This window comes from Pelecanus crispus, chromosome 4 (assembly GCF_030463565.1).
Source record: "Pelecanus crispus isolate bPelCri1 chromosome 4, bPelCri1.pri, whole genome shotgun sequence".
Taxonomy (NCBI): Eukaryota; Metazoa; Chordata; class Aves; order Pelecaniformes; family Pelecanidae; genus Pelecanus; species Pelecanus crispus.
The window spans coordinates 29635701-29779879 of record NC_134646.1 but is presented as its reverse complement, the minus strand read 5'-3'; the positions used below and the strand labels follow the sequence as shown (position 1 = coordinate 29779879).

Below are 144179 nucleotides of genomic sequence, written 5' to 3'. Positions count from 1 at the left end.
CAGAAGAGTGAAGAAATGTAAACAGAGTAATTTCTCCTACATCAGCTATAATTTGCTGACTTTGTCCACCGCGATCTAGGCCCCCAAAACCTCCATGCAGAGTGCATCAAGCTTGTTCCAGTGTCATGCTGTTACCCCCGACAGCCAGAAGCACGAGCGCGCAGGGGACACTGTCAGCAAGAAATGGCGAAGGAAGCACGTGGGGGACGTGACTGACTGCTGGCAGGACGAGCCTGCACCTCCCCGTGCCGCTGCCCCAGCTCCAGCCCCCACTGCCGCCGCTCGCCTCCTCTCCTCCACGCCGTCCCGGCCTGCCAGGGTTACATGTCTCATCTCCAGCGTTTAAGGGTGGGAAAAGCTCCTTCCTTCACCGCCTGGCGAGTTCTGGCCTCCTTTGCTTGCATGTCATGCTCCTACCACCTAAGTGCTGGCTGGGTGACTGCCTGGCAGCTTGGGGAAGCACAGGTTTGCTATTAAAGGCATCAGATTGACAGGCTGTTTCTTCTGGTTTCCTTCTCCTTCCTTCCGACCAGGCTATTTTTAAAGTTTGGGAAAGGATTCAAGTCAAATGAGAAAAAACCCAACCACTTCTAGGCATATTTATACTATAAGTAGTCTTTTTTTTTTTTTCCCTACTGGTTTATTTTTGCACATGCTGTGCTTTCATCGTGGGATCTTTTTGCTTGTTTTGAGGGTTTGTTTTGTTGTCTTTTTTTTCTTTCAAAGGAAACCAATGAAAAAAATCATCATCGTAGTGGCCAGTAATTGTCAGGTTAGACACAATATAAAACTAGAAGCAATGATACAACTTTTTGGAACGGGTACAGAAACAGAAATGCTGCTCATTTTAGCTGCTGCACGGTTGCACATTCGTAGCACGCTGTAGTCTCACAGGCTGCGCACAGACCTAACAGCCCATATTTTTGATACATAACCATAGGTCATACCCTAACGCTCTGCCTTCCTGTCCAGAGCTGCTAAACGGAGCCAACAGCATTTCTCTGCCACAGGCTGGATTCATTAGTAAATAGGCAAGATGCACTTGGGGTAAGGCCTGAAATTCCCACTCCAGTTTTTTGTGTCAGTCCCTCCAACAGCATTCAATGCACAAACTTGCTTTCCTGGGAGCGTTGCTGATGAGCAGGTTTTCTGCTCTGGCCATAAAGCCCAGCTGACAGCAAGTGCCTGCAGGCCCCAGGGGAGGCCAGAGGATGGCCTGGCCATCCTTATCCAGATTTATTTTAACAAACTGGTCAGTCATCCCTTTTTCTGAATTCACCCCTGCCTGCAGCAGCTGCCTGGAACACTGTTATACCATCATTCGGAGGGTGCGCCCGGCCACCGCAGCGTGCCTGGCTCCTGCCGCCCCCGCACACCATCAAGGCTCGGGGCTGCCATTAACCATCCTTGATAAACGTTACATGTATTTGCAGGCAATGAATACATGCTGTGACAAAAAATACAAAACAAGGGAAATAAAATTGCATAGGTTGTTGTTTCAGCTTGGGATAATGACTCCACCGGCATCTGCAGGTTGACACGCTGCTTAGATTAATGTCGCTTTCAAGAACGTGGCTTGATTTTTCCTTTAAACATTTGTCTTTACCAACAAGCCCCTCACCTTAGCACCGAATAATTGACTCTGCCTTGAAGATACTAGAGCTTGTCACAACACTATAAATATTGGGCTGGCTGCAGCCCTCGTAGTCGAGGGAAGCAGCCGAGGAGTTGGCAGCACCTCACCTCCCCGTGCCATGGTAGGGTTGGGCATGCTGAACCACCGGATGCCCTGCCGGCATGGCAAGCAGCTCCTCACCACTGCTCCTGGCTGCTCAGGCTTCCCAAAACACATCAAAGCTCAAGGGTTTCCCCCAGATCTGCCTGGGGAGAGGAGAAATGGGAAGCACCATTTGCCATTCACCCCTTGTGCAACGCCAAGCCAGACAGCTCTTCATTGCTTTCTTCCTTTCTAAAACTTTTTATTATTTTAATTAATAATTTAGTTAATAATTTAAATACACTTTAAGGTCACTGGTAAAAGTGGCCAAGTGCAATCACTGTGTAACGGAACCATACATTCACTTTCAACCATGCACCAACCATCTTCCCGCACAGGAGAGAGCCCACACCAACAAAATTATCCTGGCTACAAACTACCGTATCACTTTCTCAAAAGAGATATTTTTCAGTGTTATTTAGAGCACAGAAAGGAAAAAAAAGAGAGGAAACTGTTTAAAGTCAGCTACACAAAGGTAAGATCTGTTCAGATAAACATAAACGTGACGGCACAATTTTCTTTGGTCTTCTTTCTATCAAATCTAAAAAATTATTTTTAATTGATTCTTGAAGCACTTTTTGAAGTTCAATAAATGCTTCAGAAATCAGTTGGGAGTCCACAAATGTTAATAGTATTTAGCTCATTTCAATAAAAATGGCCTCATTAACATGCCAGCTGCTAAAACATGTGATACCAACTGTGTCCTTCTGCCAGCCTGCAGGGAAGCATTCCTACTTACTACTCAGTTTTGCTTTAAAAGAGACCATTTAGAAAACATACCCATTTTACTGTATGCATGCGTTCAGATAATAATTACTTCACTACTGCCCTACCCCCAAAAATGGCTTTAAAAGTCCCCAGCAGCCCTTCCAAGGAGGTGAGCTGAGGCTGGCTTGCTTTGTGGATTTTTTTTTTCCCCAGGCAAGTAAAACCTCATTCGCTTTCCCATCCATCAGCGCAGAAGGAGCCAGGTGAGCACCATGGCTGTCTGAGGCAAGAAGTTTTTCATTATGGCTCTGCTACGTGGAAATAAATAATCTTCGCTCAGCTCTGCCGCTGCCAAGCCACGACTGGCGGCTGCAGCTCTCTTGACTGCGTGTATAAGCACCCAGCCTCCAGCTCCAAAATTTGAGAGTCATATCACAGCTAGTGTGAGAGTGAGTGCCTGCTGCCTTTACCCATCTACATGAACTAAGGATGCCCCACATTTTGGCTTTATAAACAGCTTTTTAACTAGTGTTTGTGCATTGTGGCTAGCTTTCTGAGACCTTTGATGAAAGCCATTAGAAGCTTTCAGGACTGGTGTGATGCCTGTGTTTGGGTACAACATCCAACCCAGGCTCAGGGCAGAAATAACATTTGGAAGCTCATTTTGAAAGTTTTAATTTGCTGCTTTAAGTTCCTTAAGCCAGCTGCTGCTGCTGCTGCCACCCTCCTGGCGGCCCTTGCACAGTGAGGACTCCAGGCAACGCTGCAGTGCTTTAGGGGCACAGTAACAGTAGCAATAATAATGACATGCCAAATTAAACCGTCATTAGGTCCCAAGGTAAGCAGTGCTATATAAGCATTTCTAGAAAAAATGTGAGACTTTGTTCAATAAAGTACTGATCGAGTCCATGAGATTGGCAAAATCCAACTCAAAAAGGTCACCAACAGGTGGTAACACTAAAAATTTTCACAACTAATACGTATATCCAGCATAAGGCTGTGTTAATAATTCAAGACCCCAATGTATATCTCAGCTCAAGAAAAACAACACTCTGGCCTTTAAGAGTCAGGTTTTGATTCTCAGATTATGCGAATGCCTCTTCCTTGTGTTTACGCTTGTGACCGTGCGTCCAGCTGGCACCGTACCTGCCAAGCAAGCTGTTCAAGCAGTTAAACGAAGCTGGATGTGCCAAGTGATAGTCATTTTACCCAAAGCAGCCTGAATAGCAATACACATGCCAGCCTGCCTGCAAAGCCCTGTCCCCTCTTCACCGCAGCCCCAAGTAGCATGGGACTGGCTGTGCCACAGGTGTCCCCCAGTGCATGCAAGCCCAGAGGAGATGCCAGCAGCCACCCCGAGGAACCCATTTCCTCACTGATTTAGAGCATCCCAATGCCTTACAGTGACAAATCTATCCCGTAAGAGCCAGCATAGAGGTTGCAAAGCCCTCATCGTGCTCAGGTACGCCTTTGGTGGGGAATCACAGCGGGAGCTCAGTCCCATGTGGCTGAAGAGCAGCTATGCATGTAACCCTACAAAACAGATCAGAGCCTGTGAAAGGCAAAGCAATGGTAAGCAAAATTAAGCACCAATCACCAGCCGCTACAACAGCGGGGCCTCTACATGGGTGCCAGAAGCTGGTCCCAAAACCTCTTGTCATCCTACAGCTCCCACCCTGGATGCCAGCACAGCAGGATGCAGCTCAGGCACTTCAGTGCAAGAATCCGAGCCTGCATTACTGATGGAGGTGGATTTAAACGAAGCCAAGAGTCACCAAATGGGCTGATTTGGCTCTACCACTCGTGCTGCAATGGGAAAGAGGCAAAACAGAGAGCAGGACTCAGCGAGCATTTGAACTGGCACAACCCATTTGACATTTTCCTGAGCTCCTTGTGGGAGTGGAAATGGTGTCATATACCTGCCTTCATCCCTAGTCCTGCCTTTTTCCACTTTCTCTTTTCTGGGTCCTGGCTAGGACCATTAAAAATATGATACCCTGGCGTGGCTTTTCCACTATGTGCATTAGCACCCTGCTGGGTTAGAGGCACAAGAAACCTCCTGCCCCAGCACCCTCAGACCCACCACAGTTCCAGACACTGGCAAGCACCGGAGACATCCTACCCGTTATCCCAGCCTCTGTGAAACCTTGCTGAGGAAAAGACAAAGTCAGTGCATCACCAAAATTTCAGACAAAGATACAGCACCTTACAGCACAGGGTGGGCTGGAAAGGGAAACCTATGGGTCCTACAACTGTGGCAAGCAGGAGGCCAGCAAATCCCATCTGTGATTCTGCGATTTTGGCCAGAGGTCCCCAACCACTTGGTGCCTTTGAGTGGAGACCCGCTATTGCTGTTCGCTCCCGTGCTGGAGCGAACCTCACGGTCCCATGGCAGGCAGGGGCACGCCAGGTGACTTGTGCCACCCCGCTGGCTGTCACCGCCCTGGGCAGCCTGTGCAGCGAAAGCGGAGGTGCCAGCCCCTCCCATGGCGCTCAGCGCCTCCAAGATGGCTTCACTGCTTGTCGGTAGTCAGAAAGCCTCAGGGTACCTCAAGTTCATACATAAAGCGTAATTAAATAAAAAATGGTCCAGACCACAAGCAAAAAAGGCCGCAGTACAGCCAAACAGGTTAGAAATACCCAGTTCCTCTGAATTCACTGTGAGATGCTGAGCCCAGAGCCTGGCCCAGGACCCTCCAAGGCCACCCAAGGAATCAGAGTAAAACCATGGGGACTAACTGCACAGGGTTATTGCAAAGGTTAAAGTACAAATGGCTTCAGAAAGTGCTTATAGACATGTTCACGAAAGGCCAGCCTGCCTGAGACCATGAGGTCTAATTGCCTCTGTGACATCCTTGAGGACCTCTTTGATGGCCAGACTGCAGCCACAGGTCTGGCAAAGACTGGCACCTCTGCTGTAATGCTTGGCAGCGGCCGTGCGCCAAGCCGGGGGAGAGGACGCCAGAGAGGCCCCTCTGCCCCCAGCCGCCCTGAGGAGAGGGGCGAGGTGATGGCCAGGAGGCCACGGTAGTCCGTGCAGCACATTGGTGCTGCCCGCTACGCAGCCCAACTGGGAATTTCAGCCCCCGAGGACAACTTTCCAGACCTACGAACGTTTTGCTCAAGAGCTAAATATATTCTTGTTAGGTCTTCGCTTACCAGGCTCTGCGCAAAGGTGCTTCAATAGCTGGAGTCTTTTCAAATTTCTCAGCTAAACTTTTTTAAAGTGCACGTATGCTTTTTTTGCCACTAAAGACCTATACGAAAGTGCACACAACAGGTTAGGGTTCTCCAGACCTACACGTTCGCAGCCTTTGCCCTATAAAGCATCACTCCCAGCCCTATCCGTGGGGCAGGCACCCCTCCCTGGGCACCAGGTATGAACTGCTGAGTTTCGGGGGATGAAGGCATCCCAGCCCCCTCCTTCCCCTCTCTCCTCCCAGTTCTATTTCGGGTCACCCGTATTTCGCTGGAGAGGTCAGAGTGTGGCAGCACAGCCGCGGCTGAGGCCCTTCCCGGAGGGAGGAAAATAGCATGCAGAGCTTTTGAAGCAATGATAAGAGAGAACGCCGCAATTAGGGGGTTGCGGTTTCTCCAGCAAATTTGCATTTTAAATTACTTTTCGGTATAATTGTGTTTCATCTTTCTTTTCACTCTGACTTCTGTAACTTTTATTATTATTTCCTAAGGATTGCTCAAAACTGTATAAAGCTGTATAAAACTACAATTAAAGATGAAAAATCAATTTTATATCAGTATGATTTTTTTTCTTAAAATATTCCTTTGAGATTAACCTGGGGGGAGTGGGGGGGAGGAGAAGTCTGCTGAGACAAGGGGGAGCAGAAGAAGGTGATGCCAAAAGGGATTTCACCCTGAGGAGGGAGCTGCGGGTTCAGGCTCATTACCCCAAGCTCTGCAGAAAGCAGAGGGGCTGTAGCAAGGACTTCTCCCTGGCCACCTCCCGGCCAGGCAGACACCCTGACCCCCCACACCCCTCCGGGGGGAAATCCCAATTACGAGCCCCTTCGCCCCAGGGTTCATGCCTTGGCCCCGACTGCTAAATCCAATTATCTCTGGGTCCCATTAAGCAAAGATACCTTGGCAGCTCTGCTGTCAGGACAGATTAAGACACAGACAGATCGTCCCCCAGATCCTCTCCTCCCTCCCCTCCACTGCCGGTTGCATGAAAAGTCAAATAGCACCACTGTGGCAGATCTTTTGCACCCTCATTTCTCATCCCCTCCAAACAGTCTCTCACCACTCACCGAATACTCAACGCTGCCCTTGAAATGGGAGCAGGCGGCTTGGCCATCGATGGGGCCACAGAGATGCTGAGCTGACGTAGCTGGCTGCAGGGGACAGCCCACACCGTGGAAAAGACAAGAGCAATAAGAAAATACTCCCAGCTGTCTCAATACACCAAAAAAAGCATGTCTAGATCTCTCCAGCGTGCTCTGAAGGGGAAAGAAAAGCTAGTCAAAGGAAAATGCACTTCAACCTGTAATAAAACAACACCGCTGCCGTCGTCAGGCATCTGAATGGAGACGTGAAGGTTAGATGAGCCTATGTTATATTTAATGCTGTCAAACACTGTTTGAACACAAAGTGCACCTTGCGTTATTGCTGTGCTCCCCGCCTGCAAGGCTGCCCTGCAGCTTGAAAGGATCCCCGGCACGTAACGGGCTCATTTTTTTTGTAATTGCAGAATTTGAGTCAAGAAACTGGTGGGGGCTTTGTATTTGAATGTCACCTCTGATATGTCATGTTAATTTTCCTCTTTTAATACCCTCATCTGGATGCTAATACCAGATGATTATGCTGGTATATGAAATGAATGTAAGCAGGTCTAAGTAAAAGGGCACCAATTCATACCCCATCAGGACATGGGTCCATAGATTTATTGACATACCAGTCCCAATTTTGATCTGAGTTAAGCTGATATAAATTAAAAGTAGTTCCCTTAAAAAAACAAAACAAACAACTGGTGACTGGGGAAGGGGAGGTCCGTGGCTGGTATTAACCTGCACATCTCCTCTGAAAGCAGTGCTTCCACAGAGACTGAGCCCGGCTGGACATGTCCATCCCAGCCAGGCCCACGAAGGCCACATAGGACATCCCGGAGGCTGCTGTTGAGGCAGCGCTGCATGCTGCTTTCAGCCTAGTTTGCAGGGTGGTTTTATAAACTAGCTTAGCTATTTCATATATGCTCTGTTTCTGGCAGAGGGGGAAGGAAGACAGGTTTTTCTCTCTCTTCCCCCACCCTCCAGCACATGCAGCAGTTTCACTATGTCTAGATTTTGCCACTACAACAAACCTTCTGGGGTTTGGGGTTTTTGGGTTTTTTTGTGTGTGTGTGAGGTTTTTTAAAGTCTTTTAAGGCAGGAAAAAGAACCAACTCAATAAATCAGTGCTTTGTTTTACTGCACTGGCTTAAGACAATATCCTTAGGATATTATTAATTAACAATCCAACCCTTACAGCTTCTCCGCAGCAGGATAGAAGTTGGCAGAACAGAGGAGCTCCAGATGGAGGAAGTCTTCTGCATCAGATAAGGCTTTATGAGTGACAAGCCCCTGCCACTCACATTTAAGGCCACAGACATAAGCCACTTCTTATGTTGCAAATCAGCTAAAAATACCCTAAATGCAAACATCTTGCTTCTTAAAACCACCTGTTGCATCAGAGGCACTCAGTCTAACACATTGATTAGTGTGTAGAAAGCACTTTTTTTTTTTTAAACTGAAAGAAAAAGTTTACACTGATGAAGAATAAGAGAGGAAAGGATGAGCTGCAGCTACAGCCCAGCTTCAAATGCAACCTGTTAAAGGTTCATGGAATAAAAAGTTACACAGCACTAACAGAGCATCTGCAAGCTAATGCTGGGTGAAATTTTAAACTGATTGACTCTTTTTTTTTTTCCTGCAAACACTGTAATTTATTCTCTATTCTACACCTGGTTGAGAAAGCAGCTCATGTGGATTCAATGCCAAGTGCACAGTAATAATACTACTACTAATCCAGAAACCATAGGAAAAACTGCAGAGCTCTTCACAAGGGCCCCAGCTCATGGGCAGGAGACCTCTAAACCAGCACCTGAAAGGCTTCTTGAACCAGGAAAATTAGCTGCAAAAGTTTTGTAAAAAAAACTACTTTCAGCAAATTAAAATGAAGGCAATACAACAGAAATACAGAGCGTGACCAGCAATCCATCACCGCATGAGCCGTACTGGCCAAGCCACCTCGCCACACCGCTTTGGCCCCTGCTTCAGCATCACGGGGACGCGCACGGCTTGGCCTGCTCCTCTTGAGTTACTGATGCACTTTGGGCTGTTCCCGTGCAAGAGGGCCCCCGAGTGAGCCAGGATCTCAACGTACAGGTCAAGGTCTAGATTTTGTGTGCACTGACACCCCCCAACACTGAGCCAAACCCAAAACCCCTGCTCACATCATCTGCTCGCAGTTCTCCCCATCCTGGTTTAGTCAGGTTGCAGTAACCACTTAAACCCTCTCTTCAAAGTTACATAATCTTCTGTGTTATTGGAATGGCCTTTTTTTAACAGATGAAGATTAAGCATTTCATTTTGCCTTTTAAAAATCTGTGCTCCGTATCATCTCGTGGTTTTAAAATGCCTGGTAGGATTAAACTTAAGACTTTTCTCCATTGGGTCCACTAAATCTTCTGCAATTTGAATCTGTGGTTTTTTGATAAGACAAGAGGATCCCACATAAATCACTGGAGTTTGTTATTTTTAAACAGTCCCCCCCCTCATCTTCACAAAGGAAAAGATAATTTGAATTTTAGATTTTAAATGCTGATCTCACTTGAGGCTCCTTCTACTCCAGATACTGGCATTGTGCTTGCTGTCTAATTAAGGAAGAGATGGATTAAGCGATAGATTTATCGCCTACCTTGGAAATTACCATAACCATTATTATAATAGCAATGTCTACATCCTGCAGGATCCAAAAGTGCTTAACCAGCTAAAGAAATCCTGTTTCCCTTGCACATGTGTAACAACAGTGGCATCTGGAACATCTCCAGGCTATAAATCAGGCCAGGATTCAACCTAGTGCGTATTTGTGCTAGATGTAAAGTACAAGTGAGTGGTCCTCACTGTTGTGAGTTTTCACAGTGTAATTCATAGGTTTAAAAATATATCTATACAGAAAGAAACAATAGCAGCCAACCACCTCAAAGGAAAAAAAAAAAAAATCACTCCACTAGAGAGGGATTTAGATAATTTAGGTGCCCAAATCCACAGCCAGATCCTGAAATTCCTCCTTTACATGTTGTGGAAGCTCTATATGCATCTCTGAAAAGTTTATAGCTCCCTGAGAGCCTTCATCGCTGCTTCTGGAGAGACAGGAGTACTTCAGCTGTGGCAGAATAGATCATGTTGGTGTCCTATACATGCACCAAAGCCCAAATGGGGTAACAAAAGTAATAGCAAATAAATGTTCAAGTTCCGTAGGGTGCTGGATGAGGATACCATGCAGGGTAGTTGGGAGCTTGTCTCAAAACAAAGAGAAGTCAGTGGTGGCAGCTAGTGTGCCAAGGAGGGGGCTCAGGAAGGGTTTCCCACTAACCTCATCATTCCTCATCCTTCAGGTCACAAGGCAGCTGCAGAAACACATCACCTTTGCCTGCTGCTTTACAAAGTCTGCATTCCCATCCCCTTTCCAAAGATCTTTTCGAAGACTCCTCAAGGCAGCAACTGGAAAACCCCACACTTCCAGAGCAACAGACCCCATGACCCCAGGCAGTGAGACAGCACAAGTAGAGTGAGGTCTCCAGGGCAAAGCCAGGCTGCCTTCAGGGGGTGCTGAGAAGGCTCTCCAACAGAAGAGCAATGCCTAAAAACCACTGGCTGCACCTGGAAGGTGGGTGCTCAACAGGTGTGTGTTGTAAGGAAGAGAGAGAATCTAAATGTTGCCCTTAATCCTCTTAATTCAGAGGAACGTGGCAAAGAAGGTTTTTAACAGAGCATGTAAATCACGGTGGTTTGCAATTGTAGCTGGCTTTATCAAATCGTGTGGTAAAATCAGTAATTCTTCCAGGCCAGGAGGAAGATTATCATCTGGTGTAAATTCTCGTACTTACAAAATAGCACATTAATTGCTGTGATAATTTACACCAGCTGAGAATCTCCTCCGGGGACTGTGTTTATTACTCAGCTTTGTGTCTCAGACAATGGAGGTCTCTATCAGGGATGGGGGCCTGTGGTACTTTCATCATACCCATAATAATGGCAAGCAATATAAACCTTCTGTCTTTCCATTTTGGATAACCAGTGTATCAACTGAATTGTACTTAATTGCACAACAGTGGAAGTGGAGCCTGGAAACACTGATGGAAATCACCTTTGGGGGTTTTCTTCCCCCCTACCCCCCCCGGTTACCTTTTACTGAATGAACTTCCATCTATTTAGAACACCGTGGAAAACACGGCGTTTTACTCACCTTTCAGTGCACAAATAGCCAAGCTACATTTTGTCCTTTACAAAACCAATTGTAAAAGGCACAGAGAGCAGACGAGGAAGGTGCTTTGGGGGTTAAACTGCTCAGTGCTTGAATTTACCCAACTAAATAGTGAAAACATTTTTGGCTCACTTCCTCGAAATATGACCTGTCAGTTGTGTTCAACTTGATAAGGTCTTCTAAAGCTAAAAGTAGTTGTATGGGTAGGGCTGGTAACACCCTGCAAAGTTGCTTTGGTTTTCTTTTAAAAGCTGAGCCCTGCGAAATGTTCTTTACTAATGCTGTGAACATTAAAAGAAAACAAATTTCAACCCAAATAATCAACCTGCGGCGATACCCCAAGAAAAGCACATCGGTGGTGGGCTCCTGGCATGCCTCCCCATGCATCTTCCCCCCGGCTCCCGCCCTTGGGCTCACTGCAGGAGAGCAGCCAAGGAGAGATGGTCGCAGGGCTGGCAGCTCCCGCAGACCCCTTTCATGTCCCAGGCACCCGAGCAGGGGCTGCCCCGTGCTTTTAGTCACTGATGGTCCAACACACGTGGCTGTGGCCAGTCCCTGCTCCGACCGCCATGAGCAAGGGAATAAGGTGTTATTTCTAGAAGCACTGCCTGTTGCTGGTAAGCTGTGCTGTATTTTGTCCTAGTTGACTGGGTTGTGTATAGGCACGCTATATAGGAACAAGCCAAGGCAGCCAAAACCTAGAACAAGCTGTTTAATAACAGTACGCTCAACTAAGCAACCCATTCGCCTCCCCAAACGCACAACTACACTCTCAGCAATTCAGCCTCCCCTCTCTGCAGCCACCTTTGCCCCCTGCGGAGCCCGGGGAGGGAGCAGGAGCAGCGGCCGCAGCGTGGGGACCAGCCCGGGGAGCAGCGTCCTTACAGCATCCAGCAGAGGGGTGCAGCTGCAAAACGGCGGGCAGGGGGACGGGCTTTTTGGCTTTCACTGGCACTGAGCGCAATGCAGGAGGGTGCGAAGGGTGGGCACAAGGGTGGTTTGGGGCAGGTTGCCCCGCTGCACAGAGAGTCCCTACACATAACGTGTAAGAAGGGCGGGTGGGATGCACTGTTACCTGCTTTGCGGTGGAGTTAGCTGGAGCAGGCTCAGGGCTCTCTGATGAGCTGCCCCTTGTTCCTTGGCTGGAAGAAGAAACAACTTGTCAGCTCGGACTGCTGGAGGTGCCTTAGAAACTGTTGGAGGCGATTTCTGCAACCGGTCCACCTACAGCCGAGCTGGACGGTGCTGGAAGCTTTGTGGGAGCTCTTTTGTTTGCTGCATGGCCCCTTTTCCCCTGTCCTCATGCAAACAGGCTCTTAACAATCTAAACAGCAGCTTGGAAATATTCAGACCCCGTGTATTCCTGGCGGCTGTCAGAGCAGGAGGGGAGTGGGGAGGGGAGCCAGGTGGGGCCTCCGGCAGATGGTCAGCACCTCCAGATTTTAAAGATCTCCAGGTTTTCTGGAGTGACAGAGGTGCCTTTCCTACAACATGTGCAGGCTGGACCTGGGCATCTGCATGCTGGCAGCCAGCCTCCTCCAAAGACGGACGTTTCGCCTGTGTTGTGTGTTCCTGGATATCAGGAACAAACCTGCTGCCTAGCCAAGGGGTATTACTCAGCTTAAGCATGATATTTTGACAGAACCCGTAACCCAGCATTGTTACCAATCTAAACTCTGATGTTCGTATTTGGGAAAAAAAACTTTGTTGCAGGAAATTGGAAAAAAATCAGAGGATGTTTGAGGCATGCTATAAATCGCCTGATATCAATATAATTTCCTTCCAAATTCAGAAAGATAGTAGCAGCCATAATTTGGCTCACCCTCAGTTCCCTTCACTAACACAGTAAAAAGCCTTCCCCACACTCTGAAGCTTTTGGGAGGCTTGCTTTTGCACCATGTGGGGCTGGTGGGGCAGCAAGCTGATGGAGGGGACCCTGTGGGGCAGCATGGGATGCTTGGCCCTGCATGAAACCCCTCACAGACTGCAAAGTGGTACCTCCAAAACAACCTGCACTCTGGCAGAGCTTTCACTCGTGGTGGTATATACGTGGGTGCGTGCGTGTATAGGTATCTGGGCAGGGGGAGGCTATAGGGGCAAGGTGTGCGATCACAGCAGCGACCTCAGCGTTTACCCCAGCCATGCTTCTGAGGACCAAAGTCAAGACCAATGTTGCCAAAATAGCCAAGGGCTACTGCAGCCGATGGGATCCTCCCATGCTTTTTACTCTATGGGCTGCCCAGGCACTGTTCACTATTCCCATCTCCGTCAAAAAAAATGGCTCACCTGGAAAACTCGCTGAAAGGAAACTTTGCTTTTAGAAAATTCAAGGCCAGCGAATTAGCCAGGATCCATAAGCAGGTAATCTTCTCCAGAGACACCAATTACTCCAGAATGGCCGATGTAAAGTTGGCTTTAAAATGGGAATGAATATTCATGGGAAGCACCAAGCCATATTCACCCACTTGCTATAGAGCAAGTCTTTACCTAAATCCTGATCTAGTTCATCTGATGGAGATTTGTCACCTTGCACTGCAGGTGACAAGGACTAAGCTGCCCGATGCCTTTATTTTCAGTGAGAATTGGGTAATGTTTAAAAGTTTCACTCATTGTTTCCAACGCAGCCCAGCCTGACAAGAAAACTGGAAATACTGGTGACATTTCAAAGTTTAAAACTTTTAATTTTCAACAGCGTCTGCATCAGCCGGTATGATCAACAAAGCTGCTTGGCAATCAACCTGGTAAATGGGATGCATTATTCAGAAATAACTCTGCGGAGCGTGGGAGCAGGGAAAACAGTAAGGCATGAGGCAGGCATCGCTCCCAGGAGCCACGCCGTACGGTAACAACAGCACTTCATCAAGCAATACACCTGTTAGAGATCCCCTGCCTCCCATGCACCGGCACAGACGTGTCTAGTTAATCCTGGTGACAAGAACGTGCGGTTTTGTCTCTTTTTCCTCCAGTACACGGCCACCAGCCACTGTGGCGCTTTGCTGTTAGAAACAGCGGATCCCAGATCCCACCGGAGTGGGTACTGCTGGTGTGCACCACTGAAGCGGGGAGGGTTGAGGCTGATGAGCGATGCAAAGGGCATTGAAAGCCTCGCCACCTCCCCTGCCCGCTTCCAGCCGAGCGAGAGGCTGCAGGAGCAGCCATTTCCTCAGGTTTGTACATGCCTAATAACTAGTAAGCTGTTGCATTCAGCGAATTGTTGGTCTCAGGCTTTTTTCTCCCAGTTGTTGAACTGCAAACGTGATTCCCCGTGAAAACACGTGATTTTGCTCTCGACCTGTTGGTTCAGGTTTGCACTCCTGGTACTGCCTTAGCAAAAAGCTAGCAGGGAAGGAGAGAAATAGCTATTAAGCTGCTGAGGCCTTTGATCTGGTCTATTATGTTTTACAAGGCTTTGGAGCTGGATAAAAGTTAGGCGCCTGTGCCTCTCATCCACCACTGCCTTGGGAGGGAGCGAAGCAGCAAACGCAGCCGGACAAGCCCTCCCTGCCTGTCCTAAGGGCATCCTTAGGCCTCCTCGGTTTTTCAGGATGCATTGCGGTCACCCTGGGCACCATGGTGGGAATTTGCTCTGCGAGGGCAGGGCAGACCTCAACGTGCTCCGCCCTGGCCCCGTGGCATTGCTGGCAGGACGCCCTCACCCCCTCCATAAAGAAAGGAGGCTTTCCGGGCTGCAAGGGAAGGAAGAGGAGGACCATGCAGCAGGGCTGACAACAAGCCTCCCTCCGACTGGCCATTTCTTTGCTTCTAAGGGTTTGTGTAGGCAGGCTTTGCCACCACCTGTCTTGTCTTGAAGCTTGGTTAAAAGGCAGCGTGTCTGACCTCACCCAAACACAGTCCGTTGCTTTCATGGTATTGATGACACACTTTGATACAAACTGAATTTGTTAAGTTGGATATTTTTAACACCTGGCAAGGTTTCCCTCTCTGCATATTCCTACGATACAAATCTCTTTAAGAAAACCTATTTGCTATTTAGCAAAAACTTAAAATACTTTCAAGATGCTATGTGCTAGGAAACAAACAATGTCTTCAAAATAGCCCCAGCTACTGGGAGAGCTATTTGTGCACTTTATAAAACGCAACCTCCTTTGGGCTGGGAGAAACAATATGGTGAGCACATTGCAGCAACAGGGTCAGAGAATGTGGGTCTTTTCTTCCCCTTTGTTTAAAACATCTACAGAGCGACTGCTATTTTTTTCACGCATCGGTTTTGGCGTGCTCAGCCGGTGGGCTTGTTTCGAGCTGCAGACGATCCCGCTGGGGCCTGGGGCAGCCACAGCTCTGCACCCCTGCAAGCCAGCACCAGAATGATCGTTCCCAATGCATGTAGCACCGCATCTTAGAGGCTGCTCCTGAAAGCATGGGGCTACAGGGATGAAGTTCTCCACTGCAGAGAACCATAAAGTCAGTTGCAACGAGCTTGGGATGTATTATAGTGGCCACACCCTAAAAAAAAAACCCCTTATACTCTTTTGTACAGCAAAGACAAGGCAAGCCCTCTCTGCTCCAGAGACGTTTGCACAGAGAAAAGTCAATCTCTAGCATAACATATTTGCAGAGTTTCAGAGAGTTTTGTAGCATGCATAAATACCACAACTACTGTTATGTTACAAACACCTGGAAAAGCGGATTAGATCAGTCTGATAAAATGCTTAAACAATACCCCAGGTTAATTTTAGTGCCGTTAACATTTCCTGCAGCAGTCCATTAATGGAGATGTCGGTGACATTTTACTGTACAGCATGTCTTGCAATAACTCCCAGTGACCCTTGCCACCCTATCTCATACCAGTCGTCATAGCGGCAGCAAGTTTGCATCGAAGCATCCATTCCCCTGCATCAAATCCCATAAAATAACAAGGAGAGCATCTGAAAAAGGCCTGAGCTCTCTTTTATTTGACAGTCTCACATTAACATTAGTGAGGATGACTTTCGCTCAGACTGTAAAACAAACCAAGAAGCTGTGAAGTTTAGCTATTGGCGGGGGCAACGCAAGTCCTACAAACAACAAAAATCACGATTGTCTGTCAATTAAACTTAATAATAACAAAATAAAAGCCCTTTCGGCCACTAAGAATATTAGTCCTTCCTCATCAGAAAGTGTTAGTGACCTTTGGAAAGGAAAAACATTCTGTGGCTATACCTGCTCTGGCTGATTTCTCTGGCGGGGAAGTCCTCAGCATGTCCCTAAGCTGCCCATCCCCAAAAGGCAGCGTGGGCGCCTGCCTGCAGTAAGCCGTGCTCTCTGTGCACTGCGGCAGCTTGGTGAGAGTGTCCCCACCCCATCTGCACCTCCGACCCGTGGATGCGCAGGAGGGATTTTTGGAACCACCTGAAGACGTGGGCAGAGGTGAGAAATAAAGCCGCAAAGCAAGAAATGCAGAAGACCAGGTTACATTCGTCCCTTCAGGATGACAGACGGGATTTGGATGCGGGAGAGAGGCAGAGAGGGTGCAGAGTTTGGCCACCCCTTTCTTTCCCATCCCGGAGAAAAGCAGAGCGGCACCCGGTTCCCACTGACACCATCTCGATGTCCCCCCCCATGCCCAGGACCTGGCTCAACCCTCCCGGTGTCCAGGTAGAAAACTCACTTCTACTCCAGCGTTGGCCCCGAGGTAGCCTATTTGTCTTAGCTTATCTAATAATTTAACTGGAGCCTATCCCCAACCCGCTGAGGGCATATGCTCCAGTTGAAGGGTACTGGTGTTGAAAGTCTTGCCATACATTCCAGGAAGGAAAGCTGAACTTTGCCTGTTTTCTGTCTGAATTGCATCCATCAGAGCCAACTCTGCTGCGCCGGAGACGGGGATGAGAGGTACAGCTTCTTTGCTTCTGCTCGGTGTCAGTGAAAAGTCTCATATAAAAGAAGAACATTTCCCCATGTACAAATAAAGACTTGGCTGAAGTCTCTGGGTAAGATACATCTGTGGTAAGTCTCTCCAGTGGATATAGAAATTTGTTAAACATTTCCATCTGCTGAGGACTCTGGCCATCGATTTGTCCTTGTAAATTCCTAAGTGGCATTGGTTTTCCAACACTGAAAAAAGGGAAGCAGTATTTGTGGGAATATCCAGACCCATAAATATTGCACAGACACGCACACATACACACACAGAAAAAAATTGTGGCATGTAATGCAAAGGCTTGCTCTTGCCAATTAGTACAAGGATTTTAGGAGTGCTTGCAAACTCTTCATGAGAATGGCCTTTTAGGCAGGCTGACATCACCCAGATGTTTTTAATTACAATGACTCTGGGACTAATTTCTCTGCTTATCTGTTACTGCCCTCCAGCACTGGTTCCTGTTGATTAAATCTGCCTCAGTAACAGAGTACATCTTTGCTTCTGGATACAAAATGGCTGGAGATCTTCAGTTTCCTGATGATTGGGTGTTAAGGCTTCACTGCATTTTCACATAAGCAAACAAGAATAAGGTAGATCAGATCCATAGCATGCTGCCTCCTTTGCCCTGTCGTGGGTTCAGAGTGCGTTCCTGTCCCTCTCTCTTCTCAAATGTAGCGCTGTGTAAGTAAGTGTCTGCGTGTCCCCACATGTCAGAAGCCAGTGGCCATGGTTTCCAGACATGACCAGGACCTGCAACTTCATGTTGAAGAGTGAGAAGATCATCATCTTTGAACACAAGGTCCTGCGTCCTTAACAGTGGAAATAGCTCATCCCACAAGTGCAATCCCTTTTCCCTTCCATGGGTGGAAACCTGTATTGGGTTTGTATGGCAAAGTTTTGGTAGCAGGGGGGCTACTGGAGCAGCTTTTCTGAGAAGCTGCTAGAAGCTTCACCCATGTCCAGTAGAGCCAAAGCCAGCCGGCTCCAAGACAGACCCACCACTGGCCAAGGCTGAGCCAATCAGCGACAGTGGTAGCATCTTGGTGACAACATATTTAAGAAGGGTGGGGGGGAAACAAACCCTGCATGACTGCAGCTGGAGAGAGGAGTGAGAATATGTGAGAGGAACAACTCTGCAGACACCAAGGTCAGTGAAGAAGGAGGGGGAGGAGGTGCTCCAGGCGCCAGAGCAGAGATTCCCCTGCAGCCTGTGGTGAAGCCCATGGCGAGGCAGCTGTGCCCCTGCAGCCCATGGAGGTCCATGGTGGAGCAGATATCCACCTGCAGCCCGGGGAGGACCCCACTCTGGGAGCAGGTGGATGTGCCCGAAGGAGGCTGTGATCCCGTGGGAAGCCCGCACTGGAGCAGGCTCCTGGCAGGACCTGTGGACCCATGGAGAGAGAGGAGCCCACGCTGGAGCAGGTTTTCTGGCAGGACTTGTGACCCCATGGGGGACCCAGGCTGGAGCAGTCTGCTCCTGAAGGACTGCACCCCGTGGAAGGGACCCACGCTGGAGCAGTTCATGAAGAACTGTAGCCTGTGGGAAGGACCCACGTTGGAGAAGTTCATGGGGGACTGTCTCCTGTGGGAGGGACCCCACGCTGGAGCAGGGGAAGAGTGTGAGGAGTCCTCCCCTGAGGAGGAAGGACCGGCAGAGACAACGTGTGAGGAACTGACCGCAGCCCCCATTGCCCATCCCCCTGTGCTGCTGGGGGTGAGGAGGTAGAGAATTCAGGAGTGAAGTTGAGCCCAGGAAGAAGGGAGGGGTACGGGGAAGATTTGGTTTTTATTTCTCATTACCCTACTCTGATTTGATTGGCAATAAATTGAACTGATTTCCCCAAGTTGAGTCTGTTTTGCCTGTGATGGTAATTGGTGAATGATCTCTCCCTGTCCTTGTCTTGACCCATAAGCCTTTCATTATATTTTCTGTTCCCTGTCCAGCTGAGGAGGGGAGTGATAGGGCAGCTTTGGTGGGCACCTGGCGTCCAGACAGGGTCAACCCACCACAAAACCTTACAGGCATACATGAGATTTCAGTTTGAGACCAAGTGTGTCATTCCACTGAAGTCAACAAAGGCTTTGCCGTTGAACTTAGCAGGGCTTCTTCCCTTCTGTTTTAGGCTGTGGTGAAAAGGGCTGGGGAACATGCCCTGCTATGCATGGTGTTCAATGTACCGAGTGACTGCAACTGTACTTTCAAAGGGAGGTTTGCAGGAACGAACCTGCCAATGTACACACTCATTTTGTTTGGGAGATGACACAACCTGCATGGACATCCTTAGACGCCAACTATGGGGAGGTACCTGAGCTCCCAGGGCTTGTCTTCTAGCTGTAGCCAAGGGCTTCGCACACATCGCAGCCCTCTCCCAGATCATGCCTGCTAGGAGAGGCCCTTCTCGTGATGGGCAGCAAAACATTTCCATGGCACAAAAAATGATCAATTCTCCAGGCGGACGGTTGCTGTGCTCAGAGGGAGGGAGAGAGTATGCTTATGGACTGAGGCCGCGGCTCTCAGCAGGAGCAAAGCAGCCGTACCGACACAGTCTGATAAGAAAGCAAAACCAATGTGAATGAATGGCAGCTCAGGGTCCCAGCAGCAGCCCCCGAGTGGTGGTTTTTCTTCTAAACCATTAGTGATTTCCCAAGTTTCAAGGCACTTCAAAAGGCCCTTATGAGCGTGGAGCAGGATTTAGGCTTATTAAATTAAGTGCCGTTTATTTTTTGTTAATCTCTGGGAGGACATTACATCAAAGCCTGATCTTGAGAGGTATTTACAGTCATTAATTTTCATTGGCTTCAGTGGAGAGGTACATATTGCATACAGCTTGGAAGCAGTTTCTCTGAACCACCTTAAGAAAGCCACAGAGAAGAAATGCTTCTCCTGTCCACAGGTGCACCCCCATTTGATGTCCCCATTCAATCCCTTAACATGGGATCAGTGGTAGTCTGTATCTCTGTTTCATCCCAAGAAATCCCTTTCCACAGTAACATTATTAGCTTTTATGGACTTTCCTTTACATATTTAAAGTGACTGTAGTTCCACTGATGACTATAATTGTTCCAGACACCCATTAATTTTGATTTATTAACTTATTCAATTTTCCATATTGTAGTCTTGCCCACTCTATAAGTAATTTACTGTTTTAATATTGCGGGTCAATACTAATCATATAATCTGTAAGTTGTTTAATTAATAACAATTAGCACCTCCCATCAGGAGATCATTTTCCTGCATGAACACTGTTAATGTGATTTTCAGAATAAATCTACCTGTTCCCTCCCCCAGCTGCCTAGTCAACTTGTTTCACCAGAAAAGATGCTTTAAGCAGCCATAGTAGCTTGCCATCTTCCATGATTTTATCAAGTATCTTGTCGTATTTGCTTTTCTTAAAGCCTTGGCCCTTCAGCTGAGTAATATCATGGGAGCCTGGTTTTCAACATAATAAAAAAGTGTTGATACAGCATATGAGTGTAAGAAAAGCCCTTGCAAGCATAAACAGCATTCTCAAAAAAACAGAAGGTAAGTAAGAATAAAAAAAAAATATATATATTCCTTTCATTCTTTTGATTTTAAGTTGACTTCTGTTTTTTCTGAGCCTACCATTATTTTTTAATATTGGCCATTGGTGTTACTGCAGGATTTAACAAGGAATGCACCAGTATAACAGTATTTAAGCTCCTATCAGAAAGACCTCTACAATCTCTCTACAGCGTGGCCACTTAGTCTTTCATGTCAGCACAGCAATAAATAACAGAAATTAATATTCATGTTAGTTAATATCTACTTGCAAATAAAATACTCATCTTCCAGCAGTTTTTTTTTTCCTGGAAATAACTTAAATCTAGCTTCTGAAATTAAACTGGCTTTGCTAAATCTTACCCAATCCCCCCCCCCCCCCAAAAAAAAAACCACATTAATATGCAGCAATTTGCCCAGTGACATAGGAAAGGCAATGAGCTGGTACACATCAGCAGGTGTGGGTTGTTCACGCTCATTTTAACATAGGAGCTAAGCAGGAATGGAAAGGAACTAGCAGGCAGCGTGTTGAAAATGGGAAAGGTACTCATCTGCATGGTGGCTAGCCAAACCTGGCAGCACATCCCGTGGGTGCTGAAAACTTACAGAGGTTTGAAAAAAGATTGGATGAACTCCTAGAAGAGAAATCCCTCCAGCACCACTACACAGTGGCTTTAGCTGGGGAAGCTCTTGCTGGGAAACCCCACCGTACCTCTGCTTTCCCCGGGGTGCTCACCAGTGCCCCAGCCAGAGCACGGCTGCTGCGACACCTCCACCTACTGCTGGGGGTGATTCCCACCAGCAGGTCTTCTCCTGCGTGTTTTTAAACCCAGAAGTGAAGGCAAGGGATCAAAAGTTCCGTTGGAGGGTACATGCTACCTGAGTGGGTCAAAAAAGCACTGCTAGCACAAAGCCCACCAGCAGCAACGGAAGCAAAATAAAAGACAAAATATACGTACAGAAAATTTATACATCATGATTGTAACCAAGGCAGTTGTTTCTCATCCCACTTCCTTCCAGTATTTCACTATGAGGAGGATATCTGCTGGATGTAACCAGTTTAAGCTACTCACAAACCACACATTGCTATTGTTGCTGCATTAGCATGAACCTGGACTTTCCATATGGTCAACAGAAACACATACAGGGCAGCACGTGCAGCAGCTATTACGCTCTCAGTCCCTCCCGAACCAACCTGGGAAATGTGGTTAACCCCACAAGTGGTATGGCAAAGCTAGCAGTGATAGAGCAAACGAAATTACATGGAAGATGATCAACATTTCTCTTGTTACACAAATAAGAAAGTGATGCAAAAAGAGGTGAAGGAAGAGCTTGAGCATCACAGAGGGAGCCCATGGCAGACGTGAGCCAGCTCCTCTGGCTGTCCTTCCTCCTTGTGCTCCCTGCATGGGATGGTCCCGGCTCTGTGTGGTTTCACCACATCCTCACCTTTCCTGCCCTGAAACAAGTTCTGCCGTGGCAGGTGTCCATTCCCAGTTTGCTCTTTCCCAAAGGAACGGGAGGCAAATGAGCAATTCATATAAATACTCAAAGTTTCAGAAAAATACCAGACACGGGAGTTAACATTAACTGATCCCAGGAAGCTTTAACACTGTCAAAATATGTTTACCCCGACATAGCTGGAAAAGGTGTTACAATGCAATCCTCGGCAGTTGCTTTATCTTAATCTTCCATGTTAAAAATTAAAGACTGTATTAACACAATGTCAGAGTAACTTAATAGTACTCTTTTATCAAGTTGATATGATGGTAGCTAATTATTAAATGAGTTAATGTATGTCTTGTTATTTAATCGACCATGACTGATAATGAACCGTGTCAAATACTTATTAGACACTCATTCCCTCTACACCTAGCTGACACTAACATGGCCCACAATTAAGCACCAGTGCTCCCTCACTGCCAGGCACAATCACGCTGTCAAACATGATCCCATTGGCTATTCCTTGCTCCCAAGTGGGAGACGTGTCATTCTCCATTTGTCTGGTCCCAGAAACTGTCCAAGAAAGAAGAAAACCAATGAAAGTCTGACAGGAAGTGGTCAAACTGGCTTAGGTACGCCCAGAGGTAGCCAAAACCACTGGTGAAACGTTGGTGTCAAAAGTGACAAAGAGTGAAATCACCCTCATTGGGTTGGAGGTTTCTGCTGCATCTTGTTCTCGAGGAGATGCTGAGGCAATGTCTGGGCTAGTAAAGGGAAGGGCTGATGGCGAAGGGCACAGGCTTGCAGGCTCGTGAGCTGAGCTCTCCTTCCCACCAGGCAGCATGGCTGCCTCCTCCCCAGGCACCGACTCAGGGAGCACAGGTGGGCACAGACCAGGCTTGCACCCAGGAGACTCATTGCTGTTCAACACCGTCTGGGAGCAATGCCGCTTGACTACATGGTGCACGTATCCTTGTCACACTGTGGTGACTATCCTTCAGGGACCCCTGCTCTCAGCCGGCATGGGGCGCCTCCATGAGCAACTGTCTCTGCTCCTGTCCCCACACCCAGCACCTGAGAAACCTCCTCTTGGCTAGTCCTTCACTGCCCAACCAGGAAAATGGCAACAAATGCAGCAATTTGGCCCTCTACCAACCTTTCTTCATCCAGTTCAACACCAGCTTTTTCATTAAGGTTGTAGCAGTAACCCAAACACAGCCGAGACACTTAAGAAACTCTAGGACTTGCCAGGCCCTAGAAACTTCATTGAAACATCCTTGAAGCTTCATTGCAAGAAGTAGATCTGCGACCAATTCAGACATGACTTCTGGTCACAGCACTCTTTGAGGTTTGAGGTTTGAGGGTCCTTCAACTACAAGACATCTTCCACTGCTATAGGGTGTCCACCCCTCGTCAAGGGGCAGCTACCACAAGGCCACCAAGGACTGTTAAGAGCAAGCAAATTTCTTGGGCCATGCTCTCATTGCCTCTCCGCACCCACCTACCCTCATCTTCAGCCAGACCAACTGGCCACCCCTTTTGGGGTTGCCATCAGAGCCAAGCTGAGCCTGGAGGTAGGAGCAGTGAATGCTGTTGTTCTGGAGTGAGACTACTGCTCTCGGAGCCAGAAAGAGTGGAGAAGAGGAGGAAGAGCAAGGTGCAAAGCTCAACATACCTAGTTTGCTTTATGCCTTCTCAAATAGCTGCTCTCTCGCCACTGAAAGAACAAGCGGTCAAGCTGACAAGCAGCCTGTTATTCTGGTCACTTTGCACATTAAAAAAAATATGTCCTTCCCTAGCAGAAACCTCTGAAATTTCTCACAATCACCTAGAAACACCAGTGGGGAGATCTTGGTCAGAGGAGCATTTTCTGAACAACTGCGTGGGCCATACTGCTGGCTTACCAACCTGCCCCATGATTTTTACTTTGTTTCAGGGACCTGAAGCTGGGATATCAAATGCTTGACTTCATCACTTAGTTATGGAACTGGCTTTGGCTCACATCCGTTTTCGAACATCCTGGCCAGGGGAATGTTCCTGCGAGCAGCCTTAAAGTCCTGGTTGCGTGTTAGCTTGCTAAGCGTGCGGGGTGCATGGGGTTTAGCAAGGCATCTGTGTCTCTGTTTATACCTCTGGAAAACATCCCAGTGGGCTTTCATAGGAATCTGAAGGCTGGGAAAATGAAGGGTTTGAGTTATTCACACACTGTTCTCACTTCTCTGGAGAAGTTTGTATAGCATCTAGCAGAGTTAGGACAAATCTTGGCCAGGGCTTTTGGCCCCAAAGTTGTAATAAGGCCTTGCAAGATGCTAGGGCATTTTTAAGTTCTTTTTACCAGTGAAAATCAAGAATGAAGCAACAGGGTATTTTATTTTATTTGCTGACTTACTTGGGGGAAAGGGCAAAAGTCAGAAAGTATAATATTAAAAACCAGTCATAACTTCAGCTCTTAGAAAGTCTCAGGAAAATGTTTAGTCCTAAAAATGGAATAAAGTTGTTTGTTTGCTCATCAAGAAGTCAACTGAAAATAGATTAAAATACAGCCTGTATAAGAACAGCTTCCCACCTGCTTGTGAATGCCTAAGGGAAATTACCTGAAAATGCAGAAATTGTTATACAGATCAAACAAAAGCACTTATCTATAATTACTGGACTTATCTGTTTGTCTCGGGACTAGTAGCAACAGCTCCCGTTGTTAGGAATAAATTTGGTGCTGCGATTTGTATTCTCTTCTTCTATGTCTTCTACCAAGATCACTCAGGAAGGATTCAGTTTATAAAATAAAATGGTTTCCTTAACTTTACTAAATAAAGGCAGATTGAAGCGATTTGGCCAAGTAAACGAGGGAGGGAAAGAGAGCAAGAAAAAATAGCCAAAAGCTCTTTAAGCGAAGATTTTCTTTCCTTTTAATAACTTTACAGCTGGACCTGCTAGTATCTCAAAGACTTTGGAAGGTCTCCTGGGAAACTCCTTGCATTTCTGCTATGTCCTGGCTCTCATCCTACCTATTCAATAAATAATTATTAAAGTTGTAAGCATTTGCAGAAGAAACTTCCTGTTGCTAAGACTGCACTGGCTCCTGCCAACTTGACAAGCTGTGCTGGTTTTGGCTGGGGTAGAGTTTAATTTTCTTCCTGTATCTGCAGGTACATCTCGAAGCATCTGTGGCCGTGGCTATGTCTGTGCCACAGCAGGTATACCTCTGAAGGGACTGTGGCCCAAGGATAAGTCCATGCTGGAGAAGGTACATCTTGAAGCATCTGTGGCTGTGCATGAGGTCATGCTGGAGCACCTCAAAGCGTGTGGCCATGGATAAGCCCACGACAGAGCAGGTAATCCCCTGGAGGGACTGCAGCCATGGGTAAGGCCATGCTGGAACAGGTTTACTTCTGAAGGGGCTATGGATGTGGGTAAGACCTCACCTGGAGTACTGCGTCCAGCTCTGGGGCCCTCAGCACAAGAAGGACATGGACCTGCTGGTGCTGGAGTGGGTCCAGAGGAGGGCCACCAAAATGATCCAAGGGCTGGAACACCTCTCCTATGATGCCAGGCTGAGACAGTTGGGGTTGTTCAGCCTGGAGAAGAGAAGGCTGCGAGGAGACCTTATTGTGACCTTCCAGTACTTAAAGGGGGCCTACAGGAAAGGTGGGGAGAATCTTTTTAACAAGGCCTGTTGTGACAGGACAAAGAATAATGGTTTTAAACTAAAGAAGAATAGATTTAGACTGGGTATAAGAAAGAAATTTTTTACAATGAGGGTGGTGAAGCACTGGAACAGGTTGCCCAGAGAGGTGGTAGAGGCCCCAACCCTGGCAACATTCAAGGTCAGGTTGGATGGGGCTCTGAGCAACCTGATCTGGTTAAAGCTGTCCCTGCTCACTGCAGGGGGGTTGGGCTAGATGACCTCTAAAAGTCCCTTCCAACCCAAAGCATTCTATGATTCTATAATAAGGCCACACTGGAACAGGTCTATCTCTGAAGACATTGTGGCCCATTGAGAAGGCCGTGCTGGAACAGGTGCACCTCAAAGCAACTGTGGCTGTGGATAAGTCTATGCCACAGCAGGTATACCCCTGGGGAGACTATGGCTCATAGATAAGGCTCCACTTGGAACAGGTACACCCCTAAGGGACTGCAGTCTGTGGGTAAGTCCAAGCCAGAGCAGAGGTAAGGGGAGGAGTTCATTGCAATGTTAAACCCAATGGTCTGGTCTAAAGGAACCAGGGTGGAGACTGTAATGGAAACACCTTTAGATTGTTGTAACCTGGGATTTGAGTTGCATGTTAGCGGAATTACTATAGCAGGAATCACCTGAACCAGTGGAGGACAAATCTTATAAGAAGCAGTGCAAGTGCAGCAGTGACCCAGCCTGAGCTGGCTTTGGTGCCCAGTAACTCCATGCAACATGCCACCTCTCCTGTCCTGAGTGACCACCATAACAGATGGAGCCCGAAGTCATGGACTAAATGAACTCAATGGACATTTTGTGGACATTTGTGGACATTTTAAGGACATTTTAGAGGAGCGGTCCATAGACTAAGGGAATTATATCTGTGTATTGTATCAAAGGATGGGAAGGGGGGTGGTGGTTAATGAGGTCATATTGGATAGTGTGGGACCTGAGCATGAGGTAAATGGTATGGAATAAGGGGTGGAGAATGTGCTGGTTTTGGCTGGGATAGAGTTGATTTTCTTCATAGTAGCTAGCATGGGGCTGTGTTCTGGATTTGTGCTGGAAACAGTGTTGATAGCACAGGGATGTTTTAGTCACTGCTGAGCAGTGCTTACACACAGTCAAGGCCTTTTCTGCTCCTCACCCCACCCCACCAGCGAGCAGGCTGGGGGTGCACAAGAAGCTGGGAGGGGACACAGCTGGGGCAGCTGACCCCAGCTGACCAAAGGGGTATTCCACACCATATGATGTCATGCTCAGCATATAACTGGGGGAAGAAGAAGGAAGGGGGGGGATGTTCAGAGTGATGGTGTTTGTCTTCCCAAGTAGCCGTTACGTGTGATGCAGCCCAGCTTTCCTGGACATGGCTGAACACCTCCCTGCCGATGGGCAGTAGTGAATGAATTCCTTGTTTTGCTTTGCTTGCACATGCAGCTTTTGCTTTACCTATTAAATTGTCTTTATCTCAATGCATGAGTTTTCTCACTTTTACCCTTCTGATTCTCTCCCCCATCTCACCAGGCGGGAGTAAGCGAGCGGCTATGTGGGGCTTAGTTGCTGGCTGGGGTTAAATCCTGACACAAGCCAATGCTGCACTGATGATACCAGCATCAAAGCCAAAGGATAATTATCCAGTTTTACAAAGCTGAAGGAAGTGGGTGCCCTTGCTAGTTTGTAATCATTTGCTGTTGGCCAGTGGCCATAAGGACTTGTCTCCATTGTATGCCCTCAAGTTTACAGCTTTCTTCTGGGAAAAGCTGTGCCTGTGCAGCTCCCACTCAAGGATGAAAGTGGTTAATCATGCTCTGCTAACTGTATTAGAGTTAAGGAGGCAATTTTACAGTGAGTAGAATAGAAGAAATCTGCCTGCTGTCTCCTAGGTATGCCCAAAATGCATCTTGAAAGAGAGCAGGATGGACAGCGTGCAACATCGACATCCAGACAACCCGTCGGTGTCACACCTGCCCCCATATGCAGAGACCCTTTCTCCATGAGTTCTTGCACTTCCAACTGCAAACCACGCACAACCCTACAACTGCTGAGAGAAGACAAGTCGCTCCTACCTGAGCTACTGCAGAGCATTGCTGGATCCACAGTGTCAGCAAACGTTGAGGTCCCGAGTGAGAAACGAGACACCTGCACCCCAACTCCTGCGCCCAGCAGCCACCCCCACGTCTGCCAGCACCTCCCTCCCTGCCCCACGGGCTTAAGCAGCCAGCAAGAGACCAGGGACAGCCCTTGTGCCGGGGCCAGGGTGTGACCCATTTGCCCTGTCTTTATATCACATTTACAGATGTTGCAACGAGGTTCTCACGTGCAAGCGGGCAGCTCGGAGGATGAAGCGTGGGGCTTGTGCATGGGGGACAGCCGGGTCTGAGATAGATGGACATGTTGGAGGGATGGGCCCAGGGGGGTAAAACTGCATGGGCATAGGGATCAGAGCTGCTCCCAGTAACTTCTAAGCCATGAAACTGTCATTTCAGAGAGGATATAATTGCTAGAGGAATTACTTAGTTAATCATCGGGGCACAGATCTATTATAGGAAAAAAAAAAAAAAAGCTCTATCCGCGGGGCTCCCAAAAAATCAATTACTAGAAATGGTCTGCTGTGGCTCCCTGGAACTGCTGTTGGCTTAACTGATTATTTCTAATTTAATACAAATGACACAATCCCCCTCACACTTTCATCCACCTGCTTCCTGGAGGTCAACCTGATGCCTGTGCCTGGATAAAATATCCAATGAATCCCAAATCAGTGCTGCTGCTGCTTTTATTTTAAGATGAGAATTTAGCTGTTACATATTTCCGAGGACTTCATTATGCCTATAGATGTAGCGCTGAGCTCGTCCTCCAGCCCTCTGTGCAAGAACAGGTCCAGGGAAATGCTCAAACCATTATCCATTTCCAAGGATAGCTCCTCCATCTTTCTTCCTTTTTCCCCAAAGGTGATAGAAAGTCTGTACTGAGGCACATCAACAGCAAACTGTGGTGCTCTTTCTTGGAGAAAGCTCCAAGCTCTGTTCATCTTCCTTCCACTTGCTCCTCAGAGGAAAGATGTAAGCAGATAAACACACATGTCTTGGCACTGCAAGTCTTCAGACAAGGGTTAGGATGAATTTCTGAATCAAACACAGTTTTAGGATAAAATTAGATTTTTTCCACTAAACAATTTTTTTTGCAAACATTTGGCAAGCTTGCTTTTTCATTAAAATGTCTAAAATCAGAATCCTTGGATGAGGAGGAGGGAGAAAGTGAGAAATTTTGGCTATAAAGTTCTGTATTTTAGATCCCTCTCACTGGAATTTATTTTGGCAGTGCCTTTTCCTCCCCCTTCCAGGCTCCCTGGGGACATATTTCTGCATTTTTCCATCAGGGACTGTCCCACACATCCCACCAGTAATCCTGGAGGTGGTGCTTGAAGGAGGTGGTGCTTGAAGGAGGTGGTGCACCTGCTTAGCGATGCAACGCTGCACACCCGATGTGTGACAGCGTGCGGAGGCCAGGGATGTGAACCCCACAGGTCAGTTTGAGGAACCCCAGAGTTTCCCAGGACACAGTCGCCATCTCCCCCTGCCTTGGCTGCTGAGGAGGAGCATTTCATCGCGCACTATGGCCACGAGCTGACAGGGAAAAAGCCATATGGAAAGAAAACCTGGATCCTGATAGCTCCGGAGACTTTCTAAGTATTCTTATATTTGTAAGGAAACCAGCTTCTGCCTGCATGCAGCTGTAATGGTTATTCGGGCCAAGTTGTGGCAGAGGTAAAAATCACGAGTTTGCCTCTGCAGTCTGCCACCCCATGGGTTTTGGTCACTGACCCGCCAGCCTTCTCATCTTGCTTTCTCCAGCATCATTGCAACAGCTTGCAAAACAAATTACTGCACACTGCGAGGACAGTTAGCAAAATTTAGCGCTTTCTGTTTTGTTTTTTTTTTTTTTTTACAGTGAAGGAATGACTAAATTCATGGGCCAGGTGTATTTGTATGGTGAGAGTGCAGCAGGCTGTGCGATGTCAATATTTTCCCTTTTGAAGGCAAGTGATAGTGAAACTAGCCTCTTTTTCTTAACTTCATCTATTTTTTGCTAGTTTTGTGTTTTTTAATATGCAGGAGGGAGTATTTTAGGAAATGTTTTCTCTTCACAGTTTTTTTTTTTCTGTAGTAACCCTTTTTAAAATGCTGAGTATACACTTGCTGAGATAAATGTGTATCTGAACACACAAGCGATTATCCTATTTTCATATAATTAATTTTTTCTTGAGTTTCCATGTGCAATTCCTGCTCATTTGACCATGTAATAATTAATTAGCATTAATTATCTTAGATTGCACCTTCACCATCTACACACACATTCAATTAGAAAGGCAGGCTTTTTACAGCCCTCTTCTTTCCAGAGGGGGCATCCGCAAGCAGTGAAAATGTATCTGCAGCAAGGACACGTTTTGCACCTGCTAGAGTAGTCTGAGAAACTATTACTATTTTTCAAGAAATGCTGAAGTCAAAATCTAAGCCACAAACCCACATAGTCTCTGCTGCATCCATGCTGGGGGCTGGACTTTACCCCCTCTCCCTCTCCCTCCCCGTTCCCCACAACCACAGGGGTATTTCCTTCCTGGAAGGAAGGATATTTCCTTCCTCTGGATATCTCTACCTTCAAAGTCCTCTTGCCCTCTGGACCAGTCTCATGGTTCTTTGATGTCCACCTGCCCATCTCCCACCATCTCCAGCTGGTGCTCCAGCTGGTGTTTGCAAACACCCAGTTTAAAGCCCTCATGCCCTGCACCCTCATAATCTCCAGCAGCAATTTCTTAACACCTCATGGACCAACAAGGACAGCAGAGGACCAGTATCTAATGAGCTTTATTGCTGGCAGCTGAACGGGTTTCACCTCAGCACTCCTAAAAGCTGAGTATGTGCTTTGTCACTCCAGGTGAGCATTTTTGGTTTCCTTCAGGGGGACGTGCCCACTTGCTCCTGGGAGAGGTGTTTGGGGAGACTCTTCTGGTGGTGTGAGACATTTTCAGCCAAGCCATCTCACCACCTTCAGCCAAGTCCTGCAGGAGTGAAACTAGAAGATGCTGTGGTAATCACTGCCCTCCTAAAATATTAGGCATGAGATGGCAAGGAAAATTGTCACTCCAGGATAGATGGATGCTATCTGGATGCCTCATAAACCCAACCATAGGTCAATAAGAAAGCAAAGAACAGAAAGTGTAAAAAGCCCAGACAGTGCTGCTCAGCAGGGAGGGAGGGAAGTGGTAGCACGATTTTCCTAGAAGACAGACCACAGAAGACCGTGCCCCTGGGACTGACGCTTTTGAAGCACCGGCATGAGGAGATGAATCATCCGGGCATTGAAAAAAAAAAAAAAGGAAAGAACAAAAACCCCATCTAACCTGAGACCGTGCAGATGAGCATCGTACTGACACCGGAGATGAATCATCTGCCACCTGCGCTGGCTCAGAGAAGCAACAGCCGCACGCCACGGGAAGCAGCTGGTGCCAACAGCAGTGCTGCTGAGCCCCTGCGCCCGCACACTGGAGGAGACCACCCTAAACCCCCCGGACGGGAGGGAGGGAGCCAGGGATGGCGGGGGGTGTGGCCCGCTTCATTTCTGTGTCACTGAGTCAGACCCCGTTCACCAATAAATGTTTTGGGTGCACATGCTGTATATATGCATATGTGTGTGTGTATATATATATCTGTATATATACATGTATGTATACATTTGTGTGACTGCCTATATAGTCATACATATACCCACAGAAAGCACACCTAATTTGGCAGCTATTGGCACTGGGTGCCGTTTGTGACTTCTGAGAAACTGAGCATCCTTAAGGCACACGTCACAAACCTGTCACCCAGAGGAGGGAGAGGGGTTTCCCCTCGGAGGCAGGTAAACAGCTTTACACTGCTCTCCAAGCTCGGATGAAGATCTGGCAGGTGTCAGCAGAAGTACAGGACTAGACCTTAACTGCCTGTGGTGGCAACGGGATACTCGCCCTGGAAATAATTTTTCCTCCAGGAAAGAATTTTTCTCTAGTAAAATCAACATCCTTACCAAGGCGGTACCACAAAATGAGCCCAACCCATGTGTCATCACCGGTGGGCCCTGAGTGAAGGGCCGCCTGCACCCCATGCCTGTGCCACCCCCTCCCCATCCCGTGCCTTCCCGGGAGCACTTGGTCCATCCTCGGCAGCCTGCTCCAGCCGCCCTCCCCTGCGCTGTCTCTGCGCAGGGGATTAATTTCCCCAGCAGCATTTTGTGGTGCTCCCGAGGTCTTGCTTCCTTGGCAGTGAGGTAAAGCCCCCTTCCCTCTGGGAGGCAGGCCCCTTTCTGCGGCAGGAGCCATTTCCTCCCCGAACAGATGCTGCGAGGAACAAACCTGGCCTCCAGGAACGGCCGCAGGTGTGAAGCCCCCGCACCTGCCCACACAGCTGGAGGCTCAGCTGCAGTGGGGAGGGCACAGCCAGCACCCCCCTCCCCCCAGCAAAAGCACGAGATGATGGGAAAGGCGGGGGGAGAGAGGCACAGGAGCCACCACTTCCATCTGGTCCCTTGAAGGGCAGGGGCAGGAAGCCCAGGGAGTGGGGAAAGGGAAACGCTGAGGCAGGGTTCCAGGTGGCAAACTCCCAGACCAATTGTTCCAGCTAAAATCATACACATACATGCATATTTTTCTATATGTCTATATATATCATTCTTGCTTGAGCAAACTTCAGGTTTCCCATTGCTAAGGCCCTGAGCACTCAACCCTTCCCTGCTGGTGGCTCCATCACCACCTTCTCCTCCCAAAAGAGCTGGTGCAGGGAGGACAAGCTGTCACTGCCTGTGTCCTTGAGCAAAGGGGTGCAAAACCAGGCAGGGAGCAAGGACAGGGAGCTCCTCCCTGGAGCACATCCCTGGGCTCACGCTCTCCCTGCTGGCACTGGGATGCCACGGTCCTGACAGCAAAGGGGGTTTGGCTGCCTCTTTCCTGGGTGCTGGTGTTCTTTGCTGCTTTCCTGGAGGGAAGTCATCTAACTTCCACAGCTTTTCTTTTTCCTTTTCAGTTCCCCACCCCGCTACGCCGCAAATAATAGCCTTCCTAAAAATAGCAAGCATTTCATCCTTGATGTCACCAATGGCTAGGCTTGCTGTACGAAAGCATATGGGGTAGGGGATGCCCGCATATCGCGCCAGCTTCTGCTTTGGGCTAAAGCAACGTAGTCCCATCCACATGAAGATGGGGGATCTCTGCTGCTTCCATGGGGACCAGCCTTCCTGTCCTCTGCCACCCTGACTGATTGATCTCGAGCTGAAAGTTCAAACCTACTTCTCATATTTCTGTGTGATGGGGATGAAGAGACTTACCCCACAGGAGATTTGTGGGTTGTTTGAGGAAGAGCATGTTGAGGCTGTATTTTGAAGTCATCAGCCTGGTGTTCAACTGCTGGTCCTGACTTTGCTCCTGGAGCATCTCAGAGCATCTACTGAAGTGCCGTTCAGTTCTCCTAGGCTTCCTACATCTTCCTGAGGATTTTCAGTGGGTGTCTCCCTGGAAGCACTGCCATTAAGCAAGCCCAGCATTCGTTTGTTCCTTCCGCTTCCCTTGAGACCGTTTTAGGCAGATGAGATTAATCCAAATGGCCCCCAAATCACCCAGCAGTCCTCTGTCCCACCACGCACACAGGGACCAGCCCCCAGGCCAGGTCCATCCCTGGTGCACAGAGCTGAAGGAGCGAGGGAGGACAGTTTTCACGTGTTGGTGGGAAGCTGGCCAAAGGATGTGCTACCACCCAGGAGTGTATCTGACTCTTGTGGCTTCCCAGACCCCCCTAGAAAAAGTCTTCCACGGAGGAAACTGCTCAGCGAAGCGTCCCTCAAGTCCTGGAGCATGAGTTAGGCACATCCGATGGCTCTCCTTGCCTGGGTATGTGTGCAGCCTCTGTCAGGAGGCAGTCAATAGGATTACTGTGGTTCATTACAGACAAAAGTGGGGTTGTCAGGTTTTATTTGCTTATATAGACTTCGTTGCGTAAAGTAACACCAAGGAGGTAAACTTTGCCAGGCAAATTATTTCACTCGTAATAGGCTAACGATTTGTATACAGATAGTTATGCCAGGGTTTCGACACTGACAAGATGCTTTCAGAGGAGGTGGTTACAGTTCACCACATCATGGGGCCATGACCAAAAATCAGGAAATATTCCCTCAGGACCAGGTTTTCTAAAACCCAGGGGGCCAGGACCCGGGCAGATGGCGTTTGCATGAAGGTTGACCACGTCTGCAGATCCCTCCTGCAAAGCAGATCTAGGGATGCAAAAGCTGGCCTCGGGGCCAGCATCCCAGCCAAATCCTACAGGAAACCTCCTGACATCTTCATAGCTGTGCAAATGTGAGAGAGAGACTTGTACACAAGCATTGGGGGTGGGAGGGTGGGGTGTGGAATTTATGTCCCTGCGCATTTTAAAACCTTTTAAACTGTGTTGCCTATAGTTAAACAGCGTAAGTGAATTAATGCTTAATACTACCACAGGCTGCATCAGTAGCTGGCACCCCTAGCAGTGTTTCACACCCACGGGTGCTGAAATGGCAGGCACCAGGCAGCACCGGCGGCCGCCAGTGACTTCACACCTCGGGCAGCTGGGGGAGGTTTGCAAAGGGAAATCTTTCATGAGGCTGAACGGTGGCTCGGGGGGCCGGCGCTTTGAGGCGTCTGCAGCAAACAGCGCCTTGTCTGGGCTGCCCTTGCAAACCGGAGGGGCTGGGGAGGAGGGTGGGAGGCTCAGGAGGTGCCCTGTCCGCTTGGCAAGCGACCGACCGCAGCGCTGGGATGTGCCACCCAGGGCCAGGCTTGCGTGAAGGGCTGCAGGAGGGGCTGGCGGGAAGAGGGGGCTCTCCCCACTCCCCCTTGTTTTGCGTTGAGGGGAGGAGCGGAAGAGTTTGAGGAGGAACTCCGTTCATGCTAAAACAAGACCTACTCTTCAACTCTCTTTCCCCAGAAAGATTAAGTTTATCTTTGTGTCTGACCCAAATCCCAGCTCCATGAGTGTGAGCTCCCCCTGTGCCCCTCATGCCACCCCTCAGGCCAGGAAAACCCCCCAAAAAGGCTTGTGCCTCCCCGGGCTGCAGGAGCACCAGCATTGCCTTATCCCACATCTGCTTGGAAAACAAACCCAATAAGGGACAGGGACAGAGGACGAGGATGAGGAGGCAGGTGGGAGCAGCGGGCTGGTGTGCCCCCCAACACAGCAAGGGCCACCCTCCCTCTCCAGCTGCCCTTGCTGCAGGCTACACCAGCCCAAAAACAGGCTGCTGGTACTCAGCCCTGCAGGAGATCAAGCCCTTCCCCAGGCTGCCCTCTGGGTACCATGGCATTCTCGTTGGAGCTGGAAAAAAGGCCAGAAAAAGAAAAAAAAAAAAAAAAAAAAGCCCCAAACCAAGCACTCGCGGCTTTTTCTAAATAAGAACTTAAGTGGCTGCCAACCTATCTGCCGATAGCAGAAAGCAGATTGCAAGTGTAACAGGATGCAATCGAGTCAGACAATTCCAGGGAGAGACCAGAAGGCTTAATATTAGCACTACTGGCATTTACAGCCTTTGCTAATGACTTAATGATTGTTTGCGCTGATTTGTGTTGGCTTCGATACGCAGAGAGCAACACTTTCTGTTTAAAACTGGGAGAGACCATCGGGGATCTTACTAACTCTCTGACGGCTGCTTTCTTGTAAATATGTATTTCCAACACCTTAATGTTAAATAAATGTGTGGAGGAAATGAACAACCCCCCCCTAAAAAAGTCAAGTCCCCAGATTGTGCACTCACCAGGACCGGCATTTTATAGGCAATTTCCTACCCAGCAGCATTACCTTGGGAGACGAAACACACCTGCAGGACTCAATAGGATTTAGTGCCATCGAAATCCAGCAAAAAGCACCAAAAGGAGAGTAGAGGTTTCTGCTGCGCAGGGCTACGTCTCTCTGTGGGGAAATCCCTCTCTAAATTCCCGCTCCTGCAGTGGTGAGCTGCGCTGCCCTCTTAAATTAGAAGGGTTAAAGCCCAGGCAGGCTGGACAACACTGTTGCTCTCAGAGATTTCTCCTCTGACTTCCAATTAAAATATTAATATTTATTTATTACTATAAAATGAAATATTTAAATTAAATATTTAAATTAAAAGCATTTCTCCTGCTTTGGGGTGTGAGTTTTGCTGCTCGCTGAGCTGTGCCAGTCGGCGCTCATCCTTCCTCAGGATGCCCGCCCCGAAGGATGCTCTGCCCTTACGGTTCATCCTTTAGCAGCACAGAGGCACTTTGGAGAGAGGTCCCCACTCCTCACCTCGGGAGAAGCAGCACTGATCAGAGCAGGCACGTGGGGACGGCCACCCCATGTGCGTACACCCCCAGCCACACGTATGAGAGTAATTAGTGTGCACGAGGTGAGTAATGACAGCTCAGCGCCTATTGTTCGGCGCCTAACAGCAGGAAGAGTGTCAACACTTTTTTTTCGGGGGCTCGGAAATAGAGGTTAATTGTTAATTCCCATTTAGTGCTTCCCTTGGGATGAGGCCTGGCATGCTGTGAGTATATTTTCAAAATCCACTGGCAGAAGGAAAGCCCAAGAGTTAAGTGGGGAAAAGTGGAAAAAAAATAAATTAAAAAAATCCCCAACAACCTAGAAAACAACATGGCAAGCAATAAATCTATTAGGAGGGACAGCCCCGGCCCCTCAGGAGCCTGCAGCATCTTGCTCAGGGCACCTGGTTTGCTTCTCCTTCCCTCACTGGGTGGTAGCGCTGACAGCATCCCACTTGCCCCATGCTCGGGCCAGCCAAAATTTGGGAAGCCTTAAAACACAGCTGGGTTTAGAGCATGGGGAAAAGGAGATGGATGAAGGCCCCCCACTTCCCCAACCACTCTGGGGGAGGCCGTGCCTTAAAAAGCAGCTTTCCATGGCTGCAGTCTGTGGATGCTGCTACGGCCGCGGTGATGGGGCTGCCGACCAGCTCCCCCAAGAACGAAAAGGCTGTTGCTTTTCTGTGGGACCAGAGGTCGGATCCAGAAGGTGACTGGGAAAGGGAGCGGGGGATGGGAGGGAGGGAAGACCAGAGGAAGACGAGGCCAGGACAAGCCCTTCACCAGGCTGATTTCACTGAACATAGAATCATAGAATGCTTTGGGTTGGAAGGGACCTTGAGAGATCATTGAGCCCAACCCCCCTGCAGTAAGCAGGGATTGAACCTGTGAACTTGGTGTTATTAGCATCATGCTCTAACCAACTGAGCTAACCTGGCGGGTCAACATCACCCTTCGTACCCCGGTCAGTGTGCCTGGACCACCCCAGGACCAACCTTGACCCACCCATGACCCACACTCACCCCAAGAACAAAGGCTTTGGAGTCGCCCGGTTTCCCAGCATCATCTCCTTTGAAGGAGGACCCACAGAGCTGCAGCTCAAGATGCCGGTTTTGGAGAAACTTCAAGCAGTCACTACCTGCTCAAACCCCAGATGGTTCAACACAAAGAACGCAAAAGTTATCACAAAAGGAAAAAATAACATACATTTAAACCAATCTCACAGGCCTTTGCTGACCAGACCATGGTTTTTTTTATTTTTTTAATACCCAACAGCACACTTGCACATTCCCCTGCTGCAGTCTGTGCCAGACAGGAGGAAACAACACTCTATTTGACATGCCTCCGCAAAACCCTCCCAGAGCAGATACATCGTGCCCCAGGCAGCCGCTGGGCTCTCTCCCTGGTGGCCTCCGCCACGGGCGGTCCCACCAGCCCGTGGGGCACCAGACCATCCGTGGAGAGGGATGGTGGGAGAGGGAAACCCCCCAGAGCAGGAAAACACTTCTGCCAGGCCCACAGGGATGAGGAGACTGCCAATGCTTCCCTTCAAATTGACTGCAAACACTAAACAGAAGCAAGCCAGGCCTGCGTGGTTTCCCACGGTGGCCCACCCCTGGCTCTGGCAGACGAGTGTTTGCTGTTTGGCTTTCTGTCCGATGCTGCCACGTACCCCAAGCCAGCACCGCACCTAAGGGCTACCAGCTGGGAGCTGGGGCTGGATCCCCGAGCGTGGCGTGGCCCCCGCTGCGCACCCCTCGGTGCTCTGCCAACAGGCAGCTCTCTGCCTTTGCTGCCGCCATACCTGAGCTTTGAAAACAAGCCAGGCAAGCAAGGCAGGAGGTAACGAGGGAATCGGTTAAAAAATGCAAACTCCTTGTGGCTGTTGGATTAAGAGGACATGCACATGAGGTCTCTGCACACACGAGGTCTCTGCGCTCCCATGTCATGCCTCTCCACCCACCGATACCGCTGCAGATGTGCACGAGCCAAAAGGGGTTGGAGACATCATTAAAGCAGGCTGTCCCCTCCGGACACCAGGTGATGCACATCAGGTACAGTGATGGCACGAGGAGGCTTCAGACAGGGATTTTTACCTCCCCATTGCTGCTGATGTGCATGTGGCAAAACCATAGAGTTGGGAGAAAAAATACCAATGAGTTTAAATAGACTGAAATGCAAAAAACATCAATTCTAGATGATGTTCAGCTCCAAGACCAGATCCTGCCCTCCTCACCTTGGCAAAGCTTGTCCTCAGTGAGACTCACAGACTCCAACCTGCACTGAAGCCCCCCTTGACAAGACAGAATTTGTTGTTCAAGAGCTTTGCCGGAGAAGATCTGTATGAAAGAGCCAGCACATTATGGGGGACATGATGAACGTTATCTGCTGGGAAAACATTGCATTTGAAATGCAAGAGGAGCAAAAGAGACATCAAGAGCTTGTTTTTCAACGCAGAAAGTGTGGGTCACCTAAGTTTGGAGTGAAGGGGTATTATGTACGTCAGCTGCAAACTTTTAAGCTAAGATGTCTTTCCTGAAAGCATTTATGCATACATATGTATATGTACATATCCTGTCACCAATCTAATAGGCACATATGTACATATGTCTACCTTCTCTTCAGAGAGGCATCTTTGCCTTCAGTGCAGCTGAGCCAGTGAAATCTCCCAGCAGATGCCCAGAGTTACTACAAGCACTGGCCTCAGCAAACATCAGCTCTGTTGCCCGTTCATTCCCTCTAATGCAATTAGAACAGATTAACATGGGTGACTAGATGTGAAAGACAAATGCACCTTACCATCTCTGTCCCACCCGCATTTATTAATTTGAGTCCTGCCCTTTTCATAAACTTGTTGCTCTCTTGACCTCCTTCAGATGGAGCATCTTTTTTTTTTTGTTGCTTGAAAATTAAGATCTCTGGCAGGAAGGGACAGCCAGCTGAAATGGCCAAAGCCACAAATAGCCCACAAAGTTTCTTTTACCAAGCAAGACACGGGTGGGAGCTTCACAGGCTCACTAGTAAGCTAGCAGCTGCCTCTCTTGCCTCCTTTGGCAAGCCCTGGCTTCAAAAGCCGTGGAAGGACTGTGCAATTAATACTGTTACAATTCTTTTGTGTGGGACATCTTGCACTTTACCTCTTCACTCTCGAACACCAGACATCTGCTCACTGGATAGACCTCCAGCGACAGGGCGGACATCTTCAGGTTAACTGCTCGTGTCGCCCTTTAATCACAGGAACGGTACAAATGACACAGAATTGTGATCCATGGACTAGATTGGACCATGCAATCCTCTTGCCTGACCTCTCATACAGCACAGCCTTTAGCTAAAGCACTGCAACACGTCTTTTAGACAAACCCTTGATGGAAAGGCTCTGCCACTTCCCCTGCTAAATTGTTCCACAATTTAGGAAAAGAATGCCACTTGCTCTTAAAAATGAGAACCTTTCGGACTGAATTCCTCTAGCTTTAGCCCCTGTATACTGTGTTTTGTTTTGCCTTTGTCTGCCTGATTAAAGAACTTGCAGCTACTGAGAATGTTTCCCTTTGTAGACATTTGAGGACTGTGATCTTAAGCTTGCCTTTCTTATAATAAATACGTTGAACTTCTTTACAGCTCTCAGAGGCAGACAAGTTCTTCTGACCTCAGAAAAAAGGTTGGAATGATGACAAGCTGGCAGGTCCTCTCCAAACCCTTTCCAACCCATCAGCACCATTTGGATGTGTATGCCCCACCCCCAAACAGGTATAGCCTTCCAGGTATAGCATTCCTCTGAATGTCCCTCCTTCCCTATGTATTTCCCATCAGAATTTTATTTCCTTAATTTGACTTCACATTTACATGTTTTTATCATATTTAAATAATTTAAAGTAATTCTGAAGCTTGGCTTTGTTGGACTGCCATCTCTATAAATCAGAGAATATTCTCCATATAAGTCACTCCTCAGTTTACAACTAGCCATAGTTCAATGCATGTTTTAATATACCAAGTTCAGTCCACTCCCCAGCATCCTAGAAAAAAGTAACGTAAATTGTGGCCCGTCCTTAACCTGTGATGATGTGGCCTGTAACTCTATGAGTGCAGATAGCCCAGCAAATGGCACATCTCCACTATTTATCTTACTTGCTGCACCCAGATTTTATTTCCTGTATGGACTCCAACTGGGATGCTGTTGTTCTTCCTGAGACTCTTAAAAAAGTCTGTAATTTTCTGGGCATGATGGAAATGTGGGTCTGAGAAGGACTGTGGGTGGTTTCCTGGTCCACCCACCCTTGGCCTGCATGGGTGGACGTATCCTGACAGGCTCTGCCCTGCTGAGCCTCCGGTGCAATATCTTTAGGCAACTTGTTTTGGTGCAGAACTACCTTTACAGTCAGAAATTATTGTCTTGGCAATAGATGTGCCTTGCTGCGAATTAGCCCAGGGTTTTCTTGCTTTATTTCCAGTGGATGTGAAGGGCAGTCGATGCTCAGCATTTTAACAGAATTCAACATGGAGCAGATGACTTACCACGTCCTCACAGCTGCCAAAATCCCGACTCAGCAGTCCCAAACCCTCCTGCTCGGGGGAGAGCCTCGCTGTATAAACTGTCATTCCTGCAGACCATCTCTGAACTCCCTCGTCTAATATATTACTGGAAGCACAGCTCTCCAGCTGGCTGCGTTTCTCCATCTGAAGCTTCACCAAGCTGTGAACAACACAGGAGACCTCCCTATGGCAAATACACTGCAGGGCGCAGTTTGCCCTTGGACGGCTCCGTCCAGCTGCTGGCTCCAGAGCAGTACCCGCCGGTGCCTTCGGAGCCTTTTCTGCTGTACGTCCCCGGTGTCCCCAGGCACGCTGAGCCTGTGCTCCTCTCGGGGACTGTCCCCCCACGGGCAGGGGGTAGGTGAAGTCCTTCATTGCCAATGGGTGACTGCTTAGTGGCTGCTTATGCAGTACCTTCCCAAACATCTCCCTTCCGACCAAGTGGGCTGTAACAACCCTCCCTTTGACACCCTCCTCTTTTCCCTCTTTATCTATCTCCAGTCTCATTCAATAAATCTTCCTCTTGCTTCCTCCCAGATGTCAGATGAAGAACAGCCTTTCTTGGTATTTGCCGCAAAATTTAACCCCTGTTTCCTCTGCTTAGTTTTCCTAAATCAGCTGTGCCCTTCCCTACCCATCTTTCCAAGCTGTGATCTGTCCCCCAGAGTCTCCACAGTGCCTATTAAATCCTGGTTTGCTTCTGTGCTGAGTCTCCAAATATTTCTTGTTTATTTTCTGTACTTCTGGCATGATTTCTGAAGGAATTAAAACCAAATCTGTTTATCTTTACTAAATCCCTCTGCTGATAAGGGTATTAGTGGTCTTATTTACAAATGGAAAAGCAAGACAAAGTGGGACTGGAAGTAAAAAATCTCATAAAGCAGGTCGCTAATTTGAGATGCCCTAAAAGCATCCAGCAGCTGAATTTTCTGAAAATGCCAAATAACTGTCCTCCAAAATTCATGCCCCTTAAGATGCCTCAGTTTGGGGACTTCTGATCAGTGGCACCCCCACTTCCTTGGCACTGCAGAAAACCAAGGATGCTGTCACACAGGAGGGGTTCTCATCCACAGCTTTTTCCTGGCTGGAAATAAAATAAATACATTGCAGTCTATGTAGCAATCAGAGTCTGTGGCCACAGACAATCTCCTTCTCTCACAGCAATCACTTTTTAATACATCTTCTAATTTTTCAGAGATGGAATTAGCAAGGCAGAGATTGTCCCAGCAGCTACAATTTTTTTTTTTTTTTACTTTTTACCAGCTTCATAAAACCATTTTTTTCCTTGTCTCTCAACACCCCATTAAAGGAAGGAGAAGACAGGGCAAGTTGTCACCACCGAGGAGCACTGTGGCTATTTTTCATTTTGACAGACAGTGGCATATTACATTGGAGGCACTGGCTGCATGGAAAGGTGCACAACACTGGTTGAAAGCTGAGCACCAGCCACGCTTTGGCTGCCAGCACCCAGCCCTGCCCTGACTTCTGCTGGTGCCTCATAGCTGCAGAGTCCTGCCAGGCTATTCCTCTTGTTCTTCAAATCCTCAGACAAAAATGTATACTTTTAATACATATAATGTGGTGACTGTGTCTGATGTATGTCTGCATCTTTCAGTAGAGCTTTTGTACAGCTTTGTGAAGAAGGGAGGAAGGAAGACTGTATGTAACATCCCCACATTCACCAAAAAAAAAAAAAAGGACTGAATTCATAAGTCCTTCCCCAAGCTGCAAAACCCCAGGCTATTGCCAGGTCATGTCCGAACCCAGACCTCTTGCCCCCGAGGAGCTACGGTGCCGACTCCCTGCCTAAAACAGTAGCAGGCATGCAAGAAAAAATCAAAGCAAGCTGACAGCTCAGCTAGGACCACAGGCGAACTGCTCTACCAGAGAAGGAAATCAAAAGAGACAAAGACAGCTATAACATTTATCTTCTTTATATGTTGCTTCCAGATTAGAAAACCTGCACTAACGAGATCATGGGTACACAAGCATTTACATTGCTTTTGAACACCATTTAGCTGCTTAAATGCACGCTGCAAAGCAGTTAGCTTTGCATTTAGCTTTTATTTATAGGGCAAAATTGATTTAAGCAGAATTTAACTCAATATAATTGTGCCTGCACTAAGGGTATGAACAAAAGTGGCACAGTCGCTTCTGCTCAGAGGCTGCGAGTTTCCGAATCACGGGGGCGATGGCAACCCCGTGATTAGGTTTCGGCTTCTCATCTGGATGTGCTGGAAGAAGGGAAACCAACAAGCCAAGTCCCACTGAGCTTGTTAAAAGGGCAAATGATAATTAAAAATGAAAAGGTAACATTTTTTATGAGTCACACAAGCATGCAACCCCTGCCTTTCCCAGCTCCTGCCCAGGCATACAGCTAAGGGTCCTTCGAAAGGCTGGCATTTGCTGTATCGCAGCCCAGGTCTCTGTGTGCCACCCAGTTTAGCTGTTTCATCAGCCCCTGCTGGTTTTTCCTCAGCGCCTTTCCCTTTGCAGGACTTTCTTAAGAGCCAGCTTTCATACCTGCCAGGAAATCACAGGCCGCACTGCAAAAAGTGGCATATCTCCTTGGCTTCTCCAAGTCAATGGCGAGACCTCTTCCCTCGTACTCGTGAGATGAACTGTAGAAAATGACCAAATTCCTGGTATCTAAAGTTGTATCTTTAATCTATATATTGGAAAATATCTAACTAAAAGTGACCAGCACTGATTCCCTGAGACTGCCACTAGTGACACCAGTGGACATCAAGCTCACCTGAAATAAAGCCACCTTTCCTCAGTGCCTAACTACAGACGCAGGGAGCCTGTCTTCAGGCACCTAATTTGAAAATGTGGTTGCAGAAGGTAAGTGCTCAGTCACTCCTTTGTCTTCTACCTCGATTTTCTGAGGAAGCCGGAGTCAGCTTCCAAGGAGAAAAGACACCAAGCACCTCTCAGGGACCAGTACCATAGGAATTTAGGCCTCCATCCATCCCTTTCAATTCGTAGTCGACCAAAAGTCATGTTCAGGGACAGAGGACAGAGTGGCCCCAGAAAACAAACCACTGTTCAAATTGGGACACTTTTCAGTAAAGCTGAGGAGAAGACAAGGCCCGGGAGCAACACTGTGTTGGCTGGAGCCAACGCTACTGGTGTCCGTATTGGGAACAGAAGCACCAAAGCCTCCTGCACCCGTCCCCGCTTCATGCGGGCTCTGCTCAGTGAGGGCTCGTACACAAGGCATCATCCTCCATCACCGCCACTGGCAGAGACCAGGGAGAGCCTATAGGAGACACCATGGCCTTGTCCGCCTGTCTGCTCCCGTAACACCGCTGCAGAGACACACAGTGAGGGCTGCCAGCAAGCGTGGTGATGCTGGGCAATGCAGCCGACCCCGTGGGCAGCATGTGAGGATGCACGCCAGGATGCCAACCGCAAGGCTGCAGAGGGCTTTGAAGATGAGGAGGAAACCAAACATCAGTAGAGAAGGCAGGGAAAAATTTCGGTAAATGTATTTGGCAGCTGTAGGCTGGCTCTTCTGCTCAGTCCTCCAGAGCCCTTAACCATTCATGCAGCAGTAAAATGCTCACAGCTCAGGGGTTATCAAAGGATTTTAATTCCTCCAACAATCAGAGAATCGATGGACACAGCTACTGAATGTTGCTCTAGCCCAGAAAGGCAGTGAGAGACAGCACTGATGGGCTGGTGGCACCAGGCAGGAGCGCTCCTGGTCTCAAGTCATTGCTTTAATGATACCGTGGAGGGCTAACGGCACAGCTCTGCACTGGCGTGGCTTTCCTCCCCAGAGCTGCATTGATGGTGACAGTGGGGTTTCGAGACTCCTGATGGCTGCGTAATGCACTTGACAGAAACACAGCACAGCTCACCACGCTTTGCTATGGCAGGCATTCACCTGTGGGAGAGCATTCAGCCACGGCAAGCAAGACTGATGGAGCAAGGCTGGTTGCCCCCTCTGCTCCCAGAGGCAGATATTTTGGGGAAGGGCTCCCCTGCACTCTGCTCTGGTCCCCCTGTGTACATTCGTCTGCGGTACTGGGTTGATTCATTTGCTTTCTTGGCTTTGCTGCCCTTCCAAAGGCCTTAGAATCATAGAATCATAGAATCATCTAGGTTGAAAAAGACCTTTAAGATCATCCAGTCCAACCATTAACCTACACTACCAAGCCCACTCTAGACTAATCAAGGGTAGACCAGACTAAACCATATCCCGAAGTGCCACATCTACCCGTTTTTTAAACGCCTCCAGGGATGGTGACTCCACCACCTCTCTGGGCAGCCTGTTCCAATGCCTGACCACCCTTTCCGTAAAGAAATTTTTCCTAATTTCCAGTCTAAACCTCCCCTGGCGCAGCTTAAGCCCATTTCCTCTTGTCCTATCGCTAGCTACTTGGGAGAAGAGACCAACACCCACCTCACTACAACCTCCTTTCAGGTAGTTGTAGAGAGCGATAAGGTCTCCCCTCAGCCTCCTCTTTTCCAGGCTAAACAACCCCAGTTCCCTCAGCCGCTCCTCATAAGACTTGTTCTCCAGGCCCTTCACCAGCTTCGTCGCCCGCCTCTGAACACGCTCCAGCACCTCAATGTCTTTCTTGTAGTGAGGGGCCCAAAACTGGACACAGTATTCCAGGTGCGGCCTCACCAGCGCCCAGTACAGGGGAACAATCACCTCCCTGCTCCTGCTGGCCACAGCATTCCTGATACAAGCCAGGATGCTGTTGGCCTTCTTGGCCACCTGGGCACACTGCTGGCTCATGTTCAGCCGGCTATCTACTAACACCCCCAGGTCCTTTTCGGCCAGGCAGCTTTCCAGCCACTCCTCCCCAAGCCTGTAGCGTTGCATGGGGTTGTTGTGACCGAAGTGCAGGACCCGGCACTTGGCCTTGTTGAACCTCATACAGCTGGCCACGGCCCATCGATCCAGTCTGTCCAGGTCCCTCTGCAGGGCCATCCTACCCTCGAGCAGATCGACACTCCCACCCAATTTGGTGTCGTCTGCAAACTTACTGAGGGTGCACTCGATCCCCTCATCCAGATCATTGATAAAGATATTGAACAAGACTGGCCCTAAAACAGAGCCCTGGGGAACACCGCTCGTGACCGGCCGCCAACTGGACTTAACACCATTTATCACTACTCTCTGGGCTCGGCCACCCAACCAGTTCTTTACCCAGCGAAGAGTATGCCTGTCTAAGCCGTGAGCTGCCAGCTTCCCGAGGAGGATATTATGCGAGACGGTGTCAAAAGCTTTGCTAAAGTCGAGGTAGATGACATCCACAGCCCTTCCATCATCTACCAGGCGGGTCACCAGGTCATAGAAGGAGATCAGGTTGGTCAAGCAGGACCTGCCTTTTGTGAACCCATGCTGGCTGGGCCTGATCCCCTGGTTGACCTGTACTTGCCTGTGGAGTTCGCTCAAGATGAACCTCTCCATAATCTTCCCCGGCACCGAGGTCAGGCTGACAGGCCTGTAGTTCCCCGGGTCCTCCTTCCGGCCCTTCTTGTAGATGGGCGTCACATTGGCAAGCCTCCAGTCATCAGGGACCTCCCCTGTTAACCAGGACTGTTGATAGATGATGGAAAGTGGCTTGGCAAGCTCCTCTGCCAGCTCCCTCAGTACTCTTGGGTGGATCCCATCCGGCCCCATAGACTTGTGAGCGTCCAGGTGGCATAGCAGGTCATTAACTGCTTCCTCCTGGACTATGAGGGCTCCATTCTGGTCCCTATCCCTATCCTCTTGCTCAAGGGCCTGAGTACCCTGGGGATGACCGGTCTGGCTGTTGAACACAGAGGCAAAGAAGGCGTTAAGTACTTCAGCCTTTTCCTTGTCCTCGGTGACAATGTTCCCCCCCACATCCAGCAAAGAATGGAGATCCTCCTTGGCTCTCCTTTTATTGCTGATGTACTTATAAAAGCATTTTTTATTGTCTTTTACAGCACTGGCCAGATTGAGTTCTAGCTGGGCTTTTGCCTTTCTAATTTCCTCCCTGCAGGACCTAACAAGATCCCTGTACTCCTCCTGAGCTGCCCGCCCCTTCTGCCAAAGGCGGTAGACTCTCCTTTTTTCCCTGAGTCCCCGCAAAAGCTCCCTATTCAGCCAGGCCGGTCGATTTCCCCTCCGGTTGGTCTTACGACACACGGGGACAGCCCGCTCCTGCGCCCTTAAGACTTCCTTCTTGAAGAGGGCCCAGCCTTCCTGGACCCCTTTGCCCTTCAGGACCGCCTCCCAAGGGACTTTCCCAACCAGGGTCCTGAAGAGGGCAAAGTCTGCCCTCCGGAAGTCCATGGTAATAGTTTTGGTGCCCCTCCGCTTAGCATCACCCAAAATTGAGAACTTTATCATGTCGTGGTCGCTAAGCCCGAGACGGCCTCCGACCTCGACATTTCCCACAAGCCCTTCTCTGTTGGTAAACAGCAGGTCAAGCGGGGCACCTCCCCTGGTAGGCTCGCTTACCAGCTGCATTAGAAAGTTATCCCCCACATGCTCTAGGAACTTCCAAGACTGCTGCCTCTCTGCTGTGTGGTATTTCCAGCAGATGTCTGGCAAGTTGAAGTCCCCCATGAGAACAAGGGCTAGCGATTGCGACACTTCTGCCAGCCGCTTATAGAATGCCTCATCTACCTCTACCTCCTGGTTGGGTGGTCTATAGCAGACTCCCAACAGGACATCCGCCTTTCCAGCCTTCCCCCTCATCCTTACCCATAAGCATTCCACCTTGTCATCACCACTGTCAAGCTCTATGCAGTCGAAACACTCCCTAACATACAGAGCCACCCCACCGCCTTTCCTACCCTGCCTATCCCTTCTGAAGAGCTTATAGCCCTCCAGTGCAGCACTCCAGTCATGAGAGTCGTCCCACCACGTTTCCGTGATGGCGACTATGTCATAGCCATCCTGCTGCACAAGGGCCTCCAGCTCCTCCTGTTTGTTGCCCATGCTACGTGCATTGCTGTACATGCACTTAAGCTGGGCTGTCGATTTTGCCCCCAATGTTGCCATGCCGCCCCTGGGCTCCTTACTAGCGGGCCTGTTTATATCCCCTTCCCCCTTCAAACCTAGTTTAAAGCCCTCTCAATGAGTCCCGCCAACTCTTGGGCGAGAATCCTTTTCCCCCTTGGAGACAGCCGATCTCCATCAGCCGCCAGCAGGCCCGGTGCCGTGTAGACCTCCCTGTGATCGAAGAACCCAAAATTCCAGCGATGGCACCAGCCTCTGAGCCACCTGTTAATCAGGTGAGTTTTCCCATTCCTTTCAGTGTTCCTTGCTGCCACTGACGGGATAGAGGAAAACACAACCTGTGCTCCCGATCCTGCGAGCAATCGCCCCAGCGCCATGAGGTCCCTCTTCATTGGCCTAGGACTTCTCTCTGCAATCTCGTCACTGCCCACCTGTATAACCAGCAGTGGGTAATAATCGGAGGGCCTCACGAGGTCAGGCAGTTTCCTCGTAATGTCCCTAACCCGGGCCCCAGGGAGGCAGCAGACTTCCCTGTGGGATGGGTCCGGGCGGCAGATCGGGCCCTCAGTTCCCCGCAGGAGGGAATCCCCCACCACAATCACCCTCCTTTTTTTCTTAACAGGGGCAGTCGTAATCCATGGGGGTGACTGACTGACCCTCGGCAACCCCCTGGCTGGACCTTCCCCTTCACCTCCCTCCCGGCTTGCCTGGCCCTCAACTCCCAGAGCCCCGTATCTGTTGTGTAGGGGCAGCTGGGGAGGTGAGGGAGGCCGGGAGGGGATTCGCCTGCCTCCCCGGGCAGGGACCGGTTTCCATTCCCCCCCGTCTCCTGGATCCCCTCCTTCTGCTTGCCGGCAAGAGGGCAGGGGATCCTCTGCTCCTTGTGGGGCCTCCGCCTGCTGCCCTGGCCCCAGGGACGGCAGGGTGCGGCTCCACCAGTCTATCTCCCGCTCGCACTCCCTGATGCTCCTCAGCCTTTCCACCTCCTCCTTCAGCTCTGCCACCAGGCTGAGCAGATCATCCACCTGCTCACACCGAAGACATCTGCCGTCCCCGCTGCCGTCTGGCACAAGCGACAGGCCCAGGCACTCCCTGCAGCCAGTGACCTGGACGGCCGCGTGTCTGTGCGGGAGCTCCGTCTGGGTCGCCGCATTCCTTTTGGCGGCGGCTTTCGGGCGGGTGGTGACCATGGCTGCCAGGTGTTCTCCTGGGAGGACGGTGACCACTGCCTGGGTTCCCCTTTGGAACTTGGAGGGGGGGACACTCAGCCTTTTCCTGCGCGCCCTGACTGCACGAACTGACACGCAAACTGACGCGCCACGCCCTCCTGACGCGCCACGCCCTGTTTGCCCGTCCTGTTCGCCGCGCTCCAGGAGTGGAGATGCCCAAGGGATGCTGGCAGGCGGGGAGTGGGATGAGCAGAGCAGGGAGAGTTGACTTTGGTCCTGAATGTCACCAACTCGGTTACGTCCAGGATCTATACATGCTGCTGAGAGCCCTTTCTTTGTGGGTCAGCTTTTGGCCCTTTTTTTGGAAGGTTATTCCCGGAAGTCAACAAAATAAAGTGCCACTCCTCAGGAGAAACCAGAGACCTGGTCTCCATCCCTCAGCCCATACCCTTCCCCTACAGCCCCATGAGAGGAGTCTCTGCTTCCCTTGCATGAGGGTTCAAGATTTTACTCCCGCAGCTGTGGAAAAGCAAGCCTGGGGCCCCAAAAGGACAAGATGTACCTTCAGACCTGCAGAGGGTCCTCCTGCTTCACGTCTCCTTAAGCCTCCCTTACCCTTGCTCCTGGGCCAGGGGCTTCCTCGCCCCAGCCATGGTCCTGGGGGCAGGTGCTGCCCAGTGGGTGCCTGAGGTGCCCAGATTCAGGCTTTCGAGCCACAAATGCCTGAGCAATCACCAGGCTACAGTCACCTTCAGAGCCATAAATGCTGAGGAACAGCATAAAGACATCTGCAACAATCAGCAAAAAGCCAAGGGCTGAAAAGTTGAACCATCTGCAGCTCTTCTCCATCACCGAGAGACACACGCCTCCCACCAGCAGAATGACAGTGCTGGGCAGATAATGCACCATAGCTTTGACGTCGTCCCAGCACGCAGCCCAGCTGTTGGGCACCTTGCTCCCCAAACTCCACACTGAGCTACCATAAACAGACGGGGCTCCTCCACACACACCATCTCATCTGTGCAGTCCTGGAAAAGACCCCTCCTGTCCAGGGAAGGAATGCCAAGAAATGGCAAATAGTGACATTTGATGAATTCAGGGAAAAAATGAAGCGTCGTCCTGTTGTGTTGGAGTCTGGCAGGGCCACCCCCACACTGTCCACTGGCACGGCTGCAGCCCCAGCATACAATCGTAGAATCATTTAGGTTGGAAAACACCTTTAAGATCATCCAGTCCAAACACTAACATAACACTACCAAGTCCACCACTAAACCAATTAAGGGTAGAGTAATAATTAATTTCATGTTTCCTAGCTTGGTGGCTGGATTGTTTTTCAATTAAAGTAAAACTAGGAATCATTAAAGTTGGAAAGGACCTCTAAGATCACCAGTCCAACCGTCAACCCAACACCACCATGCATCAGTCTGATCCCTCAGCTCTGAGGCTGGGCTCTTGAGCATACAGACAAGTGGATGTCTCGGGATATGAAAAAGCCTTGCTGAAAGTATAAACCAAAGCAAAATGATGCCTCACTGAACCAGTCCCATTGCCCTTCCCACATCTTGTCCCTGTAGGGCTTCTGGTGGATGCTGCTGTGATCCGGACGTGGCCCCATGAGAAATCAGTGTCCCTCGGTGGAAGACAGAGACAAATGTCTACATGGAGAAAAGACATGAGAGATTTTCTGTAGGCCTGTTGTGTTGCAGCTGATGGTCCTCTGGCCTCCTGGGATTTGCTCGAGGAGGTGAAGTGGGCTATCCAGCAAATTTGTTTCTCCTCACTTCACATAGTGGTGCACACTTTATCATGGGAGGAAGAAAACATGAATAAAACAACATAAGAGTTGCAGCCTCAGTAGAAATAATTTAATTACAGCTCTGAACTGTTTTTTGCACAGAAATTTTAAGTCAGAGCTGAATTTTGCCCAGCAAGCTACGTGAAGTAGGTAGTTAATAAAAACCCCCTTATTCTTCAACAAGGGGTAAAGGATGAAAAATTATTTGCACTCTACGTCTTCCTGAACATTGCGTGCAGGTTGTTGAGGGGGCCAAGTACATTACATTCCTTCAGTCAGTCAGTCAGGTTTGCTCATTGCAGCTTTAGGAGGAAACTTTGGCTGCAGCTCATGCCCCGGCCGCCCCGACATCCTCCACGGGAGGCGAGCTTTCCCTCTAGCAGAGGGGTAAGGCCCACACTCTTTTAAACCACTGCTCTAATTGTGCGCAGTTACGCGTTGTACGCAAAAATGCTCTAATTGCCAAGTGACGGGATGCTTTTTACCTGTCATTTTGCCCATGAAACATTTGCCTCGCTGCAAGTGCCCGTTGGAGAAATAAGAAACACCGCTCCAGCCACGACCTGCAGCGACTCCCCAAGCGCCTGTCGCACCGTGTGACCATCAGGCCTCTGGACTTTATTGCTATTAACTCTCTGCTCAGAGAGATCGAAGCAGACTATTTTGTTCCCAGCAGATTTTGAAAGGAGCAAAAGCTGTTCCTGACAAGGATAGCGGTGGACACGTGTAGTCTGGAGTGGGTTTTTTTGGTAGGATTCCCGCCTCCATGAGTTTAATCAGTTGAGATGTCTTTTTTTTTTTCTTTTTTTCTCTGCTTTTCATTGCTTACAGATGCAAAGACTGACCGAGAAGAAAAATGGTCTGGCTGGGATAGCCCTAGAAACAGCTCCAAAATACCACTTGAGCTAAGTGCGTTTCAGCGCATTTCCAAAGAAGCTGCATATCCGTTCTTTACAGCAGATACTTGTTTAAAAAACACGTGCAACTTCAGGCTGGGAACGGCATGTTCGAGAGGTAAAAGGCTTTTTTCGCCCCAACTCTTTAAGTGTGAGAGGGTGTGGGGTTTTTTAAGTCACTCCTCGCTATGGTCAAGTTTGGGCATTTTTTTTCTCCCCATTTGATAGGTGAAGATAAAGCAAAGCAAAACGGGTCAAATTTTCTTATTCAATAAATACACTGAAGCCAACAGAACTACTCCAAGGGAGAAATTAGATCCATATCCCTCTCCCTAGGCTGCTAACGGATACCAAGAAACATGCATTGTAGAGCAAGCTGCATTTGACAGAGGCATGCGTAACAGAAAGCCGTTGATTTGGAAGCCAAAAGATCCTGCGGTCTGTCAAAATGTGGCAGGACTACGGGAGGGCACTGGGTCAATTAGGAGGCTTGTAGGTCAAGATAGCTGAGCACAACCCAGCTGAGCTGGGGAGGATCCGGTAAATGTGCCTTGTGCTCCGGGAGGGAAGACGGTACTGCTGTTTCAGCAGGACTGCTCCTGGGTTTATTGAGCCTGGTGATTACAACAGGCTGTCATTAGGGCAGTAAAGTTTTAAAAAAAAAAAAAAAAGAGAAGGAAAGAATTGAGAAGTGTACCACACCTATGACAGGAAGCATTTTAAAAATGCATGCTTCTCTCACATTCATACATGCAGGTCAGATATGCACGAGTTGTCTCTTTCTTATCTTCAGCACAGTAGCACAGTCGGAAAAGAAAAGAAAGAAAAAAATCCCAAGTCAGTGTAAAACTCCTGCTCGTGGGTTTGGGGTTGTTCTGGATTTTTGTTTTTATTTTTTTTTTTCTTTTTTCATTTTACCCACCCAATTAGCCAGGTTTGCAGCTGCTAACTCATGCAAAGGGAAGAGAGGGCTGTGCTCCTGCTCAAACCAGGAGCCGGTGCGGCAGGGTCCTGCCAAAACCAGCCACCTGCTTTTTCCGGCCGCGACAGGCGCACGGGCACGGGAGGCATCTGAGCCATGCAAAGGAGGGTCACCTCACCCAGCGCAACGCAAATACCGGAGAAAAGTACTGAGAGAGAGAGGCCCGGCCGAGCCCTGTCGATGCCGTGCCCTGGTTAGGCAGAACAAGAGGGTGCAGAGGATGGAGGCGTCTCTGCAGGTGCTCGAAGAGCGGTTCAGGGAGGAGACAGCACTTTGCACCCGCTAAAAGGTTGAGCGTGCTCATTCCTGGAAATGTCAGCTGGATGTGCCACACCAGGGGAGAAAGCAACCCTAGGCTTTAATAAATACACAGTCTTAGAAGAGTTTCAAACACGGATTAAAGCCCGCTGGAACTCAAGCAAGTGCTGTGAAAGCACAGAAAATCTGGCAAAATTGAGACAGACCTTGACTGTTCTTTGCGTCATTTACCCTTCCAAAAAGAGACAGAGACTGAGCCTATTTGCACAGGTTTATGCTGCACGAGACGCCGCTGAAGTCAGTTCTGCGGAAGCAAACACAAAGACCTTTATCTAGAAAACCCACGTATTTTCCTACGGGATAGGGCTAGCCAGGCCAGCACCTTTCTGGGGGCTGCGGAGAGCAAGCTGCCTGCCATGGCTGCAGGAGTGACACTCTGCCACCAGAGCAGAGCTATTTTGGCAAGTTGTAAGGGCAACCTTTTATCTCCAGTCTGCTTCTGAAATGTTTCACAGAAATTAAAGCAAAACCAAAACCCAGAGAATAACCTGCGATGTGAAAAGCAAATTACTCAGCGATGACCTGAACTTCCTAGAAATCACTCTGATCTGCACCGAGCGTGCCGGATTCGGCATCTTGCTAAAGCCCTTTCTCAGCAGCCTGCCTTCCCCGCGCAGCTGGGGATTCGGCTTCTCCTGGGTACCGCTGATGAGCACGGCGCCTGCAGAGCCCCTCCTGCCACCCCTGGGGTGCAGGACACATCCGCGGGTGGGAGAGGGTCTGGCCGGGAAGCTAACGCTCTCCTAAAATCACCCCCGTGACCCCGCAACGCCTCCCGGGCAGGCCGGAGTAGAGCAGCCCAGAGGCCGCTCCGGTTTGCACGGCGGGGACGGTGCCGTGGCGGGGATGCCGCCGTGGCGGGGATGCCGGCGGGCCAGTCCGGCGCTCGGGCCCGCGGGACGGTGTTTCGGCCGCGTGAAACCCCAGCACGGGTTCCCACGGAGGGGTTTCGCACGGTTTTGCGTGCTCCTGCTCCTGCTCCCTGCGGCCGGCCGGCTGAGGAGCCTCCAGCTCCTCCGGCCAAGGCGGGCGTCGAGCGGTGTGGGGCGGCGGGGCCCCCGCTTCGGCGTGTCTCCCGCGGAGAGCAAGAAACCCCGAGTTTGGGAGGGGTGTGAGGAGCCCCGCTCGCTCGGGACGCGCGGGCAGCCACAGGGTTGCGGGGTTTGCAGGCACGTGGGAGCCGGCCCGGGGGGGGATTTTGGCGCTGATTTTTCTTTTTTTTTTGCCTGGCTTTTCTTTTACGTCGCCACCCGGCTACCGAGCGGCGACACCGGTGCCCCCCAGCCCCCACCGGGGGAAAGCAGCCCGAGGAAGCAGCCGCGGCCCCCGCAAGGCGCCCGGCCCCGCGGGGACGGCAGCCGGGCTCCCGCGGCCGGGGGGAAGAGCCGCCGGCCCCCCGGGGGGGATTCGGGAGGGGGGGGTGCCGCGGGTGGCGGGGGCTGCCCCGCGCCGCCCCACCGCCCCACGGCAAAACGCTGCGCAGCGAGAGGCGAAAGCAGAAAATGCGGGGGGGGGGGGGAGAGGGGAAAAGAGGGGGGAAAGCCCCCAAAAGGCCAAAAAGCGGCAGCAGCCGGAAGCGAAGCCCCTGGCGGGGCCGGGCGGCGGGAGGGGGCGGCTCCGCAGCCGCTGCACGCGGGGGGGGGGCGCCCGGCGCGCGCCGCCTGCGGGGGGGGGGGGGGGGGGGAAGGTTGGGGGGGGGGGGGTGTGCTCCGCGCGCGGGGCGGCGCGGCGCGCGGGGCGGGCGCCGACGTCAGGGCGCCGCGTGCATATTGATGCGGGGGCCCGGCCGCTTTCGTCAAGGAGCAGAAGGAAGCAAGATGGCGGCCCTGTAGGAGCGGGGAGCGCGGCGCCCGGCTGTGCGTGCTGGATGTCGGCAAGGCTGAGGGACGCGGCAGAGGTCAGAGCGGGCCCCCCGCGCCGGCCGCCTTCCCCCCCGCCCCCCGGGGGGGTTGGCGGGGCCGCGCCGCGCCCCTGGGTGTCGGCGGGGGGTGGGCGCCGCCGCGGCTCCCCCAACATGGCTGACTGACAGAGGCGGCGGGGGGCGCCGCGGGCCCCCGCCGCCCCCTCCCCTCCCCTCCCCGCCGGGCCGGCCCCCAACTTTGCCTCGCCGCGCCTTTGTCTGCGGCGGCGGGGGGACGGGGGCGGCGGCGGGGGGCACCCCGCCGCCCCTGAGCCCCCGCCGGCCGGCCGGCGGCTGCCCCGCTCCGCCCTCCCCTCCCGCCGCGCCGCGGGCCGGGGACCGGCCTTCCCGCCCCGGCGTCCCGGGCCGCCCCCAGCAGAGCCCCGCGGAGCGCGGCCGGGGGGGCCGGGGCGGCGGCGGGCCCCGGCTTTGTGCCGCTCCCCGGCTCCGGGAGGACACAAAGGCGGGCGCAGCCCCGGGGGGAGCGGGCGGGGGGCTCGCGGAGTTTGGGGAGGGCGGGGGGAGGAAGCGAAACCCGGTCCTGGGGGGCGAGGGAGAAGTGCGTGCGTGCGGGTGTGTGTGTGTGTGTGGGGGGGGGGGGCTCGTTGCGAGGCCTTCCTTTTTCTGTGCAATCTACACGCGCGTTTTTGTCCGCGTTGCTAAATCCTGCCGTCGGGGCCACTTGCACAATGTGGCCACGGGAAAAAAAAAAAAAAAAAAAGAAAGAAGTTACCTTCTCGTGCATGTTCCCCTAAAATAAGGCTTTCGGCGAGGGCAGGCTTGTTCCCCGCCAGATGACAGACAAGAGCAACAACCTTAGCACGTTTCTGAGTCGGACGCGCGGCACCGTACGCTCGCATCGCGGCGTTTATTGGCGTTCAATCGCCCCTTTAGACGCTAGCAGTCATTTTCGTGCCCTCAGTTTAAAAGGAGGCTTTTCGGCTCGCGGTTTGAGTCTTGGAAATTTAGCAGACCCTTTTCTGCTAAGTAATTTTCCTTTTCAGAGAGGGAGGTGAAGGGAGAAGTGATGTGGTCTAGCGTGCTTCCATCGCAATGTTGCAACCAAAGATCTCATCACAAGATTTGTTTTCCATGATGAGCGGCATGCAAATGTGCAGGCTTTGAGCAGTGATCAGCAGCTCTGAATATCAGTTCAGCATTTTTTTTTTGTTTGTTTGTTTCTTTCTTTCTTTTTTTGAATGTGAAGTTTAGGAGTTTCAGAGATGAGGGGATACTGTCCCTAGTGAAAGCAGGTCAGTGGGTGTTGTTTGTCGGCTAATGAGGCCATTCTATTTGCATGTTAATGGCAGGTTGACTTACTGCAGCAGGGGGTGAATGTTGTAACATGTATATTCACTTGTGTATCTGCATGTGTATTCCACCTCGGCACTTTCTCTGGAGGTTGTGAAGTGCAAAACGGGACTGTGGTTGCCAATGATGTTCAGCAGGGAGATGTTAATTGTCAAGAGCTGTGTATAAACTCGAGTTAGAGTGGGATCTGACTGAATAAAAGGTGGGAAAAACAACACCGTGGTACATGCAGTGTCCTCTTAAGAGATACCTTCGGCATGGCAGGCTGACCGTAGATTGTAAATCTATTCTTTCTCTTATCTTTTGGGAGTTAGACAAATTTCCTTAAGTGGTGTGTGATGAACCTATTGGTTCCTTTTACCAGTAGCCAGGGAAAATGAGGTTTCTTTGAGCTCTTAGGGCTGCTTGCCCCTCAGCTACTGTTACACTTCCCAAAACTTCTTTCATTCTTGGTGGGTTTTTTCTTTTCCTGGTCACCTCACAGTTAATTTCTTGCACCCCTCCAAATAAAGGTAAGCCTCTGCAGTTTCTATATAGATTACCATTTGTATATCATCGCTAAAGGTCCGTGACTAACAATGGTCGGGTAGCAGTTTTTAATAGAATGTTGTACAGAAACACTGCTTCTTTCAGCTCTCTCTCTCTCAAACACATGGCACTTTGGTTGGTGCTGTCCTTTGAAGCTTCAGTTCTCACTTGCTAAATATCTGATTTTTTTTTTTTTTTTTTCAAAAGACTCAAATAAAACTGGATACAAACACCGATACTATTTTGCTGCATCTGTGTTAAAACAGTTTGGTATCTTTCTTTTCCTGCTCCCAAATCATAGTCTTTCTATTATATTTAAGTCCCTTGTGTTTTGAAAACATTGGTAAATCTAGCAAGTCAAGAACTTCTGGTCTGCCAGATCTGCTGCTGTTAACACTTTGAAAGAATGTATGCATCTTGGATTTTATCCTGCAGAAAAATAACAATTTGGAACCACTGTAAATAAACCACTGTTGGGCAATATTTTGTCTCTTTTCCTCAGTGTCATGGAAAGCGTAGTGTGAATACTGCCAGTGAAGTCAGAAAACATTTAAATCTAGCAAACAGCATGTAGGGAGGAGGAAAAAAGGGAGGGCAAAGATGTGAAAAATAACAGTGCTTAGGTGGTGGGACTAAACTGCTGTTTACATGAAATGAAGAACTCAAAAGTCATCTTTCAGTGGAAACAGTTGTTTCGTTTTGGGAAGCGACATCAAAAAGCTTTGTGAACGCATTCAGGGAACCTCAGAAAGTGATTTTGTATTGCCAATTTCAGAACTAATTATTAACAAACCTTCAAAAGAAGAAAAGGTTGAATGGGAGACACTGAGGCTCCCAAATTTGCCAAACTATCACTGCTCGTAGTAAGGCTTTTAACGAGGACTTTGGCATTGTGCTGATTCCTGGCTTTTAGCCAGGGAAACTGGTATTGTTTTGATATAGTGCGCATGGTCCTAGACTTTGGCATGTCAACATTGTTTAAAGAACAAGAAACGTGTGCCCGCTGAGGAGTTATTATGACGGACAGATTTCCAAGGTCTCTTGTTGGCACCAGTGCTGTGCTGGGTAACAGAAATAGGAGGTTGTAAATGTTTTGGTTTCTGTGTGCAGAATTGGGAGACCCTGTGGTTGCTGCTGGAACAGGGATTTCAGCTGCTGGAGTTGGAAGGGACCGTTCCCTCTTGCCCTGAGCACTTCAGGTGCTGCTGGCACTCAGTCTCCCATACGGTTCCTTTAAATACTAGCAACAGCCAGACAGGCCTAAAGAAGAAGGGGGGAAAAAAACCCACCCAAACCCACAAACAAACAAAAAAATGCCTCACCATGTTTTGGAACAAATCTGCTGCTCAGGTGTTGAAAAACATGAAGTTTGGGCTGGACTAATGTTACCAACCCTGTTTGGGATTACAGGGAGAGCTTCATTTGTAAGTTACTTGCATGGGCAGTAGAGTGTTTTTTCTCAGAGTGTGCCTAAGCAGTGACTTTAAATCCCTTGCTCTGTTTCGTTCCAAGTGGAAGATGTGTCTCGTGTTGCTACAGGAGCCAAATAAGGTCCTCTTTAAAAAATTGTCCATTTTTCAAGGTGGAATTTCAGATGAGCTGTCCAATTTGGCTTGTCACAGTGAATGACCTTTCTACCTCTCTCACTTGACTGCCACACAGTAGCTCTAAGCATGGTAGCAGCATCTGTAAGACAGCTTCACAATTGGACCCTGAAAGTGGTAGAGCAAATTTGCCAAGTTTCAAGTAGAGTTGGTGGTTATCTTGGAAACTGTGCTGGAGAACACAGCCACAAATGATTTTGCCAAATAATATACAGTATTTATTTAGTCCAGCTCTCTTATTGCTGTTAAGGCAGTCAGCCAGCAGCAGTGAGTGTTGTGACATCATTTTGAAAGGCAATGTGCTGGTTCTGAAATGGAGTGGGATGTACTATGATTCATTATTAAAAAAAAAAAAAAAGCTGTAGTCTGAACAGAGATAAAGCATATGACTGCATCATGGCTGAAAGCCAAAAAGGGAATTATATGAATCAATCACACTTGTAGCATTATTCCAATCCCATACTCCATAAGGCAGTGAATACCTTCTTACTCATTCTGCAGGAAAAATACCCTTTTGAACACTGAACAAGTAACTAGTAACAAGTTGCCATAGTTTGGTTGTTACACTTTCAGATCGTCACTGCTTGCATGTTCAATTTGCATAGCTCGTCCCAATATCCTAGATAATAAAATGTTACAAATGGAAAGTACCATGAGTAATCAACTTCTCAGTCACCCATTGAAAAGAAGTCACTTCTGCCTTCTCTTAGGGTAGACAAGTCTCTTTTAAAAAAAAAAAACCCAACAAAAAAAAAACCAACCAAAAAAATACCCCAAAACCTGAAAAAAACCCCAACCCACCCATTTTCCCAAGGAATTGCTCAGTGGGTGGAGGCAGAGGTGGTGGGGTTAAGGAATACAATTCTGAACCTCCAGCATCAGCTGGACTAATCCTAAGGACAGCTGATGACTGACCCAAAAAGGTTGTTTGGATTAAAATACTGGGAATGTGCCTCACATCATGTAGCAGGGAGTAACAGAAGGAAGGTAGAAGAAAACAAGGTTTGAGAAACAGGAAGAACAGCTAACTAATTTCACCCCCATATCTCACACTGTTCTTGAAAAGCAGGAAAAAAAAAATATGCCCTGCCTTATAAGAGGATCAGAAAGAGTGTTCTACCAGTTGTTCATAGTAAAGGGTTTTAAATCTGGGCACAATTTAAAGAAAGTTGGTAAGCTTTGAAAAACACTTTAACAATTAAAAGTCATAAAGATTTAGATTCCTGTCTGTCTTTTCAAGCAGGCCTGTTCATCTCTGTCAAACACCGTCCAGAAAGCTGAATCATCTTACCAACCTGAACAAAAGTCAGGCTGTCCTTCAAAAACAAAGTTTTCTGTGGAGGTGTGGATTCCAAGTTGGAGTGTTGTTGCCTTGTAGCATATATATGGCAAGAAACCCCAATAGGATTATTCTTACAAATAAATAAAGACTTGCAGTACTGAGGCTTCAGTTTGACCTAATTCTTGGTGTGTGTGGGTTTTTTAGCTCTTATTAAAAACAAAAAAAAAAAAAGAAAAAGGCAGCATTTCTGTTGCAGTGTGCAAAGGAATAGGCTTGTTCTATGCTCAAGTTCAGCAAGAAAGGAAAATTCAGCATTTTAATCCTAATCAAGTACAGCGTATCTTTTAAGATAGTTTCAAAGAAGTAGCAAAGAAGTGCGCAGGTGAGTGGTTAGATAGCTAAGATAACCAGGACTAGCTAAATAACAAAGTATCCCTTGGAAGCGTCTCCCATGGGTACAGGGCAGTAGACTTGGCACTTTCTGATTAATTACTATGATGCAATTTAGACAATGTGAAATATCTTCACGTGTTCTACAGCATTACCTCTAACCTCAAAAGTATTCCACGTGGGTTCCCAGCATATGAATATTGGTTTCAGCAGGTGTATGCACGGGGGAGGAGAAGTTTCCAGGTTTAAGTTTAATTTTTCACAGACATATAAAGAGGATAATGACTTCTGCATTCTTTACTCTACATGAGCTACCCTATCCTTAAACTTACGTTTCAATGGCTAAAATTTAAGCAACTTCTCTGCTTAATCTCCTTTCCAATAATGCATAAAGCAGTCCAAGCTTTGTCTTCCAATGTCCTGGCATGAGCTGCTTTAAGTCACATCGTGTTGGAAACGGATTTGGCTCCATTGCAGTAATACCCCGGCTTACCAAGTGGGTAGACGTTTAGGTCAGGACGATGACTCTCCATGTGGTTGCACGCACGTGGTTAGAGTGTTTACAAACAGCGTCCCAGCATCCTCGGCAGCTGCCTTGACGCAGCCAGCGAGGACAGAGTTCTAGGAATGTCCCTGGTCCTCACGGGTGGCGGAGGAGGGGGAAAGAAAGAAAAAATGCGGAGTTTAAGAAAACATAGCGTGGCTTGGGTTTTGGCTGAGCTTTCCGCATCTGCGTTGCGTTCTAGGTCGTTGGTTCCTTTGTCAGATGCCACTGTTTTTTTTCCCCCCACTCGAGCGCAATCTGGGCTGTGTCGACACGTTTGACTGGAACGGGCTGACCCTAAGTATGAGACGGGGGTTAAGGGAATTGTTGCAAAGGTTTCAGATGAATTCCCTGCCCACCCTCCCCTTCTAAAAAACGTATAAGGAATTCAATCCCCAAAAGCTTTCGTGACAAAACAGCTCTTTGCAATACAAGAATCCCACTGTAAATGGTTATATATTTTTTCCTTAATTGGGTATGACTCACTGCCTGTTAGAATACTAGAACAATTCCCTTTTTAAAAACAAAAAAGAAATCATGAATCCTACTAACTTTATAAGTAAAATCAAATAGCTGAAAGTCTTTATTACTTAATGAGACATGTTGACACAAAGAGGCGTTGCTGTTATGAAAGCTAATACCACTGCAAGGCAAGTTTTGGATCCCCATTAGACACAAGAAGCTTGGTGGAGATTTCTGCATTTGCTCAACCAAACAAATAATGCCACCAATCTGTTGGTGGTTGGGGTTTTTTTTGTGTTTTTTTGTTTTTTTTTTTTTTAAAAAGCTGGGTTGGGGGAGAGAAGTGGTGGTGATTATTGGGGTTGTCTTGCCAAGATGGTTTCAGGAAGCACAGATGAAAATAGCTGGTCAGAAGCACCCAACTGACAACATGTTTCATGCCCTCCCCTGTGGACCTAAACCAAAGCTGTCAGACAGGTTCTGGTCTCCAGAGACATTTGAAGCCTATTCTGTGTGTGCACTGTGGGACCTTATTGGCAGAGGTTCTGCGCCTCATCCAGAAACATTATTTTCTAGTCCCATGCACATTTTTCAGACTTTCTCATGCAGTTTTGTGGCAAGCGCTCAGGATGGTGTGCAAAGCACATCACTTGCTTTACAAAATGAATCCTAAGAGCTGTTTTTTCTCCTAGGGAGGAAGCAGTTGGTACAAGTGTCTCTTCCATATTCTGAATTTGTCTAGATGAGTCGTGGTATTCACCATCATACAACAGAGTACGAAGGCCAGTCCACAGATCTTGTTATACACATGATTTCTGCTATTAGTTGTATGTTCACATCGGTTGCTTCCATTTTATGTTAATGACAATCACTGTATTTTTGTTATTACGCTCCAGTGGTTTCTTTCTCACCTGTCTTCTCATCTGCGAGACACAATTATTTGGGTCACATCCAGAACCTGGTTCTGTTTCACTAGGCTCTTCACCTCCTTTTGTTTTCTTTTCTGACTTCTTTTTGACCCAAAGTTCCCATTACTCTTGCAGCAGCTGGGTAGCAGAAGGTAGCAAGCAAGAATAAAGAATATGCGAGAGAATACGTGACAGCCATTTCTGAGTTTGCACTGACTATTTGTTCCTTCTCTTGCCACTTTTAGTGCTGTTAGATCAAAGGGTAAACGTTAACCCTGGGCCTGATGCTGACTGGAGAGTTTTGCCCTCAACTTCAGTGTCCTTTCATAACTTTCCATATTCGTCCCTTAGCGTGAGAGACAGCAACTGTTCGTGCAGCACTCACCCCTATTTCGTGTCCCTGATACTTTTTTCATCTTTGTTTAATCTGTTTGTTCTTTCAGTGCTACTTCACTTATGTTTGAAGTCGCATACTTTGAAGTTATACAATTTTCATACTTGCCAAAGGACACAAAACTCTTTCAGCTCTTATGTAAGCAAAAAGGAGAAAAGAATGATTGCATATTTCCTCTTGTGTGCAAGTAGCATTACTGTCCTGCTCATGGTAAAATGAGGAAAATGAATTGTTGCAGTAAAGCAGGAGTTGCTTCCCTTCCCCCAAAGTTACTAAAGTTCACAGAAGTGAGATATTTCCTTGAAGCTTGAAGTGCACGTATAGCTTAATAAAAGGAATGCAGTTTATCCCTGAAAGAGAGCATATGAAAGCTGGAAAATACATTGGACTCGCCTTTCCCTGGGATTTGGAGAAGTGGGTGTGTGTGTGTATGTATTACAGATCTTAACATATTTTCTTTTCAAATGACCAACTTTTTGTTCCCACTGCACTCCTTTGCTTGCTTGTCTGTCTGATTTCAAGTCTGTCTCCCCCAAAAAGGTCGGAAGTATTACTAAAATGGCAACAGTAAAAATCAAAAACATGAAAGCTGAGCAACTGAAAAGGGTCAGATTTAACACTTATTTAACTCATATAACCAGTAGACATTTTTGGGGAAAGAAAACCTATGCTAGTGAGTATCCATTCCACACATACTCAGTTTGTGAGTGTACACATCACATACCGAGGAGCAAATGAAAATACTGACCAAATAGGGTAAAGCACTCTTGATATTTACAAACATGAAAAATGCACAAAACAGAAAAATACAGCCTTTCAGTTCTGTGTTGTTTTGATGGGACTCTCCATACTTTCAACAGAACATTTGTTCTCTTTTAAATAAGTTTGGACCTGTACTTTTCTGCTTTCCTGTAATTCTTAATGCAGAGAAGAAGCTTTTTGTAGGTGTGAGAAAGTAGTAGGAGAAAATAAGAATTGTGCTGATATATTTTCTTTCTATTACTATGTGTAGTGCCTGAGAAGTGAGAGACCAGGTAGAAAAACACAGATTTCTATGTATTTTTCCACTGTGCCTATGTTGTGCAGTTGACAATACATTAGGTATAGGTGGCTTCCCCCTCCCCCCCCCAGGTACTGTCAGCTGACTTGTGATCCTGCAGACTGATGGCAGCCCTTGCCATTTTCACAAAGCCATATTCATTTTCCTTGGGCTGACAGAGCTGTAACAGTCTGCCTATGTAGAGACACTTGCAGGAGTAAGGCATCTAGTCAGTCACATAATTTGTAGCAAATGAAAAAAAAAGAGAAGTAGTTTTGGGGGTATTTTTTCTTCTTTGAGGGGGGAGGGAGAGGAAATGGATGGAAAGACTTAGAGGCAGGTATAGAAGCTAAAAACTAATTTTTAGGGTTTTTTTTTTTTAAAAACTTTTCAAAGCAGTTGCAAGTTAACATGTTTTTTGCTATAAAATATAAAATCTAGCTGATAGATTGGAAAGAAGTTTTGCCTCTGGAAGAGTGAGTCTGTAACTACCTACTGAATAGCTGCTTTTTCTTGAAACAACTGCTACTAGCTGGTTGGAGATACTTTGTTAGACAAGCTGGAGCATGAGTCTAATTCAGGATGGCAACTCTGATGCTTCTAAATATAAGGAGAGTGGATAGAGTGAAATTAATTATTGCATGTTAGCAGGCACGTCATATCCCAGCCACGAAACAGAATCCCACTGTGCTTGGGGCTGTACAAACATAAGCCATTTTTGTTCTGTATATTTAATTCAGTAAAGGAGACAGAGGGGTCTGGCAGCGTGCAAGGGGCCCAAGCGCTAGCAACTCTTGTTTATAACGCAAAGCAGAGTCAGGCAGCTCCCTTCCAAAAAACTAAATATTTGCAGTAAATACAGCGAAGCTGCTATTGCTACCTGCTCTGTGTGTGTGTTAAAAGGAGTTCCTAACCAGCATTGCTGCAGTCTTTTCCCTAGGGTGCTAATATTAACGAGCAGGCAAAATACGCACAGAGTAAGAGAAAGGGTACGAAATTAATAAGCAACAACCGAGAGCCAAAGCACACACAGATCACACAACGTGGTACAGACCCTGCTGGAGCCATTCATTTCAGTGCCTTTTTTTTTTTTTTAAACCCTAAAAGACATACAGGAAAGCTGTGGTGTAGCTGGGAACTGAACCCATATCTCCTAAGCCCCAGTGCTTTACCCATGATACCCTCCTTCCTGCTCATTCAGAGGTTTACAGATAGTTTTCTCTGCTTACTAAGATAACAGAAGTATCAATTTTAAGAAACAGAAACTAGACTGAGAAACAAGTAACTTTTCACTTTTTCTCAGAAGTTGGTTTTCAGTAGCATTTTCTGTTGATTGGCAACACGTTCTTTTTTTGCTGCAGAAGCCTTCGGACCTTGAAACGAGCAGAGCTCATCCAAAATAACCCAGCGAATTAAATAGTCTTTATCTCCTCTAGTGAAGAGGATGGCTTTTTGCACGCTGCTTTGACTGCAGCACTGTTGAAACCCTCCACTCCAAGTGAGAAAGGGTGCAGGAAAGGATGTTATCTAAGTTTTACTAGCACTGCAGATGTCTCCATGCACCTCCAAACAAATAAGCAAAATCTCACAATGAGCTAATTATAATTAAAATTAGTATGTTGTGTCGGTTAATTGCAGTGTGTGAAACTGAGTTGTGTAATGTCATTTCAATAAGTAGGTACTCCAATAACTCCCATTAACCTTTAATACCCTTGATCCTTCTATTCATTCAGGCAAGATTTCCCACAGCCTGCAAACCGTTCCCGTACATCAGCTCCAACCTACCACACGATTCCCGTTTTGATCTGGTTTATCAATTAAAGGTTCGTCAGGGTTCATGAACCCTCAAGCTGATGTCATACTTGGTAGCAGAGCTCAAAGGAGAAAAAAAAAAAAAACCCCAACCAAGCTCAAAAAGAACTTTAATTTGTCATCAGAAATCTCTCCGCTGGAGACGGGATGCCCAAACCTGTGCAGGTGACACGACCTTAGCAGCATGCATAGCTTTCTGTGCAACAGTCACCTGTTATCTCCTAGACCTGAATCGGAAATGGTAAATTTTAATGTTGTCTCTCTCTGGTCTTTTGGAGTTCCTTTGTCGTGGGTAGTCATAGCTCAGCCTGCCTGGTTTGGTACGTAGTGTGTTTAACCGAGAACCTACCCTAAGTAACTTCAGCACATTCACAGACTCGTGATACAATCCATGATGAAATGCGTTTGGAAATAAAATCCGATGGGTAATTTAGCTCATGCAACATCTCTGGATGCTGACAGAGGCAGTTGACCGTGAAGGACAGATGGATTTTTTTTTTTTTCCCCCCCTGCCACATTTAGAGATCCGATAGCGCTGCAAACTACTTTGGAAAAAGATGGAGCGGGAGCATCCGGACTTGCTTCCCCCAGTTGCTCCTCTCCCCAGGGCAGTTTGGAGGTTCAGCCAGCCGAGCCCCCACGTGGCTTGCGCGCACGTGGCCGCGCTGTTTACAAACACCCTCCCGGGAGTCCCCGAGGCGCCGCGCAACCGGCGAGAGGGTGCCACGCTGCAGGGCCCAGCTCCCTTCGTGCGGCTTGCGAGAGCCCCTGTTTTTCACCCGTGTCCGCGGCTGCTCGTAGCGATCGTGGCCAAAGGCAGGGCTGCGACGGGCTGGCGGAGTCTGCTAGCTCGTTCGGGTTTGTTCATTTTACATTTAAGCAATATTCAGGCCAGGGGTTTAGAGCAAGGTCGTCCACGGTGAGTCAAAAATAGAAACTTTATTGCTCGATAGAGTAGTAGCGCTGGAGAGCGCTGGCTAGACATGCACGCAACAGCGAGGAAGGTACTTGTCTGCTTTCCAGAGATGCTGTTAGGGAATTGGGTAACATTTACAGTAGGGCAGGATTTCAGAAAGCCTGTGGAAATGAATGGACACATTTTTCTTATTTCCCGCTAACAAACCGCAGACCACTTTTTGTCCACGTTTAAAAGATGGGTCTCAACGAAACGTAAGTAGCTTGGAGCAGCTAGTATTTGAAACCACGGTTGCATTATCACTCCGAGAAGACTGCCTTGGTTTTGCTTTGTTTTAGCAGGCCATTGGCATACAGCAAGAAAGAGGTTTGAACAGCTGGTGTTGCTGCATTAAATGGCCTCCCATAGCTGAGGCACAAAAAGACAAAGCATGCTTCTTTCCAGCCACTCAGCTAAAATTGTATTGACTTACTTTTCGCTGCTCTCCTCACGAGTTCAGAGTTCAAGGACTCATATCTACTGTACCTTGAGTTCAGATAACAAGATACAACTACACAGAGGGAAACAAACAGAAAAGTTGGAGTTCTTCAGAGACGAGCATTTTTCTGTACTTGTTCCCCTGTTTTGTTTCGGGGCGTGCACTGTTTATTTTTCTCCTTTTGTTTTACTCTCCCTCCCGGTGCCTCCTCCCGCTTACCCTCTGCTGCGTGCACACCCTCCTCCAGCCGCCTCTCTGGCTTGCCTGGCCGAGAAGTGCAGACTCAGCAGGGACGGGTAACACTTTAACTCTTTGTCCTATTCTCAGCTCTCCCAGCAAAGGTCAAAGCAAATGAGACTTACAGCTGCACTTGAAACAGAGCCGGTACAGGAGGGAGGGATGGTGACCACAGGCTGTTCCCCAGCTCCCGGTTTGGTTGTTTTTTTTTTTCCTTGTTTTTTTTCCTTGACACATATAAAGAGCGTGGCCAGGGTGAGATGAAAGTTTCCATAGGATTTGGGTGGCTGTATCTGCTAATTTCTCGTTAAGAGGAAATGAAAGACTTATGACTTTTGTTTGTACTGGCCGTATCTAGCTTCATGCAACCTCTACCGATAAACAGAAATAATTTAGGAGTTACTTCCTCAAATGCCTGAAACGTGGTCTTTATTTCACCAGTGCAAAGCCAGCAAAACGCTATTACAGACACGAAGTCTCAGTTATCTGTCTTTGAAGCCATTTTGGAAACTTTGGCAACGTGCCCTTATACAATTCTTTTTCCTAATAGCCATAGTTTTGCATTGTGTTGTGGGACCGCACTGGCTCCAATTTCAGTGACTTAGGGCAGAAATGAGTTTTATTTTTCTTGAGAACAATTCAGCGCTGCCATTTGCTTACGGCTGAGAGAAGGAACCTGCCCGGACACCATCAACATTAGCGCACGTCCACGCGTGCCACGTACAGGAAAAAGGTTCCCGTCTGCCCTTCAAATAAGCCGCCGCGGCGCGTCAGAGGGCTGCGAGGGGCGCGCACGCCGGCGCGAGAGCTGGTGCTAGTTGGCTTAGCGACGTCGACGCTGGCGCCAAGGTTTACCTCTCCGCTCGGCGCTCCAGGTCACGCTGGTGTCTCGCCACGTGCTTACGCGCACATGGCAGCAGTGTTTACAAACATGACCCCAGAACTCTTACGGGCAGTTATGAAAGAGCCAGCGAATGCCGCATCCCGCGCGCGAGGGTGACCTAGATCGCCAGGGCTGGGAGCGAATAGCGAGGCGCTCGTACCAAATGCAGGCTCTGAGAGCACATCAGGCATTCGAGACAGATGATTTTGCTCCCAAACTGTTTTGAAATATCATTGCCGCCATGAGAGAGTTTTCCACCGTAAACTAAAAATAGCTACTATTAACTAGCAGGAGTGGCGGGTAAGTGATTCAGCAACTCGGGGATAGAAGTGACTGTGTTCTTCGGCACCGTAAGTCTGTTTCTGCATTGAACTGACTCAGAAAGTACATAAAATTTTCAAAGCGGGAAGGAACTGCAAAGCTGGCTTACTTTGGCTAAAAGAAAAGAACACTGCATGATCGTGTGGTTCCTGATTGACAGTTCCTTTCTTATTCCTTTATTAACTCTTGCACTCAGGCACTAATGAATGCTTTGTGGGCAGGTTGTGACCATCCATTTAGGAAAAAGATGCCTTAGCAGTTTCAAATCATATACCTCCATCTACAAAATACGAATACCACTCTACGACTGACTTGATTTTTTTGACATGGGCCTTAAGAAAAAAATGCATAGCTGAAACACCCCTTTAGCAAACCAGGTGTTGTATGCTCAACTGTCAAATGTCCACATTCTATCTTGATATATCTTTTTTAAAAATCACTTTTGGACACAGTAGATGTCTACTTTAAAAAAAAAAAAAAAGAAAAAAAAGAAGTTTCCCTTCCTTACCCTTGAAGTTCTTCAAAGAAGTTTGTATTGTATGCCAAATTACTCTAAAGCAGTTTCCTTCCTAGAAGTTAGCAGTTTATTGTAAAATGGAAGTACGTGGTCAGACGATTAGTTTTTGACAGATTCTAGCGTTCTTGAAGTTTTCTCAGAAATACGTGTATGTGGAGGAAGACAGGCTATATAACTGTGACTGGGTGCCAAAGATAAACAGAGCTTTCTTGAAAAAGCTGCTAAACTAGCAAAAATAACCTATGCTTGTTAATAAATCACTTCATTTTTACTTTTGGAATCAAAAGAATTTAATCCAAGCTTTGCAAAAGCCTACTGAATGGTGAAGGTTTTTTTTTTTTCCCCCTCCCCAAATAGAAAGATTGACCTTTCAGAAGCAGACGAGATGGTAGAAAGATGGTAGTTCTATTTTATATTAGTTACTATGAACCATCTCCATGTTTGTAAATACCATAATGACAAAGCCCTTAGGAAAGATACGCTACGAGCTTCTCTGTGCCTCTTCTCTTATGCGGTTCAATCCCATTACTGAATAAAACTTGTAAGTATAAAGCTAGTCCATAGTCTTCACCTTTTCCATCCATACCCATGGCAGCTCTGCATTAGAGTTGTCAAAGCTCCTGCAGAGTTTTTTCACTATGTGAACAAAATAAAACAAGAGAGGCTGACACTTGTCCACTCTGGCCTGGTCACTAATTTATTTCATGTGGCTAGGTAGCTCTAACCTGAGCAGGTGAAGTGCTCTGCAGGTCAGCCCCTGACCCATTGCTGGTTTTGCCCAGTCTCACAGATGATTTTTTAATGTTGCCTTTGGAATGTGAGCAAATGCGCTTGTGTCAGTTATTGATGTCTTTTCACTGCTGAATGTTCATTACAATGTTCATTACACTGTATATAATAGACCTAGAAATAAGAATGGAAGTACTGAAAACAGGTCACTGCTGTGTTCCTATTTTAAGAGTTCTTTGTGGCATTTCTCCTGCCTGAGGAAAGCAAATCCACCTTACTGTGAAACTGTCCAAGTATGGGCAGACTGGGAGCAAGGAGAACTAGATAGAGCCTTACTATAAAATCTTCTCAAAACATATATAACTTTTTTCCTGGGTACATCACTGTAGATCTTCTGCAGTCTTTCTCCAGAAGTCCTGAAGCGCTTTTTAAAATGTTCTGAACCAGAAAGTACTGAGGTTTAGAAGGACTGGTTTATTAGTATTTATGATGTCTGTGGGCTTTGCCAGTACATTTAACTTAACCAGTGTAAGATCAATACAGATACACAAATGATGTGTCTGGTGCATCTTTGACTCAGAGAATCTTCTTCTTGTTACCATTTATGATATTTTCTTACATTATACGAAGAGCTTCTTTTAGTTGCCCAATAGAGAGAATATAAGGAAAGAAATGTTGCTTATGATGATTATTTTATTCAGTGCTTTTAGTTGGGGGCACGATGGAAGTGAATAGTGTAAGACTACCATTGTATGCTACAGGGTGAATACCGCCATTGTGTCAGTTTAGATGAGTATCTCAAAATAAATATAGACTCTGTCATGGGTTTGTCCTCTAGGTAAAAAAGTAATGGAAATCTTGTTTAACAAGTTCAGCGAAAGGCACACCTAAGGTTTAATTATGTCTTCAGATGCATGGGTGCAATTCTTACTAAAGAGTTTTAGCCAACTACCAGAGAACACGACTTGGGACTTTTGATTTTTCTTATGCTTAGAACATATGCTGATCAATAATCATGTCAGTACATAGTTTGGGGAAAAGAATCCCTTGGCATAATAAACAACAATCCCCAGCCATAGCTTTCTGTGCCACACGTGCGTGTGAGAGAGAGAGCGAGAGATTATTCACCAATTTATAACTTTCTGCCAATCCCCTTCTCCCCACCCTCCCCCCCCCCCCGCCACCAAAGCCAATCTACCAAAAAAGCAGGGAGAGATGGAGAAGAGATGAAACAGCGCCTGTGGTATTTACCTGAGGGATTTTTCATTGATGTGTCTTGGAGCTGGGAATCTTGGATGGCACTGAATTTCGCCACCAAAATTTGCAGCACTGAACGAGGCAGTGGGAGGACTCCCTGGCCCAGGAGGTAGACAGACAGGGACCACACTGTTCCTCTGCCTCTCTTACTCATTGCTTTCTCAGCAGAACACGGTTCCTTAACAGACCAACTGCTTATTCTTTTTGTGTACAGAGAAGAAAACATACAGAACACCTGCTGGACAATACATTAAGTTACGTAACCGCCCACAGCCCTCAAAGGCAAGGTAGGAACATGCAACAGGCCTGCAGAATATCTGCTCAGCACAAACCACAGGCAGAAAATGCTTCCCATCACCCTACTTAAAAAGGAAACAAATCCTGATAATTTGAGAGTCACAAGAACTACAATGTGTGGCAAAAGAGAACAAAAACAATGAAAGGAACAAGGAGTATTTTAGATTTTTACAGTACTGGGGAATGTATGGGGAAAAATGCCCAGAGGTGTTCTTAGGAAAGCAAGAAAATCCCATGTTACAGCGTAAGTTTAAAAAAAAAAAAAAAAAAAAAGTTGGCTGAGCCGTGCCAGCAATGGCTCTTCTTCGTGTTCACAGGATTAAACCACTGAGGTGCTAATGTTTCTTCCCATGTCTTTCAGTACTACAAGAAGCGCTACTGTGCTTTGCCCACTAGCTTGCCTTTGGCCAGGGCCAACCTCCAAAGCTTCAAAATATGATGAAACGCCCATTTCTAGAAGCCAAATTATACATCAACGAAAGAAAACAGCCTTTATTAAGTAACAGGCAAACAGCAGAAACCCTGATTTATGAATTCAATAGAGATACACCACAAACAGCAAAATCAGGCCTTCTCTTCTACTCATGTTCCACTATCCTGGCAGCTTTTTTTTTTTCCCCTAATTATTTTTCCTTGCTGTAGGTCCATGAGTGTGTCGAGAATGTGTGTCTCAAGCATGGCAAATAGCATGAAACTCCATGTAAAAGGATGTCGTGCTCTGGCGTAAAGTTTTGATGTGGAAAACTGGGGTTTGTTTAATTTTGGGGGGGAAGAGTGGTCAGCTTCTTCCCTTTGTGAGTCCCTTATGGCCTGTGCAAATTCGCTTGCACCCTAATCCAGGAAAAATTCTCACCAGGATATACTAAAATGAGTTTCCCTGTACCAGTGCACAGCAGTGAGAAAACCGGACAAGTTGTTCCTAAAAGTTGTATGAAATAGTCATGGAAGAGACAATTTAATCCATCTTCTTCTCCCAAGCCAGATAAATCATAACTGTCACTTTTGACAAATACTTGGATAATCTGCTCTAGAAGACCTCTGCTAGTGGAGATTCTGTATTCTTCCAAGTCTTCTTGTTTTGATCAACTTTTTTCTTTTTGGACAGATAGAGCATTCCAGCTGAGGCCTTGCCAAGGCTGAGAAGAAAGGTAACTTAATGCCTGACAAAGCCACACAAATAGGACTATAGCCTGTGCAAAAATTGCCTTTTTTCTCAAAAGGATTAACATCAACTGTTCAGCTTGATATTCACTGTAACTCCGGGAACTGCTGTTCCTCATTCAGTGTTTGTGCTCACGATTGTTCCTGCCTTTTGAGACATTGCCCTTGGGTTACCAATACGAGAAACCCCAGAAGAACTTCAGAAAAAAAGCTAGTGTGTGAAAACAGAGAAGTTGGTGTCATCAAGGAGGAGGAAATGCATACTGGGGGAATCTTAAAATAAGTAATTGCATTTTTGTGAGGGTCTGGTGATCCACTAGACTGTGAAGTTCTTGGACAAGGACCGTGTCTGCGTTACCTGGGCACGCTGCTGCTATTCCATGCATAATGCAAAGAGTTGTCTCCCGCAGAAGACGATCTGGACAGTATCATAAACTGCTTAGTGTAGGCACTTGCTCAATGTGGCAGTAAAGAGAAGTGGCGAAAAACAGATGCAGTACAGTACCTAATCTTAGTAGTATGTATGGTTTTGTTAAGCTATAGTGGATGGAGACAGAAGCGTGTTTCAGAGAACCCAAAACACTAGAAAAGATTTCTCTTGAGCTACAGTGCCAGAGGTGCGTGGTTTTTGCCATGGGAAGGTCTGAAATCTCCTCTTGTTCCAGTGAAATTCTCAGATGAAATTTGCAAGTTATGAGCGTTCCCATCTATTCTGACTCCAAATACAGTAGCCTGTGCTGGGTCAGGGCCTCAAAATGGGCAGCACAAAACAAGGGAGCAGGAAGCAGAGCACAGTGGAAATAACGTTGGAGGGTGAGCTAGATGCTGTGTGTTAAAGGCAGAAAAGGGCTTTCAGGAGCTTACCTTCAGCTCTTTAGCACAGTTTGAAGAAAGAGAGCATTTGAAGAAGTAACAGCCAACATATTTCAAATTGCTGAATGGTTGGGTGTGTTTAATCTAAGGACCTTGCTGTCACAACCTGTGGCTGATGCAGGTTCTTTTGTAAGTAGCAGGCATTTCTGTGAATTAGGACAACATCTAGGCTCCTGCTCCTTAGGATACAATCTAGGGGGGGTTTTAAGTCTCCTTGTTTTGGCTGTAAGCTGGAGGTTGGCTGAATGCATTACTGAGTGTTTATACCTTTCTCTGAGGCATCTGCCCTTTAGCAGACTGTGATAAAAACACACAGTTGTTTGCTCCAGCGTGGCACTTCCCAGCTGCTGCTGGCCGTTCCCCTGTGTGCTCCCTTCTCTAAAGACTTTGCCACGGTATGTCTGAGAGGTCTGCTGTGAAAACAGGGTCAAGAAAATCTGTTATTAGGAGGAGCTTATACAAATCGACCACCCTCCCCAGGAAGCTGTTTTCTTCATTTGTTTCTTTTTGCAACACCCAGAAAGTTGTAGTTTATGCCACCAGCAGCTAGTGTGGTCACTTAAACAGTTCTTTCTAAAGCAGTGGCATGAACTGTTAAATTATCTAAAAAGAGCAAACCAGTGTTGGGGTTTTTTTTAAAGATTAGATTGAAGGAACAGGAAAAAGCTCTCTCCTGTAGTTGTCTCCTTTTGTTTCTAGTTTTAATATTTAATGAGCATGTGATATTGTTTTAAGCTAGTCCTGATGGTCTTGTGAAGTTAATATTTAAAGCAGATGGCTGCAGTGCTTTAATAAGATGGTTACTATAGAAACACAGCGCTGTGAAAGCAATAGTTTCTGTAATGCATGCTCTCTTCACTAAACATTGTAAAGACTCTCTATCTACATGTAGCAGGCCCAAAGAGGACTAACCAAGAAATGGAAAAGAAAGATAGTATGCCTGTGTGGAGTATTTACTTCAGCTGGGGTCCACTTAAACCTAGCTGGATAGCTAACATTTTTGTGGCTCGCTAAAGAGCTGCTTGAAACAACATGAAACATGAGAAGAGAGATAAGCAAAAGTATTGATGGAGGGAGATGACTGTGGGCAGGAGACAGATCATTTCAGTTATCTTTTTTTGGAAGGTGAGTTGGACTCAAACATTCATACAAACAAATTTAAAAGCACAAAACACCCACTAACAGTTAGCTAATACACCCAAATATTTACTTTGCAATCCTCAGGCTTTTTGTTTACTTCATCATTGCATATCTAAAGTTGCCTATCAACACACTTGTTGCAGCCTAATGCACGCGGAAGGACACATCGTGGACTTTCAGGGATTTGGGCTTTTTATTACTGCTTCTAGTTTTCTTTGTTCTGCCAAAACTCTTTTAACCTGAAAGTACCTAAATTCCTCTGCATGTGCCAAAGAATTTTATAGGCTATGACACAGACTTTAGAAATCCTTTAAAAATGTTAATTATATATATGAATATGAGTTTGCACTAAATCAGGATATGCAGGGGGGTAGATGGCAGCCTTTTTGGAAGGGTTACTGGTTCTCCTGTGCAGAACTGGGCAGGAAAGTGCTGTCTCATCTGCCTGTGTGTCTCCCTCCAGGGAACTAAGAAGTAGTTTTCAGCAGTCACACAGGACGAGTACATGGAGATGTTAGTTGTAGGACAATAGAAACTATGAAGCAAAGAAGGTTTCAAAGCAACAGTAACCCGATTTAAAGATAGCACTTTAGAGAAATACCCATCCTTTCATAAAATCTGGGCATCCTGCTGGAACTCGTATTGTGCAGTATAGCTAGCAACAGTGCTGACCTGGACTAGGTTCAGAGGGAACTGGAGACAACCTGGGCATTTTCTTTGCTTCATCCTTTCTCTTGTCTCTTTCTGTTCTCCTAAACTCAGCAGGTGTTTGTGCTTGCATGTTTTTGCTTCCCTTCGCACTTTAAAACACCTAAGCTGGGCAGGCCCAGTTGCACGGTTTGCCTCTTTTATGAAGCTGAACACATCATCATTTAAATAAAAAGAAAGAGGGGAAAAAAGCTGTGAGAAACACTCAACTAATAGGGTTTTCCTCTACCCCGAGACTTAATTTGTTTCATTGGTTCCTGTTTCTGTATGGTCATATCTGATTCCTCTACGGGCTTTTTCTATGACTTAAAACTTTCAGAGGAGGAAAACCACATATGATCTAAAAGGCCTCCCACCTTTCTGCTTTGTCACTATGGGTCCTCACCACTACCATCCTCTATGCACCAGTCAAAGTACATCTTGCCTACTTTGCACTGTCCTTTAGTTTCTTTCCTTGGAAACATTCAGGTATTATACCTCATCTCACTCGTGAGACTTAGGCTGCCTCATTTCTGGTTGTATTTTTCTCTCTCTCACCCCTGCGAAGTATTACAGTGAGCAGCACTGCCCACAGCTTTGCAAGTCTAGAAGTCAGAGGTATTCCCTGCCCTGCTTTACATATTGTCTGCTTTGGTTTAGGTGTATTTATAGCGCAGCAGTAGAGCTATAGACAAATACTCCGAAACAATATCAAGCCCTTATTCGTGAAGCTCACTATTTTAGATAATTCTTCAGTGCAACATTCACGCTCTGTGGATGAAGAAGCTTGCTCTCAGACTTACTCCACACGTACTTACACGTACACTAAACACACAGGCACAGCACACAAAAACAGACATAGTATCTCTGTCTCTATTTTCATAACAGGAATATTTTTAGGCATGACAGATATTATGAAGGAACTCTGCCCAGCTGCACTCAGGATGGATGGGGCAAGCTATTTTAGGTTATTACATAGCAGTTCTCAAAAAAGAAAGCTTTGTAGCATGCAGGCAAAAACTTAGCAGGGAAATCTGTCCCTGGGACACCAGCAAAAGGAGCCCTAGGGGAATGGGTAACCCTGTGGTCTATATGTAGATTTAGCCCTGGACCTACTCCGTGGCCTCAGGAGGGCTTGCTTGATGTGTGAGTGCCTGTTTCCAGTCCTAGCTTTTGACTGCTGCTCTGTGTAGGGTTGTAGTCCCTGCGTTGAAAAGCTTTTTTCCCCTTTTCCCTTCGTTAACTGTAGACCTGAACACAAGCGCTTTTCCACAGTGATGATTAGTTAATCTTACAAATAATGTCATTGACTGCAGTGAGATCACATGTGGTTTTAACTGCATCTATGTAAGAAACTCACAATGTAGTCCTTTGGGAAGAAACAGATAACAGTGAGAGGAATCAAAAGCACATTATATATCCTTACAGTGTCTAACAGAAGGAGGTCCCTAGCTCAGCTGAGGCCTGAAGACATTGCTGTGGTACATAAATAGCACATAAATATTTTTTCCTGTATAATCTGTTAATTATTTGTAAGTGCAAATACTGGGTAGAGGTACAAAAACTCAGGACCCCACTAAGTGAGACAGTGTGAAGTTGAGAAAATCCTTGCACCCTAGAGCTTAAAATACTGCTTTTATGGTAGAATACAAAAGTCAGAAGAGGCAGAGAGCTCTTTGTAGGAAGATGACAATGGAAAAACCCAGGCTTAGCACAGCTTGCAATAGTAACATTTTGCCACTTGTCTGTGGTACAGTGGCTTATCGTTCACACGAGTAGAAACAGCAAAAAAGTCTGGTGATCACAACCTCTGGGAGTACTGCTGTTGCGATTATCTCATAGCACTATCTGCGTTAGTGCTAAAGGGCTGGAAATCTTTTATGTTGATGCAGTCATAATTAAATGTGATCCCATTGCAGTCACTGGAGCTATTTGTGGAATTAACTAATCTCCACTATGAGTAAGGGGCTCATAAGTCAGCCAGTAGTTACTGTGGGAAACCTCTGTGGGTTAAACTGAAAGCTGTTGAGAAATGTTGATATTTAAATGGCAGACACAGTAGCTCAAGAACATGGGGAATAAAAAACTCTGCTTCTAACATTTCCTGGCATATGACAGTTTTGATAAAGGGATTACTCTAAACAAAATTCTCAGTCTCAAGTATGTTCATAGCTTTAATTAGACCAAGTGTAGATGGAAATTTACAGTCTGCTTAACCTTCTATTTAAATCTCTCTGATATGTTCTTTTTGCACACCTGTTTGAAAGAAAGTGTGAGTGGAAACAATAACCTCGTGGTGCTCTTTCAGACTTTCATTATACAAGATAGGTGGCTGTGTTTGGGTAAGTTGTCTTAGTTACTTAGTATTTAGAGTAATTTTTTTACTAGACAACTGGGATCTGTCTGTGGAGAATACTTGTTAGTGGGTGCAGCAGGCAACTGCAAGTCAGGGGCTACAAGAGGATACTGTAACCTAAGTAGCATGAAGAGTCCACTAGTTAAGTCTCATAAGTTGCCACAATAATATGCAACTAATATATAATCCTGTCCCAGTTCTGACTTTAAGTTATATTTTCTTGAGGAAAAATACACTGTTCACTCTTCTAAAATTACAGATTTGAATGCTATAAGCTAAGGAGGTCACTTCTGAGAGGCAGGACCTACCCTTGTAGGTGAAAGCGTGAATATCAAGTCTTTAAATGCAATTTCACATTAATTTTGCAATACATTCTGTGTTTGCTAAAGCAGGTCTTACATTTGTTTAATCTTGAAAAAAATGTATGTACGGGGGTTGAAGATCCTTACTACAAAATAAAAATTCACCATTGTGTGGTAAAATTAAAGGCCTGGAGTGGCAGCTGACAGATTATGGCATTGCAATGATTATACAGCTGTACCACCACACCTACCAGCCTGACCGAGGAGACCACAACCTGTGAGCTATGTTCTAAATTACAGGCATTGCATATGTGCTGACACTCTTTTTATACATAAATTCTGAAAAGACCTTCTCACAAGAAGAGGTAACCACATAAGAAGACTCTTGATTTATTAAAAAAAAAAAGAGCACACTCCTTAAACACCCCCACTACACCCCCATAAAAATGGTGCTTTTTCAAACTTAATCCTAAACCCACTGAAGTGACTGAAACAAATCTGATTTCAGTGATCTTGGGATCAAATCATTAAGTTTGATTAAGCAAATGCTGCCCAAGTGCAAGGGTATGAAGAACTGCATTGACTTTTCATTCGAAAGCTCCCATTAAAATCCCACCTGAATTATGCCTGTAATGAGGGAGGTAAGCCCACCAACCTTTGGGATCAAAGTTTCTGATGATTTGTATTTTAGCAGCAAGCTTGTCTGGATGCTGAGTATTCTCTTTTCTCTGCCTGCTGACTTCCCTTCTCCCTCCCCATTATTTACTCTGTTCTTTTCCTATCAGTACGTGCCACTGTACTGTACATTGTGCAGTTACATTACCATTTATCTGATGGAGCTGAAAGCCTAGATCTTTCTCTGTAACTTTTGTGAGCCAGACGTTAAAAGCTTCTCCCTCTCCTCCCCCTCCCAGATCCCTTCAGGGAAGAAGCAATATGAACAAGAATACGCACAGATCTCTCAAGAATACAAATTATGTTCTGAACAGAAAGTTGGCTCATGCATGTCAATTACTTGTTATAAAGAATAAAACATTCACCTATAGTTAACCTTTAGAAGGAATGGAAAAAATAAAGTTATTGCTTGCTATATGCTATTTACTAAAGTGGCAACTGGAAGGATGAACTGGGGGGGGGGGGGGGGAAGTTGCTCTAGAGGATTCTGGGAGAGTAATTTTGAGCTGGCGGGGAGCGGGGGGGAGAGAGAGTCTCACAGCAAAAGACAAAATTGATTTGTTGCCAGGGTGTGCAACATGGGAAGAGACATGCTCAGCAGTGGTGCTCAGTTGTCCTTTTTATACTCTGTGCACTGTCTGTAGTCAGGCAAAAAAAAGCCCAGTCCTGAGTCAATTAATGCAAATGCAGAGGAGTTTTGGCCTGCCTGATCCAATGGCCCCGCTTAAGCTCATCGCTTTATGTGTGTTAATAAAACACTTGCGTTTTTGGTCACTAGGAGATGTGTCGTGGATTATTTACTTCAGAGGAAGCTTGTTTCTGGTGTATCTATTAGTACGTGCCTTTTCAAAATGCTTTTGCTTTTTCGTTTAAGAGGATCCCTCCCCTTCTTTAATGCAAGTAGTGTTTGAGGCTTGCATTATTTATTTATTTATTGTGGATTTTTGCCCTCTATTGTGGCTTCTCAAAGCAGTAATATCTTCAGAAGATTGCACTGGCCTGCAGCGGCACAGTTGTAAATCTGGCACTCTCATTAGATAGGATTAGCATACTCCATGGCTTACTAATGTAAACATCTGGAAAAGTAATCATTAGATGGGCAGGGGGAACAGAAATTGCCTGGCCAGTAGTAAAAGCATCAGAGCTGTCGGACGAGGTAGTGAAACATGCTGCCAGCAGAAATCAGATAAACATTTTTTGTGAAGATGCATAAATACGATTAGAGTACCTAGGTTTGAAACTTTTTTTGCCCGATGTTCATGAGAAACCGGACCTCGGTTCTCGCCTTGACTTAAACCCATGCCGCTCCATAGTGCTAGGGAGAACAGATTCACACCCTTCGCACTGAAGTGTTGTGCTGTAGACCTCTTCATATGTGGCAAGGCCCAAAACATCCACTGCAGTTTAGTGGATAAAATAAACCTTTTATGGCACATGACAAGGTACAGATGAATAGTGATTATTTATTTATTTATTTAAAGGATAGAAATTTTATTTGCATGGGATGTCTCTGGTGTCTGTGTACAGGTATAAAGTCTGGCTTAATAACAGAAGCCAAAGGCTTCTCTGTTCACAGTTCAGACCCAAGTGGGAAATTGACGTGTGAGATTATTTAGTAGTCCAGATCCTGATCTGATGATGTGTGCCTCAAAAGGCATGAGGAGTAGTTCAGTCCCACACTTGCTCCAGACACTCACATTCCTGAGAGAGGCTGGTGCCTAACTGTAATATTACCCATGGTGATGGTCAGGTGATGGGGATGTGGCTAGGATTGCTCAGGTCTTGATATTACTCTTGACTTCTGGTCACCTTCTGGAGGTGAAAGCAGAGCACTTGAGCCAGCCATCCAGCTAGACCACTGGGATATCAAGGGATGCAGGAACTGTGTGATAAGTCATTCCAGGTTTGTTTGGGGTGGAAGGTGTTAAATAAGGGCATTTCCTTCTTCGGGAAATGGGTACTTGCAATAGAAAGTTATTTTTAGTCACTCTGTGCTCTAGGAGTTGATACATAGAGCCCTGACCTGTCTGCTGATAACACATTACCTCATTTGCAGCTCCACTGTTGACGTGCACTCCACTATGTCCTTGCTTGAACCTGGCAGGCACCATGCGGTGCAGTTGTCATGGCATTGTTTGAAGGATTAAACTGCAGCAACAAGGTTGCTACCTGTTCAAACCGACACTGAAACCCCAAACAAACTCTCAGCACCAACATATCTTAGCAGTAACGCATGAGGGGACAGGCTTACATCTATGTTATACCAGAAATATCTGGAACGGTACCGTTTCACAGCAGCGTAGGTAACACAGTCTCATTGTGCTGATGCCATTGTTCAGACCTTGAGCCAAAACTCAACCAGTATGGCTCTGCTGAAATCAGTGGAGCTACCCCAATCTACAGAAGTGCAACGTCTGCCCTTGTCTCTTCTGTTTCTTGCAAAATTACCAGATGTTTTTTTGGCCAAAGTGAACAGGACATCTTCGGCAAGTGTTCAGGCTCCTTAGAAAGCTGGTCACGAACAACCAACAACTACCCAACAGACTCCCTTCCTCCTCTCCGCCAGGTTTTCACTGCTGCCAGCACAGCGCCACATCCATCTGGACAGCCAGACGAGTCGCTCCCTTCAGAGGCGGCACGGTTGCCTTTCCATGAATTGGCATGGGGATGGCGTGGCGGCGTGCCGATCGGCTGGAAGCCTTCCGCCGGGAGTACGCGCGTCACCTCTGTGGCACGCTCGACATCCCTTGGCCGGAGGCCCATGGCCTGCAATCCTGAGTCAATGCTCAAACCAGGTTTGTCACCCAGCTGACAGTGTAGTGACCTTACTCCATGACACAGATTCAGTTCCATGGGTGACAGGAAAGGTATCGTATAAGCCATTTGATCGTTTTGAATGGGATGTTCATAGCAGCTATTACAAACTAGCTAGATGGGTAAATTCATCCTCTTTTTTGCCTCTGTAGTCACTAGAGACCTTTCTCTCATCATGTCCATCACCGTTGCCATTTGGTCACACCACGCTAGCTGTAGGAGTAGGTGAGAGTAACAGTCTTCATTCACAGGAAGGCAAACCTCACAATTTTGTTAGTGGCATGACTTTAAAAGGAAGAAAACAGAAAGTCTTATTTCTTTATCTTGTCCTTTCTTGGCTATATAAACTTTGTTTCACCTCTTGCTTGCTCTGTTCACTTTCTACAAGCTGAAAAGTATCACTGCTTTATTTCAAAACCTGCTTTAGTAAGCTTTTTCTTCCACTGTATCCAGAACCTCTTTTTTCATATCTAGTCTTCCCCATTTCACATTCTCACTCATCTATTCTTGCCCTCCTGTAAGATCCTTCCTTTTATCTCACTGTTTTTTTTCCCATGCCCAAAGAAGGCCAGACATCTGATTTCTCTAATCTGACCAAGGTCTGCATCCGTATCTGAACACACAGAGCACTCTCCTTACTGAATTCTTTGCACCTTGCTTGCTCCCAAAGCACCTACACATCTTCTGCTTGTGTGACTACCCTGCTTCCCTTCACATCCTTCAAACTACTCTTTTCAGTTCCTGCCACCAAACTTCGTAACTACCTTCAACTGTTTGTGAAACAGTTCCCTTCCTAAATTAAAAATTAGGAAGGGACTTCCTCTAATACACTCCCAGCTTCCAGTCCCTTTTGGTTCTGAGGCTCTCCAGCCATTCACATGTTTGTCGCTTTAACGTGTGTGAAATTGTTCTCTGGGAAAACTTGTTGACTGGCACAAAATTCCTATCCTGCAGTTGCATGACTTAACATGCATTACAACAATCCAGAATTTTTCTAAACTGCACCACCTCTCTGCCCTGCCCCTTTCTGAAGCACTGCTCTGGGTGCACTGTCAAACACTTCTGATTTGCTTTCCCCAAAACATCAGTTACCAAGCTTCTCTCTATAGAAGACAAGAAAGCTATCAATCCAAAGTATCCTCTAGCCAGTCCCAAATTGCAGTGAGTCTATTGCTTGAAAAAGGCTTGCTTGGTTTTCCTTCTTACCTTCTCACCTCTCTCTGTGAACCCAAACAGTGAGTGTCTTCCATGAACCTGTTCCAGCTGCCTCCAGAGGAGCTCCTCAAATAATCCCCACTGACCTTGCAGGGTCCAGAAGTCAACTACTGTCCAGGCTTGTATAAAAATTACCCTTCTTTGTTGTCTCCTCTCCACTTGCAGTTCTTAAAGATAGTGTTCCCTGGTGTCCTCTGACTCATGGTTAAGGTGGTATGTCTGACAGCATTCTGCTCTTTGGTTTGAATGGGTTTCCCTTACCCATTAATACCAGTGACCATTCTGCTCACTACCAGAAGCTACCGCCGTCATACATCCCTCTTGTAACTAGAAAAATATATATTAGTTTCCCAGCAAAATGAATAATACGTGATGATACCATGCATATGCGCCTGTCCATCCCCCACAAAGAGAGTCTGAGTCAACTGGCTAGTTTCAGCCATGTGTGATAGATTTAGTGCTCCAATTGTTGTGAAGATCGGAAGCTGGGTAAAGGAGAAAAACCCTCTAAACATCCCAAGTGAGGGAACAACAAATGCATAACTTCACATGTTATTAAACGCCAGAGAACCCTTATGAAAGAGAGCCCTTATACATGTTCCAGCCACAGGAAAAGCTTCTGCTGAAACTCAGTCACCCAAGAAAAGCAAACCCATGGGACTCTCAGGCTTCCTGAGGCTTGCTGCTCCCAAGAACTACCCGCCTGAAAAGCATGACATGGGTCCCAAATCAGGAAGTTCCCACTCTGGTCAGAATCATTTAGCATTTGCCCTTCAGCTCAGGAGTAACAAATCCTAGTTCACAGCATTGTGTTCTTAAACCTCAAAATACAAGTAACAGTACTGAACCCCCATGTCTGATTACATATCCTGGAAAGACATTATTTCTTAGGTTAGTGTTCAGGTCTAAAAAGCTCTGTAAGTAATTCAGGATAACAACAGGTATGTACAAATTCTGGAGGAATCATCAGCCTGTTGGGGTTATTGATCTACTCCCTCTCACATCATAGCACTTCTCCAATGATGAGTTTTTTATATAACCTGCTCACTGCAGAATAACATGCTCCAATGGCATGGAGGTAGAGCTTTACCAGATCCTAATAAAGGTCTTTATTCAGTAGAAACTGTGAGACAAACTGGGAGGTTTTGAGGAAGTCTCAGGCTACATAGTATTCATACAGAAATAACTACCATAAAAGGCAAGAAAAAATTATTTTAGATAATGCTGAAGTGATTTAGGATAACCTATGCAAGGCTAGAGGGAGGAAGGAAAGCACATGGCTGAAAACACTTGGGAATATTCTGGCTTGCACACAGCGTCACGCTCACTAATACAGTTACTCACATTTCTATATATAGCTCTGTGTATCCCAAAGATCATCAAGGTGTTCTGCATAGTTTATATAAATAAAAACCCAATATGTAAAGAACACTCCTTTCACTCCCTGCCCTCTCCTTACTCTGAACAAAAATGTACTTAACTGTTTCAGAGGAAAACAGATTTTTGTGCCTGTAAATCAAGCTACTTTGTCTTTCTGTGTTGAGGCTTTGGTGCTAACATAAGGGGAAGGTGGTTTTACATAGGGAAATATGAGCCCTACTTCCTGCAGCATTTGGCTTTTCCTTGTAACTGAGTTCATTTACCTGCTTAGCAAGGGAGGTCAGGTATCACGGCTCAACGGTGGAATTGCTACTCCACTTTTTTTTTTGCATAACACTGACCTCAGCTTCGTAAGGCTGATTCTGGCGACCATCCACATATCGACAGGATCTTGCAGAGGGCAGTGGCAGTTCCACAAACTACATACGGGACTGCTGATCGAATGCCAGAGGCAGGCATTTCGGAGAGTTGGCTACCAAAACACCAGCAGTACGCAGCGGAGCTCAGGTGCCTTGCAGGAGAGTTGTGTTCGCAAGCATCTGATCCGTGCGTGCTGTGGTCACCAAAACTGCACACTTTCACACTTCTGGTGAAACAGGCCCCAAGGACCGTCTCTCCAGAGGCATTTAGATGTCTAGAGAGTCAGATAGGTACTTCTGTAATTCCCATGAAGTTTCTAATTACATTAACTACAAAAATGATTTTGTAAATCCCCAGGAGGTGCCCATCTGCATGTCTGTATGCTTAAACACCATTGCACGTTTTGGCCCATCTTTTGCTCGCTTCTTCAGTCTCGTCCTCGAGTTTTCTTAAGGTTTCCTGAGCAGTTGCTGGGAAGAGCAACGTCCACCAGCCACCCGGAGGGTGAGCCCTGTGCCACACCGTCGTCCCTTCCCCGCCTCGGCAGGAATAAACACGGCTTCCCCTGCGTGTCCCTGTGCATTGCAGGCACTCAACCAGCGGCCGGGCTGCGTGTGAAGCGGAGAGCTGCTTCCTCAGCATGTTCCTATCGGGCAGCTGGCTCAGGCCCAGCAAGGAGGCTGTCTCCAAAGCACGTGGATGCGCATGCAGCTTTTTCCAGCACAGCAAAGCTGTGTCCTCTCCCAAGCCTAGAGATCAAGGTCCTCACAAGGAGCCAACTCCTTTCTCCCTTGGGGATTTGTCCACTCCGCCTACAGGAAAAAACTCTTACACGCTTGAAAGTTTCACAGCAATTATTCCCAAGTTTAGACAACAATGAACACACATGCAACGGAGTAACAGTGAAAGCAGTTCCTCAACGTTTCATGTACGCAGAGCTCGTGTTAGTCACGTACAACAGCTAGATAAAAATCCAGCCTGTTGCTTCATGATCTCCGATCAATGTGGAAATCGCTCTGTCGCCCGCTTTGCAGCAGTCACCTCACCATTGCGTCCCGCTCCTGCATTTGCTGGTTTTCCCCATTACACAACCCGGTTAGCTATTTTTCCTGAATTAAAGCTACTCCCATTCCTTGCATGTTTCCGTGATTACACCATGATTATCTATGATGTAGTTAAGAGCTCTGCCCATTTGGCATCATGTGTGCTTTTTGGAGTAACGCAGCGCTCTGCGCTCCTACTTGGTGCCTTCTGGTTTCCAAGCAAGGCCGTGGGAGGACAGACGCTCAGCTGAGCAGCAGAACCCGAAGGGTTTCCTCACCGAGACCTAACCTTCTTGGCTTCACAGAAAATCTGTTTGTTCTCACATCGAATACCCAAAGTACTTTTGCGACAACAGAAACCAAACTCTTATGCTTAAGCATATTTCCTCCTTTTTCACTATAACTAAAAGCTGCCTGGAACAACCCACCTTTCCCCGTACGCCCCCTCTTGCACGACTTCCTCCTGGTTTGTACCTTCCCAGCAAGGCAGGCAGCCATCAGGGTGTGGGGGAAGAAAGGGACAATCACCCTGGATATTTTATTCAGACAAAACTGTTCCTGAAGTGCTCTTTCCTTAGTGTGTTCGTTATTGTTGTCCATAAAATAATGAAAGGAAAAACATGCCTATGTTAACTTGTCGAGGGAAGGAAGCAGGGCAAGAGGCTTGTTTTTAATTAGTCATTTTGTGAACATTTGTGCAAGGACGGAGTCTGCTGCCAAACAGCATCTCAATTAGCGTGTCCCTGTGGGCAGACCTTGCTTGAGCTGATCTGTGGCTTACAAAGGTGGCAGAGGGAGAAGACGCAGAAAGGATTTGTTCGCTTTTTTTAATATCCTCCCCACCCGGCTCCTTTTTGTGTTGCTAGGAGAGGAGACTGGTACAGTGGGTGGTGTCTAACTGGGACCAGTGACCCGGTTCAATAAACCTGGCTTGGCTTCTGTGGGATTGGAGTGGGGCGGTGCAGAAGAGCGGGCTGGGACCCCACCAGGCACGGAGCAAGGAGCTGTTTCTAGTGCTGTGTTAAGGAAGAGAGGTGAAACATGAAGCAGTAAGACAAGGAAGGATCTGAGAAAGTACAAGGTCACTGAGCAAAGACATGCAAACCCAGCCAGCAGTTTTTGTCACTGACCAGTACTGCTTTGCAAAGACCACTGTATTTATCAAGTTCTCTGAACTTGGAGGGGATACTGGGCAGGGGGAGGAAGGAACATTTTTTGCTTCAGAAAAAGTTCATGAAGAGTATTTTTTCCTGGTGAAAACAAGGTGTGCATCCAGGCTTTAGAAAACATGGGATATTTTACCACATGGGATATTTTACAGGTTTTGGTGGTTTTGTCACACAGCAAAACAGTGTTTTGCATCGCTGAAACTCCCTGAGGAGTGCAGTAGCATTTTTCACCATGTTAATTGTCAGATAATGCAGCTGGTAGCTTCTGCTCAGGAGAGGAGGGTGGCAGTGAAGAGATTAAAATGATGATTCAATCAGGAGACTCTCAGAAATCTGCCTAGTGACAACTCTTTTTTTTTTTTTTTTTTTAAAGACTCAGGCTCTGTGGCATAGTTACAAAGGAGGAGTCTTAATTAAAATTAGCAGGCAGATGAAGCATTTGAATGGGCATCTTTCAATTCTTTTCCCTTTCAGCTCACAGTAAACCCTCTTCTGTCTTTTCTCACAACAGCTTAAGTTTGCTTCATCAGTTTCGCTTGTCCATTTTCTTTCCATCATAAAAAAAATTCCCTTAAATTATACTCTCTGTAGAATGCAATGTAAATAACTTGCATTTCTACGATTCCTTTCAGCCAGGAGCAATTTAAGAGGCAGCTCTGCTTCTTATCAGCCTGCAAGTTAGTCTGTATATCACTCACTGTCCCCATTACACCTTGTGAAACAGGCACAGAAATTAACTTCGGGTCTGCATCACGATTAGCTTTTGTTGGGCGTCCATAACAGAAGTTACATGTGGTTTATTTGCAAGTTTATCAGATCAGAACAGAAATGTTGTTCAGCTCTGGCTCCAGCTGCTTCTGTTTCTGACACCTGTTGACAGTTAGGGATAAAATTTCCTGCACTAGGAAAGGCAAGCAAAAAACTGTGCAGATCGTAAAGCTAAAATAAGCCCTTGAGCATTCATATATATATAAAAATAAATATGCAAGATTCTACTGTTAGTGGCAAAAATCACATCATACTACATGAATTCAGGTATAGATGTTACAAATGAGGGTAATCAACAATTTAATTTGCACCCTCTGTGTCACTGCCCATTAATCATGCAGGAGAGCAGGCAAACCTCTATTGCCTTCTTTCACCAGAGAAATGAAATGGGTTTGGGTTTTCTTATTTACTGTGTCACTTCCTTAAACCAAATGGTCCTGGCAGAGCAGATAGCAAAGAAAGCACATACTCTTGAATAAGTGACAACATTTAAAGGACAGACTGATTAAATTAATTTTCTGATTATCATCATCATTTTACGGTTAAACATAGCACAAAGCCAGGTAACTTGGTTTTTAAGTTTGTTACATTCTTGGATTTTGGAACAGCTTTCAGCTCAGCAACTTGCTATGTGTGTACTTTGCCAGGCAGGGCAAGCCAGCTTGCTTCATTTCTTGCTAGGGTTTGGAATTAAAATGTAGATTCAAAGCAGATGGGGATGTTTCTGCAGCAGCTGAATAGAAATACACAGAAATTGAGAAAACTCCCTCCTCCCCCCGCCCCAAAGTCAGCTATCATCTCATTCTGACAAAGGCCTATTCTTCTCTGGACCACATAAAATTATCTATCTGGTGAAGATCTGAATTCATGTACTATCGGGGCTTTTTGTGAAGTGCTGGCGAGCCCTTGGGCCAGCAGCAGCCGCGTTGCTCGCAATGCCACTATTACAGAGGAGCAGGGCGACCTCTGTTCAGGAACTCCTTGAACGCTTGTTTTACATACAAAGAGAGGGGAAAACAAAACAACAAGAACCAAAATCAGTGAAACAGAAAATGACTTCCTAGATGGCCGGTACCTCATCAGCATTCACTCTAACCTGTTCTGTACTGGAGCAGCACAACAAAGCCCTCCTCCTGGATTAGAGGTTAGTAAGTACAGACAGCTGGTCTCCCCCCCGGATCTCTTCCCCCACACTGACCTTGCACAGGGAATCCCTCCCTCCTTTATCCTTAGATAAACTCCCATCGTCCCTGAAACTGGAATAACTGTGCCACCTCACAGTCCCATTGCTTCTGCATCTGTCATGCATCATTGTGAACCACCTTTGTTTTCAGCGGGGAGTTTCAAGTCATTACCTGCCTAAAACAGGATTTATTCAATGTGTTAGTGGCTCCGAGGGTTTTCTTAACCCAGGCACAGGAAGATTTCCTGTATTTGCTTTTTTTCTTTTCTTCTCAATTAAACAAACATTTCATCAGATGATGATTAAAAAAACCCCTCATCCCAGCCTTTCTTTCTCTGAAAAACCCCGGAGTTTCAAATCTGAATGCTGATCTTTGCCATCCCACCCTTGGTGGGTGCATTTTCATTCTACAACCTTTGGATGCCCCCCACACTCTCTCCATCTCTTTTTCTTAGTCTTTTCAGTGTAATTGATCTCAGCTGTGATACTGTGCATTTTCTCCTTCCCCTGGGCAAAACATCCCCCCAAGCAGTGTCTGTCTGTTCTTTCCCTCCCTCCTTAAATACTAACTTACCTTGTAGAAAAACACAACTGCCTCCCCCTGTGATACTGTCCTTATCTCCTCTATGCACAGCAAGAACAAGAATTTCTACTTTTTGAGAAAACACCCATAAGCTCAAGGAAAGAAAAGGTCAACTGTAACAAGGATTATGCATTTCTGTAACTCCTTTTTCTTCTAATCTAGAAAGATTCCTATTTTATGTCTGAACTACAGAACTAGAGTTTACCCTTGCAAAAACAATAATCTTGCTATGCTACTTGTATCGCCTACTACAAGGTGAAGATACTGCTCCTCATTATGACAGAGGTTTGTTTTTCTGGATTGCTAAAATGCCATTTAAAGCTAAGAAATAATCCCTTTCCCTCACCCCTAAAGGTAACCAAGAAAAAAAAAGAAAATCTTAGCTCTGTTTTAAAATTGTGAAGAATAAAAGAAAAAGGAATGTAGAACTTTCTGTAGGACAAAGAGTATAAGCATGCGATTTGCCTAGATTTTCTTCCTTCCTCAACAGCTCTCAAATACAACTAATGTTGAAATGAAAACAATAAAAACAACCAACTGTGAGGACTGTGGAACTGAGGAAAGAAAGAGATTTCTGCCCATCCATTACTGGTTCAGTTTCCCTCTGTAAAGCATTTTGCAATTCTGCTTGTAAGACAGATGCTGACCATGGACCAGAATCATATGGGATATGAACAGATGTACCTTTCTGGGTATGGGGTGTCTTTTAGGAGTATCCCTCTTACCTGAGACCTTGCAGTGTCATTTTGACTTCCCTGGGCTTTGACTCAAATGCTCAGATGCTAAATTGTCGTGGGCAGAAATGCAGCAACACAGATGAGTGGGATTTTGGAATATGCATTCAGGACCAACATCGTACAGGGCAGGAAACTAATGCAAATACTTTGTGCATTTCAAAATCACCAAAGATTTTAAGTGAAGAAACATAGTTCCTCCTTTGTCATCTGCAGTGACTTGACTTTAACTAAGCTTTCTGTCATGACTGAAAGATAACAAGTGAGAGAACTGTGTAAATCTTCCCAACAGATGATCTATTTGACAGCATAAGTTTGTCAAATGTGCTTTCTAACTATAACACTGAAAGAGAAAGCTGATGATCTTTGCTCTTTGGAGGTGTCAGGTACTTAATATTATCTGTCTTCTTTTCTTCATTTAGATATTATAAATCTTTTTTTTTTTTCCTTTGAGAAGATGAGAAATAGAGAAACTAGACTTCAAAATTAAAGTGATGGGGGTGTTTTGGTTTGGGTTTGGGTTTTTTTTTTTTTTAAAAAAAGGCTCACAGAAGAGTTTCTCTTCGAGCAAAAAATACAAAGAATGCAAATAAACATTGTCAAGCAATGAAGGATTCAGTATTACAAAAGAAGAGCACTGTGGGAGTTACTGGGGCATGACCAATATAAAAAATACCACCACTAACTACTTTTCCTGTTATTGAAAGTAGCACCTCTATGTTACTAGAGTCTCTAATGTTTCTCTGTAAAATCTGGTCTCTGGTCTAGTCAGTGCCAGTTTTCCTGTCCATTGCAACGGATGCAAACTTTTATGGTCCTCTTTTCCATGTACAGTACATGCAAATGAAAGTGTAAATAAAGTAACAAATTGCTTTGCACTTATTTAAGTAGTTGTACCTAAAACTAAGTCTAAATGACGGTAAGGCCACAAATGAGTACAAACGTTAACAACAGATGTTACGGCTGCTCCTTTTTTCAGTCTGCTTATTGAAAACCCACTAAACCTCAAGTCAACAAAGTTCATGTAAAACTTAAAAGTACAGCTATTTCTTTTACAACGTCTATGAATAGTTCATCCCTGAACTTCTGGTCAGAAAAAACCACCCTATATCTTGTACTATGTGCTCTACACTTTGCCATGCCATGCTGTACACGGTGCGTGGCCTGTGGCCACTGTTCTGCAGACACGCGGGCTGCGATTTGAAGAGGCAGATACACAGCCTCCCACTTCTCATGTTAGGTTCTAAGTCCCCTGAGTATTCAAATGAAGAACCGTGCATAGATGCAGACACAATGCCTACCAGGTGCCCAAAGGGGACGCAAAGGTGGCAATAGCATTTTGCAAGCTGCATTCCCCCGGGATGGAAAAGGTGCTGGGGTTTCCCAGCCCTGTCAGTCTGGGATGCGGTGGGACTCTGGCCACCCTGAATCCTTCGAGGAGAGTTACTGTTCAGCGTAACCAGCGCACTAGTTACCATCTTCATGTCTTTGTGTGTGAAATGCGAATCTGCTCTTAAAACATAATGTTGGCAGTACTTGCCTTAATTAATCTGGTTCTGTATATTATAATCTGTACCTTTAACAGAAAGAGGTTACATTACGTAAAGTGCTTACAAAATATATTTCCTAAATTTTGCACATTGTTACATATTTGTTAGGTTAATGGTTGGACTGGATGATCATAAAGGTCTTTTCCAACCTAAACGATTCTGTGATTCTGTGATATTGGTTAGTGTAATCCCCTGTGAATCTGTATCTGCGGTGGTGACCTGTATGAGCGAAATGACCGGCGATGGCTGATGCCCTGTTTCAGCTGGAATGTAAAATGAAGGCTAAGCGGTGTCACGTGCAAGCCCCGGTATCATTTGGTAACACGCTGCTCTCTGTGGGGAGTGGAAGGGTTCTCCAGGGACAGTTAGCCTCAAAGAAGTGGTTTCATAAATCCCACAGTTGGTATCTCAGGTCAAATGAGCATGTCTCCTGGTACCAGGCTAGATCGGAGGAGAGGATTTCAGGCAGGTCAGCAGGATCAGGGAAACATACAGAGTTGCTCTGCACTGGGAGATACAGAGGGTCATGTGGGCAAGTTCCTGTAAAGACTGATTTGAATTCAAGTTTTTTCAGTTACTTAGAAACGAGTGCCATAGTTGCAAAGCAAGAGCTTAAACTTTCAATTAACAAGGAAGGCTTTTCTCATCAGCCCCGATGTGGAGGAATTAGCTTGATTCTGCCTTTTTGGGCCCTTGGATCACTGTTATAATTCTAAGCAACAAAGAAACAGAGGCCACAGAAGATAAAATGCTGCAATCGTTCCAGACAGAATTTCATTACAGTCCTCCTCTGGCTCCTTTGCACACAACAGGTATTCTGTATGTATCCTTTTGCTGTTTTTTAAACAAAAGCTTTTTATAACCAGTAAAAACAGCGATAACTTTTAGTTCCACAGTCAGTGCAAACTATGCAGTAAGTTCCTAGCTGACCTGAGCAAGGGGGAAGCCTTCTGTAATGAATACCCCATGAAGGTCACTGCCTGCCAATCCCTGGGGACAGGCTAACCCCAGCGGGTGCCGCAGGAGCACCTCAACAAGGGGAGACCTGAAGACCGGGTCAGTTGGCAATCCTTGGTAATTTCATCTCGAAAAACTACTGTCAGTGTTTGTACTCAAAGTCTTTAGCTCTAGTCTGTAGTTGCTGTGCTGCCTTCCTCCAGCTTCAACTTCCTGCAGCTCCGTGGAGCACATTCCCCCGTCCCCATCCACTTCCTTTTGCTAACCTGGTCATGGAAAAATCTCTCGAAGCGTCTCTCTCTCTTCCTTGCCGCTATCTGAAGTACACCAATCTTTCCTCCAACACAAATACACTCCGAGACAACAAACAGAGGGAGAGTTATTACTGCTGATGGCCTATTTTAATCCTTTGTAGCAATTTCCTTTGTAATCCTAATCGAGCTTTTCAGTATTCGGTAGATGCAGGCTCTTTCTTGTAAAAGGGACTGCAAATTCTTGAGCTTGGTATTTCCCTCCTAACTATCTAAAGCAATAGCAGTGCTTACTAGCATCTAGTTATTTGCATGATAGCCTGTTTGATCAAATCAGGATTTGAAGCCTAACATCAAAGGAGCGTCTCATGTCATGAAAGTTTTACTCTTTTGCAAGGCTGTGTACATTGTTAGAAAGCAGTTCGTCAGCCATCAGTCCACAATGCCAGACTGGTTTTAGCATAATCTCAGGATCTTTTCTCGAACTCATTGGCAGCAGCACTGCTAGAGTTAAAGTGTTTTGGTTTTCTGTTTTAGCTGTAACATCTTTCTGCTGATTTCTAAGTATCTTGTTTTACAATAGCCTCCTTCAGGCAATAGAGTCCAGAGCAAAATTTAATCGTCAGAGAGCATAACAAAAGAAATCAGCCTTAGTTACCAAAAGATCATTAAGTAGTAGCAGCTGTTTTTAAGACATTGAATTTTTTCAATGAAGCCAGAAAAACTAAAGCATAAACTAAGACTGCTGCCTGATTATATTGCAGTGTGTGAGGAAGTGGGACAGGAGGAAAAGGAGCAAACAAATATTTAACATCAGAGTAGCCAGCGTCCTGATGATACAAGTCATCTGTCATAAGTTTCCGAGAGCTCTGAAGACAGCCCTGCCTCCACACCTCCGGGAGCAAGGGCTGGGGCAAGGAGGTCGGGAGCAGCTGGGATCCCCATCGGTTTCCGGGGGGGACTGGGGCCCTGCGGGGCCAGGCATGAAGAGCGGAGCGGGGCTTTGTTGGGACCAGCCAGCGAAAGGACCTTAACGGTGCCAAAGGGAGAAAGTAGGAAACAGGATGGGCTGGGATCAGCACCCTCAGCATAGACTGTAAACAGCTTCATGCCATAATTTCTCTCAAGGACGTGGCGTGCTGCAGAGTTGATGCACAGCAGTATGAGAATACATATATCCAGTCTCTAGTGCTCACCTGATTTGCTTTAGTCCTCCACATGCTTTTTTTAAAGGTTAACTGCAGGTACTCCAGAGTATTTTTTTCTGCCCATCTCATTTTTAGTTCTAATTTTAGGTGCAACTAAGTTTTCAGAACATTTGCTTAATCATCAATACCTATCATAAACTTTTAAGATGATTTCGGTTTGGGGAGCTGAGGCATGCTTCTGATTTATTACACATCAATTACACACAAGCTTTTGTGAGCTAGATGAGGCTGTTAGGAAGAGTTGTTTGCAGGGGAGTGTAATGAGCAGGTAAACTTTGCCATTCACCATTGTCCTCCACCTTTCCCACAGTAAAATTATTGGCTCATTTTCTCATAATCAACCTGGCTGACCGGCAAATTGTTAACAAACCAAAAATAAAGTGTCCTTACATTCATTCGACAGTGTTAGCTTAAATGACTGCATTAGACATTTAGTATCCTGATAGCCGTCTCCTCGCTTCTCCCAACCCCCCCCCTTTTTTTTTTAAAAAGGAAAAGCAGCTGTTTGTTGCCCCCAAAGGCTGTATCGAAGTAATACTACCAAGCACAGACTGCGTTGCATTTTCTTCTGAGCAAAACCGGTTGCATATGTCAGAGATTAATGCCTATCATCCTTGCTTTGCCCCCAACGCTGTTCTCTCCCTGACATGTTTTGGGAGTAGGGGGTGGAAGAGGGAGCAAAGGTTTGCGTTGGCAAGAAAAGCGGCAACTGTGCTATGCAATCACACTTCATGTACAAGGACGCACATAAGCTTACGGGAACTCGACCAGCACAATGCAAGGCGTTCATCCCTTCACCTGCATTCCTGAGCTCAAGACCACCGCAGCTATTAGACTTCTGGCTGAAGGACTAGCCTGGCAAACACTTCACATAACCTTGCCAGCTAGGAGCAGTTCTGCAGGACTTGCGGGATCAGGTCCTCATTGCTGGAGGTGTGGATTTAAGTAACGAAAAGTCACCTGACCTTTTCAAGGAGAGCTCACCTGCCACCTTTCCAAGGAAGAGTGAAGAGAGGCATTTAAAATGCTTCCATTAATTTTCACCGTCTGTAGTAAACATGTTTACTTAAGCTGAAAAAATTCTCAGCTATAATTTATGAGTTTCATTCAAAGTAGTCCCGTATCTTAGATTTGACTATAGTTCCCAGCTTTCTATATGCAGTTAAGTGCATACTTTACAATGGTGGGCTTTTCATCCACACTGCTTCTTTGTGCACTAAGAGCATGACTGCGTTATGGACAGACAATAATCAATTAGTGAAACGGTATCTCATGACTGAGAATATGAAGCGGGCTTTGCAGGAACTGACAACAGCTCTTTTAACTCACCCATTTCTGTACGTCTCTTAAATATCCCAAAATATCAAAGGTCTTTCATTAGAGCTTCAAACTCTCTCAAATCCACACGGGCCACTGGATACCTCGGAAGACTATGAACTGATGTGAGCTGGCAGCAAATGGCAAGTTGCCAGAACGAAGAACAACTGACTGTTTTCGAAGCTTTCAAAGTATTTGAAAACGAAGGACAGAGAGAGGAGTGTTGGAGTTCCCTTCAGGACTGCTCAAATACCGCTCTTCCAAGTGTCAGCTGTGGGAGTCTGAAAGTCTTAGTGAGAGTTAAAACACAATCTGCCAGGTTTTTCCCCCTCTCTTTTAGCTTGACGGCAGAGAATTTTCTGTCTCTTCATGTTGCATCTCGCCATAAAGAGGAAAATTTTAACAGGAGAAAGAATGTGCTTTGAATTATTGGAAATTAAAAGAAAGCAGGAATGCCAGCTTGTTCGGCGATCCCAACCCTTTCTCGGCACAGCAATCCCAAGTTTTTATCCAGTCTTGTAATTTGGTTAAAGGGAGAAACCTTCATGTTAGAGCTGTGTTTTTAAACAAACATCCAATTCACAAAATCTAGACTTTTTACTGGTTTCCAGTTTCCCTGAAACACCGAAGGGAGATTCCACAGAAAGGCAAATGCCTGTCTCCTTGTAATAAGCTTTTTTCCCTAGTAGCTCTCTAACTGAATGTTTCTTGCCACAAAATACATACAATTCCCCATATACTGCCCATTTATGCTTAAATGTTAAAGTAGTTTTAAATGGCTATAGATAAAAACCTTGTTCTATGTAAGCAAGGACGTAACAAGATAAAAGGAACTCAGAAATGGCCTCGGTTGTGTGGAAGCATGAACTGGAGCCCATCATTTGATCCTCAGAATTAATAGTGGCCTTCTAAAGAAAAAGCTAAAAACTCTCTTGCCAAGTAATAAAAAGCCAAAATGAGAACGGGGGGGAAATGACTGTAGCCAGGATGATAACTACAGAAAATCTGTTTTTCAAGCCAACCTTAAGAAGCTAGGCTGTACCTCCTTGATAAATGCTGGCATGAGGTGAAGTGGGCGTCTCTCGACTTACAATTTGTTTGGGCCCTGGGCCATTTTATCTAAGATTAGTCAATGACCAAGTTCTTTCCAAGCTTGTGTGTTGAGTATTCAAAATGAAAATGCAGTCCCACATCTTCATCTCCAACCTAAAACTGAAGGGGATGGCAACGGTACCTGTACCAAGCTCTCTTGTGTGCTCAGAACCATGGCAAAGCAGTGCCGGCTCCCACGTTTCGTTTCTCTCCCAGAGTTGTGCTTTTATCAAGGTTAGATCTCGACTGCCAGCTAGGTCGTCAGCTGGCTCTGGTCATCAAAAACACCTTGTCTTTCATCTCTTGTACATCTGGAGAGGCAATTGTAACTATTTTCTCAGATGTAGATTTCAGCGCGATAATCCATGCCATTGTTGCGTGTAGATTGCAATAACCCACATGAAAACTGCTCCTGAAGACCACACACGAATGCAGAAAGAAGCTGAATGGCAACCGTAGCTCCAGGGAGCATCTTCTAATAGACCTCTAAAAATGCATTAGATTCTTATCTTCTGTGGTGCCTCAGCAACAGTGGAAGTCAGAAGAGATGTTTGTGCCAGCAGCGCACAGACTTACATACTGAAGTCAGAGGTTTTAAGGAAACAATCTCCTCCATAAAGCTCTGCTAGAAGTAATGAGCCTGTGCCGTTGATTTCAGTGCAATTTACACAGTCCCTCTCATGCTGAGGGAATAAAACTGATTTTAGTTACTGGGGGAAAAGCCAAGTTAATTCATACAGGTTTTTGAAATATTACATAGGCACATATTACAGCTGCTTGTATATCAAACATCTGAACTCAGGGAAAATCTAGCAGAATGTGGCGTGTGCATAAGGTCTCCGAAGAACAGACTGTTGCATTTGCTTTGTGACCTCCATGCATCTGGTCGGGGAACAAATGGTATGGATATAGATCCGCCCAGGGAGGAGATCGGATGTCACAAACCAGGTTGTTTATTCTGTCTAAGAGGGAAGCATTAATAACAGTCTTCAGTTACATGGGGAGAAAGAAGCCACAGCACAGGAGAAAAAAAACTGCTCCATGAGTCTGTGTTAGATGGGAAGAGACGATCTAGGGTTATGTTTTAAATGGTAGAAGCTTTCTAATAAGTAAGGTTAATGAAGCACTGCATGTAACTGTGGGTTATTATGCAACCCTACTTATTAGAGACCTTTGAAAACAGGTTGGAGTGGACTGGTACAGGTCTGGCTGGTGCTGCCCTGGAGCCAAGGAACAGGGCACTCATCTCCTCAAGCCCCTGACAAACCTATTTTTCCCGCGTGTTTATGAGTGATCAATTTGGTTTGTAAGTCGTGCAAGGCACAAATTAGAAAGGAGGAGGGGAAAAAAAAAAAAAAAAATCACAAGTAGGCATGACAACACATTTTTAAAATCAAATCATGCTACAATTAAGACAGCACAAGATCTTTCCCAAGCAAGTACCCTTGTTTTGGCTCAACTCCTCCAACTTCACCATCTGGAAGCAAGTCCCCAGAAGGACACAGGAAACCACGCAGAAGCTGCAGTAGCATGCAGCATCTCGCGTACGGACACATGGGTATCTCGTGGCTCGCCGCCCCCGGCAGGGATCCCCAGCACCTGCCCCTCGGGTACGCTGGCGTGCACAGCACACGCTGTGTAGCGTAGGAGCTGTCTCTGTGTTGCCTCCCATTTCTCAATGGCCAAGAATAGTAGCCAAAAATCGAGTTCACTACAGCATCCCAGCCTAGGCGTGGTGGAGGCATGAGAAAAATGGAGGAGTGTGTATAGGGGTGTAAAGGCTACCACAGCGAGGCCAGTGAAGGGGCTGAAAACTGTGCTTTATCATCTGGACGTGTGGGAGCAACAGTCAGAGCAATCCTTGAAGTCATCAACCCTCGTCTCTACATTCTCCCCACTCTCCTCTCGGTATGATCTTAAAGGTCTTTTCCAACCTAAACTTTCAACTTCTGGAAAAGAAATTTAAGAAAACTGCATTTCATCCAAAATTCTGTTTTCATCAGAACTGGGACACCAACAGGATTTCCTATTTGAAGTTCAAAGGATAATGGAAAACAGAGCTGTGTAAATAGGCTTTCCGAGGACGCTGCAGCCCACAACGTTTTACTCTCTTCTATCAGTTCTTCCACCCACGTGCCAAACAGGACCATTTTTGTTCCTATTTTCTAATGTTACTGTTCCAACATGCTGAAACCTCAACATCCTTAGCTTGCCAGTGGTTTTTCCTTTGGGTCCTCCCTTTCTTTCTTGTAGTACGGGGTGAAGAGAGCCAAGAGAATCTCTTCCACTGCTTCTAGTTCTCAAGGAGGATGTACTACTTAATAGTGAATTACTTAACTCTGCCGACAGCTGTGATGAAATCATCATGGATAACCGACCTTCGACTGATGTCAGGAAGTCATCAACCCAAGAAATCCATGCTATTAGCCAGGTCTGAAGCCAGATGGACAAAGATCACAGAAACTGGAAGATAATGATGACACTGACCTCTTGGTAACCTTCCCTAAATGGCAGGTTGATAACATCAAGTATGTCTTGAAGAACGGTTCAGCCACCAACGCTTGCTTATTCTGGCGTGCTCACCCAGGGGCACGCTGCACTACAGAGCTCAGTCAGAATAACATGAGCACTTTGCTGTTGCTCTCAGAGAGCCAATTTTAATCACCGGCCAGTATCATCATTACCATTTGACATGTGGGGTAGCTGAAGTACCGAGAGGAAAATCATCCCTCAAGTTACACTGTTTCTCCAGAAATCAAAACCAGGTCTGAGCACCAGTTGTGTACCTGATAACATCGCCCACCCTACCTTGCTAGCCTTTGCTCAACACACCTAACCTAGCATGATAACTTGCTGAGAGGAAGAAAAAAAGACACTTGGTTCTGTTTTCTTACCCCACCATGTTTCCTGGTGTTGAATCCACAGGCACCGGTAAATTACCTGAACAATGCCCTGTGTGGGTCACAATTTGAAACAGCTTTGCTGGTCCAGACTTCACAGGCACACCAGAGAAGTTTCTCATTATACCCAGGCATAGAAACATCTCACTCGGCACACACTTATTTGAGCATCCCCCACGTTTAAGACTGTAACTCCCATCCCCACAGCCTTCCTGTTACAATTATGAACTGCAGTGACTCTCAAAAACAGCAAAGGCAAAAGGGTGTTTAGTTCAGTTTCCCTGTGTTTGTGAAAGATGTGTAATAGACAAGGTGGTTCTCAAGAAATTGAGCAATATTGGTCTTAGAGTATGTTGGCATACCAACACCCAAGGTAATGTCAAGTGTGCTAACTTGGGAAGTAATATAGCTCTGTGCAATGGCCTGTCAGTATAAATCACCTGGATCCACCACACTCCAAATCTAAACCACAGAAACAAGCTTACAACCGGCAACAACAAGTGTAGGTGCCACCCTCGTCTTGAATGTTCTGGTTATTACAGCGGGAAGGTCTTCCATCTCTTAAATCCAACCTAGTTCTAAAGTTTGACCTTTTGGGAAACATTTCTAATCTAGTCATACTACAGCGGCATTACAAGCGACTTGAAGAGTTGTGTTCTTCTGTTAGAAGTGCTACGTGGTACAATTAGGTGCAAAGCTTGTGTAGGACATAAAAAAAAAGGAATAGGAGAGCTGTGGGATGCAACATTATAATTCCTATTTACTCGCATTTTATATTCCTGAATTCATTTCCTTCACATAATTGTTTTTTTCCACCCGTATTGTGGAGACATTTAATTTTCACTCCTCTTGATTTTATGCAATTGTTAAAATAGTGCAATTTTTCATGTCTGGGTAGATATTATGCAGCATCCAGTCTTGTTGATGTTTATATAATGTAGCAAGGGGAAACCACTGTGCAGACCAGTTTAGCTTTACTCTCTTGCCCTCTGTATTAAGGTCAAAAATCAAACTGATTCAAGTGCTTTTGCGATTAGATCATTGCATCACTGAAATGCAAGAACTGGTGTCAATAAATTGAGGGGGGGTAGCACTAGTTGATTTAAAAATGCATGAATTATGAGGCTTCTGGCTTAGATAAGATTTAATGAATTATTAATCCTCATATTTCACAAATCCCATGCTCTTCATTCCCTTATGTCTGCTTATATCTATATTTGCTAGTACCATTTTGCCTGTAAATTAAGGATAAATTAGCTATAAATTAGGTAACAAATTTTAGCCATCCCACATATTCTTTTCAGTTTGACACAGATTATTTGTAGATCTAAATGCCAGAGAAGACAATTATATTCATGTAATATGACCTCCTGCAGAATACAGTCACAGAGTCTCATCCAGTAGTTTCTGGATTAACCCCTTAACTGCTATTTAAAGCTGCAATGAGAAACCAATATGTATATTTTAGAAAGAAATATAGCCTTAACTTAGAAACTTCAAGGAACAGAGAAGGCATGACATCCTTACGCGAGTTTTTTCCAAAGCATTGCTAATGCACTGAATAAATATACTATCCCAGTGAAGAGACAGCTGAATGCAGTGCAAAAGGACCTCATTGTAAGCCATAGAGCCCAGCCAACAACAGAGTGTCCTTGTCCTTCTGGGGCCTCCTTTACATCTGCCTTGAAGTTTCACTGTGTTTTCCTCAGCCACCACGCTTGCAGTGGGGCAGCAGTGATGCTGGTAGGGAGCAGAGCAAATCCTTAGGGTGTGTTGTGGGGTTCAGAGCCTCAATTCACCTTGGGCACGAATGCAATCTCTCGTTTGAATCTGCTTTGGATAACAGGGTTAAAATTCTCTCTCATGGGTGCCTTGGCTTCAGAAAAGCACGTTAAACCCATATTTAAACAACAGGCCCACGCAGGGTTTGGTTTCTGATGGTATTGTATTTATTACAAACTGCCAGCAACCCTGGCTTGGGAAGAAGCTGTTCTGCGAAAGGCAAACTACCCGGAGTCTGGGCAGGCGTAGTCCTGGTCTTGCCTTTCCCATTAGTTTCCACGTGGAAGCGTGCTTTGTTTCTCAGTGTATAAACACAGTGCACCTTAAGTGCAAAACATGGAGGAAATCCTTAAACTATACCACAGTTCTCATGTGTGCAACGTTTTATCCCAGCAATAATGGAAATGTCTCACTAGTAAGGAGCTTTGATGTGTTACATCGCCCATTAGCCATCTGAGTTAACTGCACGTCTTTTCTCCACTCATGACATTTGCAGCTTGCTTACAGGTGTTAACCCAAGGCACAGCTGAAGCAACCACTACTTAGATAGGCCAGAGAAAAATGACATCCCACAATAACCACACGGCTATAAATCATGGTGTTGAGCGTCATTATAACTGCTTACGCGTCTTGTTCCAAAGTTAAAAAAGAGGGAACTTAGACACAGAGTTAATCAGAAACAATTTCACATGTATGCAAGTCCAGAAGATTTAAGGTTTTAGTGCAGAAATTGAGCTTTCTGATAATGCCATGTATGAGTATCCTTACTTAGGAATATCTCTACTCATGACTTTTCTCGAACGTTCATTCATTCTTGAAATAGGGGAAAAAAGACCCAACCCTTCACTTTAGGAGCTTTTTCACTTATTGGAAGTACAGGATTTAGACCTCTTTGCCAGCAGCATGAGCTTCAGAGAAGCAACTGCACAACAGCACATAATAATACATAGCAAACAAAGCCAGAAGCGAAGCCGACTACTGTACCCAGGTGATAGGAGCAGGAGAGTGTAAGCAGAAAGTACAACTTGCCAAACTGGAGTTTGGCAAGACATAGAGGTAAATGCAGCTCCTGTCTAGAAAGTGCTACAGGGGTTTCTCGTCTCAGAGCAATTTAGACCCCTGTGTCATCTGGCAGTGGCAGAGGGTGCCAGCAGGATGGAGGCTGTGGCAGCGCTCCAGGAACAACCCAGTGAGCCATCGACAAGCTCCCAGTATCCGACTTCTGCTTTCTTGAGTCTCATCCTGATAATCACTCAAGCACAAGTCAGCTGAGGTCATGATCTGAGGATGTGTATTTCTGCCAAGGAGAAAAATCTCTGAGGAGATACATTTCTATCCCAGCTAACCCCAGAAGGGGAAACAAGCCATCTGACATCCCACCTGTCGGTCCTTTTAGGGCCACAAGTACTCTAACACAGCATCCCCCCACCTACTTTTTCTACTGGGAATCTTGCCCAGCTTTGCAGAAGATTGTACCCCCCTGCAGTGGGTGTATTTGTCCATTCATTCATCCGAGCTGCTTTGCATTCAGAAATTCCCCAGATACAGGTGCTATACAAAATAAGGTATGAACCCTAGAACTGGCTAGAAGTAAAGAAAGATTTTCGATGAAAGAAAACAACATAACCAAGAGTACTTTTGTTGCCGCAGAAACATTTGTCACGCTCATAACACCACCTCCCACAGTCTTCCGGTATTCCCGTATTGATAGAGGTGGCAGGAATATGCCACCATAAACATAAACCATAAAACAAAACAAAAATCTCAAACTCTCAGTAGCTGGTTTCCAATTTGTGCCAAGAAATATATGTACATACAGTGCTTGCATCTGAAAAAGTCAAATGGTGGTGGACTGAATTATAACTTGAATGCATATTGGTGGGATGAGATGCTGATCCATTTGCACAGTAATGTGCTATATTTAAGTCACGCATCGTGGCATCTTCAAAGAGGCCAGTCATAATTATGATGGATTAGACTGCAGAGTCAGTCCTAGATGCAGTAATTGTTTCACAGATGCTGCTGATGTGACTTGAATTTCTAATGAATTATAGCTGAAGAAAAATATGCGGAGCTACTAAATGGTCTGGATAAAAACAGTTATGGGAAAGAGAAAAAAGGCTAACTGCTATGCTTAGGGAAAGGTAGATTTACTTTGAGAGGCAGACAGTTCACCCCACAACAATTCGAAAGAAGAGCACAGAGACTTCGTAAGGCGCAACCAGGTCTGCTTAGTAGTAGCAACAAGCGTATCTTCATGGTCTCCCAGTTAAGACCAGTAATAACGGTATTGCTGCCATTTGTCTTTTGCCAGTTTTAAATTACAAATAATTGCTGTGCTTTGTAGCTGCTTGAGCAAGATTTGCACTCAGGTGTGTCTTGAGGATTGTGACTGAGAGTAGACAGAGAGAGAAAGAAGCATAACACAAAGTCACCGCAATCCTAGATGCATTTCAAAGAATGCAAATCTGGCACTTTAAAATACAAAGTTAATTGATTGATTGAAAGAACCAAATGATTCCCGTGTCCTTTGCAATGTCTAACACTGGTGCCTTTTACGCTGGAGGTGATCAGAATTTGGGGGAACTGGCTGACTCATACATGAGGTTTTTGAGAATACCGTGAATAATAATCCATGTCACAGAGTGAAGATAACCTCGTGGTTTTTGAGGACAGCATGAACCTAAGACTCTCTTCTGAAGCACAGATGTGCTCCTTTGAGGGGTTTTCAAGTTTAGAGAAGTTGGGCAGCCCCCACTTCTAAACAAAGAGGTGTTTTTACCTATCAGTAAGGAGTTGAGAAGAAAGATTGTCTGGGAACTCGCGGAAGGAATTTAGTTGCAACCCACACAGTACACCAGAACACAAGCAGCAAGGCAGACTTTGAGGGCCGGAGGAAGTTTCTCACGGCTCAATCACACAGACTAGAACTTTTTTTTAAAGAAATAAATATTTTAGAAGCAGCTTGACAGCACAGTGTTAATTACTATGGTGCCTTTTATTTCATTTCATACTTGTGAAATACAGCAGCCTACACACTCATGTCTGAGTTGTGGTTCAGCTGCAATTTCCAGGTATGAAAGGTGTGAAGGCAAAGAATGGCTTCCAAATTAGGCTGACATTTTATTTTTGAGACACTCCGGGAGCATCATTCTGCCGCCCAGCCTAGAATGACACATCAGAGGAATCCTTTTCAGGCTGCTTTCTGTTAAGTGTGGAATATCTTCTCCCTAGGAAAGCTGCAAAGGCTCATATCTTGTGGTACTTTAAAGCTAGGTTGGGAAGTATACTGAAATATAATCTAGAAGGGAAGAAGCCTACCTTACCTTGTCAAGAAAATACGTTAAGATGGACAAACATTCTTTTCCATCTCCCTATTCTTAGCTTTCCCTTCAAAAACTCTTTTTTTAAGTACTGTTACTTGCAGAGAGAACTTCTCTACTTCTGTCATACAAAACATAAATTGAGTACAGAAAGAAAAGAAAAAAACTTCAGGAGGTCAAAAGTAAATCTAAAACCAAGTTTGGGATAAGGAGGAAGTGGATACAAGTCATCATATAAGTGCTTGCCAGTCAAAATGTATGTTTGAATTGTTCTGATACTGAAATCAGATCTGCAAGCAGAGGGGATTCTGCTGGATGTAATGAATCTCATGAATTAATATTACTTTTAAAAGCGTTTTAGAATCATATTACTCAACTAGGTAAGGCAATACTACACTGAAAACTGTATAAATTAGATGTTCCTTAGCATTTAAAAAAAAAAAAAAAAAAAGATTAGCGTAGGATAAATACATAAGCAGAGCAACTGTGATAGGAGAAATTTTTCAGTATGGCAGTTCTACCAGGGATGACCTGGTAATGGAGAACCCTTCAGATTCCTCTTTATGCAAACTAAAAATAAAAGCTTCAGGACAAAGACATGCATGAGTCCAAATTTCCTCTGTGCAATCTCACATCTGTAAGACCCTCTGTCAGTCTGTCTTCTGTCATTTGTGACTGGTTGAGAACCATAAAGCCAACACAGAATAAATTACAAGCAGAGTCAAACAAGGGCTTTATCTGTGTTAACCGGGATTGTGAATCCTGGGAAGATACATGTGAACAGGATTAGCTTGGCATTATATGGAATTTGTTCATTGCACGTTGTCAGTACTTTTATCCAATGAAAAACTTCATTTTATAAATAAAAGACAAAGAGTATATGAGAAAATGGGATTTTCCATCCAAACAAAGAAGAAAAAAATCCCAGCTCCACTGCTGTGGGGCTCAGTTCAAAATCCAAATGCATAGTTTAAGCCATGTTTGATGTCTATATGTAAATTTGAAAGGGTATTAATACCTGAAAAAAACCCCACTTCCATCAAACCTTTCAGAAATCTCTTGATTTGTTTCTGTCAACATTACCAAGATGTTGATGAACTGTAAGAGTTCCTGTGGACAGCAATCAAGCGTGGCTTTGTCTCATGTGTATCGTGCCACTTGCGTGGTCTTTAGGAATGCCAGTTTTAAAAGACCTTGTCAGACAGCTGAAGACAAAAAAAGGAGGTTTTCCCCTCTAATTGGCAAGCTTGGTGGCAATAATCCTTCAAGTCACACAAAAGAGGTTTGGCACACTTAATCAAATAACGGGATTAGCACCAAGTCTGGGAACCATGGTTTCAGCATGACTTTCTGCCTTACCAAGGAGAAAAAGTGACGACAGATGAGTCTATGCCAATCATTCAAAAGCAGAGAATATTTTTTGCGCCGTTAGGAGAGACTTTTTTTGGTAAAATATCTGCTTGTGTGTTAAACGGGGGTAAGGAGGCACTCTGTATTTTCACTCTCTTTTCATCTTGAAGAACAAACCTTCAAGAAAAAGGGAGACACAGGGCTGCAAAATGCGATAGGATTGTGAAACACCCCTCAGGTGCGCCTGCGAGCTCACGTTGTGTGTGGGAGCTGGTCAGGACAACGGGTGCTAGAATGCTGCAGGAATTGTGGGTAATTGGCTGTCCATCAGTGGAAGCTAAAATTGACTTAGATTCTCTCCCATTTCTTTTCTCTTTCAGATACGTTCAGAGGGTAGCCTTGTGGATGGCCCCGGAGCAGGCCAGATGGAACAGGACAGAACCAACCATGTTGACGGCAATAGATTGAGTCCATTTCTAATACCGCAATCTTCTCACGTTTGCCAAGCAGAGCCTTCTGCGGTGAAGCTACAGAATGGAAGTCCAGCAACAGAGAGGCCTGAAGTTGAAGTAAATGGAGACCACAAGCAGCTATTCATTAAAAGCAACTATAAAGTGCCCCACCTGAAGGGAAGTCCAAACAACCGCGTTAGCCCCGACCTTTTACAAGAAAAGAAAGTATATTCCAAATATATGCAAAATGGTGGGATAAAACGCACTTTTAGTGAGCCCTCTCTGTATGGACTTCACGAGAACAAGAAAGTGAAACAAGACAAAGAGGTAAACGGAGAAAAAGCTGAGCCAGAGGATAATAACGAAAAACCAAGCGTCTCCAATTGTTACAGTGAGAAGAAACCGGAGCGTTTTACAGGACAAGAAAATGAAGTTTCAGATTTGATACAGTCTACAAGATACAACAGTGGTGGTTCAGAAAACCCTCATGACCTCCTGATTCAGGGTGAGCAGGAGCGGGAAAACGTTCATTGCCACAACAGGGACATTGTCTTACTACTTAAGAACAAGGCAGTGCCAATGCCTAATGGTGCTACAGTTTCTGCCTCTTCCATGGAAAGCATGCATGGTGAACTCCTGGAGAAAACACTGTCTCAATATTATCCAGAACATGTTTCCATAGCAATGCAGAAGAACACATCTCATATCAATGCCATTACCAGTCAGGCTACTAATGAGTTGTCCTATGAGACAACGCATTCATCCCATACCTCAGGGCAGATCACTTCCCCACAGACCTCAAACTCTGAGCTGCCTCAAGTGCCAGCTGTAGTGGTTACTGAGGTCTACAACGCAGAAGACTCCAGTAAACCACCTGTATTGCCAGGTAGCTGTTTGCTTCAGAAACCAGAACTACAGCTACAGCAACAGATTCCAGGCTATGATCCACACCGGTTACCCGCAGGAAACAGTACTGTTCGTGGAAGCGTAGGGCAGGTTCCCAACCAAGACCTCTCTCTAAGTTCCAGCAGTAACCTGCAAGCTCAGAGCGCCGCTCTGGAAAGGTTTTCTGAGCAAGCAGAAAAAAATGGTGCTTTCTTTAAACAGAACTCAACATTTCACAAAGATTCCTCCACTCCTCCTGCTCCAGAAATGAACAGTGCACTGTCCGTCGTGGTGCGAGAAGGACACCATTCCTATGACAACAGATGTGATGAAACTCTTCCTGGGGACATAAAGAACGAAGGGCAACAGCAGGGACCAACATCAGAAAGTCCTGGCCTCAGCCAACAACAACTTCACCCTCAGCAGAGACTTCCGCAGCAGGCACAAATGTCACAACAAGATGTCAGTGAAAGCAACCCGCAAGCTGCTGTGGCCGCCTCAATTCAGCAGCGCCCAGAAGAAATTACGCCGGCGTCAGAGCCTCCCCTCCAAAACCTGCAAGCGCGCGGAAGTGAGAGTGAGTTGCAGCAACACTATCAGCATTTCCCAGGACAGAGAGAACCTGAGATTCCTCCCAACAAAGAAAAGGACCAAGTGAAAGAGCCTGTGCAACAGGCTCAACATTATTCAAAACCAGCCTGGATAGAACTGGTTTCCACCCAGTTCCGCCAGGGAGAGCCTCCCCACAAGCCCAGCGAAGCTTTATTGCGATCAATTCTTCAGTTCCAGGCAAACCCAGCCGAAACAGCCTATACCAAACAGTATGCTGGAAGTCCGGATGCATTAAAGGGGCCTTCAGGACAGCCCCAGAGCCAGAAGATAATGCAACAGGAACAAATTCCTCTGCTGTACAAAAGTGAGACCTCCCAGCTGCAGCCGCATCCCACAGCTGACCAGCAGCTGCCGTTCCAGAAACACTCACCGCAGCCACAGCTCACAAAGATGGATTCCCTGCTCAAGTCCCAAGTGCAGCAACACCCTCCGCAGCAGCTCCATTTCCAGCAAAGACCAGAACAACAAGCCGAACTGCCTTTAGGGGCCCCGTTGAAACAGCAGCACTTGAATCCCCAGCCAGGGGAAAAAGAGCAATTCTTTCATTCACACATTTTGCAACAGATGCTTCAAAAACAGGCACAGCAGGTGCAACTGCCGTGCAGTCCGCAGCTAATCCCAAACCAGCAACAGGGTCTGCAAATGAAAAACAAAGACCTGCCCCAAATCATTTCCCACTCCCAAAGCAATGCTGAGCAGCCGCTAGACAGGACATCCTTCAATCAGCTTAAAGCAGATGAATGTTTTCAAACTGGGAATAAGTACATCAAATCAGCTGCATTCTCACTGCATAACCCTCAGCTAGGCCTCGAGCAGGTACAGAGCATGAACAACAAAGCTCCCCTTTACACTCAGAAAGCAAACGCTAGTCTGCAGCATCCCTGCCCAAACAACGTGCACTCGATTTCTGAGAAGAAAGAAAACGCTGCAAATACCGAACGTTTTGGAGCCAACAAAATGCAGGACTTGCAACACGTGCAGTATTTTTCAAATAACTTGACCGCAAAGCAAGATGTGAATCACTGTTTTCAAGAACAAGAGCAACAGACACAACAAGCTTCAGTTATACAGCTACCACCACTCCAACAAACGCAGTGCTACGGTGGTAGTCTGAACCAAGATCTCCTGAGCCAACAAGCTAAGCAGATTCCTCAGCGGTACTTACCACACAGCCAGCAAACTGCCCCACACTCCCAAGACCAGAGAGGCTGTCATTTGCAGTCCCAAACCCCGAAGGATTTTCAAAAACATGCCGCTCTAAGGTGGCATCTCTTGCAAAAACAGGAGCAACAAGCATACCAGCAACCCAAACCCGAGATTGGTCCCGGTGCAGCACGCAAGCCTATAAAAATTGAGGCTGGCACAAAGTCTAATATCTGCATGCGTCCATCAGCTGGACAGCTGGAAAACAAAATGTGGAAAAAACCAATTAAACAAGAGAATCAGCACTTTAGCTGTGAGAACATGCAACAAAAGAGCATCATTGAGACAATGGAACAGCAGCTAAAACAGATACAGGTCAAATCACTGTTTGATCACAAGACTTTTACTATCAAATCACCTAAACATGTGAAGGTTGAAACAGCAGGCCCTATTACCATCCTATCAAGAAATACCAGTGCTGCAGATTTTGACACTCAGACCCCAATCTTAGATCAGCAAGCAAACTCGTCTGCTGAGAAAACCCCGACCAAAAGAACAGCTGGAACTGTTCTCAATAATTTTTTAGACTCACCTTCGAAGTTATTGGATACTCCTGTAAAAAATTTATTGGACACACCTGCCAAAACCCAGTATGATTTCCCATCTTGCAGCTGTGTTGGTAAGTGCTGAGATGTACTAAAAATGTACTAGTTTACAGGAAGGAAATGAGCCTTCAAGTTGGGATTGCGGGGTTAGTTGGATGTTTTTGTTGGAGGATTTTTTGGGTTGGATTTTTTTTAGAACAGTAATTAGTAAAGACTTACAAAATTGCAGTTTTATACACTTATGCCTACTCCACTTAGCCAACCCTACAATGGGCCCTTTCTCAATATTTCATAAAGCAATTACCTATTTGCTTTTTCAGTCAGAATGCTTATGGCCAGTAATGTATCCCCTCACATCCATTCTCCTTGAGCAGCAGACATGTAATGACATGCTGATAAAAAGTAGGTCATAACTTTATAACCTAATTTAGTTGTGAAGGTTAGATTATAGCATTTATAAAATATGTCCTGGTCCAAAACTTGAGATCCTTATGTGATTTTTTGCTCTAACAGTGAAATTGCTGAAGTTTCCCTCAGTAAAGCAAAGAAGGAATGACAGATTATTCCTCACTTGTTGCAAGAGTTTATCCTCCCTTTCACGCACTTGTCTCCTGCAAAGCTAAAGAGATCAGGAGTTTCTTAGAGAAGCTATGCAAGCAGCGCCAAAAAAGCAGCAAGGGGGACCCTCACTGTTTCTTCATGGCGTACCCAATCTCCAAAAGCTGGAAGAACAGAGCAGAGAGAAGCACAGTAGAGGACAGGCATGGCCCTGTAGCCTGAGCTTCCATACAGCACTGACGCTGCACATAGCCAGGTCTAACAGGCACTTTCAGACTCTACTGGATAAACTATTCAGGCTGACACAAAAGGTTCAGCACCAAAAATGAAAAGAAAAGAAAAAAAAAACCAAAAAGAAAAAAAAAAAAATCCTTGTTACAGTTTCATTTACTGGGATTTTGTACCAACTATAAAAGAGGAAAGTTGAACCAATGCTCCTCCAAAAGGGCAAAATGGACCTTTTTGCCTTTTCAAACGCTTGGGGCTATGTCAGAGATGATCCATGGGAACAAAAAGAGGAGGTAGTGGATTTCCAAAGCTCCCAAGACAAAAACTGGAAGCCAGTTCCTTGCTGTTCCTTGTTGTTTTATAAGAAACAACCTACAAAATGTAGTTTTTTTGAAAACACTGAAGTCGTTTGAAGTTTTTTTCTTGAGACAGTTTCTCCAACGTCATTGGCACAAGTTTTTCTGGCAATCGTTTCTTATTCTCACTATTTTTTTAGCCAGTACTGCAACCACTAACTAAGCAAAAGAGCTTATTTTTCACTTGCATTTTAACTCTTCAGTCTTAGCAGGCCCATGGAGCATGAAACTTAGTTCCTGTCCTCTTTGAAGAACCCAGTGGCACAGCATAATCGATAGGGTTTATTGCTCTTTCCTACCAACACTTGTCCTTAGGAAGATTAAATTAAGCCATTCCCCCATTGAAATGTTCACGTTTATAGCATGCCTTCATTATGCTTCTGGAGGCTGTACCTCAAGAGCAGCATCACTTCATCCAGCCTTTGGAGTTAGCGTGGCAGAAAGCACAAAGTCAGCCCTCAGACAAGTCAGCACAGCTCCACCATCTCCTCCTGAACCCAAGCAGAGCCTGGCCATTTCTTTCTCACTGCTGGAGCCTGCCTCCTGGTATCAAACCAAACATACAGCATATATCGTGAATGCTGACATGGTTCTACCTACACACAGAAAACTGAGGCCACATTCTTAGCATACAAGGATTTTGACTAAGCCTTGTGCAGGATTTCTTTCGGCAAACTTGCTTTTTTTCATTTTGCAGAGTCTTTCTGTGGGTGGCAGAAATTCTCTATGTAACCTTACTGGCCACTTTCTCAAGCTGTAGGTTCCTACACTTTAACATGTCTGCTGAAAAACAAGTACTGTACAGCTCACTAATGTCAATATTTACCGTTGTTATCCCATTTATCCTCCATTCTAGATACTGGGAGAGGAGGAAGTGGGAGAAGGAGAAACAATTGTTCAGTGATAACAGGAGAATGCCTTTTGAATTTCAGTGTAGAGCCCGAGATGTGAAACAACTGTTTGGGCTAACAAAAGGCACCCAGTCCGTATCATGGCTATTTGCAGGATTAGCCATGTGCTTTGCATGTTTTGTACAAATTGCGTGGGCATTTTAGACTTTAGACTTGTTTGAAAACTCTGACCCCAGACCCATACAGCAGTATTCTAACGAGCTAGATGTAAGCTTTGCAATGTGACTTTTTACATTAAAGAATTAAGCTTCGAAGTAATAACCTTTATTTTGTTTTAAACAGAGCAAATTATTGAAAAAGATGAAGGTCCTTTCTATACCCATCTAGGAGCCGGTCCTAATGTGGCAGCTATTAGAGAAATCATGGAAGAAAGGTAATTAGTGCAAAGGCACAGGGCAAATTAACGTTTATCCTTTTGTGGATGTCAGAATTTTTCCAGCTTTTGCACATAAAGAAATAAACAATTGCAAATCAAGTAATTACTTGTAGGCTTAGCTACTCCAGTGTTGCCAACATTACGCACTGTGCTATTCACCAGAGAGTCACAATATTTGACAGGGCTAATAGTCTGCTGGCTGGCACAGGCTGCGCACTTTGAGACAGATGCCAGCAAACCCAAGCAGGAACAAGTATTCACCAGCCTGCCAAGCAAGACAGTTGGCAATGGCTGCATAAGCAGGCATGGACCTGGTGTTCCCTCTGGGTGGGAGAATGCCAAGGTAGAAGGAAGATGAAGAGCAGAATACCAAACTCCAAAATTAGCTGCCCCCGCTGCCAAATTGCTAAGTATACAGTACAACCCTAAAGGGCTAAATCTCACTCGGTCACGTCCAGAGGAGTGCCACAAAGTTGTTGGATAGGATTTCAGCCCAAGAATCAAGAAGTATTTTTGTGAAAAAACATCCCCCTTCATCGGAATATTGCACAAAACCAGCCTTATCTTGATTGTGGACAATCCCTGTATTGTGGTTGCATCCTGTGATACATTTATTACATCAAAGCCACCAAACCAGAATGGCAGAGATACATGATCTGTGCCAATTAAAAATATGTGTAAGTGCAAAACCCACCAGCTTTTCTAAGGTATTTAAATTAAAAACTGTCACAAAAGTGGCTTCTGCACTGTGAATTCTGCATTACTTGTAGCTTTTGGCGTGCATAGACATTAATGGCCACATTTTTAGAGGTATCTGGGAATTCAGTTCCCCTCTGAACAAACAAGCAAACAAAAAGCTCCCCAGTAAGTCAGAGACAGATGGGAATTTGATTTGTTAATATCTTAAAAATTTGGACTCCAGAACTGCAAAGAAGCTACAGCTAGTTGCAGAACCAAAAGCAAATGGGCGTTATTGCAGTGCTGTGTCTGAGCTAAGGAGCACCGTTTTTTAGCAAGGTCTGTTAGTTTGTGCTCATCACGGCACGACCGTGGGCCACTTAGGGCATATTAAACCCTTCAGATTATCTCTAAGTCCTAAGGTCCTTTCTCTTTCTTAGCACCTCCTTCCCTGTGACTCCTGTGCTGGGCTTGCCCCAATACTTGTTTTCAGCTTTATGAGCAGCTCAAATGCATGTAAACTACATACATCAGCTTCTTCCTGCAAAGGGGGAGTGAACACTGACCCTCCTGAGAAGCTTCGTACAATTTGTTATCTCCAGAGCTCTCACTGACTGGTTAATTCTTTAGTATTTACAAATAATAAATAAAAGAGGGAAGTCATTCAATGTCATGATGTCAAATATTAGAGATGAAACTTTTTTCATTTCTTTACTTTGGAATGTAATTTTTCATCCTTAATATTGACCTCAACTTTTTTCTTTTTTTTCCTTTTTTTTCCTTTTTTTTTTTTTTTTTGCATTTAATTTCATTTCATGTTGGCAGAAGGAAATCCTGAGAGATTATAGATAACATGCACCCACTCAGCCAGGTTCAGCAGAGTATAGCAGCAGCCACTTGCACAATGACTAGTTTTCAGCTGTTCATATGGTATGAACTGTACAATTCCCTGACTGAAGAACTCCAGAACTCCTCCTCGTTAGTTAATTTTGTATCCCTAAGTCAAAAAAGCACATAACTATAAAGATACTCTCAAGCACATGTGTGCAGTTGGTGACACTGTTCACAACTGAAGTACTTTTAAACTGGCTTCCCTTTAATATGGATTGACTTCTAAGGTTATCAGCACTGCCAAACAAACCAGGATTTGGATTTAAACTTGCAGTTAATATTTTAGCTATACCAGAACAAATTTCTTGCAGAATCCATGGTGGATACATACATTTTACCTCTTCCTTCTCCCAATCCCTACTTCATGCTCAGTGAGTTTTGCTCCTGTTTTAAAGCCAATCATCTTTGGCCTGAAAGCAAGCATGACAAACATCAGGCACAAATTCCTTTGTGACAGTTGAAAAGATTTGAGACAAAGTCCATTTCATTTCTAGTGTGTAATGTACAACATACTTATATAGCAGCATCCACACAGTTGACCTGCAATCCAGATTAGCAAACTGACAGAAAATGTTAAGATTTAAAAATTGGTTTTTAATGTGGTTAATTAAAGACACAAATGTGTACTAACATCCAAGCCTAAGCAGGAAAAAGTGACCTAACAGTTGCCTGCAGAACATGTGTAGTACAACTTGATTTTATTTGTATAATTTCCTGTGACACTGAAATTTCACAATGAGATCACATCTAAAAATAAGCATTTTTCATTTCCTTTACAGGACAGAAGTTTAAATACAAATATTTGCTCTTAAATATGTCACCAAGATTTTAGTGCAAAAACAAGAGGGATGAAAGGTCAAAAGTTCTCAAGGCATCATTAAATGGCTGCGTAACAGGAAGGAACTATCTTGATTGCTCTATAGGTAACAGGCAAAGAACAAGGAGACTATGATGTAGTTCCCCACACTTGGTTACTTTTAAAAATGAACAAAAGTAACGCCGATGAGAGCAGCAGAGTTCAAGAAATGGTGATGGAAGTGCAATTTGCCCAGTCCCCGAAATGCAGCCGAGTCAACATGGTAGCTGGATCTGCAATGTTGCAGACACTGAGGTTTCTAACGCGTGGCCTCACCCGAGCCCTGATGTGCTCCAGGGCTCAGCAGGTGGGCACCCCCCAGCTGCAGCAGCCCCCGGAGAGAACATGCCTGGAAATGGCTGAACAGGTCTGGCGCTTTTTATTGATTCAAGATTTGCTTCACTCAGCATTTGCGGCATATTTCCACCTGGTCCATCAGAGGACGTGGAAAATGGATCCCATTTGCTCTGGGTAACAGCACTACTTGCACGTGGGGCTAAATTCTGCCTGGACGGCATAATCACCTTGATTAAATGCTTCAGCAAGAGCCGAGCTTGCCCACCTCAGTCGCAAAAAGACACACACAAATGGCATCATTTGAGGGCACCTTGTGATCCTAATTCAGTATAGAAGTCAGGCAGAAGTAAGTAAGTAACACTTTATAAGCGGCTGGTAAAGGAAATAGATGTGATGCAAATTAATCATGACTTAACTGATTCACACTGTAAGCCAGAAACAAGCACAGAAAATTAAGACTACTGCATGCCAGCTGTTCCATGACAACTTAATTATATACATTTAAAAGTAATAACTTTTAAGTTTAACCCAGAAATTTTAAAAAAATGTAGAATTCCTTCCCAAAATAGAGAGACTTCAAGTCCACTTTTCAAAACGTCATCTATAACAAATTCTCTACAGAAACAGTTTAAAGGTTTGGGAATATTAATGTGATATGGATAACTTTTACTCATCTGTGATGTATTAAAGACATTTGCCTCTCTTAACGTATCAATCCACCACTATAATACAATCAGCAAGATAAACCGCATTGCACATCCCTCCCTGTAATTCATAGTGGGTTTTTTTTTTTTTAAGATAATACTGGCAAATGTGCTCCATCTTTTCAGTGTTCACACAGAAACAAATGAATCTGCTTACTGTACATATTTTTGTTTGTTTAAGATTTGGACAGAAGGGTAAAGCTATAAGGATTGAGAGGGTGGTCTACACTGGGAAAGAAGGCAAAAGTTCTCAAGGATGTCCAATTGCTAAATGGGTAAGTGATGTACACAAATGTTAAGACTAATCCAGTTCAGTATGATGGTTCATGTAAGCAGACAGCAGTGGTATGTCCTTCTGTTAGTTGACACTATGAAACTTAAAATAGCTCAACGGCAGCAGTACCACAGGATGCCGGTAGCCTGCTCCCACCCCTGTCTCTCACACTCCATTTACTTGTTGCACAGAGAACAGCAGGAATAAAGTTTGGCTTAAAGATATGAAAACCTGAGAAGGAAGGCAGTTTCGCTTAGATTTAAGATTCACAACACCAGACATTCTCATTGCTGTTTAATTTTAGTTTACTAATAAGTCCAGTAAGTGCACCACTGTGATGTTTTTAAAATGCACTCCCAGTTCAAGAGAGGCATTAGGACACCCTCTTAGCAAACACTGTCGTACCTTGGCACACATTACCGAGTGGTTTGGGTAGGCTGGGGAAAGACAGGATGAGGAAAAACTGATACATGATTATAGTCCTTATGCATGCCAGACTGCACCTTTTTTTCAGAAATACCCACAGTAGCACAAGCACTGAGAAGCAAGGACACTCTTTTATTTGAACAACATGTACTGCTTTCCTCTCGTCACAGTCACGTTTGTATGTAGTAAGGGCAGGTCACAAAACTGAGTGGCTGATTACAAGTTTAGCTGCTTAAGTTTGGGAGGGAAAGGGAGAGAGCTCCCATGTCCAGTTATTTAGTCCCTTCCTTAGCTGCCTGCCTTGCCCCGCATGGCTCCTGCCCTAAGTGCAGGTGTCCACCATCCAGCTCTGTGCGGGGAGGCATCTCACTGCTCACTTCCTTTTGCCCACTAATCAAACTGGGCCACTTGTACCATAGCTTAGATTCAGGAGAACGTTCCTGCTGAATCGGAGCATGGGAAATACCTTTACAAAGCTGGTTTCCACCAGCATGGCTTTCCATGCCATCGGTCAAGCTCAGCCTCTTAGAGTCAGCTTCATTGAACAGAAAGGGTAGCCCTGGCCCATGTCACTAAATGAGAAAAATGGACCGAGTTGCCAAAGAGGAAGACAGAAGTAGAAGTAACCTCCCCACACGTGCACTGAGGCTGAGGGTTCCTATTCTCTCTTGCTCTTCACATTAAGAAATGCATTGTTTGTGTTGGGGCTCTGGGGGTGTGTGTTGCTGTGCATGCAGGTAGTCCGCAGAAGCAGTCAGGAGGAAAAGCTACTCTGCTTGGTGCGTGAGCGAGCGGGCCACACGTGTGAGACGGCCGTGATCGTGATTCTTATCCTGGTCTGGGAGGGAATCCCAACAAGCCTGGCCGACAAGCTCTACTCCGAACTCACCGACACCCTGAGGAAGTACGGCACGCTCACAAACCGGCGGTGCGCCCTGAACGAAGAGTAAGTGGAACAAAGGGTGTGCTGGCCAAACTTGCAACCCCACCTTCAGCCTTGGACCTGGCACCTCCACTCGTGCTATTACCTTGAAATACGCATAACCTTTCCAACTATTTCAGGCACTTTGAAAAACCACAAGCCTTGTGAGAAAAGCAAAAGTAAACATTCCTATAAATCGGGGAAAAACATCTTCCCAGAGTTGTGAAGCATCTCAGTATATTTAAAGGAACAGATCTCAGCAGGGCCCAGGACAGCAGATACCTCAACCTTGAAATAAAAACTAGATGCACTAAATCATATTGTAAGCCTGCAGAAGCTAGCCTGAATCTAAAGAAACTGCACTATATTGTTTTTCCACGTCTTTCTGATAGTGAAGAACATTTAGACCAAAATTAACCTAGCTATCACTGTAAGTTACTTTGGCTTCACAGGTAGAGTCATATTTCAGGAATTATTGCTTAGCCCCTGTCAGAGGGCTCCCACGTTCTTGCAGTGCCATCAACATATGCCCCTTCCAGGTACCATGAATATCACTACCTAGCAAGGCACCAAGCAAACATACCCTCTTTCGAGCAAAGCCAGGTTTCTCACAGAAGGATCGAAATCCCATAGTCCTTGCTTTGCAACCATGAAATTTTTCACTCCGATAAATTCTTCCGTTACAACGTGTTTGCCTCCCTCTTTCCTTTCTTCATTATTTACTTATGGAATCAAAAGCGATTCCCCAGAGCGATGGCAGAACGCTGGTGCCCACTGCGGGAGCGCCCCAGGGTGACCCACCTACTGCTAACAGCCATATTCTCTTATTTTTTAGACGGACTTGTGCATGTCAAGGGCTGGACCCTGAAACTTGTGGTGCTTCATTTTCCTTTGGTTGCTCCTGGAGTATGTACTACAATGGTTGTAAGTTTGCCAGAAGCAAGATTCCAAGAAAGTTTAAGCTGATGGGGGATGACCCGAAAGAGGTTGGTGTCCATTTCTAAAATGAGCCTCATTTGCAAGGAAATGTTTTCTGTCACTCTGCAAATAGAGATACAGTACCAGAGACCAGGGGCCAGAGCCCTGCCTGAATGGCATACACGTAGGGTAATTAAATAACTGCCAGTCAGAATGGATTGATTCCAGTGGCTGAGCCAGCTGACTTGACTGTCCAAATTCTGACAGCTGGTAAAAGCCCCGAGACTTGAAACCATGTTTGCAAGCTTTCACAATTAGAGGAGAGGGCACGGCCTGAATAATTGTGGCTGTATTAGGCCTGCAACTGGGCATTCCCCAGAGGCAGAGTGGAAAGTTTACCAACTGAAGGCACGTAACATTGCAATTGGGAACCAGAGCAGACTGCATGGAGACAAACATGATGAAACTCTGAGATGACAACAGGAAGACGAGGATAGAAAGACTCATTTCTACATACAGTCCTGCCCCACTGAATGTTTCCAGACTGAACCCTGTGTTACAGCACACTGACAACTGTTTGAAACGAGTCAGAGTAATAAAAAATACCATTGACCTTAGCCTGGGCACAAGATACCTCTGAAGTTATGACTGCAGCGACTCCTGGACACCTCCAGCTAGTCATGTGTCTGGGAGGCTCCAATGGCCCAGTCTATTTTTTGGCAAGCACGTGCAAATTTAGTCCCTTACTTGTGTACTGACATATAGGTCCACAGCTTTTACTGTGTTCCTGTGTCTTACACAAATCCAAGCATTTCTTTCACATGATCAGAGCACCAGGTACCTCTGCACCCTCTGTGCCTGTGCTGAGAATAGCACACTATTTAGAATGTCATCATAATAACATGCTATTTAGAATGTCATCATAATTAACATACAGTTTTTCCTCCCCACTGCTCTTCTACGGCCCCAAGAATTACAGAATAGCTCTCCTTCAATCATGCTGTGGCACAAAGCCTTCTTTATCATAGCCTGCAATCCTAAACCCGCTAAATTTTCTAAGCTGGATACCTGGCCAGAGCCCACCAGGGCAGTCTTCCAACTTGCATTCCTGGATTTACTTCCCATGGAAGCAAGAGCTGGGTAGGGAAGATGGTTTTACCCTCCAGTCTTGTTCCCACACAAAGTGGGGAGCAGCCAAGGCATGCATCCAGGGGCTGTGTCCCATAGCACAGACACAGTTTATAGACAACACCAATAGGATCCTCACCAATCAAAACTAGAAGTAACACTTACAAATGGTAACCTACGGGCCATACAAAAGCTCCAAGTTCTGGCAGCAGCCACAAGGACACACCAAGATATTTCATAATGGCATTTTGGAGATCCAAACTAGGATATAGTGCCATAGTAGGAGATACAAACTTTTAATGCACCAAACATGTCTCTCTCAAACCCATAGGTTTTTCACAGCTCTTCACACATTCCTTAAACATACAAACTCCTAAAAACAAGTATACCACTCCAGTACACCACTATTGTTTATGCACTTGAAATTAAAAATAAGGGCCCCATATAAGCGAGGCTTTGAATTTGGGATTCTCATCCTGAGAGGATGGGGAACAACTTTGGAGTATGTTATTAGACTACTTCACTTTTAAAGAGCCCTTAATTTTGAGAATGCGTACCTCTCCTAGAAAAAAAGAAGTGTGGTCATTCCTTCCTCCATATCACCAACTACTAGACATGTCCACAATTCCTCATTGCTTAAGAATTGGGAACTTTCTGAAGTCCAAAGTATTTAAATAATTTTAAATTGCCACATGAAAAGATACTTCAGTGTGTTGAAATGTTGTCATTGCAATGTGCAAAACCCCTAAATTAGCCAGATTTACTTGATGGACCATTCTGATATTATTTCTCTCAAGCTTTCTGAAGGGTATTATTTTCCCAAAACTCCCAATAGGGAAAATAATGAGGGTTATTATGCTTGGATCTAAAACATCTCCATGCTGAAGAATGTGATTCTTTTTAATATAAACCAAATTAAGAGTATAGTATGTGATGTCCTCTTGCAAGGATCACACTACACTACTTTACTACTTCATTACTTTAAAGGCTGCGATACAAGAAAATTAAAAGGACATTCACAACAGTTATTGTATAAACAAGAATGACAATGGCCGAGGCCTTGACACAACTATCAGTGTAAACATAATTGTGTAAAGACCCTAACTTCTTAGATCCCATACATACAGTATGGAAATGTCATTGAACTCTATTTCATCTCCTAACAGGAAGAAAAACTAGAATCCAATTTGCAGAATCTGTCAACCCTGATGGCACCTACCTACAAGAAGCTTGCACCTGATGCATATAACAACCAGGTACGCTGGGGGCATAAAGGAATCAGAGCAGTCATGCAAATAACCTGATTTTTACCACACTTCCCAGTGCTTCAGCCTTGCACCAAACCATTATGTACATTTTGTGCCAGCGTTCCTTTAATGTCGGGGTAAAGACGAATGGAAATTAACAATTCCACTTAAAATGCTTTCAAAAGTAGAACTAGCAGAATTTGGTCCACTAAATGGAACTAATCTTTTCACCTACATTAACACAATAAAATTACTTCACACTTGAGCAGAACTCTTCAGCTCTACAACACAATTTCTGGATTTAGCACGATTCACCAGCTAAACTAGCTAAACAGCCATGAAGATGGTGTGAGATTGGCAAGTGTCAGAAGGCAGCATATATTGCACTGAAGTCCTGAAGCCACAGTTCCAGTTCTGCTCTCTCAAGTGGCAGATGAATTTAGTTTTCACCAAAATAGCCATTACAAACATGCTTTTAAAGCAAAGGTTCATATTTGAACACACTCGGTCCCACATACTTACACAAGTGCCTGCACCAGCCTTCTTGCATGAGGGGATCGTACGTGCATATTTTCTGTGAAGCGGTGTTCACAGACACTAGCATGTTCAGTGCTTTTATGAGGTTCCCAGTTGTGCCTGTCTCTCATCTGCATTCCTTTACCACACGTCTTTCAGATATTTGCATCAAAATTTGACAACATACACCTTGCAAGCACATAACTCTTGGCCTTCATATTCGTTGCTCAGGTTCGCTACCGTTACAAACATTCACAGAACTTAGTCTCTCCAAACTATCAGCATCACTGCAAAATATGCCATCTTCTTTCTTTCCTGTTGACAGCGTTATGCTGTAGCAACCAACAGAAGACAGATTTTCAAGATTTTCAACTGTAATGGAAACAGTAAACTAACACAAAACTTTCCATTTTTATTTGCTGTAAAACTCACTCCTTTACTGCATATTTAGCAGCAACTAGACAGGGTAAGCAGATTCAGTAGAGACTTACCCAATTTCACTTACCTGATCAGATAACATTTGGAGACTCATTATGGAGGAAACTGTGGCTGTGTGCCCACTAGCTGTGATTATCTGTCCAAGCATCTGAAAGACATTCTGCAAGACAAGAAAGGAAGAGGAAGAATTAAAAAATGAGGGGGTGATGAACAATAAAATGGTTCTTTGCTTGGGCTGCTTTTCTTTTCCCACAAAAATTCACAAAATAATTTTTCTCCATGTAAGCCATGGTCCTGCCCAACGCTTGTTGAAAATACATGCTTTTACAAGTTTCAGTTTTTACCTTGTGTAATAAGGCCTGTGTATAGCTCGGCCTATTTCAGGAATTTCATGCAGACCTTGTATTTGTGGGGAAACCCTGATCAAGCTCACGTCAGTGGCTTTAACGAGAGATGATCGAGGTCTAATTTGTATGGTATTGCAAAAGGTTCTAAAACCAAAAAGCCCTAAGGCCAGTCCCCTTTGAATCTTGACAAGAAATTCCAAATTCCCAGATTTATGCTAATCCAAGTCTGGATTGCTACTGGATTAAAATGTAGAATTGGAAAGGGTCTGGTTTTCCAACTGGACCCAACAGAACATCTCAGAGAACAGTTGCACCAGTATACTTTAACCAGACAATTATAGTCTGGCTAACATTTCAGACCACTCTGGTTTAATTCCAAAGAAGTCTACATGTTTCAAGTTTTGTTCTGCTTTTATTTTCACATTCCAGGGAAGTAAATATTCCAAATTTTAAAAATAAAGGTCTGTGAGCGAACTCGACATGTTTTTAGTGATCTTGGATCAAGACTTGGCAAAACTTCTAATTTCATCTTAACTTAAAATGGGATCCATTAATTGTAGATTTTTTTGCATTGACTTGAAAGGTTCAGGAATTTCAGCAAAACATTTTACAAATGTGGTTTCATTTTTAATTTTCTAAATAAAATATGAAACTATCATTTGTCTAAGGCTTGATCTTCCATTACAAAATCCTTTCTTTTTGTGTAAGGCTTATTGTTGCATTATCAACTCTTTGTAAAGCTCCTTAATAATGAGTGCATGGGTAGAAAGTACTGTCTTGACTGAATTATCTCTCTTTTTGGTCAGGGGTTAGAGCTGTACTTAAGCTAATGAAATATACGTTTGGCGCGCCAAAATATTACAAATCAAAAAGCAAATTATTATTTTTCATGAAGTCATTCTGAAGTCAGTTTTCTAAAGCCATTTTCCCTTAATAGCTTGGTATATTTCCAGTCTACACAAACATATCACTATTACAGTGCCAGACGCTGAAACCATGCGCTGCATTTGTCATGTAAAAACACCAACCACTGGCAGAGAATCAAAAGTAACAAGCAAGGAAAAGTATTATTGGCCAATTTCACAATCACGCCAGAGACAGAAGGTAGCAGGGAACAAAGCAGCAAGGAATGAAGTACCGATACAAAATTGCCATCAAATTGCTCGATTTTATTTGCCTTCAAGATCTGTGTGTTGCCACCTCCAAGATGCTAGGAGACTTGCATGTTGTCATGGCAGAGCATTCAGGGCTAATTCTGTGTACTGGAGCATCCAGCTTGGTTACAGTGATACCTGTCGTCTCTTTCCAGATCGAGTATGAACACAGAGCACCCGAGTGTCGCCTGGGTTTAAAAGAAGGTCGCCCATTCTCCGGGGTCACTGCCTGCCTGGATTTTTGCGCTCATGCTCACAGAGACTTGCACAATATGCAGAATGGGAGTACGCTGGTAAGTCCACGATGCATATAGCCTCCTTACTCCAGCACTAATTTCACCTATATAATTAATTCATTATCTCCCATCTGTTTAAATCTACACTTGTATGATACAGATCGCTAAAAAAAGAAACATTAAGCAGTAATTGAGCTAACTTATTACCCTCTACGCAATTTTTCATTCAAATGAATGAGACTTGTGGTGTATTAAAGAAAGGTTTAATATAGAACTGGTAAAAGAGAAACCATGGAGACGATGGAAGGAAGGTCCCAGCAGGGCTGAAGTGCCTGTTTCAGCGTTCCTGGCACAAAATGGTTTATATTTGTCCTCTTGAGACACTTTTTTCCTAGCAACTTCGGATTATATCTTCTAATAAAATAAAAATGGAAACAAGTAACTTATTTCCAGGAGAGTTTTAGAAGTTGTGGATTTCATTCCTGCTTGGGATGAGCAGAGTCTGCAAGCCTTGCCATCCTTTGTGTTGTACATGTGCCCTTTACTCTCTTCAGTGCTGATCTCTAGCATGTACAGCAAAGGTTCTGTAGAAGATACCAGAAAAACAAGCTGTTTTTCAACGTGTATTGGATTATTTCTGTTCCCTGCCTACTCTCTCTGTGACAATACAGTTGGGGTAAAGGTGAGAAAGAATAATCTTCAGTTCTGAATAATCATCATGGTTGTAATTTGAAGCAGCTACCTAGATGGTAGCAGTGCAGCTACCCACAGTGCAGCTCTTATTACAACCAAAGAGAATATCTACTTTTTTAATACCAACTAAAATTTACCTGTTTCCCGGGTCTGACTTAATTGACAAGTCAACCACCACCAATACGATATACATTTCTAGCTGAGCTTTCTTCCTAAAACTGGCTGATGCAATGATTTTGCTACAGAATACGTCTGTATCAGCAACTTTTTTTCCACTGAGATCCTCCCAATATGTTTTAGCTAGAGCTAACACCATGAGCGTGCTGCATGACAGAGGAGTAACTTCCTTAAATCTTATTATTAACATTACAGTGACTTGCTCCTTTGCAAAGTCCTGGAAGTTGCCATTGTAAGGGGGTGTGAAATACAATGGCAGTATGTTTTATTGCAGACTTTTTCTAATAGATAGCTAGCTAATATATTATAGTAAAAAAATCTTCAGGTGAGTACAAGTCCCAGGTTCTACTGTTTTAGCTCTCTGGCCATGGTACAATGGATCACACACTTTTATTTCACGTTAGGGTAATCCCTAACCATACTGTTCATTTCAGCACAAGTACAAGAAATGGATATATATACCTTCTGCTTCTATTAACACTGCCCAACAGAGCAATGGAAGGAATGAAATTGCAGGCTTGTTGTGATGTGCGTAAATTGCACAGAAACTTACAGTTTACAAATAGCTCGCCAGATGCCAACGCTGACAGTGGCAGGGCAAGGTAAAATGCAGAGCCTAGTATTTCAGATCTCTTCATCTCAGACTGGTTTGAGAAAGTTACTCTAACACACCTTTCTGACAGGTTTGCACACTAACTAGAGAAGACAATCGTGAAATTGGCCAAACACCAGAAGATGAGCAGCTCCACGTGCTCCCGTTATACAAAGTCTCTGATGTGGATGAGTTCGGAAGCACTGAAGGCCAGGAGGAGAAGAAGAGGAATGGCAGTATCCAGGTCCTTACCTCCTTTCGCCGAAAAGTAAGGATGTTAGCAGAGCCTGTTAAGACGTGTCGGCAAAGGAAGCTAGAAGCAAAGAAAGCAGCTGCGGAAAAGCTTTCCTCCTTGGAGAATGGGTCTAGCAAAGCTGAAAGAGATAAGTCTGCTGCAGCACGCAACAAGCAAGGCAACTCTGAGGCGGCAGGTCATGCAAAGCAGCTAGCAGGTAAACACATGAATCTGATCGGGATCTTTATCAACAGTGGTAAGCTTCCTAGAAACCAGGGCCATTTATAATGAGTCTCAAGAAAACCATTATTCTCAGCCCAAGAACATTTTAAAGTAAAAAGGAAAGAGAATTCTTGAAAGTAAGTATTGATACTGTTTGTTTATAAATAGAGTGCCAAATTGTGGTCAACTCTGGAGAAGAAAAAAAAAAGTTGTACAAGAAATCATTTTTTGCTGGATAGTTAATACCTGTAGAAATCTGGTGCTTTTGCAAACTCTGCTTGCCATCCAGTGTATTGTAAAGTACCTTTAAAACACAAGTAGTGCTAGAAGCCATGAAGAGAAGTGTGTGATGCTGCTGCCAAAGAAAGAATGATCTACACATCACTCACTGTCTGCCACTGTTACAGAGGACCTCCTAATTTGAAGGGATTCAAGCCTAACCTCTTTACAACTGTTTATACTCTCTGCTTCAAGACCAAAAGCAGAGCAGCTTTTTCCATAGTGGAGTAAGAGTTTAAAAATCCACTTAACAATCCGTGGCAGTTTTCATCAGTAGATTTGAGAGTCCTAAGCAAAGGAGTTCATCATGACTATTTTATTGTTACAGCAACTTTCTGAGAGAGGAAAAAAGCAATACATCCAAGGCCACCCAGAAGGTCACTGAAATACCTATGAACAGAAGTCAGCTGTCCCATGACACAGGCTAGGGTTGTGACCATTAAAAGATGCCATTTCACTTTAATGAATGATGGTTTTGCCCTTATGTCTTCAGTTAATCTCACTTGTTACTGAACTGTTCTATCAGTGAATGTCACCATTGTGTTTTTTTACATAAAACTAGGAGCTTTTTTTTTTTTGAGACAGTTCTGTTAATATAGATGAGAAGAATTATTTATTCTTGGGGAAAAGAAGGTCACCTTGTGCACGGCTGTTTGGAAGCACTTTGATGCTCCATTTCATGGGCTACTTAAATGATGATTCAAGTCTTTGGATTTTGTGCATGTGACTCTGAACACATTGCACTGTCCTCTTTTTCCCCATTGCCACTAGCATCTGATCTCACTGGATACATGCCAAAAAGGATGAGTAGCCTTAGTATTTATTCAGCTTCTTAAAGGACGGTATTTGAGATACGAGAAAGGGAACCTCTGTTAATATATCATGTGATATACTTTTCTTAAAAATTTCATAGATATGTATCATGGAAAGTGTATAAAGTATGTAGTTATGGTTTTGGGGGTTTGGGGTTTTTTTTTTTGAAGAAAAAGCTTTTTTGTTGTGTGTTGTTTTTTTTCTTTTCACATCTACAGATCTTTTACGTCTTTCAGGACCAGCCACACAACAACAGCAGCAGCAACATCCACAGCGCACTCTCCCTAACAACCCTCAGTCAAATTCTATTAACTCTTACTCGGGTTCAGGTTCTGCAAATCTCTATGTAAGGTTGCCTAATCCAGCCAGTGCTTATCCAAGCTCTTCATACACTGCAGATCCCTATGGAGGGTCCAGTCCCATGAACCTCTATACAACCTCATCACAGCCTGCAGGGTCTTATTTGAATTCTTCCAGTCCCATGAACCCTTATTCAGGATCATTAAGTCAAAATAACCAATATCCACCCTACCAATGCAATGGAAACATACCTATGGACAACTGCCCCTCTTACTTGAGCTCCTACCCTTCCCAGCATCAGCACGTGGACTTGTATAGTTGCCAGAGTCAAGACCATATGTCTAAACTAAGTCTACCACCCATTCAAACATTATACCAGCATAGGTTTGGGAATAACCACAGTTTTGGTCCCAAGTACTTGAATTATGGAAACCAAAATATGCAGGTAGACTCCTTCAGTAATTGCACCATCAGACCAAATGTACACCACGTAGGGTCTTTTTCCTCTTACTCCACCCATGAGGCTGACAGCCATTTTATGGAGGTTGCCTCAAGGTTAAAATCTAATCTGAATAATCCAAGCATGGATTATGCGTCCATGAGTAAAACCAGTGAAAATCATCACGTGCAACCCCCTCCACATTTAGCGCACGACCACCATCCTGCTCCAAGTATGTTTAGTGGTCCTCCTAATTCACTGCATCTCCAAAATAAGGATAGTGAAATGATTTCACATGCAGTTAATGGTTTGTCTAACATGCTTTCAGGTCAAAACCACGATAGGACTACTCCCCAGGGTGGTTTAGATAAAACTGATGTGCTGAATCCAGAAAAAGCAGAGGATCCCGATGAAGTCTGGTCAGATAGTGAGCAGAGCTTTCTGGATCCAGAAATCGGAGGAGTGGCAGTTGCTCCATCCCATGGGTCAATTCTCATAGAGTGTGCAAAACGTGAGCTCCACGCAACGACCCCCTTAAAAAATCCCAACAGGAACCATCCCACCAGAATATCCCTTGTCTTTTACCAGCACAAGAGTATGAATGAGCCAAAACACGGTCTGGCTCTGTGGGAGGCAAAGATGGCCGAGAAGGCAAGAGAGAAGGAAGAGGAATGTGAAAAGTACGGTCCAGACTACGTGCCTCAGAAATCTTACGGCAAAAAAGCAAAGCGGGAGCCTGCTGAGCCACATGAACCCTCAGAGCCAACGTACGTCCGCTTCATCAAGTCTCTTGCACAAAGGACGCTGTCGGTCACCACAGACTCCACAGTAACTACATCTCCATATGCCTTTACACGGGTTACAGGGCCTTACAACCGATATATCTAACTTCACACCTTTGTTGGTTACCTCATTTGAAAAAACACCTTGTCAGTAGGGTAGTAGTTCTTTAGGTTTTGGGGAAGGCAAGGGTGGAGAAGAAAACAGTGTTTTTACGAAACTCGTCAGTGGAAAAAGCCTCAGCACACCAGCAAACAGAGGTAATCTCACTAGCGCACTTATTTTCCACTGATTTTTAAGTGGTCACAGATGGCACGTAGGAAACAAGACCAAAGCATCCTATGCAAAAAAACAAAACAAAAAAGTGTTTCACAATTTACATTTGAAAACACTGGCTCCATTACCGAAAGAGATAATCTGCAAATGGATTTTTTTTTCTTACAGTTTTGCGCATCTGTGGCCACTTTTAATGTCATCAAGTTTGCATAGTCATGGAACAGGAGCAAAAAAAAAAAAAAACCTAAAAAAATAATACTGTAGTATTACAACTGCAGGAATCTTAAAATAACATCTGGTGCTGAATCTATGATGTACTGGAATTATGGCTTTTTAACATGCAGTTTTTACTGTAATCTTATTAGTCTCTTGATTTTATTTAACAAAGTAGATAAATATAAAACATAATGAATAGACAGCAAAACACTGAATTTGTTTGGATATTCTAAAACCATGGTGCTATCTAAGAGAATGGTGTCTTTATTTTAACAGTCGAACAGTTAATGCCTTTATAACAAAATGTCAATGATGTAGTCAAATGTTCTTCAACAACAGGGAGGACCTTTTCATTCATGTATGTATTGAATTTACCTGGTGTTAAATAAGCTTACTTTTTAACATATGGGAATTACAAAGACCTCTGGATTTTGCTCATCCAGTCAAGTCCTAGAAAAGGACAATAAAATATATAGAGAGATATTTTTTTTTAAATAGTGTTTCAAAAGCACTTTGTCTACCTAAGCTTGGCAACTTGAACAATGCTAAGGTACTAAGACATTAAAAAAAAAAAAAAAAGAGTTTACTTTGATGTTAAAATGCAAAGATAATTTTTTTAAACTAAAAAAGCTTTTAAATACTTTTGTTTTAGCCGTGCATCTGCTAGTGGGCTACATATCCATTTCTAATACAGTCAGTTATGGTAAAAATGGGGCTTACTGGATATAAGGGAATACTTTAGTACACAAAACACATGTTTTTCTGGTGCTCATCTCACACAGCTATACTGTAAACCGTTTTCTACAATTATTATGACAAGTTCATTGCTCAAATATGTACAGTTTTAAGGAAAGAATTTTATATTAACCACAGGTAATAATTAGCAGCATGCGACAGACTACAACTAGTTAGCTTGGGCTTCTGCTGTTTTTAAAGATCTGTATGCTCTTCGAATATTGAATGGCAGATTGCTTTTGTGTTGATAATTATGTACATTGTGGTGTATGTCATTTCTCGATGCAAGTGTCCTCTTTTCCAGGAAGATTGAGCAGACCGATGCCTACACAAGATGAATGAAACAGGGTTAGTTCTGTGTGATTCCGTTGATTAAATAGAAAAAAAAAAAAATAGGCAGCTGGCTTGCTGTGGTGGTTTTAAATCATTAATTTCTATTAAAAAAAAAAAGCAGGAGAGTTGTATAGTAAATTAAATTGTAAACAAAACTTTTTTTAACGCAATGCTTTAGTATTTTAGTACTGTAAAAATATTAAATCTATATATATTTGGGTTCTGAGCTGAATTCACATCATGGTGCTACTCAGCCTGCTACAAATATATCATAATGTGAGCTAAAAATACATTAAAAGGTTTGAGTGATGTTCCTACTTGTCATATACCTCAACACTAGTTTGGCAATAGGATATTGAACTGAGTGTGAAAGTTTATATATTGTATACCATCTTTTTCCCCCCAATAGCCTTTGAAAAAAACAAACAAAAAAAAAAAGAAAACAAAAAAAAAACCTCTCAATACTTGACATTTTAGCAAGTATAACTTGAACTTCAACTTTTTTTTTTTTTTTTTTTGGTCTAAAAATTCAGGGATATTTCAGCTCATGTTCTCCTATGCCAACGTGTCACCTGTGTGTATGTAAAGCTGTTGTAGGTTAAATATATTATTCTTGGTTTTTTTGTTTTGTTTTATTTCAGGGATTTAATGCTTTTCTTTTGAATCCCTTCTCTAATTTTTTCTTGTACATGTATTGATGTAACTAAAACTAATTTTTGTAAATTCGTTAGCTCTTTTTATTGTAATGAAAGTGTTTAAGAGATTTAGAATGTTTTGCCTGTTTCAAATGAATAAACAAAAAGAAAGTAGAATGCACTGAGCTGATTAAAGGGAAAAATGTAAGGCAGGGGTTTGGCAAGTGACTGTTTGCTAGAGTTGTTCAAGTCACTCTCTAAACAAGGCTTCTTGGATACTGTAATGAATAAAATAAAATATAAAAAGGTACAGTCTGTACAAGGGCTTCCCTAAACACGCAAACCTCCATGTCCCAGATATATCTTGTGCAATATACTGTAAGATTAAGTTTGGTCGAAAGAAATTTTATCCAACAGAATCACAACCTAACTCAAGTAAATCAAAGGAGGCCTTTGGGTTTAATGGTCAAATATTTATTATGGCAATTTTGTTTTGTAATTCTCAGTCTGTGACTTTACCCACTGCATTGAAACAAAAGTTTCGCCTTTTTTAAAAAAAAAAAAAATGATGGTTATATGTCAGATTAATTAAATCATTATAAATACTCATCTTTCAGTGATTTTTTTTTTTTTTTAAAAGTCCTATATTATTCATGTAATCCACAGTAGATGTTTGGTTAATATGCCGTGCACCGTCATTTGCCAAACTGCTGGCAGCAGGAGCAGGAAGCTTAGTTGGTGAATCAGTTTTGTATTGTAAATACCCGAACTGTAATTTTTGGTGTACAGAACCCTGCCTCAGTTGGAACGAATGACAGAGCAGACATAAATTGCTTGTATAGGATTATCAGGTTGACTATAGCCATACTTGAAAATGCTTCTGAGTGGTGTCAACTTTACTTGAATGAATTTTTCATCTTGATTGACGCACAGTGGTATAAAGTTCACTTCTAAAGCTAGTGGTTAACTTGTGTAGGAAACTTTAGCAGTTTGACACTAAGGTAATGAACTTCTGTGTGCATTTTCTATGCTTATGTTCTACTTTTTTTTTTTTTTTTTCACTTTAGTTTCATTCATTTTCATGGAATGTTTGGTATGTCTATAAAAAGAATCCGAGGATGGTTATAAATACTGTAAGTATTGTAATGTAATGCAGGTTATTTGAAAGCTGTTTATTATTATATCATTCCTGATAACGCTGAGATGTGGGTGTTTTTAATAAAATTTATATTTATTTAATGCACTCTAAGTCTGTCTTGCAGAAACTTGTCTTTCCCCGACATTTTTATCCACTAACAACAAAGCCGGCGCAGTGAAACATGGCCCCTAGCACCAGCCACGGGTTGACAGCCCCAGGGGAACCGGGCAACAGCTTTAGGACCAGGGAAACTGCTAGGCTGGGGAATTTAAATCTAAAACTGTATTATGAGAAACGGAAGAAGTTGCATACCTCACTAGCTTAGAAATCAAATGCATCGACTGACAGACCAGGACGACCCAAACTTTTCGATGAAGTAGGCCCACACACCCACACGGGTTTAGCCCGCCTCCATCTTCCCCGACTCAAGCATCGCACTCAACAGCGGCGTGTCACTAGGGACGTCGGAACAGGAGATCTAGGCATCGCATTTATTCCTAGTTCTGCTTTGATTCTTGCTTCTAAAGGGTTGGGACGCTAGCTACCTAGTCCAGGCTACTGCTCAATAAAAGCTGTGTTTACAGTGAAGGAGGGAGGCATTTTTATGGGCAGGAAGAGGGTATAGAGCATCACTGCTGGTTTCCTACTGGTATTTGTGGACACAGACGAATACGGGGTATTCACCGTTGGAATTTCCTCGCTGCTCAAGTAACAGCCACAAATGCACACCTTGCAGAGGCAGGACAAGGCGGAGGCTCTCGGCATTCATTGGTTTGTTTGGGGTATTTATCTCTACCTGTTTGTGCATTTTTCAGCTGATTTCAAATTACTCCCAAATGGTGGGATGCTCCAAGAGATAGCATTATTGCACTAGGAGAGGTTTAGATTGGATATTAGGAAAAAACATCTTCATGGAAAGGGTTGTCAAGCACTGGACCAGGCTGCCCAGGGAAGCAGCTGAGTCCCCATCCCTGGAGGTATTTGAGACATGTAGGTGTGACGCCTAGGGACATGGTTTAGCGGTGGACTTGGCAGTGTTAGGTTTACAGTTGGACTCTATGACCTTAGGAGTCTTTTCCAACCTAAATGATTCTACGATTAAGAAAAAAAGAAGTTATAAAAGCCTAAAACCTCCTGTGTAATCTAAATCACACATAATCTAGAGAAAAGCAGAAGCAATAAGAAAGCGTGTCTGAATCGATACCAGGACATTCTTGCAGGCACCAGACAAAAGCTTGTTTTCACGGTCCCTTCTTTTTAAATTCAAGGGATATCAGGACTGAATCCCAAAATATTCTTTTCTGTTGGAAGAGACAGAAATTGCTCTCTCCACAGTTGCAAAACGTTTCCGTGACAATTGGTACTTGAAAGCTCTTCAAGCTTTCTTTTCTAAGACCCCGAGTTTGTTGCTAGCCCTGGTTATCCCATCCATCAATGCCACGCACCTTGGGAAAGCCCCCCTACTCTGTACATTCATATAGCTAAGTGTCTTGGGGAAGCAGTGATTTAAAACTCAGAAAATCTGTAACATTCACCCCTGGCTCTCAGCACATTCCCAGATGGGAATGTCTTGAGGCACACTAGCACACTGCAGCAGCCAAGTGTTGCTCTTTTCTGTGCGCAGGTGCACTTTAATGCATTAGACAGCTGGAACCGACAGATGCACTCGCATTAACAAAGGTCTGTCACCCCTTTAGCCTTCCCCAGAAAAAAAAAAAAAAAAAAAAAATCCTGCCATTAATGAACATTCCCACCAGCCACCTTTTAACATAAATGGCTCGCTCTTCAGCGCACTTGGACAGATTTTCCAGAGGCGCCGCTAACATTGGCGCAACACGCTCCCAGCCAAGGCCGCTGGGAAGGCAAAGCGTACCTGCCGACCACCCTTCTCCCACAGACGCGGGCTCTCTCTGCTCATCTCAGCTGAGACGAGGGCAGTTTGCTCGTGTGCCTCAGGTGGCTGTGGCCAGGGCACCGGTTACCATCACTACCCAAGCCACAGCCCTGATAAATTAGTTACAACTGGGGGTGCCCAGCTGAGCATCCAGCTCCCAGAGGTAGCTTCCGCCTTGCCTCTCCTCTTCTCTTACCCATCTGTTCTGTCATTTTCTGCCTTTTGACGTCTCGGAGAGGACAATACAGCTTTTTTATGGGAATGACTGAAAAGCCTGTGATGACAAGCCAAGCCAGGATGACAAACCCCAGGCAAAATTTAAGAGCAACAGGTGATTGTGCTCAAAGATACAGAAAGGTGTCCAGCATGGAAGAGAGGGGAAAAGGAAAAAAAACCCCACACTTAAACAAAAGGATTTCTGTTGGAGAAGTAAAGCACCTTACTGAAGGCAGCAGGGATTAAGAAGTGGTGGGTAACAGTGGTTTCTCCGTATGCATGTTTTCACTACTTTCAAATTAGGAAATATTTTAAAACAACTCAAACCTTTTCACTCCAGCAAAACTCAAAGCAGGGAAGCAAGACCTTGGATGTAAATGTGAACCCTGGCGTTTACACCCAGCTGCAAAACAGAGCTTACAGAAATGCACATCCTCTCGCCCGTAAGCTGTTCTGACGAGCGCGGCACCATGCCTGCGGCAGAGCTGCAAGGCAGGGCTCTCCATTAGTTCTACGCTTGCCTGATAAGCGTCACACCAAACTCACTGAAGTTTGCTGATAGTCCAGCAGCACCAAGATTAGAATTCGTAGATATCATCATCTCAGCAGTAAATTAATACTCTGCTATTTAACTGACACAGTAACTTTTTTCTTCCTGAAAAACACGCATCTGCCAAGTTTCTGTTACACTGAACTGTTTACCTAATGCAGACCCAACTAATAGTTTTGAGACACTCAGTAAATGACCATCTTGGAGGACTGAAAATTTTACCACCCCATGAGCTACAATGATAGCTCTCCCTCCATCACTCTGTGTAAGACATTCTGGTTTTCAACTAAGTTTATGTATTAAGAGGGTCCCTTTACTTTGACCTGTAAATGATTCCCTAAGTTAGTTTAATTAGGGCAAATACTGTACTAGGAGAGATTCTTGCAGAACTTGCAAATAAGTCAGTCAGCTCCGTGTTTTACTTGCCTCACCCCTAACCAGCAAAAGGAATAACTGATGTGCATGAAGTTAGCACAGAAAGTGTTGCTGATTTAAAGAAAAAAAAAAAATCCTTCCATTTAGAGGGAAGAAAAACCTCACACTGGGGTAAGAAAGCAAGAAAGGAGGAGGAAAAGGTCTGTTAAAGATCTGCTATCCTTTCTTTCCAATCAAGAGAGAAAACTGGAGCTTGAAGCTGTGCACTTGACTTGCACCTTGCAACACGAGGCACTTGAGCCCCAGACAAACACCAGGCTCACTGCGGCCAACCTGCAGCAGAGCAGGGCACTGGCGGCCCCTGTCCTCGCAGGGGATCACAAGGGAGGGATCCCCAGATGCCAGACCATGGGGAAGGAAAAATTTCTTCACGGAAAGAGTAGTCAAGCATTGGAACAGGCTGCCCAGAGAGGTGGTGGAGTCACCATCCCTGGAAGTGTTCAAAAAACGGGTAGATGTGGCACTTTAGGACACTGTTTAGTGGGCATGGTGGTGTTGGGTTGATGGTTGGACTGATGATCTTAGAGGTCCTTTCCAATCGTAACGATTCCCAGTTTTTACTTTCATTAAAAAATAATCCAGCCACCAAGCCAGGAAACATGAAATTAATTACTACTCTACCCTTAATTGGTTTATTGGTGGACTTGGTAGTGTTAGGTTAGTGGTTGGACTGGATGATCTTAAAGGTCTTTTCCAACCTAAACGATTCTATGAAGGCAATTACATACTTCCTGCAATACAGTATAAAAACATACCCGGGGCCTTTCAGTTTAGAAATCTCCTTATTCTTGACTTCAAAGCATCGCCTTCCTTCCAGGTTTGGCGCCTGCACCTGTTTCTTTCAGATGTAGGAACAAGGCATCACTGTCTCCCCCAGACGATTTTGCTATTAGTTGCGTGGTTTGAGTACTCACAACCTTGACCTTTAGGTCCTCCTTGCCTGAACAGATTCAGACCACCATCTCACAGGATGCAAGAGGCTTAAAATACTCTGGGGTACACACAGACACATCACATCACCCACCATCCTTCCCACGTCACATAAAAAAATACTTCAACTCATTATATGAAGGAGTGGCGGGAGGGAGAGCCTGCCATTCCACTTCCTTTTAAGACGGGGTTTAATCCTCAGTGTAAAAACAGTGCCATGCTCAATTCATAATCCCAGCAGAAACACAGCACTCACTGCTGGAGGGGGCCACGAGAGGGTTTGCACTTTTTTTTCTTTTACAATCCTGCCAAGCTAATCAAGGTTACCCTGTTTCTCCCACTCAGGCTTTGCTTCACTACCACATTAAATACTTTGCCTTCATAGTATTTTACACAAGGAAAAACCATCCCAGGGCAAGCACATTTCCTTCTAATGTCATGGCAACACAGCTGTACATCCCTAAATCACGGCAGAAAAGCCAGCCCGGTGCCTGGCAGGAACAGCTTGGGATTGTGGTTCAGCTTCCTTTTAGCTTACGCTGCATTAGCAACTGGAACCTCATTGGATTTTCAGGCGTAATCATCTTCCTCTTATTTTTCTGCTCCTGTTGTGATTATTTGTAAAAATGACAGCACCATTATCTTTTTGTATGTAAGCCTTCATACAGACCACTTTGGTAAAGAGATTTAACTGGAGGGGATGGCTTAAAGTGCAGTCTGCTCTGAAAAGGGATGGGGAAAGTGGCATCCTGGAGCTCCCAGTCCGCATTTCAATTATTGTTGTAGCTAACGCGCCTGATTTGGAAGGGGGGGGTGGCATTTCCCCCCCCATCTATCCCTCCCCAAACAGATGCACCAGATCTCCTCTGACTAGCCCTTCTCCCCACCTGTGTAGTCCTGGCTCTGTTGACATTTGTACAGGCACAAAGCTGGTCAGATGGCAGGAATCCAGTTCTAATTAATGGGAGCAAATGGTTTGCTATAAACAGAGGAAGGGTTGGCATGGGGGAGGTGACAGATGTCAAGCAAGGGGAAAACATCTATTAACTGTTCCCTCCTCCACCACCACCCCCAGCACATTTGTTTTGCCTGACAGCCCTTCAGTTCAGGCCCTGGTTTAAAACATCCAGACTCTGCATATTGGCTCTGTTATTTGAACCTTTGCAGCACCCGCACAGCCCTCCTAAGGCAGAAGGACAGGATACTGGAAGGGACCGTATAAGGCAGAATTTTAAAACCTCAGGCTTGCCCGCTCTTCAAGAATTTATACAGTCTTATAATCAGTAACCCTGGCAAATCTCCCCTCCGTCTCTCTGCTGCTAACACTCTCCATACCAGAAGCAAGCACGGGTTTTGTCAGAGGGCTGCAGTTTGCAGGCATTTATTCTCCCAGCTCTTAAGAGTAAAACAACCACCCATTTGCACCAAAGCACTCCAACGTCCCTGGCACAGGACACAAACAAGAGCAGCCTATTTCCACCTTGACCCAGGCTCCTGCGGCACCCTTCGGCGAGCTGCAGAAATTCCTCAGCTGAGCCGCTCCTGGGAAGACGGGGACCAAGGCCATGGTGCAACACACGCACCGGCTCGCAGAGGACACCCTGGGCTCCTCCCCTCCAAAACCCCAGGCAACAAATAGCAGCTGACGATGGTAGCACAGAGGAAACTCACCTGTATAAAGTCACCGTGAGGAGGTGCTGGGCAATACCAGCCAAACCAAAGCAGTACAGGGAGGAAAAGGGGGTCTCGCAGTTTCCGCAGCACTCCGAGTGCCAGGTGCAATTCCCAGATGTGTAAGGTGACAAGGCAAAGGCAAGCCTCTCTCACAGGACTACCAAGAGGACATGGGGAATGCTTTAGATCTGCTATCTTGGTAATTTTCCCAGCAGCCACACACTGGCATTTTACAGAAGGATTTGCGACTCAGGATTCCCAGCCCCGGCACAGGCAGAGGCATGGTTTCCAGGTTAAATCAAATTGAAAACCAGATGTGCTTTTGTCAAGGAAACCAGGTCAAGTGTAGCCACGAGGTTTCAGAGCTCCCACAGCTGTGCCTGTTACGTGAAGAAAGCAGCGCTGCCGCCACCGCCGCCTCCACATTCGCTATTGCTGCACCACAGCAGCTGCTTCCTTGGGAAAGGCAGGCAAGCAGCTTGCTTACATGTACTTAGACCCAAAAAGCCCCCATGTCTTTAAGTCAAAGGAAAGAAAGCTTCACAAAGTCTGAAGAGGACCTGACAAGTTTCTGTGGATCCAACAAGTGTTCCTACACACTCTCTTCGTGCATTTGTAGTAAGGCGCTATAGAACTACTGAAATACACAGCTAAGTATACATATAGTCAGGTATAGCTGACATTTGACTAGCTGGGAACGTTAGCAGCTGTTTTCTTCCTGTTCCTAAGAAAGTAGTTTGCTGCCAGTTGATAGTCACCAGTTACACATGGTTGTTGGACTTCTCTGTAGGTAGATCTCCACAGCGTAATTTATGGACTATTGCTCTAGGAAAGCCACTGCCCTCTTTCGGAGGGGTGGGTGCTGCGGTGTTATGTGTTATACTTGTGCTGATAAAAACAAACTGAAGAGATTTGCTGCATATTTGATGTCTGCCTGCTTGCCTCTAGAGCACAGACTAAGCAGCGAGCAGATGCTGTTTGAGCCGTGGAAGGCCCTGCTGCTAGTGAATATGTTCTTTACCAGGAGCTGTTTGGGAAAAAGTTCTCACTTGTTCAGTTAACTCCGATCAATCAGTTACAGTTAAGAAAAGAGATGATATGTTACACATGACCCCTTGCCACAGAGGCTGGAGAGAGATCTCTCGCCTACCATGCATGCAAACATTTTTCCAAAAATGCAGCTGCCTTCCTGTTAGGAAGCATGGTCACCATTTTTAAATGACTACCAGAAGAGATTCAAGCCTTCAGCACAGGGGAGAGCATTAGTCCAAGGCATGCCCCTCCTCGAGAAAGGGGAGTCCTCCTGCCACTCAACCCAAATTATAATAATGCATTTGCTGAGCCAAAAGGAGAGAACTATGCCTAAGGGGAAGCGTGACTTTGAGGTACAGGAATGGAGAGCTCTGCTGCCTGTTCTCATTTCTGCTTATGGATGTGACGTTACTATTAAACAGCACATTAAAAGACAGTGCTCGGAGATAGCACTTGACCCCTGCCTTCCTCTTCATAGGCAAGCGCCTTCCCCAGTAGGCTCTCTCCTTCCCCAGCTATGCTTTGAAAGCAGCCGAAACAGAGGCGTGATGCTTGTCGGGAGCTCGGTTCCCCTGAGCAATGAGTCCGCTTTGATCAGAACTTAGGCAGAGGAACACTTCGTTTCAGGGTCAGGTCACGATTCCCTACGAGCTATGCTGCAGGACTCCCATTCTGAGCAGTCCTGGGCGAGTACGAAAGCAAAGTCCAGCTGTTCACAGATGTCAGGGAGATGCATCACCTCCAGGGGTAAGTAGTGACTGAACAGGGAATATATGGACTGCAATTATGGATTTCAGCATCTAAACTCTGCTTAGAACCTGCTTTAGGTACCCAAGCTCCTTAACTGCGTTTCTCAGTCACAGTTCCCTTGCAAAAGGGTCTGCTGCAAACCACATGGGAATGTTATAGCAACAAATACACCAACAATTTAAGTGTTCAGATACTATGGTAACAGCACCTGAATTACATATCCTTGAACTGGGAGAGCTTAACTGCTTTTTTCTGTTTATGTTAACTTTCCTCTTTCCTGCTTTAAACTTCCACCCCTTATGAGATAAGCCCTATTAAAACACTTGGCTGTTCCTCATCTTTGCCTTAAAAATACCTCCTTTAGAGAACTGTTCCATTGTCAATCTGCAGTTTACAAAAAAAAAAAAGGGGGGGGGGGGGGGGAGAAAGAATGAAAGAGACTGCTTTCTATAAAATCTTCCAGTTCATCTAGCCCATCTCAAAGCAGGTATAGACAAGAATGGCTGCTCAGCGTGCATGGAAAATTGTTTTACTAAATGTGGAAGGAAAAGCATTGATTCAATCTCATGGACATGAGAAGTCAAAATTGCACAGAGTTGCCATTAGTGCTCTTGCTACTGTGAAATCTGAAAGGAGTGGAACAGCCACTCGTTCAGAGGCCAACATAAAGGCAATGAAGGAAGCCAAAATTACTCTTCTGAATTTCCTCTCACTGCTGCTATAATTGGGCACCCCAAGGTATTCTCTTCTCAGCCACAATGGTGAGCAGTCAAACCTGTCACTGCATACACAGTAGGTAGCACGGAATTGCCAGCCAGGGCAACTTTTTCATTGATTTTTCATAATATGATCAATAAAATATTTCATTATGACCCATCAAACCCTATTTGCATCATCAAGAGACAGGGAAGATGCTGTCATGTGTAGGGGAAAAAAAAAAAATATACCCCCTCCCCAGAGATGCAGATCTGCCGACTGCTTTTTTTTCCAGTAAAAATCCATACAAAATGATTTGTTTTCTGATTCTTATCACACCACATCAAGTACCGGCTAGTTGCAAGGGGAGAGGGGAAAAAAAAAAACCCAAACCCCACAAACCACCACAAATCCCAGAACCTACAGGTCAGAATCAACTTTCAGGTAGCGAAGTGCCACCCAATTCAACAACAGTGCTTCTAGTTGTCTTGGACAGCAAGTTCAATGTAAAAGGACTAGCTTTCAGCATTACAGGCACGCTGTATTGCCTTGTTTGGAAATAACAGCACAAAAGGCCAAACAAATCAGCCCATTGTGCTAAACTTTTCCAAGCCATCTTCAGCAAACTGCCCCCAATGTAGAACCATCTTACCACTGGTTTACAGCTCTGCAGGCAGAAGGGACATATCCCAACTAATCAGCAGTGATCTCTAAAGAGCTGCTGGGGATTGCAAATGGCCCTGGGGCAACGGGTATTTTCTACTCAAATGCACTCTCTAGTGCATCAGGGGTAAAATAATTGGAGGTGAGGATACTTAAATGCTTTTCCTTTAGTTTAACTCCATGTACGTAGAAAGCAAATCCCCCACTTCCCCTCCACACACACACTCTTATCACTATGGTTTAAGGGAAAGAATGAAGCAATGTCTTGAAGTCTATAGAAACTATGCGGCCAAATACACTAGAAGCTCTTGGAGCCTTCCAAGGTTTTCAGAGTGCACAGCTTGAAACCTTTTAAAGCCACCTGATTATTGGAATACAGACAGGTACTTCAGCTTCTTTTTAACATCTCACATAAACCATCCAACACTCAGCTAGCCACTTTGAAAAGTATTTGAGTGCAGACTACAGTAGCACCCATTTCCATACTAAAACATTTTTTTTTCCTTCCTCCAGTTACAGATTTACAAAGGTGGACCTTGTTTATACAGTTTTTGATTGCTCACTAAATACTGTATGGTACACTGCAAAACCTGGGATATAACTGGTACCAATTCTGGGAGATCATTTATAAAATGCATAGTTTTCTCAGAGCTTTGCTTAAAAGGCTGAGCTCAGACTGAGAGCTATTTAAGACAGTGCTGACCTGACCCTCTCGCCCTTTCAAGATGTGAGAAACCCTAACAAGAGCCTAGTTCTCCAAAGGTCCTTCCCAAAAGGCAATTCATAAAGTTTTAAAGCACCAAGATTACTATGGATATAGGACTTGCGGGAAAGTTCAAGGCAAGACAATGCAGCCATTCTGCAGAGGACTACAGAATAACCACGAAGGTGTAAGAAACGACACAAAAGTGAGTGAACTGCACTCACCCTTTGCCTATTTGCCAAGTAGTACAACAACCGAGCAATTTGTGCAGAACTCCAGCCAGGCTCACCACAGTTTTCACTCCGAGATGCACACAAGCTACGCTGAACAAGAAGCACCATCTTGTAACGGGTACCCATGAAAGCAAGACATGGACTGGGGATTTCCAAATGGATCGTATGTGACAAAGGAAAGACTGGCTTGAGAGAGAAAAAAAGGAGAAAGATCCATCTCATTCAATTTCCTCCTTAGAGAAAAAAACAGAAATACTGAAAATCAGCATAATCCTGGCATAATACAGAAGGGGGGAGGAGAGGAAGGACAGCCTGAGGAGAGAGATTGCAACACTTTCTTGCTGTGGACGCAATTTTATATTTGTCTCTTGCAAAGCTGCAGGAAGTCAGGCCGAGACAAAGAGGATCATTTACACAGCAAAGGTAATCTACTGAGCATCCGGTTTCTCCTTTATACCATAGGCCTCCATCTCACAGGCTCCACAAGCAGGGACCTGAATGCAAACCGTGGCCAGGCAATACTACCCAATACTACCTGCAGAGCGCACCCCTGGGAACCGAGCAGGAGGGGGTCGGGTGTGAAGTGAATCCACAGGAACGGCAGAGAAATCGATCTGGGCAGCCAGAATACAGTTTTCAGAGCTGGCACCACATGCCGTGTGGGAGTACCAAGGTGTCAATAATGACCACAAAAAGTCTCAATCCTCTTTGGGGCCACATGAGTTTCTGCAGCTTCCAAATTCCTCCAGGGATCTGAAGATTTGCTTCTCTCCATCCAGTTTCAGGTACTGAAGAGATCTATTTGCCTAACATGTTAGAAACAGATTTGTCCTAACAGAGAAAGTAACGAGGGTCTTTTGTCAGCACCATTACCCAGGATGTTTCTTCTGTTGGGGACACCCAGACTCTTACACATCAGTAAGACCACCTCTTCCTTTTACTAAGGAGTCATGGTCTCTCCATCCCTCAATACTCTCAGCACTTTAAACCTCACCATATGCCGACTGCAGCTTTGCAGGAGCCATAGCACCCTTTCAGAGCTCTCCCCTCTTCTACCAGGCTCACCACCCTGACTGACTCAACACCATCAGCTGGCAAAGAAATTTTCAGAAGGGGGAAAAAAAAAAAGCCATTATGAGGATTATTAGGTGATTTCTATTTATCATTATGTTATTTCTGTTCACAGCAGATTATTTTAGTAAATTGTTTAAGTCTCACTCTGTATGCTTGTCCGCTGCCCTCCATCAGTCCAGAAAAAAACCTGCTTATGCCTTCATGATATTTTCCTGCCACGGAGCTTTATTACTATGACCACCTATACTAATTCCAGAAAATTAACAACTTCGGCCATCGACAGGAGCTCACACATAAGTCTGGAAGGGAATATCCTACCAGTTTCTGCAGCCATTGAAACGTGGCTCTTGGTGCCTGTGACTGATAGCATTTCCAGAAGATCAGAAATCATACTTACAGTCTCTCTTTATTCTCCTCCTCTTTTTTTAAAATCCCCTCTACCTCCCTTCCTGGCAACTCAGTAACCTGTTTACCATACCTACAGAAGTCAACATTATAAAAAGAATAGTTGTAACCTGTAGCAAAATGAATAGAAAGGCAGAAATGTTTTTCTCACAGAGTGGCAAGGAATGGGATCTAAACCAAGATGCTATATAGAATTCAAAATTAATCGATACGTATTTTGACCCTTTCATCTCTTTCATTTTAAGAGAAGCACAAAAATATGAACTTTAAAGCATCTCACTTGGGATTCTTTCAAAGGGAAGTCAGTGAACAACAAATCATTCCAATCACTTCAAGTACTCTCGTGTGGGAGCCACACCCAAACTGTGGGGGTTTATATTTGATTTTAAGGCACCTTGAAAATGAGAAAGGAAAAAAGGAGTTGGGGATGACTAATTCCCTTAGGCTGGAACAGGGCATGATGACTGGATCATGAATAAAAAGAAATTACATTCAGAAAGTCTAGAAAAAGTAATACACTTTAAGGTAACAAGCAAACAGGAGATTAGGAAACCGGGAGTGAGTGCCAGAACTTTCACACACATTAGAAGAAAGTCAGTCTCACTCTTTTTCAATATCTTTCACAAGAAGAAAACACATACACTTCTGTAACCAAAACAGACATCTTGTAAAATGACCTGACTCATTCTGCATACAGTCAGCATGCAAGTTTATTTATTTGGTTGGTAAACTGTCAGTAAGTTGTCTAAACAGGTTAAGATCATCTAGTTCCTCCACCTGCTCTGTGCCAACCTTGCTCACACTGGGCTTGTCCCCACTGAAACGGGGACCTATTCAGCCCTTGCTAATTAGCACTCCTAAGCCTCCACCCAGCTCAACTGGGAGCTGAGTCTTCGTTTGACTAGCTACACTTCCAGCACAGTTTGCTCCTTATCAGCTGAAGGGAGAGGTTTCACGCTGCAAAGTAAATGCTGCAAGCTCCACAGGAAGAAAGCATAAGCTATGATTTCTTGCTGTAATGCACAGAAAGCATTAGCAACATAAGTAAACAGAGAGAAAGGTCAGTAACAGCCAGTTAATAAACCAATTCACACTTCTTAGCTGGAACTCAGTCTCTTAAAATTAGTAAAAGTCTAGCTGAAGCCTGAAACATTTCCAGATGCAGGCAGTTTCTCCTTTGCTTACTATCTCAAATTTCTCTTTGGTAACCTGGGATTAAACTATCATTCCTCTTGACAAGAGGTTTTACCTGTTTTCTTGGGCCCCAAGCCACTAACCTAGCTTAGACATACAAGCTGTTGTGCTCAACCACGTATTTACTTCCAAAATGTGTTAAGAGTTACACTAAGACAACAGCTCTATCAATGTTGTATTAAAAATTCAGACAATCGTTAGCTATAAGAGCATTTAAGCACAGCCTGAAAACAGTGCAATGCAGGAGCAGATTCTTCCATACATCACAAGACTCCTTTGCTGTTTCCACCGATAACACACACAAGCCTTTCACTTTCTCACGCATATCACAAGCCTTAATTACAGCCTCACAGTCATTCCCTTGCCACATCAAACCATAACTCATGACACACCCCACATCACAGCTCATCTTTGGTTTTGCTTATGGAACACCTCCAGGCAGGGAGCCAGGGACACGGCATTACAGACACCCTACTCTCTCCCAGATTATTTTATCACGTGTGGAACACAGAAAGAACACGGATAGTTACACCACAGGACGCAGCAGCACAACCCAGGGTGCTTTTGCCATTTCTAACTGTGGGGTTTTTTTTTTTTCCCCATTTAATGAATTAAGCTTTTTTTTTTTTTTTTAAAGAAGTTATACAGTGAAAACAATCACACAAACAAACAAACAAAAAATCGAACTATCCTCTGTCAGTTGCCAGGTACTCTATTACACAAAGTATTTTCACACATTTCAGTGATTTCTTTCCTAGTAGGGCTGATGGCTAACAGCAAGGAATTTAGCCCAAAGAGGGACTCGAGCAGCTCCACAGGTAGCGTTGCAGGATCTAACTGATCAGCAGGCCTTGAGCAGAACTTGGGACTGCATTAATCCAACTGCCGAGCTTACCCAAAGCCCAGGAACAATCAGGTACCTCAAGAGGAGATGCAGGGGCACAGCCCAGGATCCCTGGCAGAAGGTCCTACAGCCTGCCTGGGGCCTTCAAGGGTTTATTAAGAAGCAGCATCAGTGGTTCATGGTGCACATCCTACCATTAAAAGCAAGCACCTCTAGTCTCACTCTTAGAGCAAAAGTAATTTCCTTCAGACCACGACAAGTTCAGATTTAGCTGAGATGTGGTAGATTAGGCCTTAAAACCCCTCTCTTTCTGGAAGGGATCCAAATTTATAATTCTTAGTTCCCAGGAAAGCATCCTAACACTTAAGCTAACAGCATCCCAGAGCCTGAGCTTTCTCCTCTTTTCCAAGGGCTGCTCATACATTTATCATTATATGGAGAAGAGCATAAAACACTAGAGCCTCCCTCTCCACGTCAAATACAGGCACTCAGACTGCAACTCTCTCAGGTTGCAAGGTTAAGTCAAAAGAATGGATGAAGACTGCTCTCTGTGAACAACAACCCATTCCCACCTCACTGGAGAACTCCACTGCGAGGCACGAGGCGGGGACTCCAAGCCCTGAGCCCAGGGAAGAAATTACACGTGCTGCACCCTCACAGTTACCTGCTACTATAATCTCCTTTCTCCTTGTATTGAGCTTTGCCTCTCAGCCCTACTGGGAAGCGCCTAGGTACAGCTACCATTTTATGAAGGGAATTACACTTCCACAGTACCACAGCAATAATCATAGAATGCTTTGGGTTGGAAGGGACCTTTAGAGGTCATCCTGCCCAACCCCCCTGCAGTGAGCAGGGACAGCTTTAACCAGATCAGGTTGCTCAGAGCCCCACCCAACCTGACCTTGAATGTTGCCAGGGATGGGGCCTCCACCACCTCTCTGGGCAACCTGTTCCAGTGTTCCACCCTCATTGTAAACAATTTCTTCCTTATACCCAGTCTAAATCTATTCTTCTTTAGTTTAAATCCATTATTCCTTGTCCTGTCACAACAGGCCTTGCTAAAGAGATTGCCCCCATCCTTCCTATAGGCCCCCTTTAAGTACTGGAAGGCCGCAATAAGGTCTCCCCGCAGCCTTCTCTTCTCCAGGCTGAACAACCCCAATGATATCTGAGACGGCCATAACCAACAGTCCTGTTAAATCCTGTCAGTCCAGTTGCACTACAAGGAAAAACACCACAAACACGGTGTGAAGGGTAACAAAAAGACAGCTGTTACTGCCCTCCACCATACAGTTAAACTCCTTCAAGTTTAAGCTTCAAGATTTCTTGCCAGTTAAGCTGCTCAAGGTGTTCCAGACCCACCAGTAGTTTAGCCATGTCCTTTTAAAAGTGAGCCTTAACTTTAACTAGGCTGATCTGAGATCTCAGGAACGGAGCATTGCA

At 45.3% G+C, this 144179-nt stretch overlaps 1 protein-coding gene across 1 annotated transcript; it reads left to right on the top strand.

Annotated features, from left to right (window-relative positions):
• The first annotated feature begins 54309 nt into the window (after positions 1-54309).
• Positions 54310-126480, top strand: TET2 (tet methylcytosine dioxygenase 2). The gene is made up of 10 exons (XM_075708925.1): positions 54310-54337; positions 104803-108193; positions 110455-110545; positions 114156-114249; positions 115412-115620; positions 116432-116582; positions 118809-118898; positions 121500-121637; positions 123134-123494; positions 124810-126480. Exons 2-10 carry the CDS (start codon positions 104848-104850, stop codon positions 126216-126218), a joined length of 5889 nt encoding a protein of 1962 aa, XP_075565040.1. The 5' UTR covers positions 54310-54337; positions 104803-104847; the 3' UTR covers positions 126219-126480.
• The last annotated feature ends 17699 nt before the right edge of the window (positions 126481-144179 follow it).

Coding starts and splice junctions, on each gene's coding strand:
- TET2 (XM_075708925.1), top strand. CDS start 104,848: ATGGAACAGGACAGAACCAACCATGTTGACGGCAATAGATTGAGTCCA. Junction 108,194..110,454: donor CCCATCTTGCAGCTGTGTTG/GTAAGTGCTGAG, acceptor TGTTTTAAACAG/AGCAAATTATTGAAAAAGAT. Junction 114,250..115,411: donor GATGTCCAATTGCTAAATGG/GTAAGTGATGTA, acceptor CTGTGCATGCAG/GTAGTCCGCAGAAGCAGTCA.